Source organism: Leucopleurus acutus (genome assembly GCF_964270905.1).
Source record: "Leucopleurus acutus genome assembly, chromosome: 6".
Lineage (NCBI taxonomy): Eukaryota > Metazoa > Chordata > Mammalia > Artiodactyla > Delphinidae > Leucopleurus > Leucopleurus acutus.
This window is the reverse complement of record NC_139149.1, coordinates 107,006,811-107,137,756: the sequence shown is the minus strand read 5'-3', so window position 1 is coordinate 107,137,756 and position 130,946 is coordinate 107,006,811. Positions and strand designations below refer to the sequence as shown.

The window sequence follows — 130,946 nt, the reverse complement described above, 5'->3', positions numbered from 1 at the left end:
TGGGCATCATCAGAAAATGTACAAACAGCAAATGCTGTAGAGGGTGTGGAGAAAATGAAACCCTCTTGCACTGTTGGTGGGAATGCAAATTGATACAGCCACTATGGAGAACAGTATGGAGGTTCCCGAAAAAAGTATAAATAGAACTACCATATGACCCAGCAATCCCACTACTGGGCATATACCCAGAGAAAACCATAATTCAAAAAGACACATGCACCCCAGTGTTCATTGCAGCACTGTTTACAATAGTCAGGTCATGGAAGCAACCTAAATGCCTATCACCAGACGAATGGATAAAGAAGATGTGGTACATATCTACAATGGAGTATTACCCAGCCATAAAAAGGAATGAAATTGGGTCATTTGTAAAGATGTGGATGGACCTAGAGACTGTCATACAGAGTGAAGTAAGTCAGAAAGAGAATAACAAATATCCTATATTAATGCATATATGTGGAATCTAGAAAAATGGTACAGATGAGCCGATTTGCAAGGCAAAAATAGAGACACAGATGTAGAGAAAAAACGTATGGACACCAAGGGGGGAAAGCTGGGGGTGAGGGCGGGTGGTGAGATGAATTGGGAGATTGGGATTGACATACATACACTAATATGTATAAAATAACTAATAAGAACCTGCTGTATAAAAAATAAAATACAATTCAAAAAAATAAAACTAAAATTGATCATATGCGTGCACTTCAAAAAAATGGTGTTGGGAGGGGCAAGGACCTCAGTGGGTCCAAAGCAGTCTTTAAAATTCTTGCTGAGTGGCCAGCCTGTAGGTGGATCTGTCTTCTGAGGCAGAGCAGTTTCTGTAGCTAGTCATATTGGCAACCAAATAGGTCAAGGTGCACACGGTGTGACTGCCGGTAACTGCCCACGTCCTGGGGGATGGCAAGGATGGAGGGTGGCTTGTTTGCTGCTTGTGAGGCCTGTGGCCCTGAACTCCTCTCCACTCTCTGTGCAAATTTGTATCGGCCAACTGTGTCACCCTGGTGGACGTAGGGGGACTGGGAACTGGCACAAACATGCTGACTTCTGACTACTATTTCTGTGCATAATATACTCTTTCATTTCTTGAAAATAAAAAAAAGGTGGTCAGATGTCCCACCATCCTCCCAATTGCTCAGGATTAAAATTCCAGTCATGTTTGACTTCTCTCTTACGATTGTCCCAGTCAATCTGTTTTCAAAGCCCATCGTCCCCACCTCTGAATTTTCTCTTACACGTGTTCCTTCCTCCTCATTTCCACCACCACAAACATAACCCAGACCCTCAGTATCTCATTTGGTCTTTTGAAACAGGCTTCTAACTAGCCTGCCCTGCCCAAGATTTCCATTTTATTCTATTTTTCAGATCTGCTCATGTTACTTCTCCTGTTTATTATACCAAGTGCTCCTCATTCTTTGCCAAATAATTCCAAGCTCTTTGATCTGCATTCAAAGTCATCTGTGTGGGCCCTCAAGGTTAATGTAATAATATTCAATTCTACAGTGGAGTGTTGAGTGCCTGCTGTGAATGATTCTCAAATGAAGAGGACTCCTCAAAGAATTTGTAGTCTCCACTTCTTATAATTGAACTATGATGGTTACCAGGTGCTTAATCCCTTACATACATGATCTCATTTATAGACAGGCTGTGTGTTCCTTTTCTTCCAGTCCACACAGGATGCCTGCTTTTCTTCAAGACTTTCCCACCATTGTTCAGAGAGTCTCATACCTGGAGTGCTTCTTTCAGCCATCTTTATTTAACACATATTTGTCTGGTGATATATTTAACACATATAACTGGTGATACTTAAGAAATAATAAAGTAAATTAAGGCGAGAGTCAACCTGGCAAACTCTTGCAACTTCTTTAACAATAAGATTTCTGTGACCTCACCACTACATCGTAGGCCCTATTCTGCATGGGGTGAGGGATTGAAGGTGGGAGAGATGAGGAGTGGTGGGACTAATCCCATTCAAGACACGTGGTTAAAGACAACAACAATAATGATGATGACAATATTTATTGAGCACTGATAACACAAGAAATATCTGTTTAAAATCTCACAATGATCCAGTGAGATACTATCATTATTCTCATGTTATTAATACTTGAGACATGAGGTGGGTTAGATAAGTCTTCAACATTTACAGTGATGGTAAGTAAGCAGCAGAGCCCATTGAACCAAGACGATTCAGTTCTAAGGCCTAAATTAGTCACCTTCTATGAATTAATCCACAGGGTATCAGGGTGCTCTGGGGAAAAGATGGAAGGTGAATTCTGGGTAGATGCCCAGTGAATTTCCATGTCGATTACCTCTCTGCCTCCAACCTTCTCTCTTCTAAATCCATCCTCAAAAACTCCAAGACTGATTTATCCAACATAAAAGGCCAACTTTGTCATTATCCTGATTAAACAATTTAATGGCTCTCACTGCTGGAGAAACTATTATTATTCATTGCTTGCTGATGAAATTGACAAGGTGATGTGTACCTTAACTGTCAGTTTAAGGAAGCCGCTGCGCCAAATCTAAGCACCTAGTAGAGAAGGAGAAGTTTGTTTTGGTTTGTTAGCCATTATGAAGAGAATCCTTATTGGATGTCATTGACTGTCTGCAAGGAAATTTAGTTTTTATCCACAGAAATCTGTCCTTGGTGGTATCACAGCGAAGTCAGGAGCAACTCTTGGAGTCAAAAGGGTGGAATGGTTAAAGACAGAAGCTTTGGAGTCAGAGTTGGGAATTATGACATTGACTCTTTGAGCCTTATTTGCAGCAGCCTCAATTGCAATTTGAGGATAACATCTTTCTCAGGGTTGCTGTGAGGACTGAACGAGAAAATACTGGGTTAGCCAGAAAGTTCGTTCGGTTAGTGAATACATTGTTCAGTAAAGTTCTTCGTGAAAATGAAAAATGTCTTTTATTTTTACTTAAAACCGAACGAACTTTTTGGCCAACCCAATATATAAAAGGGTTTAAAACAATGGCTACATAGAAATTCCTAAGCAAGTGATAACTATTACACATCATTAAAGGTTTCATTGTTCTGTACTTGTTATATATAATTATAGTAGTTTAATTCAAGTAGTAGTACAGGAATGTAGTTGAAAAAACAAACAAGCACTATAACAGAATATGGGAAAAAAGAATCCCTTTCCCAGAGAAAACCATTGCTAAGATTTCTTATTTTCCCTTCTAGATTTTTTTCTATGTATTTAAAAATATACTTGTGCTTTTTTAAAAAAACATAAATGATAGCACTTTTAATACAGTTTTGGACTTTGCCTTTTTTTTTCCTGTAAGGATTGTTCCACAGTGACACAAATAAGTTTCCTAAATTATTTTTAATGACCATGCAGGATTTCAACAAGTAAATATGGAATAACTTATTTAATAAGTTCTCTATTGATGGACATGTATGTTGCTTTCAGTCATTTTCTATTACAAAATAAATTTCAATGAATCTTGTATGATGATTTCCATAAAATGTGGAATTACTGGGTCAAATGGCATATGCATTTGAAATTTTTATAGCTCTTGTTCAACTGCCTTCTGAGGAGGCTGAAAGAATTTATATTCCTACTCAGTTGTAGTACAGAGAAGTTATTAAATCTATTCCTTATAAACCACTCCAATTTTCTTAAGCCAATTTTGTCACTGTCCCAGAAAACCCCAAGTGACACTCCTGCCTCCTTGTCTGTGATCTTGTTTTGCTGCTAGTTTAGGATTACCTTTCTTCGCATTTGTCTATCTAAATCCTACCTATCTGCATTAGTAGGACACACTCAGTTGCAAGTAACAAAGCTCAAATGAAACTAGCTTAAGTAAAATTAAAAGTAGAGGGGAGGAAAACTACTGAAAGGATTCTAGGTAGTTCACAGAACTGAAAGATGAGCTGCAAGTTCCCAGGGCAGTTCTAGAAACCTAGGACTGGAGCCCTCACACACTCCTCTGATTATCTGTTTCCAACTTCATTTATCTCTGAATGATTTCCATTCTCTTCTATGGTAGACGGGTAGGTCTCATAACTGAAAAAATATGAAAATTTACATAAAAGGTAGCACATCATAAACTTGAAACTTCAAAAGACGTTTTGCACTGGCAGCTTCTAGCTCTGCCTACTTTTGGTGTCTTCTCATCTGTCATTAGATAGAATTCGATAAAGAAGTTTGGAAAACACTGATGGAACATTTTAATGTTCTGAAAAATAATTCCTCCCAAATATCAGAGAATCAGAATTCCACTGCTATTCTTTAAGTGAAGGTTGTGCAGCAACAATTCCAGGGTCATCTTTTCTCCCACCTGCATGACTAGAATATTTCGGAAGTGCCCCTTTCTCACGCTCTCCGTGGTCCTGAACCACCCGTTGGTGGTCCTGAAGAGTGCTCCCTTTTAGAGTCAGCTGAAATGAGATAGGAGGGGAATTAGGGAGTAGAGAAATTGAAGAAGCTGTTAGGGAGAAAGAAAATATTTTTGTTTCGTCAATTGTGTTACTATCAAAGAAACCACAATTAACCTTGGCCAAACTGAAAGACAGTAAGCAAATTTGTGGGAAGTATTGTCATCTATGCAAATGTCCACATGCATAATAAGCAAGGTCACCTAGGGGAGCAGGCAGATCACCACTGAAAACACTAACACAAATATTGGAGAGGGAATAACTCTTCACACCTGTCAGAAAAATTTGACACTTGTGATTGAAACGATAGAAACCTCAATGCAGTAATGTCTCAGTTAACTTGACTGACAAACCCCCAATCCTCATCAAAGAATGCAAAAGAAAATGGAAATATAATAATTAAAGAAATCAAGAAAATTTTTAAAAAGTAAAAGCAAGTCTCTTAGATAAGTGTCAGTTATTAGGGACTAATCTAAAAAAGTCACCAATCAGTAAAATTTCTGGAATGGAAAAATTAAATAGTGGCATAGAGTTTTCACCTTCTCCCTGTCCTTCAGCCTTATCCATCTGTTTATTTCATGCTTTATTTAACCAAAACCAACAACTGTTTTGAAATTGTCTTTTGAAAGTATTAGTGTCTTTCTGAAATCCTGTTCCCAAGGTATTTAATTAATTTTCCTGTGTGCCTAAACCAGTGATTCTTAAATTTTAGCGTAAATAACATTCTCTTGTAATACTTCTTAGAATGCATTTGGTGGGGGGTCCAGCGTTCTCTGAGAGATCCTGGTTCAGTAGGATTTGGATATAGCCAGAACTCTGCATTTTTCATCACACTTTGGAAAACACTAACACAAATGTTTGAGAGAGAATAACTCTTCACACTTGTCAAAAAATTTAATACTTGTGATTGAAAAGCGAGAAACCTCAATGCCATGATGTCTCAGTTAAGTAGAGTTTTTATTGCTGTAGTTCTTGGTATGTGTACAATCCTAAAATGTAAGTATCCCCCTTGCCTTTCACAGCACCATATTACTGTGCCTTTAAACTAATCATCAGTCACCTACAACCGTGCTACTGAAAGAGTAGTGCCCACACCCACACCCAGCAGAATCAGCGTCCCCTGGAGCGTGATAAAAACGCAGACCTCAGCCTGCCCTAGACCTTCTAAATCAGAACCTGCATTTTAACAAGATCCTTAGGTTTGAGATGCGTTGATCTAGCAGACTCTCCAGCTAAATGTGACTTTTCAGCTCACTATTTTAATTTCACTACTTCACATTTTCAATCCAAAAGGATGAAAGAGTTTAATTACAAGAGAAAATACGGTTATTAAGTAGAGAGACATCTGGAGGGTCCCAAATTGTGTCTGTGATTGATGACTTTTAAATCAGAAGGCAGTTGGTTTTTATGGTATCTGAGATCACAGTGCTCTGAGATCCCAGTACCTTGTAATTGTATTCATCTCTCATCTTCACTGTAAGCTTCCTGTGGGCAGGATAATGTCTGAGATATTTATATCTTCAGTGGCTAGCCTAATGTCTAACCCAAGGAGGTGCTCCAAAATGCCTGGCTGGGAAAAAATTGCCAGTTGCTTACGAGTTATATCCACTCTTCAAGTTCAAGCTTAAGGCTCCTTTCCTCCAGAAGATTTCTTTGGTTATTTCACCTACCATCCACCTGCTCTAAGTAAATACCACTTATTTGACATTTAACACACACATGACTTTAGTTATCAATTATCTTTATTTTCTCTCTTATTACCCTACAAAAGGTGTAAGAAGCTGCTTCTTTTTATACTTTTCATACTGCCTTGCAGAGTAGCCATTCAAATATTGCTTACTATTGAGAGCTCTCTTAAAATTTTAAAAAACCACTAAAGTGAGAAAATCTACAAGTTTTGATTTTCCTTCAAGCATCATTCTAAATTGTCAAAATTAATTCTAGAGTTGAAAATATTTAAACAGCTCCTCCAGTTTTGACCTATTTAACTTAAGTAAAACATGTACTTTGATATAAGAAATACTTTCTAATTTTCAAATGGTTGGTTGTCCCTTCAGCCAACTCAATTCTCATTTCTGTTATTTATGCCAGTAACTTATACTTCTCTATGTTGAGCATATATAAAATGTTTAATTTATAACAGATTAATTCATAACTAAAATAAATTTATAGCTAGAGATCACTTTAGGGAAATTATGTAATAATTTATAAAGTTTGTATGATGTCCCTGAGAGTGTCACACACAGACGGATATTTCCATTTTAAAGCTAATTGTAGACATATTGCCCCATAGTGCACCCATGGCATGTAAAGTTTTAACTCCTGGAATCATCACTGCATTTGTCAACATCAACATAGCTGTCCCAGTGTTTTGATGTGTTATTATTTCAGCTCTTGTAGTTTTAAAACGCACTTTAGCCTGTTACGTAAATCATCTCTAACTGTCCTATAGATGGCAGCGTTGAGCAATATATTTGGTAAGATTGCTTTTTTGGTTTCTGTGAATTTTCAGTTGGGAGTGAATTTTTCATACAGCATATTTCATTACAGTACACCTCAAGACTAATTTAGCATACGGTGGCAAGGTAACACGTGTACCTGCTCCAAGTTACTTCAGTTAGTTTCCACAAAAGCGTCTCTTTCTATTCTGTATATGAACCAGATTTCCAGAGTTATCTCAACCCATTAATAAAACAGTAGAGAAAATATGAAATTACTGTAGTATAATTATAATTAAATATTCACCACCTTTAACGTTGGTAGTAAAACATCAGCAAGTAGGAAGAAAGGACAAGAACATCCAATGATCAGTGATTATCTACCACGTGAAATCCATCGGTTTGGAACAAAATGTCACAGCAATATGGCTTATTTCATGATTTCTAATGACTATATTAGCCACTGAAGTGTTTTTAATGCAGAAATCCTTTCCCGCTGAGATTTTTTTAAGCTTTTATAATAATTCGTTTTATATGATCACAATTCTAACCTTTCTGTGAAGATTATTCTAGAATAGTTGCAAATTAAGTTGATCTTCCAGACGACTCTTCCTTCTAGAAAAGAGTATTTTGTTTTCCATATAGGTGTATTTCTTTTATTTAGCTTATTTTTTGGGGGGGATCATTTCAAAAGTAAATGGATTGGGATTGTTTTTCCTACAAAATTTGAAATATTCTCCACCCCGCCCCGCGCTAAACATCCAGCCTCTAAAAAGCCCCTTGGCCTTAGATTACATTGTTACTAGTAAACAACACTTCTACCTTTTTTATTTCCTCTCCAAGGGTAAAACCCCACAATTACTTTACTACTAACTTCAGACTTCCCTGCTTCACATCTCCCTCCTCTGCTCCCCGTGAAGCACGCTATTCCCCCAGAATCCCGGTCACTGTTATTGCCGCCTTGTTACCAGATTATATCTGCTATTTATAGCTTTGCTGTAGTGGGCACGTGTGCCCACATCATCAAGCTGTCAGAAGTGGAGAAGGGCGGGCTTTCAATTCAACAGCGAGTACACAAATTATAGATTAACCAGGTTGAGATGAGGCTGCACGATGGCACGGAATAAGAAGGTGAGGGAAGAAATGAGAAGCTCCCAGGCTTCGGTGGGGCGTAGCCGCCTTGCAGATACCGGCTCCCCCAATTCACGTATCACACGCTGCTGAATGGCGCCTTTGGTTGTTCTTCTTTTTTAACTACGCTTTGCAACCTACCTTGGTACCCTCACCCTCTCTCCCCACCTCCCTCCTGCAAGGCAAGGCTTGAAAGACAGGCAACCCCACCAATCAGCAGGCTTCCCCAAGAAACTCCCCCCGCCCTTCAGCCCGGTATTAGGCCCAGGCGCGCTCCTCTGCTTCCCAGCGGGTCCCGTCACTGAGCATGCCCGGCGCCTCCACTGCTGCGTTTCCCGGCGAGCGTCTTGCAGTGCTTGAGAGCTGGCGACCCCAAAATGGGCCAGCAATGGGGTGGGAAAATAAGATAGCGTTAAAAAGAGTGACAAGCGTCATTTTATTAAGGGTACTTAATGCCACCTGGACCAGCAGGGGACAAACTGCTTGTTTACAGGTCAGTTTAACAAACAAAAACTTTGGGGAGCATTTGCTTGTGGTGACACTGAGACAGCAAGCTAACAGTGTAAGCGCCTCTGCAAGTAGACCCAAGTTGCTGACCTGTTCTACTCATGAAGTGGAGCCTTTTCCTGTACAGTTGAGCAGGCACCATCCTGTTTTCTCCCGATTATCCTTGTGGTCAAGGGTAAAAATTGTATGGGGTGGTTCAGAAGCTGTGTGTGAAACAAACACTTCAGCCAATATTTACACAGTAGAGTTCTGGCCTTATGAACCCTCTGTAGGTCCCTAACATCTTTTTAAAATCACAAATAGATTTCAGAATATGATAAGGGCCGGGAGTCTCATTTTCTCCCCAAGCCTTCATCCCAAGGTGTGAATCCCCGCCCTCTCTCTAGGATGGGGCGGGGTGGAGGGGGGGAGAAGCAGTGATATTGACATTTTCTCCCTCAGTTCTTCAGCAGCTAACCCTACCGCACCAGACATACGACGCTTCCCAGGGATCCCTCTTCTTGTTTTGGAGTGACCATAACCCCCCCAATCACTGCCCTTGGGCGTCCCTCTGCTTTTTCGTGGTACTTCATTGCAGCAAATGCGGGGATTCCAAGGTGGAAGGCTGGCCCAGAAGTCCTTTAGAAAACCTCACACGAAATACAGATCTCACCATGGCCTATCACCCTGAAACTGAAATCCAGCCTTTATATTTCCAGGGAGAAAAAGCCTTGACTAGAAACCTCCTTCCGGAGGGGTTGATCTTACCTGTTAGGTAAGATCCAGCCCAGCTCTCGCGCCCCCTCCTCCCCGGGCCCTCCTACGCTGGGCTCTGAAGCCGCAGTGCCCCCCCGTCGCCCCCCACCCTCGCTCCTGCGTCTTCCTGAGTTCGCCCCCCTCCCGCGTTTTCCCAGACTCCCCTCGTGCTTTCTGGTAGCCACCCAAACACCCCCGCCCGCGCCCGCGGCGGGGATTCCTGCGGGCCGGGGGCGCCCTGGGTGGCGCGCGAGAAGGAAGGCTCTGCGCCAGGGCGGGCGGCCGCGTAGGGGCGCTGCCCGAGCGCTGCGCAGAGGCCGGGCGCGGGCGCTGCTGCGGCACGGCCGCGGGGCGGAGAGGGGCGGGCGCGGGGCGGGCGTGGGGCGGGCTCGGCCGGGAATGTAGAGACCCGGGCGGGAGCCTCCCGGCGGCGGCGGCGGCGGCGGCGGCCAGGCTGCGGAGCGCAGAGGCTCCGTCACGTGTTTTTCTCCTCCGAGTGAGACGGCGGCGCGGTCGGAGGGGGCCGGCGCGCAGAGCCAGACGCCGCCGCTTGTTTTGGTTAGGGCTCTCGGCAACTCTCCGAGGAGGAGGGAGGAGGGGAGAAGTAACTGCAGCGGCAGCGCCTCCCGGGGAAGAGACGTCTTCCCCGACTCCTTCCCCAACCTCCCCCCGTTTCGTCTCCCGCCCTAGTCCTCCCCCCTCTCCTCCCCTGCCGACTGGAGCGAGGGGCAGGGATGAGCCTGTCCCTCTGGCGCGTCCCCAGCTCCCCAGGCTGCCTAGTAGCGTTTCGCGTGGAAAAGCCACTTTCTCCGCCTGCCGAGATGGGCCCGAACGGGGGCTGCAGAGGACGCGTCCGCGGGCGGCGGCAGCAGCAGCAGCAACGGCCGCAGCGCCGCGGTCTCTGCGATTGAGCTGGTATTTGGGCGGCTGGTGGCGGCGGGGACGGTTGGGGGGGGGTGGGAGGAGGCGGAGGAAGAGGCGAAGGAGGAGGAGGAGGGAGAACCCCGTGCAACGTTGGGACTTGGCAGCTCGCCTCCCCCTGCCCAAGGATATTTAATTTGCCTCGGGAATCGTTACTTCCAGAGGGGAACTCAAGAGGGAAGGCGCGCGCGTCTGGAGGGGCAACGCCAGGACCCCCGGCCGCCGCCTGCCTGAGCCGGACTCTGGCCCCGGCGGCGAGAGATGCTTCTTCCCGGCCGCGGCGGCTGAGAGGAGACTTGGGTCTCGGGGTATCCGGGCTGCACTCGCGCCGGACGCGCAACCTCCCCGCAGGGCATGAAACGCCAGTAAACTCCGGTCGGGGCTATCGCCTTGGCGCAGCTGCTGCGTCCTCCTCTACTGCCCCTCCCCGGCGCGGAGGGCGGCGTGGATTTCGGAGTCAGGGTTTCTGCCGCCTCCAGCCCTGTTTGCATGTGCGGGGCCGCGGCGAGGAGCCTCCGCCCCCCGCCCGGTTGTTTTTCGGCGCCTCCCTCCGCGCGGTGGCGGCGGCGGCGGCGGCTGCAGCATGGCGAGCCCTCCCGAGACCGACGGCTTCTCCGACGTGCGCAAGGTGGGCTACCTGCGCAAGCCCAAGAGCATGCACAAGCGATTCTTCGTGCTGCGGGCGGCCAGCGAGGCTGGGGGCCCGGCGCGCCTCGAGTACTACGAGAACGAGAAGAAGTGGCGGCACAAGTCGAGCGCCCCCAAACGCTCGATCCCCCTCGAGAGCTGCTTCAACATCAACAAGCGGGCCGACTCCAAGAACAAGCACCTGGTGGCCCTCTATACCCGGGACGAGCACTTTGCCATCGCGGCGGACAGCGAGGCCGAGCAGGACAGCTGGTACCAGGCCCTCCTGCAGCTGCACAACCGTGCCAAGGGCCACCACGACGGGGCCGCGGCTCCCGGGGCGGGAGGCGGCGGGGGCAGCTGCAGTGGCAGCTCCGGCCTTGGCGAGGCTGGGGAGGACTTGAGCTACGGGGACGTGCCCCCAGGACCCGCCTTCAAGGAAGTCTGGCAGGTGATCCTGAAACCCAAGGGCTTGGGTCAGACAAAGAACCTGATTGGTATCTACCGCCTCTGCCTGACCAGCAAGACCATCAGCTTCGTGAAGCTGAACTCGGAGGCTGCCGCGGTGGTGCTGCAGCTGATGAACATCAGACGCTGTGGCCACTCAGAGAACTTCTTCTTCATCGAAGTGGGCCGTTCCGCAGTGACGGGACCCGGGGAGTTCTGGATGCAGGTGGATGACTCTGTGGTGGCCCAGAACATGCACGAGACGATCCTGGAAGCCATGCGGGCCATGAGCGATGAGTTCCGCCCTCGAAGCAAGAGCCAGTCCTCCTCCAACTGCTCCAACCCCATCAGTGTCCCCCTGCGCAGGCATCACCTCAACAACCCTCCACCCAGCCAGGTGGGGCTGACCCGCCGCTCGCGCACAGAGAGCATCACTGCCACCTCCCCGGCCAGCTTGGTGGGCGGGAAGCAGGGCTCCTTCCGGGTCCGCGCCTCTAGTGATGGCGAAGGCACCATGTCTCGCCCTGCCTCTGTGGACGGCAGTCCTGTGAGTCCCAGCACCAACAGGACCCATGCCCACCGGCATCGCGGCAGTTCCCGGCTGCATCCGCCTCTCAACCACAGCCGCTCCATCCCCATGCCTTCTTCTCGCTGCTCGCCTTCCGCCACCAGCCCGGTCAGCCTATCGTCCAGTAGCACCAGTGGCCACGGCTCCACCTCGGACTGTCTCTTCCCACGGCGGTCTAGTGCTTCCGTGTCCGGTTCCCCCAGTGATGGCGGTTTCATCTCCTCTGATGAGTATGGCTCCAGTCCCTGCGACTTCCGAAGTTCCTTCCGCAGTGTCACCCCGGATTCCCTGGGCCACACCCCGCCGGCCCGCGGTGAGGAGGAGCTGAGCAACTACATCTGCATGGGAGGCAAGGGGGCCTCCACCCTCACGGCCCCCAATGGTCACTACATTTTGCCTCGGAGTGGCAACGGTCCCCGCTACATCCCGGCAGCCGGCTTGGGCACGAGCCCAGCCCTGACAGGGGATGAAGCAGCCAGTGCTGCAGATCTGGACAATCGGTTCCGAAAGCGGACTCACTCTGCTGGCACGTCACCTACCATTTCCCACCAGAAGACCCCATCCCAGTCCTCTGTGGCCTCCATTGAGGAATATACCGAGATGATGCCTGCCTACCCACCAGGAGGTGGCAGTGGAGGCCGAGTGCCCAGCTACCGGCACTCCGCCTTCGTGCCCACCCACTCCTACCCAGAGGAGGGTCTGGAAATGCACCCCTTGGAGCGGCGTGTGGGCCACCACCGCCCAGACACCTCCAACCTCCACACCGATGATGGCTACATGCCCATGTCCCCAGGGGTGGCCCCAGTGCCCGGGAGCCGAAAGGGCAGTGGGGACTACATGCCCATGAGCCCCAAGAGCGTGTCTGCCCCTCAGCAGATCATCAACCCCATCAGACGCCATCCCCAGAGAGTGGACCCCAATGGCTACATGATGATGTCCCCAAGCGGCAGCTGCTCTCCTGACATTGGAGGCGGGCCCAGCAGCGGCGGCAGCAGCGGTGCCGCCCCTTCTGGGAGCAGCTATGGCAAGCTCTGGACGAATGGGGTAGGGGGCCACCACTCTCACGCCCTGCCACACCCCAAACTCCCTGTGGAGAGCAGTAGCGGCAAGCTGTTGTCTTGTACGGGTGACTACATGAACATGTCGCCAGTGGGGGACTCCAACACCAGCAGCCCTTCCGACTGCTACTATGGTCCTGAGGACCCCCAGCACAAGACAGTCCTCTCCTACTACTCATTGCCAAGGTCCTTTAAGCACACCCAGCGCCCCGGGGAGCTGGAGGAGGGCACCCGGCACCAGCACCTCCGCCTTTCCTCCAGCTCGGGTCGACTTCTCTATGCTGCGGCGGCGGAAGATTCCTCCTCGTCCACCAGCAGCGACAGCCTGGGCGGGGGATACTGCGCGGCTAGGCCCGAGCCCGGCCTCCCGCATCTCCACCATCAGGTCCTGCAGCCCCATCTGCCTCGAAAGGTGGACACAGCTGCCCAGACCAACAGCCGCCTGGCCCGGCCCACGAGGCTGTCCCTGGGGGATCCCAAGGCCAGCACCTTACCTCGGGCCCGAGAGCAGCCGCAGCCCCAGCCGCAGCCGCCGCCGCCCCTGCTGCCCCCTCCGGAGCCCAAGAGCCCAGGGGAATATGTGAATATTGAATTTGGGAGCGATCAGCCGGGCTACTTATCAGGCCCGGGGGCTTCCCACAGCTCGCCTTCTGTCCGGTGTCCATCCCAGCTCCAGCCGGCTCCCAGAGAGGAGGAGACGGGCGCGGAAGAGTACATGAACATGGACCTGGGGCCGGGCCGGAGGGCCGCCTGGCGGGAGAGCGCTGGGGTCCAGCCGGGCAGCATGGGCCCGGCACCCCCTGGAGCTGCTAGCGTGTGCAGGCCCACCAGGGCAGTGCCCAGCAGCCGGGGTGACTACATGACCATGCAGATGGGCTGTCCCCGGCAGAGCTACGTGGACACCTCGCCAGTCGCCCCTATCAGCTATGCGGACATGCGGACCGGCGGCGGCGGCCTCGTGGAGGAGGCCAGCCTGCCTGGGGCCGCCGCGGCCACGCCCTCCTCATCCTCGAAGGCCTCTGCTTCCCCCGCCGCGCCTCAAGGAGCAGAGGAGCTGGCGGCCCGCTCTTCCCTGCTGGGAGGCCCGCAGGGACCCGGGGGCTCGAGTGCCTTCACGCGGGTGAACCTCAGTCCCAACCGCAACCAGAGTGCCAAAGTGATCCGTGCCGACCCGCAAGGGTGCAGGAGGCGGCACAGCTCCGAGACCTTCTCCTCGACGCCCAGTGCCACCCGGGCAGGCAACACGGTGCCCTTCGGAGGGGGGGCTGCAGCCGGGGGCGGCGGTGGTGGCAGCAGCAGCACGGAGGACGTGAAACGCCACAGCTCTGCTTCCTTTGAGAACGTGTGGCTGCGGCCTGGGGAGCTCGGGGGAGCCCCCAAGGAGCTGGCCCAAGTGTGCGGGGCCGCCGGGGGTTTGGAGAATGGGCTTAACTACATAGACCTGGATTTGGTCAAGGACTTCAACCAGAGCCCTCAAGAGCGCCCCGCTCAGCCGCAGCCTTCTCCTCCCCCGCCGCCTCATCAGCCTCTGGGACGCAGCGAGAGCGGCTCCACCAGCCGCTCCAGCGAGGATTTAAGCGCCTATGCCAGCATCAGTTTCCAGAAGCCGCCAGAGGACCTCCAGTAGCTCAACTGGACATCACAGCAGGTGCGTTTCATGGTGACAAAAGTCAGAAGACAAAATTGCTTTTAACCTTGCGCTCGAATTCTGTTCCCCTGCCCCCGCGCCTTCTTCTCTCTCCTCCCCACGGCTTCTCTAGGGAGTGCACTCCTAGGAGGGAGGGGTCAGGGCACAGGAGATGACACCTGGCTGATGGCCCGATAAATCTGTAGAAGCAGCTACAGGAGGGCTTTTTCCTTTGCGGTTCCCAAGTGAAGTACTTTGGTATTTCCAAGACATATATCCTACCATACCAGTTCTGAGGTTTGTGAAGTTCATGGATAAGAACCTTGATCTCTTTATCGAAGTTTTCTTTTGACTATACAATTAGGTCAGTCTCTGGAAGGGACAGTTCTATAAAAATATTTATTAATACAGGGGCTAAGCCCTTCATGAAAAGGTAATTTCTCAGAGCTCTTAAGGGTGATTTTATCAAGTTGCTCTGTGTACTTTGGTTGTGTGATTTCACAATAACAAGGCAACATAAATAGCAGTGGGAAGCATCAATTTGTATTCCTGTTGCCCTAAAAAGATTCAGAAGTAAGAGCTTGCTTAGGCTTATTTAAGGAAATACCTGTCTGTGACTCTCTTTAGAACATAATTATTGGCGACATTTTTTTTTGTTCCTTCCTGCATGAAGATTTATGAAATATTACTCACACACCGACCCACAACCTCACAGGCACGGCTGCTTTTATACAGTGAAGTCTGCGTGCGTCTGGGACCCATTACTGAGTTAAGAGTTACGAAAATTCATCTTAGCTTGTGTGCCTTACAATTGTCTTTCCTTGCAAAGGCCCGCACAGAGACACCACACAGGTCATATTGGGGCTACTGTACATCTTCTGTAAAATTACTTAACATTTTTACATTGAAAAGAAGGAATATTAAGTCAGGGAAATGGAAGAGTCTGGTTTTCATCTGCACTGAATGATGTAAGGGCTAACCCTTGTACTCTTCGTTTGTAGGATATTTATTGTTTGCCTTTTAAGTTCAAGAGTAGATGCCTCAGTAAATGTTGAAAGTTGGCTTCAGGTGGTCTGTGGCTAAGGCTGTATTGAAAACGAGAAACATTTGTAATAGGAAATTAGCCTGCCCTTGGTTCTGTTGAGACTGTTTTCTGGTGGTCATGATTGTGGGAGGAGGAGAGGAGTATAGTTTGCAAATAATGAGATGAGTTGGCAATGTAGAAATTTCCAGCATTTGCAAACACTTTATTCTGACAAACTGATTATCTTGTGATTGTCTTTTTATATATGCTTCACCGAATGAGCTTTTAAAAGCATTTTTTCTTCTTAATGTGTGTCCATTCATAAGAAATTCATGTGTGTATTGGGTTCCTATTGATAGGTATTTTTTTATTATGTGGTCACAGTCTCCTTGATTCTAACAGTTTCTAATATTTGACCCATATCATTTTCTGTTTTGTAGAACAAGGTACAGGTATACAGACATTCAAACTAAGATTTTAGGTGATATGATATATTACACAAAGTATTTGATTAGTATTCAAGATTTATTTTCATGATTCGTTCTCTAGAAGAGAGATTTAATTGTTTACCTCAACAGTAAAAATTTTGGTTATTTCAAATGATGTTTTTGGAAATGTGAATCTCTACCACTTTAACTGTTTGTGTTGCAAAGTGTTTCATTTATAAAGGAATGAGAATTTGAAGGGAAAAAAACCCAGCAGAGCTAAGATTTTGCTTTTAAAGGAGATGAGAGATGAGGTTAACAAACAATAAGTTTTCCTCACCTGTTTTCTTAATTTGAACAGGTTTTGTTTTTTTTTAAGAGAGTAGAATAAATAATATTTTGTTCTGAAGGAAATTGATGACCAAATAAAGTTTTTGTTTTTCAAAAGGGCTTTAAAATAAAATCCTCCTCATATGGAGGATACACTGAAAACGAACCAACCAAAACAAAACAATCTTCTATTCTTAGCTTTCTGAGGGAAAATATAATATTCTGGAACAACCATATAAGCATATCCTTAATAATCCTGGAGTAGCAATAGACCATGCTTTGATAGCACCATGCAATAGAAATTCTAAAATATGTATTTGTAAGATGTAAATGGAGAGAGATGAGTGTGTGTGCGTGTGTGTGTGTGTTTTAAGTGAGGTACCCAATGCTACTTGGCACATTTACATCCTGAATTCTGCTTGTCTGCCTTTGCCCTGTTGAGTTGAAAGATGTGATGCGATAGGCAACTATCATCTGAAACAAAAAGAAATCAAACCTGTCTGTGGCAAACCACTTTGCCTGGGAATGAGTGTGTTAGTTTGTGAAAACCTTGTTTTCCTAACTTCCTCAGCAATTGCTATCTTTGCCTATCTTTCCTGTTTCTCAAGTAAAACCTGAAATAGGAAAGGAATGAGGGGCTCAGAGATGTGTGCTCTTTCTCCTAACCCCTCATTTTAAACAGCTCTTCTTGTTGAATATTTTTCACTGGAACATTTCTGAGGTATTTAGTGCAGGTGCCCAGGACTGCTTGGTTGCCCTTGATTCACCTTCTGTCTGACCACCTTTTCTGTTTCTTTTCTCTCTCTTGGCCATCCGTGTCTCCTCTGGGTTCTGACCTGCTGGATTGTTTTATCCCCCTCTCCTATGCTCCTTGTTTCCCACCTCTTATTTCATGTTCCTGCCATTGTGTTTTTTTTTCTTTTTGGTTCCATTTCATAATTTCGCAGTACTTGTGGCCTACTCTCCGCAGAGAGTACATTGAGAGCCCAAAAGGGAGGGCAGAAAGGGCATAGCAGCCCATCTACCTTCAACCAGCATTTACCGCAATTTGTGTGTTAGTTTTGTAACTGCAGCGGGGCAGATGGAGCAGGCTTTGGCAAAGACACAGACTCCAGCCATTGCTTTAAGGTTCCTTTTTTTTTTTTGGTCATTTTGTTATGTGCCCTTGAAAAACAAAATGGGCCATTTTTCTTCCTTTCACTGCATTTCCTAGTTGTGATTTCCAGGATGCCTACCTCCACGGCTACCTCCCATCTCTCCTTCCCTCTCCCTCCCTCCTGTCCCCTCGCTGTGTGGCCTTTTGGTCTGGCGCACACCCTCTGGGCTCTGGCACTTTCCCGTTTCCTCGGTCACCTCTGCTTCCTGCATTCCTCCCTATTTATTTGGGGCTTGGCTCCCCCTGCCTCCTGCAAGCCCCCTTTGGCCTGGGGTCGGGAGATCTGCAGCGAGGCTGAGGCCACCCTAAGAAGACTCCAGCCCCGCCCTCCTCCAGTCGCCTGGGGGCGCGGGGGCGGCCGGGTCCCTTCCCCGGCGGGCGCGTGGTGTGAGGTGGCGGTGGCTGACGGCGGTGGCGAGCGAGCCGCGGCCCCGGCAGAGCAGTACAGAGTCTGGCCCTGAGCGGGCGGGGCATCCGGGCTCTGATTGGCCCCGCCGGAGCCAATCAGCGCGAGCGTAGGCCGAGCTGCAGCAGGGGTGGGGAGGGGCCTCGGGCGAGGGTTGATTGGGGGCCTTGGTCCGGAGTCCGGGGGTGGTGGCGGGCCGGGCCTCCGTAGCCCACCCCTCTCCCTCCACCCCCTCCCTCTGGAGGCCACAGAACTGAGGCAAGTACACGCCCCCTCCACCCCCCTCCCAGAGGATGTTATGCACTCGGCCTTATTCTTGTCCATCTAGACCAGAATCCTAAGAATGAGAAAGTCCAACCAGCCCACTGACAGAGGCCGGAAACACACGCTTCCTCTTATATTTAATTGAGAAAAATCCAGGCCGTGACCATGTGACGTGCCCCATTTTGTTTCCCACCTCTCTTTACTACGGTTTACTACTACGCCACGTTCCTGTTCCTTCACCTTCCTGTCTTGAAATCTGCAAGCAGGAGGGAGCTCTACAGCACGTGGTTGTAGGATTGATTGGGTTGGCTCAAGATTTTTACATTTACTTCTCTTACTATTGGGAGGGAGGAGAGAAAAAAACGGAGTAGGAAATACAAATGCTGTGGCTGGCACCGTGTGGGGATCATTTGGAAAACACATTTGGCTTGAAATTACGTTAGGGTCAACCCTTTATTGAGTGCTTGCAGTTTGCAAAGCACCAAGCTAGATAAGATCAACAAAAACTGACCATCCTCGGCCCATGGGAGCTCACTGAGAAATGAAAACGTCTGATGTAGCTTGCTTGCAAATCGTGAGAATCTAGAAATTCGTTACAAGGGCTTGGGTAGGGTTCCTTACTGAGCTTGGAGGTAATGCTTCTCAAAAACAGATTTGTCTTTTGACCAGTGACAGCCCTAGTGACAGCTCATCAGAGCAGGCTGGGCGCACTGATTTTGAAAGCTTGCTAGATTTGTGTTGTGTTCCCTCACATAACCAAAATTGTGTGAAATGTAGTACCAGATGAGATCGGAAATTTGTTCAGATTCGTCGTTTGTACAATAAAGAGGGGAAATAACAAAGAGAAATACCATGGAAGTATTTTCTTCTCCCCATCCCTCTCAAATAAGCATTTCTCACCAGCCAGCAATCCCTGTTGCAATCACTGAATCATAAGCCCCAAAGGCAGCATTTTGAAACATCGCAGGTGAAAATGTAAGGAAGTAATTCTATGCCCCTGAGTAATTCTGTGCCCCAATACTGCTTCTGAGCAGGTTGGAGTGAGCTTCTCTGCTGTTCCAGAAAACTTTGAGCATCTAACAATCCTCTTAATTTCTGCCATTGTTTGGTTAGCTTTTTGTGTTAAACATAAATCCATAAAAAATACCATATATTGGAGTCATTTATCTGATTGCCCCCCAGATAAACACAGTATCTCCAAGATTGTCTTAAGGGTAAGAGACTTGGAATCCAAAAGGGCATACTTCCCTCCCTCCTCCTTTTTTTTTTTTTTTTCTTTGTTTATCAGAATTCCGGGAAAGTAGTTTAATGCTATCTTGAATGATACAATGGAAAAAACAGCTTCTGGGAGCCAGAGATCTTGGGTTGTAGCACAGCCTGTGCCCTTCACTAAGCTGAGCGACCTTGAGAAAGTCACTTAATTTCTCTGTACATATTTCCTCACCAGTAACTGGAGAATTTTGTTCTAAATTATTCTAACTTCCTTTGCAGCTCTAAACGTAGGGATATTTTGGAGAAAATGACTGATATTCTTTAATGGGTCAGTTGTAATGAGGATTCTTTCTGAAGAAGCTATTGATGGGGTTGTAATGAAGTGCATTAGAATATACTGTTCTGTCCTGTTCTAACTCCTGGACCACTCTTTATGGTTTGATTCAGGACTGATTTTTAACCTTTCTTGTTTGGAGGGGGCATTTTCAGGTTTTAACAGACCTTAAGACAAACCTTCCTGACTACACCAGTCTAAATTTTTGGAACCTTCTCTAGACTGGATTCGGTTCCTCTCCCTCCTCCCTAAGGTCAGCTGTTGGAAGCATCCCTCCCCACCTGACAATATAGGTCAGGCTTTAACCAATCCATGTCTATGACATTATTCTGTTTATTATGTCAGAAATCACCCCTTCTTGCGCTGGTGGTCTGTTTATGGACAATGTTTCTCATTTGTTCCATCAGAATCCTTCAGTGAGGTATCCACTTGAGTGAATGGAGAGGAAATCTGAGAGGGCAATTGGGAACTATAGGAATTTGTGCACAGTTTTTTGTTTAGTTTTATTTTTCTCTGTTAGATGTGTGAAAAAGTTCTTGCTGGCAGAAATCATTGTTGTCCGACTTTGTGCTTCAGGATTTTTGATTGGTCATTTGAGCTGTACAGTGCTTTGCTGACCCAGTGTAATCCTGACTGTCCAGTTGCCAATGTATTCAGAGGTTCCTACCCTTTGGGCACCTCCATGTGTATTTCATAAATCATTAGAATAGTTTATTGACTTTTTCAATCAAAACTTCATTGACCTAATGCTTTTCCAATCCTCCTGCTATAATCATATATATTTCTTAGCTGTACAGTATATGAATGGTTCCTTTTATTTTGGTGGGTTGGTAGTTTTAGTATAATGGAACATTTCACAATTTTAAGGTTTTGTTTTGCTTTGTTTTAAAGAAATCCATTTCCTCAATTATTTCCTCATGTTACGGAGTTACTGGAAATTGTATTCAAGGAAAATAGCTTCTTGTGGATTAGTTTGAAGTCAGTTTCACACTAAAGATTCTGTAACTTTTTTTCATACTAATACTTTTTTTTTTTTTTGGCTGCGTTGGGTCTTCCTTGCTGTGCATGGGCTTTCTCTAGTTGTGGCGAGCGGGGGCTACTCTTTGTTGCGGTGCGTGGGCTTCTCATTGCAGTGGCTTCTCTTGTTGCGGAGCACGGGCTCTAGGCACGCGGACTTCAGTAGTTGTGGCTTGTGGGCTCTAGAGCTCAGGCTCAGTAGTTGTGGTGCACGGGCTTAGCCTCTCTGCGGCGTGTGGGATCTTCCCGGACTAGGGATCGAACCTGTTTCCCCTGCATTGGCAGGTGGATTCTTAACCACTGCGCCACCAGGGAAGTCCCCTAATACTTTTCTTGTGTTTAAAATGATAGATACTCTACCACATTTATAATTATGTAATTGACTTATTATTTCATTGCCTTGTGAGTCCATAGCTATATGGCAAACTTTAAAAGTTCTTTTAAAAATGTTATTGAAACAGGCTCAGAAGTTGTAATCACATTGAATTTTAACTTAACAGAATTAAATTTTGATGTTGGTATGGTATAATTGTATACTCATTTCAAACTATTGTGAAATGTTTCAAAAAGAGTTGTTGTAAAGCTTTTTAAAATGATAGACTAGTAAATATAATCTTTTTGGTTCTATTCTTATGTGCCAGTATAGAAATGGTAGTATTTTCTCCCATTCTTTTTTTTTTTTTTTTTTTTTTTTTGCGGTACGCGGGCCTCTCACTGTTGTGGCCTCTCCCGTTGCGGAGCACAGGCTCCGGACACTCAGGCTTAGCGGCCATGGCTCACGCACCCAGCCGCTCTGCGGCATGTGGGATCTTCCCGGACCGGGGCACGAACCCGTGTCCCCTGCATCGGCAGGCGGACTCTCAACCACTGCGCCACCAGGGAAGCCCTCCCATTCTTAATTTATGGGAATAGGCGGAAGATAGATCAGATAAATATAAGGTACTGTCATCTATGGGAAGAGGAAAGTTTTCCATTTTAATAATCTTGCTGCAGCCTCTACTATAATCTATTTGTTAAAACAGATTTGGTTGGATAAATGTTATTTGTGCTTCTTCAATGAGTCAGTGATCTTTGAGTAACAGAGCTTTTACAAATGATGTGTTTATGTTGAAAAGGCTGCTTTTCTTTTTCAACCCCCTTTCTGCATTTTCATGAATGATAGCAGTGGAATTAAATACGTGGGTCAGACTATCATTTTAATTGTATTTATCTTCAAGCAGGGAGGAGATTTTTGTGGTTTTGTTACCCTACCTTGAATATTTTATTAAGCTGTGTTGCCTTCATTGTTTTCCTTTGCCATTCCCTGTGTTTGTTGTTGCTGTTTTCTAGTCTGTGTCACACTGTCCACCATCACCCCTGGCCCTGTTGGAGCCAAACCCATATACACTGGTTGCTAATTGGTCGGGCTGAAGAAGATGCCAGTATAACCCAAGTTGTAGTAAAGAAAAAAGATGTTGATAAACTTCCCTCCCCCCCTTTTTTTCTGTTGACCAAAAAATACTTTGATGTGAGTTCTCTGATCCTCCCTGACATATTTAGGTCATGGTACTGAATGGTATCAGTTAATCTTGAGAAATTGATAGTTGTGTTATGTTTGTTGAAATGATCAAAGAGGCATTCTTTTGGTGTTGTTTTTCTTCATATATATCTAGTGTGGCAAACAAGTTATATTTTACACAGAAAGTCGTGATTCTTTTAGGAAGGTTATGATCTAAATGAGACAGGCAAAATTAAAAAAAAAAAAAGACATTTGCTAAAAATAGAGCAGTTGAAGGTCTCTGAAATATTCAGTAATTACTATGTATTTAACTACTATTCAATATTCTCCAATGATGATCTCCCTGTTCTTTTAAAGATTATTAAAAGGGCTCTATGGGATATGAAACATAATCATACTTAGCCTTGAATTTTAGGGATTGTGGGAATAATCAGAAGAACTTTCCATCTCCATTATTACAATAATGGAGGCCACCCACCTCCCAACCCCAAAATAACTGATCTGCCTTTGGCCAGACAGGCCCTAAACTATGATTCCCCTCCCCCACTTTGCCTCAATAAACACCATTGAGCACCTGTGGTATTCCAAATAACACGTATTTTGTTAAGAGGATGGGGATGAAGACATGGAAACGGGGACAAAAATGGGAGCGAGGAGGATTCATCCAAGTAGTTACCAAGTTTCTTATGGCGCAGCTTACTTGGGGGGAAAAATTGAGATTCAGAAGGTACAGTCCGTGAAAATCTTCATTTTTCCTATACTTACAAGGCTAAAGTGCCCATCTGTCTTAAAGTTTTGCAGCTATCTAACCATGGCTTCCTGCCTCACCATAGCACAAGCATACTTAAATAGGTTATAAGGCTGTTGAAACTCTCCTTTGGGAGAATGGTGCATTTTCGGCCATTCTGCTAGCAAACATAATATTTACAAGAAGCAAGAAAAAGATATCTTTGGTCTAAGTGAAGCAGCCAGGAGAGGGGTCCAGGTGTTAAACGTGCAGGAGTTTTGTGAGTACTTGTCACGGGTTGGTCAGTGTTAGGAAACGTGGGGTGAAGATGAGGGCTGCAAAAGAAATTGTAAAATCTTTTCTTTTGGTCTTAGAAGCTCTATTATTCAAGGACTTTTTCTCCCCCTTTGGGTAGGTGGTTTTTATTTTTAGCAGTGAAAACCTCTAAGCCTCTGACCTCTGGTTCCTGTGCTTCTGGCGGGAAGTACCATCTTCTTTGAGATTTTGCCACTTTCTCTCTCTCTCTCTCTCTCTCTCTCTCTCTCTCTCTCTCTCTCTCTATTTGTTTTGATGGTGTGCAGTCATACTTGTTTTTAAGCTTATAGTAGTTTCTTCCAGAAACATTAAAAAGCATTTTTTTAAAGACCACCAAGTTTTATGATAGTTTGCTGTATCTCTTCACACTATTCTTTTCGTTAATATTTTGGTATAGGCAATGCATGCATGTGCTGTAAGTTTCAAGTGGTTTAAACTTTTTTTTAAAGGTATAGAGTGAAAATTAAGCCTTCCTCCCACTCCAGTTCCCCAGCTTCTCTTCTCAGAAGCCACCTCCAATGCTTGTTTTTTGTTTATCTTTCCAGAGATGAGCTGCTCATAAAATTTGAAGCTTAGCAATAGAAAGTTGGGTAAATGCCCAACAGCTCAGTCTTCCATGGAAGAACACACGCAGACCCCACATTTCTCCACGAAAGGATCACAGCAGACAATATACCTCTTACAATAGACTCACTGCTTTGTTTTTGTTAAAGGGAAAAAGAAAAGTACTCTTTATTTTCCATGCCTCTTTTGAATACTCAGGTTAAAAGAAGTACATAACCCCCAAAGGAGGAAAAGCATTAGTTAAGAAATGGTCACCTTTTCTAACATTGAGGTGTTTGTGCTAATTGATGGAGAAGGAGAAGGTGTCTAAATTTTCAAATTTTCATGGTATTACTCAAGTATTTGGCACCCAACCCCCTTAGCCCCCCACCCCAAGACCGAATGAATAACTAGTTCTTAATATAGTGTAGTAGGATTAAGTATAAAGGTTAAGGATCTTTGTGAAGACTTTCTGGACACTAGGGTCTCATAGTTTTGAGAGTTCAAATGAATGAATGCCTCCTGCTGGATGACTGAGAGCTAGAAGTTCACCTCTGAGAAAAACATAAAAAGTGACCGCTTGGAGCCTCTAGTACCGGAGGCTGTTGTCTATATTTTTAATGCCATTGGTGGTTGGTGAAAATATTCATACTATTTTCCTAGAGTAGAGAATTATACTTTCTAACAGTCCTCAGGCGGCTCACACAGGACTGGAATTGAAATGTTGTCCTGGAAAGGCACCCAGAGCCCCGAGGACATGAGGCATCTTGAACGATCCCTCTGCCTCTTCACCAAGACTGCCCTTTTCCCATGGACACAGGAAGCTGGACCGGATGAGAACTTAAACTTGAATGAGGAGAGATGGGGAGCAATGACTGAAATGGAGTCAAAGACTTTCAAATGGGTTGAAAGAGGTTTTCCCACCTGAGCACAAGCCCAGATCTGGGTAATGCAGAGTTGCTAATTATTGGAAAGCAAACCCAAAGGGTTGGCAACATCCCACTCAAAACCAAAGCAGGGCTTTTAACTCTTTGCCCCAGATCTTCTACCAGGCCGTATTTACCCTTTTCTTTTACCAGAATCCCCAATGTCTTAAATGTTCCTGAGGTTACAGAACAAAACAAAATGGGGCCACTGTATAAAGTATGTCATGGTAGAGGGAGGGGAGGGAGATCCCTAAAGTGTTTTGAGGGGCTGGCTGAGTGAGGGTATTTATAGCCCAGTCTTGGCAACTCCTACCTACCCCGCTCAACTCCTCCCTTTACTGCTGTTTTTACCCCCTTTCCCAATTCCAGTGCATGCTTTAAACCACAGCTAAACAATAATATTCTTTCAAAGTTGATCCCATCCCTCTGGTTAGATTAAGGAATATAAATATTACATTTTCTTTTTAAAGAATGGGTAATGACTTAATTTCTGAAAATATTTTACCTCCACTAGTAGGGTGCCCTGGACATTGGGATTATAGTTAAAACTTTCCCTTTTGCCTAAACTTTACTGCGTGTGTGTGTGTGTGTGTGTGTGTGTGTGTGTCTGCGTGTGCGCGCGCGTGTGGTGGGGGGGAGTGGGGAGGTGCGGCAGAGGGTTAGGATATGGAAACTATAGTCCAGTAAAAAGGGTTCTATTCCTAAAACTAGGTCTTAAAAGGTATCTTGCAGCCTGAGCCTTGGTCCCTCGCAAGTCCCTGCAAGGGACGACCTTCAGAAAGTGTGCGGGCTTGCTGTTTCTCGGGCCTTTGAACCGGGTGAGGAATGTGTCTCAAGACGGAAAAATGAATGGTTGGTGCTTTTAGCCTCCAGCTTGAAACTCGCAGGAGGAATGTTTTTGTCCCTTCAGAGCCTGCTTCCCAGCCACCAGGGCTCTTGGAAAGCATCTTTGCAGGATGAAGTCCTCAACAAAAACCCATGCCACATACTGGACCGAATGTTAATATCATGACCTGGTATGAGTGTGTTTTGTGTTTGGTAATTGCAATCATTGTTGCTTTTGTTGTGGTCACCCATTTACAATGCTTGGTGTCAGTTTATTTATCTCTTGTAAAAATAAAATACAGTGTGTGTGTGTGTGTGTGTGTGTGTGTGTGTGTGTGTGTGTGAAAACAAAAACAAAAACAAAAAAAACCCCATGCCACCCAATTCGATCTAATTCACAAGCTACTTTTTGGTGGATTTTAAATGAATGTCTCTTCTCTAAGAATAGAACCCCATTCTATGGCTTCCTCACCACCCCAACTGAGATGATTTATGGTTACTCATGAGATAAAGAAACTTCAGGCTTTTTTTTGGCTTGGGGAATATTATTTTAAAAAATAGTGGCAGGAGGTATTTAGGGACATAAATAAAGAGTTCTTAGCTCTGATGAGTTCAGAATGGATTTCACCATCTGTAAAATTGCATTTGCAATGTAAAATCAATACATTTAAATGATCAAAGAAAACATTTAGAGTATTCGATTTGCTGGGTTCCAGTGTACCTAGCACCCAGTCTCTTTCCTTTCTTTTAGAAAGCTTACCCCTTCCTGAGATGATGGAAACCCCTGTCCTGGCTCTAATTACTGGATTAATGCTACTCCTTCCTACTAAAAATTGTAAACTGTTTGAGAGTAGTGTCACTAATTGTTTCATGACTCCAGTATCTGTGGAGGTGCACACAAAATGCTTGCCGAGTTAAAAATTTGTATATCAACAAACAGTTCTGGAGAGAGTTGTTGAACCAAGGAGAAGACGGCTTTAGAAAAATCCCAAACAAAAACAATACTGTTGGATATATTTTGAGTACCTCAAGCCATTTCATTTGCCAGATATTTTAAAAAATCATATTCAGATTTAACAATATATTTTAAAAAATAGTCAAACAAAATTACAGGAGTCTTTGCAATCTGATATGACCGGATATGAAAACTTGGGGAAAATTAATTACAGCTGCCTCATTGCTGTGTCTGAAATCCTTGGAAACTTCCTCTGTTCCCCCAAACCATTCTTTTAAAGATTGACAGAAACTTTGCTTTGTTTTGACAAGATTTATTTCTTTGCTTCCAACAGTAGTTCATCAACTTTTATTCTGCTAATAGAGTTCCTCTGATGTTAATTGTAGCCTACTGATCTAGGTCAGAGCATAGCATTTTCACTGAGGTTTAAGATATCAAAAGCAATGAGAAAAGTATTTGAAAAATAATTATTGTATCATAGTTACCTCTATTTTTAAAAAGAGGCCAGTTGTTAAGTATTTGATTCATAGAGTAGCCTTCTGATTTGTCCCTATGCTCATTCTTTTTCTTCCACTCCAGTATATTGTTGCTAATTAGCCCTTCTACTAAAATATAGGTAAGGTCTGGGAAAAGGAATTAAATTTTAATGACTCCATTTTGCAAGTGTGGTACTTCTTACTACTCTGCTAAAAAGTTACCTTGGTCTCAGCAATTGACCCTAATTGCCAAGATATGAGACTTTTCCCCTGTTTCCGCTCTTGATTAAGCCTGGGCTAGTTTGATGACCAAAGGAGTAGAATGTATGTTCTAAACTAGCTATTCAGCTATTATAGCAATTCTTTTCAAACATTGCTTGAAATTTTAAGTATTACGCTAACAATTAACATCCAAGCAATTTTACATATAGCAAAACATTTGTCATCCTTTCATAAAACTCCACAAGTCCCCAGGATCTGTAACATAAATGTGTTCTATTTTATTTTAAATAGGACTTCAGTTGTCTTGGTCCTGCACAGTCACATTGGCATTCAGGCTACTTTCTAAAATTTGCAAGTGTTTCCAGTGGGTATGTGTCGGGTATTGAGCTAAGCTATTTTTCTCTCTGCCAAGGTGGTTGACTGGGTTTACATGCTTAGTGCAATGTGTCTGGCATTTGGTTGACACTATTTGTTGTAGATACTGAATGAATGAATGTGGGACCATATGTTTTTAAACCACGGTGTGGGAAAGGTGCCAACACCTCATTTATCTGGAGAGCAGAATCCTATTCTATTCAGGAGGACAGAGAGTTTTTCTTAGCTACGTTACCACTGTCTGACACTTGGTGGTACTTCTTGTCTTACATGTTTCCATTCATTCCATAATTAAACTGTTGTAATTACTGAACCTGGAAGTTTGAAGAAATCATAACTGGTCTTGAAGATAGTTTTGGGGAATCGCCAAGGACTCAAAATGTTTGTAGTTGTGGTTAATGAATGCAACAAGGAGTTAGTGAGATACTACTGAGTGTCAGGCATATCCCTAAGTTTTTGAGTTACAACTGTAAAGAAAACACATGAAAATTCAGACCCTCATAGAGCTTTTTCTCATGAGGACTGGTTGAGGGAGAGGCTAGAGAGGATCAGCCTTCTCGGGGGACAAATAACATCCACTGAGAGAAGGAATAGGGATACTGGCCCTTTTTCTGGACTTGAGGGGTTGACATTGATTTGTTCATGTACTTTTACTTTAAAACTCATCACGTCCTTTGGCTTAGATCTAAGTACGTCATTTGTACTCCTTGGGGTTTTTCAGTCATGATTAAGGTTGCCTTGTGACTCATAAATGAAGCAAAGTCAGATTTTCCTGATGTCAAAGGGCAGGATTTGAAAGAGGGAAGTAAGACTTGAAATTCGTGTGTGTCTGCTTGAGAGAAGATTGTCTTAGGTGAAAGGCAAGATCTAGAACAGATGACACCATGGGAAGGGTGTGCGGGGTGTGTGATGTCTCCAGGAGGCCCTGGAAAAGACTGGCCACAGCTGTGGCCACCACTGTGTGTTGGGCCACATGTGTGTGCTGGTGTCATGAACCACAGCTTATGTCGTAGTTTTGGATGGTAGTATTGATAGTTTTCACTGCGTACTAAGAGGTTTCTTTTGAAGACTATTATGCAAAACTGGTAATTTGTCATACCAATTCTTTTCTGAAGTTTTGGTTGAAAATTCTGTTGGACAATTATTTAATATGTTTGCTTTTCTCTACATTTATTCCTTATACAAAATGTGAGGAAAGACCAATATCTTGAAACTACTCTTTAAAAAATACTTCTATTTTGCTGTTACTGTGTAATTTACTAATAAGGATCTTCAGGTATGTTCCTGTTACATCCATACATCACGAGAGTAAATTCCACCATTTTGAGGTAACTTTTCTAGTGGTTACCAGCTTTTATGGTGACGAAATCTGAGATTATTTCCCTCATTCTTTTTTTTTTTGCGGTACGCGGGCCTCTCACTGTTGTGGCCTCTCCCGTTGCGGAGTACGGGCTCCGGATGCGCAGGCTCAGCGGCCATGGCTCACGGGCCCAGCCACTCCGCGGCATGTGGGATCTTCCTGGACTGGGGCACGAACCCGTATCCCCTGCCTCGGCAGGCGGACTCTCAACCACTGCGCCACCAGGGAAGCCCTATTTTCCTCATTCTGATTTTAGTAGTGATGACCCTTGTCCTTTTATTTTTTTGTAAATTGAATATATGAGTTATATTTTTATCAGATTTAAATTTATGTAGTAAAAAAAAAACTTTTGTAAGGTTCTAAAACCAAATTAAAGATAAAACAATACATTTAAACGTGCAGAAGATAAAACAAGGAATCATAACAACATTTGTACTGTTATTAATCAGTTTGCTAAAAGAGGAAATAAGACTGGAAATGAATTTAAACAGAAATTCGTAGAAGAAAATAGGCCATAAACATAAAATATTTCATAAGTGATTGGATAATGCTCATGAAACGGAATATGACTTTCTGGGTTTCAAATATAATATATATCAATATTTAATTGCTGAAATTTAATTGTAGAGCCAGTTGCTTCTGAAAGAAATTTTGCATCATCCAACTTTTCTATAAAAAAATCAATAATTATATCAAATACAGTTTACAATTTGGGGTTCTTTAAAGTGGCCAGGAAACTTAAAGTTGTTTGAAAACCATTTAGAGAGCAGAATACATGAATATTTTTATAATTAACTAAACTTGTTTTATTGCTCATTATTAACTCAGTAGTATTTTTTTTAAGCATTTCCTTACTTTCTGTTACTATAAGATACTCCATGATCATCTTATTTGTTTCCTGCCCCAGTCCTAGAATCATCGGTTTCTCCAAGGAGCCCTTATTCCTTTTATTGGAGAATGGTATTAGAAACCAAGATCTTGGCACTAGATGTGTTTGTTCCTACTGGGATGTTATTTCTTTTTTGCCCTCTCAGCTGTCAGAGTAAGGAAATGTGTGTGTGTATACTAACCCATATATATATATACACATATCTATAAAAATTTCTGCATGTAACCATCTGTAACTATACTAAGCTAAGCATGAGTTCATACTAATGTATAAACTCTAATACATTTCTGTATGGATTATTCTAGCCTCCTTCCCTTGCTTATCTGCACCTCCCACCCCAAAAGTGAGAAACCTGGCTGTCACCATCCTTCATCCATTTACTTATTTGTTCAGTTCCACTACATATATGTACATAGAAGTGTCAGAATTGTCAACCCATGCCCTATAGGAAATGACTTTATCAACTAGAGTGCAGTTTCTTTTGCCTTTAGTTTTGTAGATGTGCCTGTTTCCAGTTACCTAGGTCAGCACCTGATAATCTCCACATGCTTCAGTGAGGTTGCTTCATGCATCTGTAATACATCTAGGTGCTTCGGTCACATTCTACATTCCACCCGTAATCACTGATCTCTCAAATTAAAAAAAAAAAAAATTTGCATACACTTAAGGCTTACTCTTTTTGCTATCAAGTTCTAAGTTTTGACAAATGCTTAATGTCTTGTGTTTACCATTACAGTATCATGCAGAACAGTTTCACTATCCTAAAAATTACCTGCGCTTCCCTGTTTAAACCTCCTCCCCCCTCCTCAGCCTCTGGGGATAAACCACTGATCTGTTTATCATCTCTGTAGTTTTGCCTTCTCCAGAATATTATATAATTGGAATCACACAGTGCGTACATTTACCAGACTGGCTGCTTATGCGTAGCAGTATGCTCTTAAGATTCATCCACGTCGGGCTTCCCTGGTGGCGCGGTGGTTGGGAGTCCGCCTGCCGATGCAGGGGGCACGGGTTCGTGCCCCGGTCCGGGAAGATCCCACATGCCGCGGAGTGGCTGGGCCCGTGAGCCATGGCCGCTGAGCCTGCGCGTGCGGAGCCTGTGCTCTGCAGCGGGAGAAGCCACAACAGTGAGAGGCCCGCGCACCGCAAAAAAAAAAAAAAAAAAAAAAAAAGGATTCATCCATGTCCTTTTTTATGGCTTGAGAGTTTCATTTCTTTTTATTGGGGAATAATATTCCATTGTATGGATGTACCACAGTTTGTTTATCCAGACCATTGACCTTTTATGAGATGTTTTCCTACATGTGTTTGAAGACCTTTGTGAAGTCATCTCTTAGTTTTCCCTTCATATTCACCATTATTAAGTTTTAGTTGGCATTCTGACTTCTCAAACCTTCAGTCAGTTTTGTGGTTCTTTCCAAAACCTGTAAAATATTCTGCATCTTTTTCCTGCCCAGAATTGGCCAGCATTCTAGAGTAGAGAGTTTCAGACCAACCCAGGGTACAGTTGGAGATTTGCTTTCTGATTTCTTCAGTTCTCCCCCATTTTAATCTGCTTGTGTCAGTGTTTATTTGTTCAGTGGCAGCAGAACGTTTTAGATTTTTGTATCACATTGGAGCCACTGTGATCACCTTCTTAAGCTCTCTTGCTTCAAGGACCTAGCTGGTTGGATTTTTTTAAACAGTCACATGAATCCTTCTACTAGTAGTCTTTTAAAAAATATTTTATAATATTGCCTCACTATAGATATTTACAAAATCCATTTTTCTCTTACAGTGATTGTTTCCCAGGTCTCAGGGGATCAAGTTAATCCACTTCATGTGAGCTTGGTCATCATCGATTCTGGACATCCAGTAGGAATCTGGAACTGGCCAGGCATTCCCGTCTGATCTGGGTTCTGGGTGGTTCACACAAGGCAGCCACAAGGTTCATCGCTGCTGGACTTGTAGTCTGGGGACAGGGCTTTCCTTCCTGGACTGCAGAATTGTTCCTGGCTCATAAAGGGGCCACTCTGTGAGAATCTGTGCTTATCACCCTGGTGTGAAAAAAGGCAGCTACTTAGCAATTGGCTAAAAGGGGCACGAAGAGCCTATTTATAGAATCTCTCAACACTTAACAAAAATTTTTGAGCATTTACTATAATTCAAGGTGAAGTCAACCTTAAGGCTACTCTCCTAGGGTGACTTCCATTGACCAGGGTAAAACCCCTTCTTACCCAGCTGGGGTGGATGTGCTCTGGGGCAGGTAACTAGAGGAGGGAGTGATAAGAGGGCCATAAAGGCACAGATGTTTGGTTCAAATACCATAAAATCCCAGGCCGTTTATCGTTTATGTTCTGTGCCATAGTCCCATTCCACAGTCTTTTTTTTTTCTTTAAAAACACAGACGTTGATTTTTTTTCTCTCTTTCTCTGAAATGGTCTCAGCTTGTTGTGTGATTCTGGCAATAGAATTCCTGACATACTAGATCATAAAGATTATAGCTAGGCGTCTTTTATACCTGTGTGCATGTGTGTGTCTCCATGTATTTTATCCTTGGGTTACATGAGTAATTTTTCAAACACATTCCCGTATAATCAGTTTTGTTGTCTGTACCTGTTGACTATGAAAGCCCCTGGAAGAGTTGTTTAAAAGACCTAGGGGTTTCTTGAAACACATCCTTTTCACCAAAATGACTCTCTGAACAAGAGCTATTTTTAAGACTGTTTAAAAATTAACTGACCTGAAATAAATCTTATGTTCTTCTGTGAACTATATATTAAAAATAGGGATCTATATCTGCTAATGGCTTTTGTTTCAAAATTTCCAGAAATATCCAAATAGAGTGCTGTAGGTCATTGACTAGGGACATTCATGGGATCCTCCATAGAATTCCTGGGGCTGCTGGATTTTGCACGTTCTCGATTGCCACCAAAGCCTAAGAGGAATTGGTGTGACTGGACTATATTTGCATTTAGAGTGTTAGCAAGCCTCCAGAGTACATATGCTGGGCTATTTATGAAACAACTTCAGCTGACAGCTGAAGATCAGAAGATTCTATTTTGGGACGTGTCCTAAATGTGAGGTTCTGTGGTGAAAAAAAATTTAGTGTCCTACAGATAAGAATACTTAAAACAGGAAGCAATGGTAATTTACTGCATCCTGTATAAGTATCCTTATCAGTCTGATAAGCTTTTGGTTTCAGTTCTGCTTTCCTGATTTCTTTTCCTGTAATCAGCTTCTATAAGAGGATTAAAAAGAGGGGGGGACGGGGGGGGGCAGTTCAGGGGTCCAGAGAGAATTTACCAGCATCATTTTTCCTGTCTTGATAAGACTCTTTCATTTCCTACCACTCAATGGTGTTTACTCTGTTAAGAACCGTGTACTATGGTTCACTCATCCCATTGGCTCATCTACTGTGTTTATGCCTATAGGATTGCTTCTGTATATATTGTAATGCAAGGCTAGGTTGCCTATCATACAGGAAAGGTTGAATGATATGACAGAACCAGCATGGGCAGGAAAAGAGGAGATGTAAATTGTATTCCTGATTCGGCCACTTCCTGGGATCCAGCATTCTTTGACCTAATTTTCTGGTCCATAAAATTGGATGCAGTGATAATTTCCCCAATCTGTCTTACAGTTTTGTTTGGATCAAGTAAAAGTGCAGGTGTAAACTATGAATTGCCTTTCGAGCCTAAGGTTTGCAGTGGTTTGAGTTTCAATCCCACCACTCCCCTTTTGCCCTTAGAACACAAGGGTGCTTTTGGTATATGTTCTTTCCTTATTAAAAATATTTTTCAAATTCAGTGAGCTTCTTAGACATCTTGGCTGGACCGGATATATTGTGATTGAGTGCCTGAAAAGATGCATTGACTCTGACTCTCTAGTTCAGCTATTTGTTTCATGAAGCTTGAGTGTGTTGTACAGTGAAATTCTAGGAAACTGGGTTGCATTTATTAGCTGGGCATAGAAAAAATAAAGTTCTACACGTGGGCTAAATTATTTTATAAGCTGAAAGTATAAATCAGGATTAAAGACTGAAATGTATTTATTAAATTTTAAAAGGAAGTATGTACATGCATTTTATAGTTCCTGTGGATTTAATTATGTACTAAATATGGAAAATAAAAGTATTACTGGGTGGTGATGAATGTTTTCTTCCATAAAATTCTTGTTGATAAATATCTCTACTCTGGAGTCTCAGCACCCTTTGCCAGAGAGACCTGGTGTTCCTTGCTGTGCTGGGCAGAAGGGTGACCATCTTGAAGTGATAGGGAAAGGAAAGAATGACTCACCCACTTAGTGAAGGAACTAGATGAGCTCTTTAAGGTTGGTCCTAGAATCTCAATGGTACAATTTACCAGTGCTAAAGAAAGGAAGCTTGGAGAGTGAAAGCTCCAATAGCTGAAAGAGTGCTACTTTACTCTTGATGGGATAAAATGGCTTTGGTGGTGTTGGCTGTGTTGTGATTTTGAAAGTACCCCCTTCCCCCCAACCCCTGCCACAGGGGAGAGTGAGTATTCAGGTGGGAGCTCATTCTTTGTACCGACTTGCGTTTGTCAAGGTCACGGGTTTTGTGGAAGGATAATGGCGATAGGGTACACATAGCTGTAGAGGAGTTTCCTGCAGGGTGCCCTTTCCAATGCTCAAGTACAAAGCATTAGTTAGCTATCCAGAACGATAATTTCAGGGGCTCAGTAGGCGCATTTGTAGTCCAAAATTCAGAGCCTGTGGCTCCATTGGTCAAGGAGAAAGGAAATAGAGAAAAAATGAGAACAAAGGGGAAAGTTGGAGGAGATGTAAAATTGTATGACACTTTGGGAGCTAGTCATTGGCCATAGTTAGTTAATGATTGATAACTAACCAGAGGTCAGGAGTTAGAATTTTAGTTATTTTGCTATTTTGTTTTCTATGTAGAGTGGATTATGTAAACTGTTGTATGAGTCTCTAGAATTTATTAAGAAAAATATTAGGGCTGTTAAGTGTCTTTAAAGATGATAAAGCTGAAAATGTTCATTTTATAGATAAACTCGGGCCCAGAGAAGTTGAGTAACTTGCTCAGGATGACACAGCTGTTTTGTGGTAGCATCACCAAGAACTCCAATGTATCATCTCCAGCTTGATGCTTTTCCCCGTGCTATACTCCATACTGATGTGCGTGTGTATAATGCTTTGTCTATTTTAATTTACATACATATTAAAATATATTACGCATATGTTACATATTCACCTTTATATGTGGGCTCCGTGTGTGGATGTGTTACAGATTTAATTGTTCGTTCATTTGTTCCTCACATATTTTTAATGCCAGGCACTGTTTTGGGTTCTGGGAATATGGCTGGGGAATAAGATTTAGTTTCTGTCCTCATGGAGTTTATATTCTAGTGGGACAAACAGACAATAAACAGATAAAGTTATTTCAAATGGTGGTAAGTACTCTTAGGAAAAAACCAAGCAGAGTAGAGGAGTTGGTGGGCAAAGTATATGATCATGAATTTATCAAAGAAGCTAAGTGGACCACACTCAGATTTAGTTTTAATTTATTATTTTTGAGGGTTGTTTTGAAAAATTCTATTGGGCAGGAAGCATTCAAAGTTTCAAAGATATGTTGGGAAAAAATTGTAATTTATGAGAATAATTAAAGGATTTAAAAGATTGCTCGTTAAATGAAGTTTCCTCTTTTATATGTAGAGTGTTTGATTATTAGCCCTGCTTGAAAATAATTTATGAACACAGGTAATTAACTGCCTGTATCTATGATTTAGTCAACCGTTACCATAAAGTTTTAAAAATGCATTTATGACTACTGGGATTTTATTAGTGCCCTTTTTTCAACCTCCTGTTTCCTTTCTGGGGGAGGAGTATGTTTCCTAGTGCCTATGCTTCTCATATAGAAGAGCAGTGAAAACTGTGATGCTCTATTTCACACAACTTGAAAGGGTGTATCTTACACAATAGGAAGGCAATCAGTGGACGATATGTCTTAACTAAGATAAATGTATGCTTGTTATCGGTGTAACCGGAGTTCGTTCAGAAAAGTTGGAAGACTATTGCATTGGCTTATGACTTGTTGTATGCACCTGTTTGCCCAGAGTCATAGATGCAAAGTTTTTTAGAGAGAACAACCAGGAATCCCTCCCTATTATCTCCCCCTTTTCCAATAAAAGGATCACTTTATTAAAGTACTTTGATATTATGATGATGGGTTGATAAGTTGTTGCTTTTCAAACGGAAGGTCTCCAGCCTCCTGTGAAACTCTTAGGAAGCCTGAAATGACACATCCTGCGTGTCTAGGTCTTCCGTGCATTGACTGGTTAGCTGCATGGCCAGGCCCAGAAGTGGCTCTGTGGTTCCATGGGGTGCTGGAGGCCTGCAGTACTTTGGTCTAATGTTTGAACTTCCTGAAGACAGCCTGGACAGTCTTCTTTTCTTTTTCTTTTTCTTTTTTTTTTTGCGGTACTCGGGCCTCTCACTGCTGTGGCCTCTCCCGTTGCGGAGCACAGGCTCTGGACGCGCAGGCTCAGCGGCCATGGCTCACGGGCCCAGCTGCTCCGCAGCATGTGGGATCTTCCCGGACCGGGGCACGAACCCCTGTCCCCTGCATCAGCAGGCGGACTCTCAACCACTGCGCCACCAGGGAAGCCCAGCCTGGGCAGTCTTGATTGAGCTTCCTTTTTCTTGTTAGTCACTGATCATACGAACCTGAACTGGCCTGATTTTTTTTTTTTTTTTTTTTTTTTGCGGTACTCGGGCCTCTCACTGCTGTGGCCTCTCCCGTTGCGGAGCACAGGCTCTGGACGCGCAGGCTCGGCGGCCATGGCTCACAGGCCCAGCCGCTCCGCGGCATGTGGGATCTTCCCGGACCGGGGCACGAACCCCTGTCCCCTGCATTGGCAGGCGGACTCTCAACCACTGCACCACCAGGGAAGCCCTGAACTGGCCTGATGTTAATGTCCATGTTCTGCATTGCCAGTGTCCATCCTTGGCTGGGCAAGGGCTGGTGTCCTTAGTTGTCTTCCGTTTCATTGTTTATTCATAACTCTTTTCTGACTCTGTACAGTTTACTGCAATCTTCGGCACGTCTTCAATGCTTTAAGAGAATTCTTGCGGTCATAGAGTGATTTGGCAGCCTTGGATTAGGAGAACTCTAGTACCAGTTTCTAGGTTCTGATCGTCTCTTCAGTTGCATAAACAGTATTGAAATATATAGAATAGAGTTTCGTAAAATACGTAGAATATGAGTGGTCCTGTTATGCAAACAACTATTACAGCGCTGTTGGAGAATGTGTCACAGAAGGTACCAGCTATCCTGCCTCCGTCAGCTCTGATGACTTTCAAGAAGAACCAAGATCTTAGTGAACTTCTGAGGGCATCCAAAATGGTAATAGCCAAATAACAAGGCCCTACTGTATAGCACAGGGAACTGTATTCAATATCCTGTGATAAACCATAATGGAAAAGAATGTAAAAAAAAGAATTGTCTATATGTGTGTAACTGAGTCACTTTGCTGCACAGCAGAGATTGGTACAAGATTGTAAATCAACAATACTTGAATAAAAAAAAATAAAAAATAAATAAAAAAACAAATTGGTCCTAGCCACGGTCTAGTTTCCAATGGATTTTAAGGTCAGCAAATACAGAAGAGTGCTCAAGACAGTTTTGCCAATCAACTCCTGGCATATTATGTAGCACACAAACACTTCTGCCTTTGATTAGCCCTTTGGCTGTGGTGCGGTTTGTTTTCATCTTATCAATGATTATTTGCTTTTTTTCCTTCAGTCTTTTTTAAAATTTAATTTAATTTATTTATTTATACAGCAGGTTCTTATTAGTTATCTAATTTATACATATTAGTGTATATATGTCAATCCCAATCTCCCAATTCATCCCACCACCACCACCACTTCCCCTGGCTTTGCCCCCTTGGTGTCCATACGTTTGTTCTCTGCATCTGTATCTATTTCTGCCTTGCAAATGGGCTCATCTGTACCATTTTTCTAGATCCCACATATATGCGTTAGTATAGAATATTTGTTTTTCTCTTTCTGACTTACTTCACACTGTATGACAGTCTCTAGGTCCATCCACGTCTCTACAAATGACCCAATTTTGTTCCATTTTGTGGCTAATACTCCATTGTATATATGTATCACATCTTCTTTATCCATTTGTCTGTTGATGGGCATTTAGGTTGCTTCCATGACCTGGCTATTGTAAATAGTGCTACAATGAACATTGGGGTCCATGTGTCTTTTTTTTTTTTTTTTTTTTTTTTTTGCGGTACGCGGGCCTCTCACTGTTGTGGCCCCTCCCGTTGCGGAGCACAGGCTCCGGACGCGCAGGCTCAGCGGCCATGGCTCACGGGCCCAGCCGCTCTGCGGCATGTGGGATCTTCCCAGACCCGGGCACGATCCCGTGTCCCCTGCATCGGCAGGCGGACTCTCAACCACCGCGCCACCAGGGAAGCCCCATGTGTCTTTTTGAATTAAGGTTTTCTCTGGGTGTATGCCCAGTAGTGGGATTGCTGGGACATATGGTAATTCTATTTTTAGTTTTTTAAGGAACCTCCATACTGTTCTCCATAGTGGCTGTATCAATTTACATTCCCACCAACAGTGCAAGAGGGTTCCCTTTTCTCCACACCCCCTTCAGCATTTGTTGTTTGTAGATTTTCTGATGATGCCCATTCTAACCGGTGTGAGGTGATGCCTCATTGTAGTTTTGATTTGCATTTCTCTAATAATTAGTGATGTAGAGAAGCTTTTCAAGTGCCTTTTGGCCATCTGTATGTCTTTTTTGGAGAAATGTCTATTTAGGTCTTCTGCCCAGTTTTTTGATTGGGTTGTTTGTTTTTTTAATATTGAGCTGCATGAGCTGTTTATATATTTTGGAGATTAATCCTTTGTCCCTTGATTCGTTTGCAAATATTTTCTCCCATTCTGAGGGTTGTCTTTTCGTCCTGTTTGTAGTTTCCTTTGCTGTGCAAAAGCTTTGAAGTTTCATTAGGTCCCATTTGTTTACAAAAATAAACAATTTTTATTGGAAATTTTTATTTTTATTAATATAATGGAAATTTTTATTTCCATTACTCTAGGGGAAGGGTCAAAAAAGATCTTGCTGTGATTTATGTCAAAGAGTGTTCTTCCTGTGTTTTCCTCTAAGAGTTTTATAGTGTCCAGTCTTACATTTAGGTCTTTAATCCATTTTGAGTTTATTTTTGTGTATGGTGTTAGGGAGTGTTCTAATTTCATTCTTTTACATGTAACTGTCCAGTTTTCCCAGCACCACTTATTGAAGAGACTGTCTTTTCTCCATTGTGTATTCTTGCCTCCTCTGTCATAGATTAGTTGACCATAGGTGTGTGGGTTTATCTCTGGGCTTTCTATCCTGTTCCGTTGATCTATATTTCTGTTTTTCTACCAGTACCATACTGTCTTGATTACTGTAGCTTTGTAGTAGAGTCTGAAGTCAGGGAGCCTGATTCCTCCAGCTCCAGTTTTCCTTCTCAAGATTGCTTTGGCTGTTCGGGGTCTTTTGTGTTTCCATACAAATTGTGAATTTTTTTGTTCTAGTTCTGTGAAAAATGCCAGTGGTAGTTTGATAGAGATTGCATTGAATCTGTAGGTTGCTTTGGGTAGTATAGTCATTTTCACAGTATTGATTCTTCTAATCCAAAAACATGGTATATCTCTCCATCTGTTTGTGTCATCTTTGATTTCTTTCATCAGTGTCTTATAGTTTTCTGAGTACAGGTCTTTTACCTCCTTAGGTAGGTTTATTCCTAGGTATTTTATTCTTTTTGTTGCAATGGTGAATGGGATTGTTTCCTTAATTTCTCTTTCCGATCTTTCGTTATTAGTGAATAGGAATGCAAGAGATTTCTGTGCATTAATTTTGTTATCCTGCAACTTTACCAAATTCATTGATTAGCTCTAATAGTTTTCTGGTGGCATCTTTAGGATTTTCTATGTATAATATCATGTCATCTGCAAACCGTGACAGTTTTACTTCTTCTTTTCCAATTTGTATTCCTTTTCTTTCTTTTCCTTTTCTGACTGCTATGACTAGGACTTCCAAAACAATGTTGAATAATAGTGGTGAGAGTGGACATCCTTGTTTTGTTCCTGATCTTAGAGGAAATGCTTTCAGTTCCTCACCATTGAGAATGATGTTTGCCGTGGGTTTGTCGTACACGGCCTTTATTATGTTGAGGTAGGTTCCCTCTATGCCCACTTCCTGGAGAGTTTTTATCATAAATGGGTGTTGAATTTTGTCAAAAGCTTTTCTGCATTGATTGAGGTGATCATATGGTTTTTATTCTTCAGTTTGTTAATATGGTGTATCATATTGATTGATTTGTGTATACTGAAGAATCCTTGTATCCCTGGGATGAATCCCACTTGATCACAGTATATGATCCTTTTAATGTGTTGTTGGATTCTGTTTGCTAGTATTTTGTTGAGGATTTTTGCATCTATATTCATCAGTGATATTGGTCTGTAATTTTCTTTTTTTGTAGTATCTTTGTCTGGTTTTGGTATCAGGGTGATGGTGGCCTTGTAGAATGAGTTTGGGAATGTTTCTTCCTCTGCAATTTCTTGGAAGAGGTTGAGAAGCATGGGTGTTAGCTCTTCTCTAAATGTTTGATAGAATTCACCTGTGAAGCCATCTGGTCCTGGACTTTTGTTTGTTGGAAGACTTAATCACAGTTTCAATTTCATTACTTGTGATTACTCTGTTCATATTTTCTATTTCTTCCTGGTTCACTCTTGAAAGGTTATACCTTTCCAGGAATTTGGCCATTTCTCCCAGGTTGTCCATTTTATTGGTGTAGAGTTGCTTGTAGTAGTCTCTTATGATGCTTTGTATTTCTGCAGTGTCTGTTGTAACTTTTCCTTTTGCATTTCTAATTTTGAAATGACTCCTCTCTCTCTTTTCCTTGATGAGTCTGGCTAAAGGTTTATCAATTTTGTTTATCTTCTCAAAGAACCAGCTTTTAGTTTTATTGTTCTTTGCTATTTTGTTTTGTTTTGTTTGATCTTTGCTATTTTGTTTTGTTTCTATTTCATTTATTTTATTAATATAATGGAAATTTTTATTTCCATTACTCTAGGGGAAGGGTCAAAAAAGATCTTGCTGTGATTTATGTCAAAGAGTGTTCTTCCTGTGTTTTCCTCTAAGAGTTTTATAGTGTCCAGTCTTATATTTATTTAATTTATTTATATTATGTTTATTAATACAATAAACATTATATTATTATTTCATTTATTTCTGCTGTGATCTTTTTTATTTCTTTCCTTCTACTAACTTCAGGTTTTGTTTGTTCTTCTTTCTCTGGTTCCTTTAGATGTAAGGTTAGAGTTTTTATGTGAGATTTTTCTTGTTCCTTGACGTAGGATTTTATTGCTATAAACTTCCCTCTTAGAACTGCTTTTGCTGCATCCCATAGGTTTTGGATCATCACGTTTTTTGTTGTCATTTGTCTCTAGGTATTTTTTGATTTCCTCTTTGATTTCTTCAGTGATCTCTTGGTTATTTAGTAACGTATTGTTTAGCCTCCATGTGTTTGTGTTTTTTATGTTTTTTTCCCTGTAATTTATTTCTAATCTCATAGCTTTGTGGTCGGAAAAGATACTTGATATGATTTCAGTTTTCTTAAATGTACCAAGGCTTAATGTGTGACCCAAGATGTGATCTATCCTGGAGAATGTTCCGTGTGCACTTGAGAAGAAAGTGTAATCTGCTGTTTTCAGATGGAATGTCCTATAAATATCAATTAAAACTATCTGGTCTATTGTGTCATTTAAAGCTTGTGTTTCCTTATTAATTTTCTGTCTGGATGATCTGTCCATTGGTGTAAGCGAGTTGTTAAAGTCCCCCACTATTATTGTGTTACTGTCGATTTCCTCTTTTATAGCTGTTAGCATTTGCCTTATGTATTTGCCTTATGTATTATGCTCCTATGCTGGCTGCATATATGTTTATAATTGTTATATCTTCTTCTTGGATTGATCCCTTGATCATTATGTAGTGTCCTTCCTTGTCTCTTATAACATTCTTTATTTTAAAGTCGATTTTATCTTCATGAGTATTGCTATTCCAGCTTTCTTTTGATTCCCATTTGCATGGATTATCCTTTTCCATCCCCTCACTTTCAGTCTGTATGTGTCCCTAGGTCTGAAGTGGGTCTCTTGTAGACAGCATATAGATGGGTCTTGTTTTTGTATCCATTCAGCGAGCCTGTGTCTTTTGGTTGGAACATTTAATCCATTCACATTTAAGGTACTTATCAATATGTATGTTCCTATTACCATTTTCTTAATTGTTATGGGTTTGTTTCTGTAGGTCCTTTTCTTCTCTTGTGTTTCTCACTTAGAGAAGTTCCTTTAGTATTTCTTGTAGAGCTGGTTTGGTGGTGCTGAATTCTCTTAGCTTTTGCTTGTCTGTAAAGCTTTTGATTATTCCATTGAATGTGAATGAGATCCTTGCTAGGTAGAGTAATCTTGGTTGTAGGTTCTTCCCTTTCATCAATTTAAATATATTGTGCCACTCCCTGTGGCTTGTAGAGTTTCTGCTGAGAAATCAGCTGTTAACCTTATGGGAGTTCCCTTGTATGTTATTTGTCTTTTTTTCCTTGTTGGTTTCAATAATTCTTCTTTGTCTTTAATTTTTGTCAGTTTGATTCCTATTTGTCTTGGTGTGTTTCTCCTTGGGTTTATCCTGCCTGGGACTCTCTGTGCTTCCTGGACTTGGGTGGCTATTTCCTTTCCCGTGTTAGGGAAGTTTTCATCTATGATCTCTTCACATATTTCCTTGGGTCCTTTCTCTCTCTCTTCTCCTTCTGGGACCCCTATAATGCGAATGTTGTTGCGTTTAATGTTGTCCCAGAGGTCTTTCAGGCTGTCTTCATTTCTTTTCATTCATTTTTCTTTATTCTGTTCTGCTGCAGTGAATTCCACCATTCTGTCTTCCAGGTCACTTATCTGTTCTTCTGCCTCAGTTACTCTGCTATTGATTCCTTCTAGTGCATTTTTCATTTCAGTTATTGTATTGTTCATCTCTGTTTGTTTGTTCTTTAATTCTTCTAGGTGTTAGTTCTTTAATTCTTCTGGGTCTTTGTTAAACGTTTCTTGCATCTTCTCGATCTTTGCCTCCATCCTTTTTCCGAGGTCCTGGATCATCTTCACTATCATTATTCTGAATTCTTTTTCTGGAAGCTTGCCTATCTCCACTTCATTGAGTTGTTTTTCTGGGGTTTTATCTTGTTCCTTCATCTGGTACATAGTCCTCTGCCTTTTCATTTTGTCTGTCTTTCTGTGAATGTGGTTTTCATTCCACAGGCTGCAAAATTTTAGTTCTTCTTGCTTCTGCTGTCTGCCCTCTGGTTGATTATTTGCTTATTTTCATTATTATTTCATAAAATGTATTTATATCAATGCAACAAGTATATGTCCAATTACTTGTTGAGTCCCTACTCTGTGCCCAGACATGTTTTTGGAAAATGGAGATTCTCTAGTGACTCAGGCAGAGTAATAGGTTTTTGTCCTCATGGAGTATATATTATTGCAATGGAAGAGACAAATGATAAGCAAACAAACAAAAGTAATATAATTTCAGTGAGTAAGCATTACAGAGAATATCAAGTAGTGTATAAAGTGATAGAGATGAAAGGTAGCGTGGGCTGATTTTGACAGGGGTAGTCAGAAAAGTAGACAGTGTTTGAGCAAACACCTGAATGAGGTGAAGGAGAAAGTTATGGCAAGTGTGTGCTGGTGAAGACTGTTCTCAGGAAAGGCAGCAGCAGATGGAGTCCTACACTGGGAACAATTCCAGCATGTTCCCACACATCCGTAGCAGCAGAGAGAGGGGCTGGGGAGGCGACTGGAATAGTAGGTTAGGGCCAGATCCTGGAGGGCTTGATAGACTGTGATGAGTCATTTGGATTCATTCTAAGTGTGATGGGAAGCCCATGAAGAAGGTTAGCATATATGCCAGGACCACCCAACATGCCTACCAAGTTTCCTATTGGAGAGACATGGAGTTCTGCTGTTTGGAGTTCTTCTTTTGATTGAGCCAATCAGCTGGGACCTCTTAGAAATGCACTAAAGCCACCTGTGACCTAGATTTTCCTAGAAGTGTTCCCAGCATCACCCAGGGGTGCATTCAGGAGATTTCCTCTTTAGTCTTGCCACAGCAGCCTACTGCTCAGGCCCCTGGGATGCCCATTGGCCAAACTGGGCCCTTTGAATATTATGACTACAGTTTGGTCCTAGTTCCAGGCCTGTCTGGGTGCTCGGCCACCTACCTGGTGATCGTTGACACATTCCTTGCAAGACACACCTAATCTGGTTTCTTTAAAGCCAGATCCCAGTTCTTCGTAAAGAATGGCAAAGGCCCTTCCTGCTGGGGTAGGAGCATTGATTTAAGCTTACTAACTGTAAATAACTTAACCCTGTTTTTATACACCTTGATTCGGTCATTTTTGTTTTGGAATCCATGTCACCTGACATGACCTGTTCACGTTATTGGCCCTATTACTACTTGTACTTATTTCAGCGCTCTTTGTATCTTAACTGGTTTTTAGGTTATGAGATCCAAATTTAGACTTGCTGATATCACTTGGCTGCCAGTTGACTGAGTGGAAGTCTGTATGTTTTAGGAAGTACAGTATTAGTTCATTTTAATCCTTTACTCTTCTGTATGCTAGATGCTAGTCTGCTCCAACACCTACATTTCAGAGCATTCTTTCTGTGACATTTAAAACCCATCATGGAAACATATGGCATCAGTCAGGTAGAGTGAGTTAGCTTGGGCTTTTATTGCTTTTTTTAAACTGGATTTTACCTACTTCCCGGAAGATGTTGGCCGAGTTAACTTTTATGATGTTTGGATATGCCATGTGCTTTAAGGTGTTAATTCTGTGACCATTGTTTCGGACAGCCAGCTCTAGTGGTTTCATGGGGCCATGCTAGTGGGTTAATGAAACCCTCAATAGGGTGGTGGCTGGGTGGCTGGTGGGGGAGAGTGATCTTCATGATCTGAGTTCCTGCAATTAGAAGGGTTTAGTTGGGAAGTAGAAGCTGTAAAAATACTCACTAATGAATGAACCACTTTAAAACTCTCTCCTTGCTTATTATCGTACTATCCTTAATACCAAGGACCGTGCCTCCATCGGTTTAATTCGACATTGAAAATGTGCATTTTGCAAAAGATGCAGGATTTCATAAAGTCAATGAAAGTGATGTCAAAGAAGGTCTGGGATTCACAAATAGTCAATGACAAGTAAAGGTCTAGCAGAATTAGAGGAGTCACCTGTTGAAGAAACAAATCAAAGATAATGACTCTCTTAGTGCTTCTAATGCACATGGTAAAAATAGGATTAAGAGAGGCCCTTGGGGAAATTGGTAAAGCCTTTGAATATTTCTATAGAAATGGTCCTTCATGTGATCTGTAAAAACCAAACAAGAAGTCAAAGATGAAACATGATGGAAAAATAATCCAAAAAATGAACACTCAGTCACACTCTGTTCATTCTGAGACTTTGCCAGTAGACGCAACTGAGACTTTTTTGTTAAAATAAGGTGAAAGAGCTTTTCCCCATATATTTTAGTTTCAATATGTCCAACATTTTAGTTTTCCAGTATAAAATTCCATTCAACCCCCCCACCTTTTTTTTTTCACTATGAAAATCAGGTGCCAGTGTTAAATAGACTTTACTTTTTTTTTTGTATTTTTCTTTTTTTTTTTTGCCTGCTCTGCGTGGCATGCGGATCTTAGTTCCCCGACTGGGACTGAACCTGCACCCCCTGCAGTGGAAGCACGCAGTCCTAACCACTGGACTGCCAGGGAAGTCCCTAGACTTTACTTTTTAAAATGACCTTTTTCTGCTACCAGTTATGTTCAGCTGATAAAGGCATCCTGCATATTTCTTTTAGGCATGTGGCAGAAGACAGTCATGGGAAGCCCTTTTCTTTTGCTCCCCAAATTTTGCTAAGTAGAAATTGGAGTTTCTCATTGTTCCAGAGCTGTGATGCCAGTTGTTAAGCAGGCAGGTGGCAAAGCTCCAGGGATATTTCACTCCTGTGAGCCCAAGAAAGACCATTAGTGCTCATGGGTTGTTTTCAAGAACTCACTGGAACAGAGTGATGCTAACCAACTTTGTAGCAAACACAAGTAAGATATCGATTCCTCACAGGACCCCCATAAAAGCTCTTCCTGGCCCTTAGAACTGGATATGGACCAGTTCTGAAGACAGCTGCATCAAGAGGACCCACCAGAGAAGTTTGTCTGACAACAAATAGCTATTCATAAAGGGCTTGCTACTTAAGGGGATTATCTAGTGTCTAATTCCCATGTCAGCTCCACTGTGTTTCCTGAAGGAGGTGAGTTTGAGCAGATTTTTTTTTCTAAGAAAGAAATACGAATTGATGAAGTGCTAGTGCGAGATTGGGATAGATAGGGATATAATCCAAGAGGAAGGAAATGGAAATAGAAGCAGATTTTCTTGGCTTTGAAGAGAATTACCAAGAAACAAAGTTTGGGCAATAGAGTTCTGAGTACTATACTGATAGCATTTCTGTAACCACCATATCAGTGTGATTGTGCACTGTTAGGTCTTTATTTATTTTTAATTAATTATTTTTGTTGAAGTATAGTTGCTATATAATATTATATGTTACAGATGTACAATATAGTGACTCATAACTTTTATATTAAAAAGATTTTTTTTAATATTTACTTATTTTTTATTTTTGGCTGTGTCAGGGTCTTAGTTGCGGCATATGGGATGTTTCGTTGCGGTGCTCGGGCTTCTCTGTAGTTGTGGTGCGTGGACTTAGTTGCCCCGTGGCATGTGGGATCTTAGTTGCCAGACCAGGGATCAAATCCCCGTCCTATGCATTGGAAGGCAGATTCTTAACCACTGGACCACCAGGGAAGTCCCGTGACTCATAACTTTTAAAGGTTATACTCCATTTATAGTTATTGTAAAATATTGGCTATATTCTCCATGTGGTATAATATATCCTTGTAGCTTATTTTCTACCTAATAGTTTGTACCTCTTACTCTCCTACCCCTGTATTGTCCCTCCCTCCTCCCCACTGGTAACCACTAGTTTGTTCTCTAGATCTGTGAGTCTGCTTCGTTTTTGTTACATTCACTAGTTTGTTGTATTTTTTTAGATTTTTAGGGAGCACTTCATTAGTGGCGTGTGGGATGTAATCTTGTAAGAAAACCAGTTAGGCAGTTGACCCGGTTCTGATCTGCTCACATATAGATGAGCATAAGACCTTGACAACTCCAGCACCAAAGTTAGACTGTAGATCATTCTTGTACAGAGATGATGCTGTGATGCCACCACTGTGATCTGCCTCAACATCTTTCTGGATTCATAACATTATCCTCGTTCACTCTCTCTCTTTTTTCCTGGTCTTCATGTGTCAGGTTTATGGAGTACTTTCCATAGCAATTTAAAAACTCCGTATTTTAAAATCTGATTATTTTGTCACATTCCTTTAGTGGTCCCTTGTTATTGCCAAAGGAGCACACACTTTTATTAGTGCAGTAAAAGCAAAAGCAAAATGTTATTTAGAAAATCTGGTATGGGGAGAAATCATAAAACTCATTTTCAAATGGAGTAGAAATGATACTGGATTGTGTGCTGTTAAAGGTTACCCATGCTCCCTCTACAGAGTTATGTCTAGGGATTTTCATTTCAGTATTAGTATTTGGAGTTCATTTACTGTACAACATTGATACAAATGAGTTCTGAAGCCCTGACTACTAAGCGACTGGCCCAAAGATTATCATATTAAGTAGGATATAAGTAGGATATGTTAATACCCTGAGGTTCATTGTTGGTATTGCTAATGAAGAAAAGAGTAGCTTGGGTATTGCTAAAGAGAAATTCAATTCAGAAGTCAAAGTTTTTTGTGAATGCGGGATTTCTGTAGGGTCTTTTTTTTTGATGGCATTTAAAGTTGATTTGGACCTTATTGTGAGAAGAATGAATAATTCCAGATGAGATAAAACTTATAGAAACCAAGAAAGACCACAAAAATGTTGATACCGTGGCCATTGGAAATCCAATGCACTATGATCTAATGTTTTGGATTGCTGGTGCTAGAGACGGAGAGAACTATTTCTACTGCCTTTGGAAAGCAGATGGCATCTTTTGAAAGCCATGCTCTCTGAATGGCTCATTTCATTGTCCTGTTGGCATTCAAAGGGGGGAACCCACCAGGATCTGAGATGTGGCATCCATGGCACTTTTTGTGGATCTTGTTTGTAATATTTTTGTCATAAATATGCATAGTAGCCTTCCCAGAGAGTCTTAATACAGAACCTTGCATAATTTGAGGACTGAAGAAACCACAATATGGTATAAAAAGAAAAACCCCCAAAATGTAGTAATTTGAATAAAAAGAAGCCGAAAATAGGATGGTGTGGGGAATGTTTAGGGAATGGTGAATTTAAAGCTAACAAGACCCTCCAGTGTAAGCCCCTCAGCCGTGCAGTCTCTGCAGGTCCTTTATTCCTTATGCTAATTTTCTTCTTCCCTTGCCTTTCAAAGTATTGTCTCTTTTCTCCTTTTATCTTTCCATTCAAAAAATTTCTGTGTGTTCTTTACTACAAAAGCATTTAAAGGAAGATTAAGACACAGAATGTTCTGAAAGTAGTCTTGTCCTCTTGTGGGTGATCAAAATAGTATTACAGTATTTTGTAAGAATAACAAATACCTATTTATACTTGGGCAGGCCTCTGTAGCTATTTTCCTTACCTGACTCCTTGCATTAGAAAGGTGTTTTCTGTTTGTAATGTTGTTACTCTGAGCTGATTTGTTTTTCTTTTTTCATTTATTTTATTGAAGAATAGTTGATTGACAATGGTGTGTTAATTTCTACTGTATAGCAAAGTGATTCAGTATATATATACATATATGTATACATTCCTTTTATATTCTTTTCCATTATGATTTATCACAGGATATTGAATATAGTTCCCGTGCTATACAGCAGGACCTTGTTGTTTATCCATTCTGTATATAATAGTTTACATCTACTAATCCCAAACTCCCACTCCATCCCTCCCCCGTCACCCCACCCCTGATTTGGTTTCTATGTGCAGTCCCTTTGTATTCTTATTACAAATTCTTTAAAAAGAATTTTTAAAAAATTTTTTGGTTACACCCCATGACATGTAGGATCTTCCCTGACCAGGGACCAAATCCATAGCTGCTGCAGTGGAAGAATGGGGTCTTAACCACTGGACCACCAGGGTCCCTATATTCTTATTCCTGATTTACAGTGGAATATGTGGTTTTGCTGACTTTACACTAGATCAGGAGTCAACAAATTAGCCTTATTGGCCAAAATCTGGCCATCACCTGTTTCTGTAGTTTTGGGGGGGGGGGGTGGCACAGCTATACCCCTTTCCTTATGTATTATCTGTGGCTGCTTTCCGACTATAACAGCAGAGTTGAGTTCTTGCAACAGAAATTGTAGGTAGATATGGTAGGTAAAACTTATATTGTGATTTCTTTGCTCCTTATCTCTTTTTTACGTTTCTATGGTCTCATGGCATTTTGGATGGTTATATCACAGCAGGCATGAGTTATGTGTCTTTAATTGTTAGTGCAATATGACATATGTAATGGCTTCCCGAAGAATTCATTGATTCTGAGTCAGGATGCCACATTGAGATGGTGAGAGTGCATTTTTATATTCACAGAGAGCAAGGGTTTTCAAACCTTCACTAAATTAATGAATCAAACCAAAGTCAAATCTGTGTTGTTCTGGAAAATAATGATTGCCAGTTGCTGGAAGAAAGTGAGCCTTAGGGAGCCTTCTGATTTGTGTTGAGAGTGCTTCTATAGTAAGCAAGGATTGTATTGATGTAGGGCTACCCATCAGCCCTTTGTATAGATTAGTCATTTTTGCCCTGCCTTACATGCTTTTTGGATAATCAGAATGAAGTGCCTGTACAAGCCAGTAACTAGGGGTCTTTGCTAAAAATAATGAAAAACTTTAATATTTCTTTAGTTTACGAAGGAAAGCAATGTCACTTGGCAACCTCTGTTATTCGTGACCATGCTTATGGCTGTGTCGTGATTTCCAAATGACATTAACGAAACAGTCATTTAAGTTTTGAGACTGACAGTTTGGAGCTCCACTAGGTCAAACACCTCTTCCTTGGGCAGATTCCTTGGCTTTGGAGAATTTCAGATTTATTGAAGTACCTATAAAATCTTAGTTCTGTTCAAATTTTAGAACCTGTATCATCTGCAATTTAGGATTGTTTGTGGAAAGAAGGAAGCTCTTTGAAACCTCAACCATTCTTTATTCAGTGTAAATTTCGATAAGAAGCAAAACTTTGTCACTGTGAATGACAGTTGACCAGCATGGAGCAAGTCTATTACATAAGAAGTATCAGAGATAAAATGGATAATTTCCAACTCTTTCTGGTATAGCTCTTGGTAGACTTCATAAAACTCACAACCACCTGAGCACAACTCAGGACTGTTTCCTACAGATGATGGTGTAAATAGCACCCCCCGTGGTTACAGTGTCAAAACCTCAGTTTCAGCAAAAGCCAAATTTAATACCAGCAGCATTCCAAAGCAATTACGCTGTTGTTGTAGTTAAATTATCCGGAGAGTTGGGTTTGATTGTCCTTTGCTCATTAAAACCAATAGTTTAGGATTGGAATTGTCTGTATGTTCACATTCCTGCCCACAGCTAGTGAGGTGATGTAGCTTGATATAGAGCCCAGCTTTATTTCTAAGTTTAGCTTCACATCACGAGCCAGCAGTGAAACCTAGAAGTGTTGGTTTTCATGGAAGTGGCATGGAAAACCTCAGCAATTCCCGAATCTCCACTGCAATGCACATATGTGAGTCTGCCGCTGGGACGGGGGCAGAGGTGCAGGGTTAGATTTCACAACGCTGCTTTCACAAGACTGGCCTCAGCCTTGTGCGCATTTGCTTCCAAGGCTTCTCGTGACGGTAAAAGACAGCACCTTGGACTTCAGACAGCTTTGATGGCGAGTTTTCAAGCTTTGTGCTTGCGATACCTTTTCAACAAGGAATTGTTTGGTGTCTGATAATAGTACAGAATTCGGTGATAAAAACACTCATTTCCTCGCTAGCTTCATCCGAAAGTGGGAAGAAGAGGGTTCAGGAGGGATTAACCATTGAGCCATGTGGATGTACGCACTTAAGTGGGTTCCTTCCTACGTGCCCAGATCTCTGCCAGCTGTGTACTTGTTCATCTTCCACAGGGGGGTGAGGGTTTTCCTCTGACGTAGGGACATTCCAGATGGCCAAGAGTGTAAATGCCAGGTTACATTTTTAGGGGCTTACTAATGGAGCCGCAGCAGATTAAGAGGGCAAAGAAAAAGGATGACTGCTTATCTTAGTAGCGAAGTGTGGACCGGACACCATTAGATTTACTGTTCATGAGATCCTCTTCTATTGACATTTTATAAACTAACTGGGTATTTCAACTCGCTCCAAGGGATAGAGAGGAGATTCTTAATGCTACCTTTTGTTGAATTAATATTTCAGATAACCTTTTAGTAAAGCCACTTATCAAATCTTGGTTTTAAAGTTAACTTTTAATCTTGTCTTAGGGCAAAACACAACAAAACAAACAATGCAAAAAAAAAACCACCCAAACAAAACCAACCCCGAATTTAATTTATGCACATAAATTAAAAGACGTTTTGTTTGGAGGGTGGGCTTATCCTGCAAGTGACTTTTCTCTCATCTAAGCCTTGTGTATATGTTCTAATAGTTCTAGGAGACAAAACATTTCAATGTGTTTTCGTGATTTGTGGCATATTTACATTTTATTGTGACATTTGATTCTCTTGAGTTTTCGCTAGCGTAAAGAAAGTGGCATGTTTTAAATTATATTAAGAAAATGATTTTTATTTGCCTTTGCATGAACTTTGAAAATAATGAGTTGCTGTGTTGTTTTTCATTCACTTTTTAAGTACATTTGAAAATTTCTATCTGCTTTGATCATAATGAGCTCCTCTCTGCTCACATGATCTTCATTCAGACTTAGTGAAGGAAATAAATTTCCCTGCACATCAACGTTTTGTTACATTATAGGAAATGCTGCTGAGTTTTGGAATGTGACTTTGCTTCAGCTGCTGTTTGGTGGTTAATGGTTCAGGATGTTTGCCAGCTGCCATGGTTTGCTGGCGATGTCAAAACCTTTGTAACTTCAGACTCAAGAACCCAGTACTTATTTTCCCCTTTATTAAATGCAGGTACCATGTTTAGAAGTTCATTTGTTCCAGACCTCTGTAAAAGTTTGCTCTGGACAAGGTGTTTTGCTTTGTGGAAAGAACTTTTCCACTTACCAACATTGCGTTGTAAAAATACAGCAATTATTCATCTCACGTTTATGAATAAGCATTTGGATTTGGCTTTCAAAACCGCATGGATGCCTAATGAATATTACTTGCTAGTTGTGACTTTTATTTGTGCCTTGAGCGTCGTGTAATATTTTTTTCCCCCTGATGAAACAGGCAGTTTTGGATATTAGGACTTATTTTTTTCATGATCCCCCATTGGGCCTCTATGAGTCATCTTCTGGGCACAAACAGAAGCAAATATATAATTGCACAGCCTCTCTTACTCCACAATTATTGGATACAATAATTTGTAATATGCACTGAGCATTTTTGCTAAAGGAATGTACAAAAACGTCTTCAAGATAATCCCCGTGTCTATCTGAAGAGTTTCAAAAATTCCACTTCCTTGGACATTCTAGGCATCTTAGATTGGACTATGTCCTATCTGGCTAATTGTGGGGTTGTTATCATTTGCATATGGTAATTTAACTTTCCCTCCCCTGCCACCATTTCCTCTTTGCTTTACTCCTGTAAAACAAACACTATGCTCCACAGGGAGATCTGCTCCATGCTCTGTGAGGACCTAGAGGGGAGGGATAGGGAGGGTGGGAGGGAGACACAAGAGGGAGGGGATATGGGGATAAATGTATACATATAGCTGATTCACTTTGTTATACAGCAGAAACTGACACAATATTGTAAAGCAATTATACTCCAATAAAGATGAAAAATAAATAAATAAAGTATAAAACAAAAACAAAAACACTATGCTCTTTCTGTTTCATTTCCATATTTCTGGGAGTATATAATTTGTACACATAAAATATCTTAGAAAATATGCATATCATCACAGCTCTTTGGAAGCCAAGAAAGGGATCAAAGTAATAGTCTGATTCATTGTAATTATTACTATATTAACCAAAATTTAACCCCATAAGATATAATTTCTGCCCAAGTCTAAATTGGGCAGACATTCAAACTTTACATTTTTCCAATATATACAACTGTATATACTGAGAAAATATTTAGGCTAAAATAATACAATATTCTGTTTACTGTTTTGAAAAAAAGTATGGTGTTTTCATTTATGATGTTTTTTATGAAAGTACTCATCATGCGTGTTTGGTCATAGTGGTAGACTAATGGTAGAATTGGTTTTTCTAGCAATATAAAATATTTTTACTTTTGTCTGTATTTCTTTGAGTGTTATTTAAAATTATTTGTGCAATAATAAACCATTTCATTTATATGACATTCATCCAGCAATGCCATGAAGGTAAATATAAAGCACCTTTCATACATGAGCCATGAAAACTGAAGGATGGTTTTCTGAAGTTAGATCAAATCTATGAATAATTAGGGAAGGAAGTTTGCTCTCTACACTCTTCAATTCATTTTATCTCTCTATATATATTTATTTTCTTTCAAAATCAAAGCAGCAAATAATACTTTCGACATATGATATGCCAAATTATAAAGGATGGATGCATTATTGACCGCAAATCATATTAGAACTTTAGGAATAAAAAACAAATACAGTATTTGCAAAGTATATTTTTTGTGTTCAGTGAATTTTGATCAACTTTTCCATCCAAAAATAAGTTTCTTTTGTTTATGCTATATATTATTTTGTCTAATATTTTATCAGAATACTTTTTGAATAGCAGAGTTCAGGGGAAAATGCTTTTTGGGGGGAAAATTTTTAACACAGTCTTTTCCAAAGTGTGTTTCACAGGATGTTAAGAGTCGTTAGTATGAAATAAAATCTACATATTTTCTGATCAGAAGTTTAGGAAACACATGGTTAAACAAAATGTGAAGGCTCTAATGTCGAGAGGGAGATATTGTCTAAATGTCATTGGCCACAGAACCTTCTTTCTCCTGGAGCTCCTGTTCTGTAGAACACATCTTGGAACTGTGGGCTTAGTGCATGCCCAGGACTGGGTCTGCAGAAGTGGCTCCAGCCATCCTGTACTACTGCTTCTTACTCTGTATATTACAGGTCCCCCAAATGTCATATGACTTGGAGTCATTGTCGTGACCCATTAATTGCAGCACTTTATAAATAATCAAATTTGTACTTCTTACACCTGCCTTTCATCATTGAACGCAAGCACACAAGCATCTAGACCTCTCTTTGGCTACTTGGGGCTGCCTTCTCTGAAGGCTATTAAGGAGAAGGAACCATTATATCTTTTTTTTTTTAAATGATAAATCTTTTATTAGAAGAATTTCATTCCAGGGCATTGCATGGTTCTGCAGGTGTTTTCGCTTCCCTCCTTAGCAAACTTACACACGTAAACCAACCCTTTTAATAATGAACCTGGGCAGCAAAGATGAATAAAAAGCCTTCTCGGAACCATCATATCTTAAAGGAGACAATTCAGTGCTTCCCTATAATTCTATCTGAGTTGTCGTTTGGACCATTGAGTCTGAATTCACATTGCTATTGTAATGCCTCGATAAGGATATAATTGATCAGTGAGTCATCTGATTTCAAAACTACCTTTCCTGTTAATATTCTAAAGGTAGACTATATTGTTTCATCATTAAACCTTTGGGTGTGAAACACTCAGTGCCACCTTTTTGGATGTTAAGACATTGACCTCTTGTAGGGTTAATGTTTACAAACAGTCCTTGGAAACTTTTGGGCAACAGTGATTCACCACAGGGATGCCAGTGGTGAATGACAGGGATATCCAGGGCTGTTTCTCCACCTTCCATGGAGCATATGTTTTGATTTCAGCGAGGTCATCGATGCTAGATTTTAACATCAGCACTTTCTCAGAAGGATGAAGCTGGTGATTCACTTGGCTTGCACCTCAGACATGTGGGTATAGGATAAATGATTCCTTAATGATAGTTCAGGGCGGCCAAATCTTTTATCTCCCTGAGTTTATTGGCTCTCTTACCATTGATGTTAATTGGCTGCTTCTGATGGAAGGGGGCTTATGTTAAGTTAAAACCAGAACGTGAAGTCTCTTTCTTGATACGGACAACTGAAAGTAAATGCCATGAGGTCTGTGAATGGACGTCGTGTTGTAAAGCCGTTTTGCCCACTGCTGATGTCTTGAAATGTAATGAACTAGAATTTTAGAGATTCGACTCCTCCTTTTTCTCTCCTGGGTACATACGTGATGATGAGACGGGGAGATCCATGCTCTTAAGGTTCCTTTATTGTTGCATTAGTGTTGTAATGCTCAAAGGCAAGAATTTAAACAATGGTTATTGGTATGGGGCAATAGTATCAACAGCGATGAGTATCAATAGCAATGCTGACAAGTGTGTATGGGTGGCACTGAGTGATAGGGAGAAGGTGTTAGGGGAAAGGGGAAAAAAAAAATGTTGGGAGCAGGAGGGAGGGAAGTGTAGAGGATGAAGGGACAGAGTGCCCCCAATTACTGCATCCAGTGTCAGCCAGGCCTTGCGCCATCCAAGTTCAACTTGAAAAAGCTTTTTGGTTTATTTTGATTAGTGAAACCTGTAGTATCCTATACCATACACTGGGGAACATACACTCAAGCTGAATAGCATTTTAAAGGTCACATATATATTTTAGAGTTTTCTGTAGACAGATAATTAACACAATGATAGCTCTCCATTTGAGCCCTTCAGATCTGTTCTCTCCAACCAGAATCATGCGCACAAACTCAGGTCTGTTTATATGTAAACTGTGTAATATCTTAAAGCTAACGTCATTGTTTGCCCCTTCTCAGAGCACAGGCTGTTTTGATCTCACAGGGAATATTTTTTAAAAGTGGATGTCTAAGAATGTAAGCAATGGGGAGGGGAGATGCAGCTGTTTATGATTTACTTTTTAATCTTCTTTCTGTTCTCTCGTGGCTCCTAATGTCAAAGGACCTCTCTTTACCTATTCTAGTGTATGGCTTATGGCTCTGGAAGTATACTTTTCCTGGTTTTGATTTTGGCTTTCTAAATAAAGGATGGAAGAACTGAAGGAAAAGTTGTCAGATAAAAATAGCCCTGCGTCTACTAGATCTTGAGCTACAAGCATTGGGCCAGTAGAGCTACAGTCCTAGAGTAAAAAGCGTTTCTATTTTATGGGGACCATAAATGTCAGGCCTTGCTCTTTACCTTGGGGCCCTGTTTGTGTTGTTTATCAGAATCTGTTAGTCATACCCGGTTGCTTGTGTCTACCACTGTCTAGAGTCTTCAAGGAATGAGAGATTTCATATTTAGTGTTTTTACAGGAGGGTGCGAATTAAAGGATAAAAAGGTGCTTTTATGATGGCAATCTCTTTTGCAAACTATTTTCCCGAAGTGAATGCATTTCTGATATCCAGGTGCCTATTATGTGAAATGTTGTTTTAGCTGATTTCGTTTAGATTTATCAGAATGGCATTTACTGTGTAATTTCTCATTACCCTTTGTAAACACGAAGCTTACCCCCCATTTCCTTTCATAAAAACAACTTTGTGTATTCCAGTGGACTCTACTTAGATGAGAGGTTTGACAACACTTCCACCCATGCTTTTTATAGCATTGTCTATACATTTGTGGTCAAGAGCACGGCTTTGAATCCCAACTGCCCCACTTACTAGCTTTGAAATCTGGAGGAATTTGCTCGTCCTTTTTGAACCTCAATTTCTTCGTTTTTAAACAGGGGTAGTAATACAATCTCAGGATAGTCATGAGGACTAAATGAAATAATGCATAATTAAAACCCCTAATACGGTGCCTGACATGGAACAAATGTTGGCTATGTTGTTGATGGAGACGCTAAGTGACTGTGATGTGTTAGTGGGTTTGGTAAGTTAATATACCACACCGTCACCCCAGGAATGGTTTACTGAAATATTTAGGGAGGGAGGAGGATACAAGAGTTTGTATTGCTTGTATTATTTGAAAACAGTTATAATCAATAGTAAAATTTCTGTATTTTCTTAGTCATACTTGTAGCATTAAAAAACTGGTTGAGTTTTGTTTTTTTTTTTTTTTAGCAAAAGGGGATAACACTTTTAAAGGGTTAACAAACCCCTGCTTTACTCACTGCCAAATGTGAGGGAAACCTCACAAAAACTTAAGAGCCCAGTTTTTCTGTGGCTGAAATTACCCTTAATTAAGTCTTACGGACCTTAGAATATGTTTGTGAGTACATATGATTTTCCTGTAGATACTTTTTTAGACAGTACAGTTATTGAGAGCCAGTTATGTACCAAACACTGATAAATCAAGTAGAGAGTTGCAGAGAAGAAACCTCAAGAGCTATTGGGGAAAGGATATTAATGAAATGGAACTTTTCACAGTCTCAGAAAATTAAACTTCATGGCATACGTGGAGTATGGTATGATTCTACCATGCCTAGATATAGTTTTTCCTTTCAGCTAGTGAAGTATAAACATTCAGGTTATAAGAGTTCGGGGTGCTTTATACTTGCTAAGGACAATCCATTTTAATAATGGATCAACTTTTAAAATTGTAAGTTCAAAGCAAACTAGGAAGCGCCTTCATGCCCAGCGTTAAAACAGTTGTAACTCGGGCAATATTCCTTATTTGAGACCAGTGGTATCATACGATGAGTGTAATTGCTGGTGTTTCCTTGACAACATTTTTTTTAACATCTTTATTGGAGTATAATTGCTTTACAATGGTGTGTTAGTTTCTGCTTTATAACAAAGTGAATCAGTTATACATATACATATGTCCTCATATCTCTTCCCTCTTACGTCTCCCTCCCTCCCACCCTCCCTATCCCAGCCCTCTAGGTGGTCCTTGACAACATTTTTTGAGGTACTCCCCTCTGCAAACGTGTCTGCGGCATGACTGAGAGCAGAGAGCTTCAGTGTAAAGTACCTTCCTTCCCCTTTCATTCCTCTTCTGTCCCCCTCCCATTATGGTTTCTGGTGGCTTCTAGCTGCTGGGTAGAATGAATGAATTGTTCTGCGTTGGCTCAATTGTCAGGATCTGTGCCATGTGTTTTACTGTCACCATCTCTTTTAATCCCTGATACAGGCCAATGAGTTAGGCACTTTTAATGCCATTTTACCAGGAACTGCAGCTCATTGAGGTTGATCAAGTGCCTGAGTCCCAGTAAGTGGCACTGGGGGAGCTAAGATCTTACCACTGTGCGGTGCCCACGTGGGTCCAACAGCGAGTGTCCTGCAGGCAGTTTCACTTCCTGTTGTATCCCAGAGATCTTGGTGAAATGTGTTCCCACTCTGTCCCAACTGGGTAGGGTAACAAGTCATGTGAATGACACGGCGTGTGAATTGCACTGCCCAGCCAGTGATTTCGGAATTAGCTCTTGGGAGCATCTCTGGCCACCTCATCATGTTCCTGCTGTTTCCTAAAGCCATTAAGAAATGTTTGCTTGTCTTGCCTGGGCTTGTGTTCCAGACCCAAAAACTTGTACCTCCTGGTCAGAGAGCACAGGGTCCTGCCCAGTGAATGAAATTACCATCTAATAATGAAGGCCTTTGTACTCCTGTGAAACTTTATTGATGGGGAAATGGAATCTTGTAAACTGACTTCCTGATAAATCAGACTGATGGGCACGCTCTGGACTTGGGGCTGTTTGCCTTCCTTTAGAGATTGGGACCAGTTTGCTACCACCTGTTGACCTGAATGGAAATTATTAGCACCCACAGACTATCTTTTTTGTGCTTATTTTTCAGTCTTTTCCAAATTTTGATACCTTTAAGTCATGATGGCTTTGCTGCTTCCCCTGTTACTACCCAATGTGCTGCTTCCAGATCTTCCTGTGCGCACGTTGATGGTCCTGGGGTGAGATATCTGCATGTGGAATCATCCTTGTCCTTAAGAAAGATTTTAGAGGATGAATTAATACTCCTGGGAAGCATATTTTGATATCAGTACTTTTGGTATTTCAGAGTTAAAGGTGCCGTAGATTGTTATAGTCATTGAATTGTTATGTTGAGTCTGCTCATTTATTTGAGATAAAATCTGAGTAGGCAATTTGGCGGCTTTTACCACCTGCGGGTCCCCCCAAATAATAAAGATGCAATGTTGAGAATTAACCTCTGATTTATGCCTTGTGGTTTATTTGGTAAAAGACGGCAGAGGGCAGGATGCATACATTTCATTGAGTTGGGGGAATGCCCGTTTATTTTGGTTCTGTCATCTGTGAGCTAACACACATGGCCCTCCTCAGTTCCTCTTGAGCAAAACTGCCAGACATCAAAGTAATCAGCATTCATTTTTGAAAGAGATAGGAATGTATTGGGTCACAGTTTCCATCCCCCTTCTCCCAATCCAACAGTCTCAGTCTCCGATGGCCTGAACACTAGACAGGGTACGAACCCATCAGTGTGGAGTCTCTTAAGGACATCTACAGTAACTCTTGTTATCTTCCCCAGTGTCCTCTCTGCAATCATCCAGATCCTATGTGTTGTTCCAGGGCCCTGGAGGCGGAGCTTTCTTATTCTTCTCCAGTTAACTCTTCTAGAACCTTTTCCACCTGGAAATTTTCCTTCGTGTTTCAATTCAAAGCTGTTTTTGCAGTTTGAGCCCATTTACCCTATGGAGATGAAGAACAGATGGCTTACAGGGTAGTCCTCCTTATAACTCCCCAGCTAAGCCCTCTTATTATTCTTTTCTATCAATTAAATGGTGTGTTTTCTCTTTTAGGTTCTTTACTCCTTTGCTACTCGAAGTGTGGTCTCAGATCAGCAGCCCTGGCGTTACCTGGGAGCTGGTTAGAAATGCAGAATCTTGGGTCCCACCCCAAACCTAGAGAATCAAAATCGGCATTTTAACCAAATCTTCAGGAGACCCTAAGCACATTAAAGTGCGACAAGCACCACTTTATTTTACTCTTCGTAATTTGGTTATTATTTTCTCTATGCTTTTCTCTAGTGCGCCTTAACAGTGGAGGCCAAAGTCAGACATGGTATCAATAATACAAGAGTGGAAATATTTTTAGCAAGTGTTTGTCTATCTCAATTCCCGTGAATATTTTGAACTGATGATGTTAAAATATTTAAATATTTTGAACTAGATGTTAAAATATTTTGAACTAAATTGATGTGTAATCTTCATTTACAAGAAATGTGTAGTCTTCAGAGACTTTGGGGGAGGTCCTTTTCTGCTGTGTCTTGACATGCGTCACCTAAAGAAACCCCTCACTGTAGTTGAGTGACTTGGCTGCCAGGAATCTTGCTTTGCACTTATACTGAATACCACCCTGTCTTCTTCTTCTATTGGGATCGTTTTGTTTTTCTAAAGAGTTGGGCTCTTGAGATTTTAATGACTCATGGTTAGAAAGAGTGCTACTTTGGGGGTGGGGAAACTCCAAGTCTCACCCCAATGCTGCCACTAACCAGTTTCATGAGCTTGGGCAACTCATTTAATTATGATTTTAACTCTTATCTAACCACACGATCAAGAAAGTCCTGATAATACTAGGCCTGGGACTGCTTTGATTGTTCTGTTCCTATTAATCCATGAACCCTTTATACAGTGACTTGGTCATGGAGTAGAAGTTGCCTATAGAAATAGGAATGGGGCATCTAAAACAAAAATTGGGATAATTGTCATCCAGATATGTATTTTGATTAGTCACTGTCCAAACCTCCTTACCACTTTGATAGAACTCTCAGGTGGGAAAAACTTGCTAAGTTGATTTTTTTTTTTTTATTGAAGTATAGTTGATTTACAATATTGTGTTAATTTCTGGTGTACAGCAAGGTGATTCAAATACATACATATATATGTATATATATATATATATTCTTTTCCATTATGGTTTATTACAGGATATTGAATATAGTTCCCTGTGCTATACAGTAGGACCTTGTTTATTTTATATATAGTAGTGTGTATCTGCTAATCCCAAACTCCTAATTTATCCCCCCTTTTCCCTTTGGTAACCATAAATTTGTTTTCTGTCTGTGAGTCTGTTTCTGTTTTGTAAATAAGTTCATTTGTATCATATTTTAGATTCCACACATAAGTGATATCATATTAGTTGAATTTTTGTTGAGTTTTCCTTCTGTTTCTTGGCTCTATCCCTGGAAGAAGTGCTACTAAACCACTAAATGGTCAAAGGCAGGGGCAGAAGGCCACCATGGGGAAGGGTCCCAGCTTTTTTACTCATGTCCAGTGGTTCTCAAGTCACCTTCCTATTGACTCTCTCTAGCTGTGCATTAGAATGGGAAATTAGCAAGGGTCTGGTTGCTCTCAAGGCTTGCACCTCTGTTGAAAGACTCTGGGAGAGCCTTTATTTCTACTGGAAGTTCTCTAGGGAGGCTCCAAGAACAAATGGTGTGTGGTAAGTCAGTGGCTGTGTTTAGAGGCCCTGTTAGGAACTGTGATGGTTGGGAGTGAGGAGAGCTGAGAATGGGAAGGCAGGAAGAAAGGAGCATCTCTGAAGACTCTGTCTTGGCCTGGACCTTGACCTAGTCACGTTCTTCCTTAACTTGTTAAGGAAAAAAAGCATGGAGAAACCAAGCAAACAGGTAGGCCATTGTCCATTGGTGACATGGTTTTACAGAAAAAATGTAAGGCAGTTTCTGAGCAGAATTAAGCAAAGCTCATCATAGAGCTGTTAATTAAGTGTTAATTATAGCCTGTCTCTGGTGGATAGTAATATTGAAATTGTGTGATTCGGTTTTATTTTGAAGGCATTTTGTCAGCGGCTCAGGCTACAGTCTAGAAAGAAGAGAAGCTGTTGTTTTCTTTGTGTACCTTAGGACCACAGCAGCTTCTGTGGCCTATATTGAAAGAGGATCTGTTCTTATCACCATTACCTTAGGATTCATTCAGAAAAACTTCATATCTAACTACCTGGAAATCAACTTGTTCTCTCTGTTCATTGTCTAGATTTTAGGCTTTCGAACACTGTATCCTCTCATCGATGATGGTACAAGTGCAGTGCCCTGCACCACAACCCCCCACCCCGACCCTGCTATTTTTCTTCAAGTTTAAGTTTAGGGAAAACAGACCTAAAAGTGTCTTCCTGGGAACACATCTTATATTTAGAAATTCCAGTTGCTGTTTCTATCTCGGTCTTGTACTTTGACTATTTTTTTTGTAATAAATCATCTTCCAAGGTGGGTATTTATTTCATCAAGTGAAAAAACAAAACAAAACAAAACATGTGGGTGACTTACGAGTAGCCTCTTAGAGAACAAAGTCAGTGGATGTATTTTAAAAAGTCAACTAACTCTGGAACCGAGGGGACCTAATCCTTAATTTTTTTGTTTGTTTGTTTTAACTCCCAGACATTTGAAGGGCAATGAGGGGGACTAATAGTAACAAGTAACATAAGGAAGGTGTCTTCTGGTTCACAGTGTCCTTCTCTTGTTATCTCATTGAGTTTTACAAATGATTGTGAGGACAAGCTATTTTCTTCACTTTATTACACTGTGGAGGCAAAATTAGGTCAAATGCCTGGTCCAGGACCATACAGAAGGTCCTGGCTAAGCTGGGCAGAGATACAGACCTGGGTGTGATCAGATGTATTTCCTTGTGGGGTTGATCTCTTTTCCGTGGTCAGAATAGGGGAGCAGCATCACACCCTGCTGGTCTTCCCCCAATTCTGTTGCTCTGGCCTCAGTAATCCTGGTATTCTCCCCGCTTCAGTCAGTGTTTTGCATTGCATCCGGAAGGTTCCTGTTTTCCTTTGGAGCAGGGACATATGAAAACATGGGGCAGGACTGGTTAATCAGATTAACCAGCTAGCTTCTAGTAAAAAGGTTGCGAGGGAGGGGGATGCAGTAGAGGTAACTTTCCATCAGTGGTAAATTGGGAGGCACCCACTGGGACTCTGAGGTCATGGTGTGACGGTCAGCAATAAAGCAAGCCTCGGAACAGGAACACTTCTTCCCTCCAACTCTTCCCTAGAAGAGTACTCGGGAAGTGATGGATGTGAACTCCAGAAACAGCTGACGAGTGTGTGCATGGCTTCCTCCGTTTTCTCAGCTACAGGCAATGGCTCTGGAACATGGTTTCTCAGCCTCAGCACTACTGACCTTTTGGGCCAGGTAATTCTTTGTTGTAGGCGGCCACCCTGTGCACTGTAGGACGTTTGGTAGTATCCCTGGCCTCTACCTACTGAATGCCAATAGCATCTCTCTCACCTTACCCCAACCCCAGATGTGACAACCGAAAGTGTTACCAGGCACGGATAAGTGTCCATCGAAAGGAGAAATTATTCCTACCCCCTCAAATTGAGAACTGTTGCTCTAGAGACTTTGTGGAATGCTTGGAGGCCAGAGGGTCTCTTTTATGAGAAGTGGGTTTAGCCCCACGAGCACACTTCAGTCCCGATGACTCCTGCCTGGCACTCCAGTGGGCCTGGGGGTCGCCTTCACAGACCCATTTACCTCGCTTGGGACTGTGATCCCCTCAGTCACTGATCAGTATTCTTCATAAGGGTTCCTCAGTTAAGAGTTGTCACCACCTCTTCATTAGGATTTTGACCCAACTGTCCTCAGACTGCTTCTGGTTCATCCAGCCAACTAGCTCAGTACTGCGCTAACACGATGCGCTTAATTCAGCATGCTGGTAGGAAACTATTTAGCAAATGCCATTTTCCAAGTCAAAAAGGACAAGGCCGAGATGTCAGATAATGGAGAAAAGAGGGAGGAACAGGGCACAGTGGAAGCGAGACTTGAAAGGTGAAAGCAAAGGACCAGGAGCTTGGGGTCAGTGGGCGAAACGTCTGCCCCTCTTCGTCAACTGGAAGAATTTGCCTCCTTAGCTGAGACAAAAAAGAAGTGTTTGCAGTTAGTTAGAAATCTGCACCATTGTCTGCTTCAAAGACCTTCGAGATGCGAGCGATGTGTACATGATCAATTATTTCAGATTATCTTTCCGATTTCTTCCCCTCCTTTTCCAGCTGCCAACGATTAGATGTGTGCATCTGGTAGCAATTTCAGTTTTTCGTCAAGTTACTCAGGCAGCATCGGCTGGCTGTGCCCCTCTCCTGTTCGGTTCCTTCAGATGAGAGATTGGGGAAAAGAATTCGGAAACAAAAGCCGCCCAATTCCTTCCCCGACAATTAGAAACATGCTTTGGCACCTGGAAATCGTGCATAAGAACCTCATTGAACATCCATTTAAGCCTATTCATGAGAATTCTTTGTAAATTCTTTCCTGTAGCATTATAAGTCTTTCATTAGCCGACTTTAGAAAGGGTGGGGGTACTTCAAGCTTCTAATTTCTTCTGGGAAAGCAACAGAAGAAGTGGCCTTTCCGTGACATTTCTGTGGATGGCATTCACTGAAGACCTGCTCAAAGATCTGCTAACGCTCTCCGTCCCGGTATTTAACTGGAGCTGTGCCCTTTGTAAGTAAGCAGGTCTTTGTCTAAAATCGTGTCACAGGGTCATATTTTTAGCTTTACTGCTACTACTTTTACGTTTTGTTCTGGCCTTGCCCCCGTACCCACCTCCTTTCTGAAATAACTTTGTCTCTCTTCCCAAGATACGTCCTGACCTTGGCTCCACCTTTGGTCCTTGGCTGCCGTCTGGTCTGTGGATTCTTTATTGCTTCCTCTTCCCACCAGGGCGTTTTGGGCTGGTGTGTATTCAGGTATCCAGAGAGGATATGAGATCCAAGGATTTCTAGTTGTTCATGACAGTGGTTCCAGTAAGATTTAATGACTGAGGGCTTATTATGTGTGAAACACAATGACGAGACCTTTTCATGTATTATCTCATTGAACCTCAGTGATAACCCTATGGAATGGGCACCGTTAGCCCCATGTTACAGGTGAAAAGATTGAGATTTAGGAGGGTTGGTAACTTTCCCAAAATGACAGAGAGAAGGGTAACGAGAGTAGAGATAATGTACATTGTCAGTCTTTTTTAAAATTTTAACTTGGAAATAAGCCCTGAGTTAAAATTGATCAGTCTTTAAAAAGCATTAGCAGCCATGTAATGGCTCTATCTTCATTCTCAAAATAACCTGCCTGGACGGGGTTTCCTAAATTACATTTTAGAATTCAAAATTGCTTACAGGTTACTCACGTATCACTCAGGTAGTGGCAACCCAAGGGAAACACATTTATTCTGTTACTTTATTGTAAGCAACACGATGCTCATCTTTAAAGTAAGCCAATTATTTTAGAACCTCTGGCCTTCTGTAGTCTAAGGTGGATGGTCCAGTTTTCCATCCTCCCTCACATTGACTTTTGTTTAATTATTGCTCTCATAGCCCAGAGATCTTTATGCCTTGCATGTCTTTAACAAGAATTCTTAAGATAAAATGAATGAGAATTGTGGGTTGAATACATTTGAAATACGCTGCCATATACTTATATATTTATGATCTGTTTCAGTTGGTTTCAGAGAGCATTCTTTCATGATTTAGACTGCTTAAGAAAAAAAAGGGGGGGGGGACAGCTCGCTTAACTTCAAAGAATCCCAGATGAAATTCTGCCCAACATTCCCCCTTGGTATACTCAAAGCAAGAAGACAGACAAAGGCTAAAACCTTTTTGTTTGTGATTTATGCTGATGCGTTTAAGGAGATGTTAATTAGAGGTGTGTAGTAGGGAAAGTTTCCTTCTGAGCTTGACCTTCTTACGAACAGCTGGGAATGGCCCTGTCCTGTGTTAGGCCAGTTTAATGACCAAAACACCTACAGGAAGGAGATCAGGGCCACATGGCTGAGGTACCTCTTGGTTCCTTTGAAAGATGCTTGTTCAGTTCAGTACATTTTTCTTGCATTACCAGCCTCTTCCATAAAGTCAACCGCAACCTGTATTATCGGGGACTCCGACTAAAACTTGCAGTAACTAGGAAATAAATTAAACACGGGTTTTCCCTTTTCTCCAGCTGCCAAAAGTGATGTCAGTGGCGTTAATGATCCTTGCCTCTGCCCTCTGCAGACGGTAGGGCTGTCTGTGAGAACACTTGTTCTGTGCTCTGGTTCCTGGGCTGTTACAGAAAAGCTGATGATGGTAGATGAGAGACAATTGAGCAGCCGGACAATTACTAGAAGGTAAAGTCAGGCACTTGCTTCCTTCAATTTATGAGATGATTCCGGGGAGTGGGCAAAGAATGCGACCTCTATGAAGTATTTAACGGAAAAAGTAAAGGCAAGGGGACTAGGTCTGCTTGCTTCTCCTTTTGCCTAATTGCGGAAACGGTATTGCAAACACCATGTTGTAAACGAAGCCGTGATTTTCATTTAAGTCTAGTAGTTTGATATCAGAGCCAGACAAACAAAACCTATGTCCTGTATTTCTGAACATCACAAAAAAAAGAAAAAAACCAATGTGAAATTACAATATAAACCTCAGAGCTGGGATGGTACTTCCTGGGAGGCAGGAATCACTGCAGAATTAGCTCCCACGAAGGCAGGAGAAGGAGTGACTTTTATGACTTGTCTCCTCAGGTAGGGAAGATGATGTCCTGTTATTTTCATGTCTTCAAGCAACAGGTTTATTTTGGTTGAGCTCTGTTGAAATGAAAGCTTCCTGTCTCCCGGCACATGTGGTCTGACGTGAAATGTTAGAGGGATTGTTCTGAGTTCCTCTACCTTGACGATCATGTATGTGGGGACTTGTTAGAATTTGGGCAGAAGAGAGATCTGAGACATTTGGATTTACATTCTGGGGGGAGACCGTTATGGTATTGACCCCCACTTGCTTTATCTTTTAATTACCGTTTGCCTTATCAGCATGCTCTGTCTTTACTGAAAGGAATGGGCAATAACTGAAGTGTATATTCTTTGGCTTAAAAGATTTCTAAATGTTTATTCAGATTTCCTTAATAGATCGTTGACGGAATACTTTTCATTGTTGAGAACCATATGTTGTTGCTGTTTAAATCTATCTTCTCCATAAATCCCTAACTCTTTGGAAAAGTTTCCAGACCCTCCTCCCTCTGCCCTTTGTTGTTGGGGAAGGAGAAATCCACGGCACTGACAGCCTTCCCCCCCCCACCCCCCCCGCTGGACCACATCGGGAGCCCACAGGCGTGACGGTCGCCCTCCCTTTCTTCTTTCCTTTGCGTAATATGTGTGCCTGTCTTCACTGGTGGTCTCCTGAAGTCACCAGCCCTGCCAGAAGGTCTTTCCCTGGGACAAAAGGGGAACTGGAGCGAGATGGCCTCTCACATGTTGGCACCTCTCCCCGAATAGCCTTCCTTGGCAACTCTGCGCTCTGGAAGGGCTGGCCAGCAACCTTGTTATTTTCACCAGCCCTCCCCCATGTGACTCGCACCAGGCAAAACTGCTATTTAAGCAGCTCCATTAAAAAGCTCTGGCTTGGCCGATCGGTTACCCTTTGCCATTTAAGACCATGAAACCAAGTCTTTTCCAGCTCAATTCTGGCCTAAGATGTTGGTTTCCTTCCTTTAGCCAAAAACGGCTTTCTCCTTTCAACATAAAGTAGCAAACATCTTGGGTCTTATCTCTAACTTGACTTCTTTAGTTCAATCCTAACTTGATTTTTTTCTTTTTGGTGATTATGGTCTGAAGGCTTTAAAACAGAAGCCTTTTTCACTACTTAGATCTGTCCTTTCCCAAAGTCTCAGCTTGCCCCCATACCTCCCAGCCGTACCTTGTGAAGAGCAGAGAAATGTTCCCCTTGGCCCAAACTTCAAGCTCTCTGGATTTAACTTTCTTTTCTTTGGGTGATTACCGTAGCTAACAGAGCTGGGCTGGTAATGCTGCTTCCTCCCTAGATGCTACCATCAAACCCACATGGTAGAACCCAAGCTCTAAGTCAGGAAATTCCTTTCATAAGGGGTTTCACATTCCGTCAGATGCATCCATGCTTTCGTTTATCTATCGGAGATTGCATGGTGAATGGTAAAATAAGGAACACCTACACACTACCAGGACTCTAAATGTATTTGATACTGATGATTTAAAAAAAAAAAAATACTGGGCCTGTTTTTCAGATTTCAGGTACGCTTAAAAACAGAGTACTTTTGCAGTATGTTATACGGTGTTATAGGTAAGCATTCTGGAAGACTTGATCAGCTCTAAATTAGCGGTACCGTGAATTAACTACAGTAGCCTCAATGAGGTAGCTGAGGAAATGAACTGTGTTCATGGTTAGGGGTACACAGTTGAATATAATTGTGTGAAATGAGAAATCAACAGACCTGGGAAGACAGGATATAGGAAGATGTCACAGGTGCTGTGTTCAGCATCCTGCAAGGTGCAGAGCTCCCTACCCACCTCTCTGCTCTCACATCCCTTCCACCTTTTTTCTCCCTCTGATCCCAGCCAAAGGTAACCTTTTTCTCCTCCGAGAGTAGTCTCCCCCACCCTCCTGGCTCTTCTGAATACTTTGCCTGTGCCGCTCCCTTAAGGACTTAGGCTTTTGGAAACCAAACCCAGGAAGCCAGAGGGGTTTCTTTCTGCTTTCAAATTGTCATACTTCTCCCCATACACAATGAATTGGGAGGATGGGAAAGGGTAGAATACCAAGAAGGTTTAAAATGTTGGTTAACATTCTATCTTCTCATCACAGATTTTTCAGAATGGGAAAGATCTAAATGTGATTAAAACATTATTTCCTCGCAACTTAAAATATTTTTGACATTAAATATGGAATATTAAAAGTTCAAATCCTTTAAGTAAATAATGAAATCAGAACCATAGCTGAATAGTGGTGTTCCTTGGGTGACAGGAATTATAATGTTTATAATGAATTATATGTTTATTCCTTCTTTACATTTACTGTCTCATAAATTTTCTATATTACGCTCAAGATTTTTTTTTTTAAGTCACAGCTGTTTATGTTAAGGGAAAGAGAAATGTGCAGTTTTGACACATTTCTTCAAGTGGAGGAATTTATTTATATGAATTTTTCTAGTTGAATCTACAATATAAGATCTCAAACAATGATCTCCATTGAAGAAAAGTCATTACTAGAGTTACTTTTTTTTTCAAGCATAGTTGGATAAGGAAGAGTTTCTTTCTGGCTACATTTTCCTACATGACAGCAGCCAAGCAACTTACAATATTATACTCCCATCTCCTTAGTAAAAGCAGAAACCGCTAGTAACGTTCTAACCAGGTATTTTAACTATGTTGGGCTTAGCTCAACAAATGGACAGGAAGTTTCAAGGCATTTAAATACAAGATAAAAACTTTTAGCCAATGGGTTTGACTAAAAATGCATTGCTGAAAGGGTGTGGATCCTTCTCTTGTACTTATATCATAACCTTATGCTGTTTTCAGCTGCTTACTCAGTGGAGATGAATCAGTAGGCTGAGATAGTGTGAAGGGAAGTGGAAGCTTTGTTTTTCAGCTCTAGCCGGCATAGTTTAAGTGGGTCGAGTCCAGAAGATGTAAATTCCTGCTGGATACAATAGTGCAATAATCCATAGGTCTCAAGCAGCATTGCCCAAGTGTTGACTTATTTGATAATGCTTTAAAAATTACATTTTTCATTACTGGCAGCAGGATTAGGTGGGTTTTATCCTGTGAGAAGACGCATGCGGACCGTAGATGCTGATGTGGTGATGAAATTTTGTCAAAATGTAATTTCCTGCTACTAAATCTTGTGACAGGTGCATCGTATTTCTGGGTTCAGAAGTTATTCCCCAGTGATGTAACTAGAGAGAATGTATAACAGGAACATCACCATTTGATATTTGCACAGCTCTTCTCCAAGGATATGTTTTGCTTTTTCCGTTTCCAGTTTATGAGAGCTACAGATGAGTTTTTGTAAAACATTGTAGCAATATTTGCCTCATATGGTTGGTTGTGAGTCGATTGGAGTTGTAGATATAAAGTGCATTCAACACACATTACCCATGTCTTCTTTTTCAGCACGTGCGTTACAGCCTTTATCATTGTATATTTTTTTAATTTGTCACTCAACAGATGTTTATTGCATTTAATGACTGTGGGAGGCTAGTATTGCTTTTTTTTTTTACATATTCCCAAGTTACAAAGATGTATGAATAGCGATTATATTGCATGCAAACAAATATACACGGTTGCCCTTCTTCAAGTAAGTTGTTTTATTCAAGCGCAGCCCTTCTTGGTCGCAAGTGTGTGGAGGCGGGCATATAGACAGATGCACTGAAGTCCCAGGAGGCGGCTGCTAAGGTCTGTGTGTAGTGTTAGGAGAGTTCCTTTCTGACAAAACTCATTACAGCAATGGTAAACAGCTATGGTTTTGGAACTTTAGTGTTTGGAGTTCTTTGGCTTTCGATAATACCTCGCTGCGAACCATTATCCAGCTTAATCAGCTCTTTTACTCACCGTATTTGGCTCTCAAAGCTTTTTGGCTGTCTCCAAAGATCAAATGTGCCCTCAGACGGCCAAACTGGCTGCTATAGAGACCATTCAAAAGAATATGCCCAAGGCTGAGAAGGCAGTTGCAAGAAAGAAATGGGACTTGAAGAAGGCATTCCAAAAATGCTTCAAACAATGGCTACATGATTGGAATAAGTATGCAGACACCAAGGTGGCTGCAGGAAGGAAGAGTCCTCACTGAGGATGTCTGTTAAAAATCTTTGTCGTTTACTCAGTAGCTAAACTTTAGGTACAGACACACACACACACATACACACACCCTTGCACAAAGATAAACAGTTGTGAACTTCAGACTCTCTCTTTAAATTTTTCCAGGCCTCTATCGTCTGTTTATAGCTTCTGTTCCCATTTCCTCTATGTAAGCCTTGCCTACCACTTTCCCACTTTAACTTTTTGCTAGACTCCTAAGTTGATGGTGCTGGTAGGTAGCATTAGTGGCTGAGACATATGTTGATCAGGATTTACGATAAAGGCTTTGAAAAGTAGTATGCCGAGATTTTGGAGTGGAAGGTGTATGAAGGAATTGTTATATCCTTTTATTTCCTGCTCTTTGAACATACTACTTGTGGAAAATTACAAGGATGGCTTCTGAGTGGCCCAAAGCAATAGATTTCAGCATCTGGCGAAGCCATTTTTTTTTCTTTCTCTCCTCGAAGGGCCCCCCATTTCTGCCCTTCTGCATCCATGCAGGTTGGCACATGTGATGACACAACTGGATATAGTTTGTTCCTGTGCTAAGCTGTTCATTCAGCTGTTCTGGATGAGAGCCAGATGTAAGATGAAAAGCACATTGTGCATCCTTAACTTTGCCCCCATTTTACATAAATTGGTGGTTGGTTGGTTTGTCTCAAGCCTTTGTAATAAACTATGGCCTTCCTACTTAATTTTAGGCCGGGATGTATGAAGCTGTGTTAAGCGGTATGTAGATATCCCGGTAGGAACATTTTGGTAGATTGCAATATGAATTCAGGAGAAACTTGAAAGTACAGTTTTGAAAGGCCAGGTTTTCTTTCCCTTGTAGCTTTCACAGTAAATCCTGTTTCTCTGGCAATTAAAGAGATAAGCCTGGAGTGCTTTTTTTGTTTGTTTTTTTTTACCTTGGTGTCTCCATGTCAAGGCTTTATCTGTAAGTAGAAAAATAGACTTTCTCTGTCATTTAGGGGCGGAGTTAAGACTGTGAAATGAACAGAAATCTCCTGGTAAAACTGAGTCCTCATCTGGCAAGTTTCAACCTCCCTGAAAGCCATTCTGTACATGGTGAATGCTGGCTGGTCCCAGCCATACTCTCCTCCAAAGAGGAGAGGCAGAGAAAAGAAAAAGTGACGTTGGCCAACATTTACCTCGTGTGGATTTCCTAGTCTATCGCTGTCCTTGTGGCTGACCTGGATTGTTACTGCTTGCGTGTTGATCATATCACAAAGCATGTCCTTGTGGTCCCTTCACTTATTTAAAGACGTCTCGGCCTGTCCTTCAAGGTTCCTCACCACCCACCCCAACCTGCGTCTGTAGACGTCACTCCTCCTACCCCTTTGCAGATATCTTGTGCTCCGACAAAACCACATTCCTCACTTGGCCTGTCCAGGGCTGGGCTCTCATCCCACGGGGCCTCGTTTTGTCCTGCGCCCCCAGTGGGAAGTGTGCCTTGTCCCTTTCATTCGTTCTGCTCATATTTAGTGAGTTCCTGCTAGGTACCAGCCCTTGTGCTGGGCTCTGGAGATGCAGCGCTGAAACACCATCCCTGTTTCCGCATCCCCAAACTATTCCATTTCTGCCAAACCAAGCCGAGTGTGTCAACGAGGTGCTTCCATTCCTCTCGTAGCTAGAAGTGTCCTTCCCACCTCCGTACCTCCAGAGCTTTTTGCTTATGTGCCTCTATCCTGGGATTCACCCCGTTTCTACTTTGCATTCCGTCTGTCTGTAAGTGAAGCTTACCTTCCTTGCTGGAATTTCTAGAAAGCAGAGCCTATAGCAGAATTCACCTTTGTATCCTCCACAGTACTTAATGCAACCATTTACTCATTCAGCAGGTATGTTGATTAGCTACTCTGTGCCATCTACTGCTCAGGACATTCTATGAATGTTGACGTTTATAGATACCTTTTGGATGCATGAAAAATGGGGACCTCAGAAGGATTATCTAATGTTAAGACTTGAGAGCAAAAGAGGCTTTATGAGGTTGAAAAGGTGTCTCCTCTCTGGAGGGGAATGGGAAGCACCCCTTGAGGTTTGACTTTTTAAATTGCGTAGAAGAAATGTTGTATTTCTGCCAGAATAACTCGTTTCTGTTAGACCTAAATCGGAACCCCTTTCTTTAGTTAATGACTAACTAGGTCTCTTTTGCTTGGATCTCCTTTTGCGTCTAAAATTCTCCTGTCAACCGATGTCAGGTTAAAAACCGATTTCAGATTTTTGTAATGTTAAGCCCTGCAACTTCAAATTCTAAAGTCTGTAGTTGACTTTTAACCAAAAGAAGATTAAGCCTAGCCTGACTGTAACCTGCTTAGCATATTTTGTAGTTGTTTTACACAAATGCTGCAGTGGGCATTTTTGTTTTGATCATAAGAACATCAAAGTGTTTTGTATTGCTAAACTTCTGAAACCTCCAAATCACATCGATTGGTTTACTGACTTAATATTGACTATTTTGAGTTTGTGATTGCTTTAGCCTCTTGCATTTTGAAAGAAAGTTAAGTACAGTTTGTTGATTGTACTGAAGTCCTCAGTACTGCTTGTGCCTGTAGCTTCAGTTTATCTGAAGCTGCCCCCTTTAAAAGGTGCTGCCCCTTTTAAAAGAAGAACCCTAAAAAGCTATCAAACGTGCGTTTTGAGATGCCCGTGGTGACGAATTCTTTCGTTTTCCTTTTCAGAATGAAGACCTAAATGACCTCAGCAAATCCTCCTTTAACTCATGGGTACCCAGACTCTAAATATTTCATGATTCACAACCAGGACCTCACATCTTCCTCCTCAGTAGATGGTACGATGCACCCATTTCAGTTTGTTTACTTTACACAATCCTCAGGAGTTTGTTGACTGAACTGCACGTTCTATATCGTGCCAAGAAAAAAGCACTGTGACACCAGAACAATGAGTCTGCATAAACTTCATCTTCGACCTTAAGGACTTAGCTGGCCACATGAGCTGATGTGCCCCCCACCGTGCCACAAGAGAATGGGTTTACGCTCATTGCATTTACAAGACACATTTCATCTGCTGCTGAAACCGAGTACGACAGAGCATCATTGTAAATTATTTCATACGGAACTGTTTGCTTTGGGTGGAGAGAGTATTAAATATTTAACATAGGTTTTTGATTTATAAGTGTAATTTTTTTAATTAAAATGTAACTTTTCTTACAGCACATCTTTTTTTGGGATGTGGAACTGAGGTATACAATGTTCTGTTGTAAAGAGTGGAGCAAATGCTTAAAACAAGGCTAACAAGAGTAGAATAGGGTACGATCCTTGTTTTAAGATTGTAATTCAGAAAAGTAATATAATAAGAATCATAGTGCCATAGATGGTTCTCAATTGTATAGTTCTATTTGCTGATACTATCTCTTGTAATATAGCCCTGATGTTGAGCTGAGATCCTTTCAAGAGCTGATCTTAATTTCGTATTTTTTTTTTTTCTGTAAGGCAATAGGCCATGTTAATTAAACTGAAGAAGGATATATTCTACTGGGTATTTTCAAGTGTCAGCTTAAAATTGGCAATTGAATGGAAGCAAAATTACAAGAAAAGGCATTCAGTGTCTTCCATTGTATATACTGTAAAGAGGAGGCGACATGGGTGATCCCTTCGAATCAAAAGCTCTCTTTGGAATGAACAATGTGGGTGTTTGTAAATTCTGGAAATTTCTTTCTATTCATAATAAACTAGAGACTGTTGATCTTTTCTTCTCCCCTCCCCCACTTCTGTAAGCTTCCTGTTCCATTGCCACCATTTTTTTTTTCTGTTGCACACGTTAGGATCTTTCATTTCCTGCACTGTCTCTAGAAAGATGTAAGACAAGTGAATACTTTTCTTTCATTTCTAACCAGAAATTAAAATTCCAGAACGTGTTTTTTTTATCATGACCAGGGCTACATGTCACTTTCCTTAAGACTCTTATCTCGTGTTTTCTGAGAATGTCCAGTGTTACATTATTTAACTGAATGTAATTTGGTCCATTTGCCCTGGTGGCTACTGGCCTATGCGTGATTAGTTAATAAAACCCAGGGCGCAGAGAGCACATCAAAGCATAATGACCTGCTATGGAAGCATCTAGCCAGCAGTGAAAATGTTAATCCTTTTCTTGTTTGGAAAGTACACACATCTTGGAATTTTTCCTTGTGAAAAAGAAATGGCAATGGACGTACTTCAAGAAATTGCCTACAGAGTTTTGAATCTTTGACCAGGAAACTTCCTAAAGGTTCAGTGAATTAAGGCTAGTATCAGACTCCCCCGGAGTCCATGGAAACTCTCCATCAGGAGGTCCCGGCCCTGCTATTGAGAGGAGCAACATTTTCTTTCACTGAAGGGTTGATCTCCCTGGGTGGGAGAGGGGCTGCCAGGAAGGGGCCAGGGTTGGGGGCCATTGCAGTGGCTACTCATCAATGGGTCAGGTACCCCCTGCTCTACTCAAAAGGGAGTGGAGATCAATGGAACCCCTCACCCTGCTGAGGCCTGTGTTACTGTTAACTCAGACGGATGGCATGTACCTCACAGACTCTTGTACAATGTTCATTGTTGCAGATTCTAATCGTTTGCATGCTCATCAATTTCTAAGATAAATAGGTCTGTAGTCATAAGAATCCATTGTTCTCAAGGAACTTACTGAATGACATCACTTCCTATTAGGAGAGAACACTACCGATTTTAAAAATCTGATATGAAAGTTTTTTGTTGTTTTTTTTACTCTTTATAAAAAAGACTTTCTTAGTCTAACTTTCACTTTTCAAGTATTTTGACTCATACTCTTGCTTGTGTAGGAAGGAGACAAGCTGTCCACTCTCTTCCGTTGAAGACATAAGTAATTAAGGAGAAAATCAATGAACAAAGTCAGCCCCATCCATTTTCCTGCAAAGGTAGTTATTATTTCTCAAGGAACCTAAACTTTGCATATGTATTACCAAGATGCCTCTGCATGTGGGGTTATCACATATTCTGGGTGAGAGCAAGAAATGAACCAGACTGGAAAAAGCCATCTCTTGGTTTCTGTTTCACTGACGTTTTGTTGAGTCAAACAGTATCAAGGTAGGCGTTCTTATTTAAGCTGCTTCTAGTGGTCCCTGAGCTGGGTTTTCCGGTGGTATCAAACTTCGCCCATTTAAAAAACTGGAAGTTGCTGGTATTTGAGGCAAAAACTCTTGCTCTGTCTACATGCGGGCTTGACCTTTAGCTGCTAAGTCCTTGTGTTCAGCTCCTATTCAGGAGACTTGGCTTTTATCCATTTCAAAGTATTTGTAGGCCAGCCAAAGGCTTACATGAATGGGACTTCTAGTGGCCTCTGGTTAACCTGTAAGTTAGTGGCTTTTCTTCATGAGACCAACCTTTTACAGTGTTCTTTCTTAGAGACTTAGGCAGAGTTTTAAAATTCTCCTTTGTGGAAAGAACAAATATGTTCCATGACTTTGATGATATCTTGATTCTGAGCAAAAGAAAATAAAAGTCCTAGAACCAGCTAAGAGTGAAGAGAATCCATTAATGATCAACCACCTGAGTCAATAATGACAATTCAGTGCTGATGTTACATCTGTGGCTGTTTCTCGCTAACTTTCAAAGGTCAGGGACTCTCTTGACTAATCTACGTTGACTGCAAAAATGGATTTTCTAAAAAATCATCTAGCCAGAAGTAGAGATTTTTAACTTTTCTTGCGCTGACGCTTGCCTCCTAGCTGTCTTTTAAATCTAAGACATTTAAAGTATTAAACACTTTACTAAACTATAAGAAACAGTAGTTGACAATACTGAGGCCCTGTTTTGTTCAATCTTGCATCCTGAATGCAATACGCCGTGTAGTTGAAAACTTTCATTTTTACTCACTGCAGATGGTTTCAAAATGGGGGAGGAGAGCTCATCATCCACTGATAACAGAACCACGAAAAATGAGATTCATGTGCAACGTTCCAACTGCTTTGTCAGGGCTCTGTAGGTCAGTCCGTCACACAAGGAGGCATGGAAACCAGAAACACTGCAGTAATTAAGACCTTGACTGGGGAGAGACAGGACCCTCTGGAAGGCATGGGAAGGAGAATGGATAGAGACCAGATAGAAATCTGCTCCTTTGCAAGGACTTGACAGGGGAGTAAGTGTTCCTAGGACCTCATGTATGTTAGTTGCAGTATGAATGCTGCATTTATATAGGCTGCTGAGAAATTGGAAAGGAAGAAGCATACACTTCTAGGGATGTGAGGAAATAGGACCTTGCCAGATGTAAGAGAACGACCTCCACTCTGTGAGCTTAGTCATGGAGGGCAAATAGAGCCTTGTGGTCAGTAGACCATCAAGGGGTAAACACTTGGTGCCGTTGGTCATTTCCAAAGCCAAGTCAGAGAAGATCATAGGGGTCCTTCTATAGCTCTGTAAACCAGTCTCCTAAAGATGGATAGAGAAGGTGTGGGTCAGATGGCATACTGGATTCCTTCCCTACTTGTAACCGGAGCATCAAATTAGGTGCTGGGAAGTGGTGGAATGATGTTGGAGGTGTTTAACCTACTTTTAGTGAAATTTATCGGTAATCAAGAGCTTAGAATTAGCTAATACGATTAGAAAAACATAGGGCATAGCTGGAGAGTGGTCTTCCTTTCCTAGTTCATTGATGCTGGCATCTGTGATGTATACACCAAGAGATCTGGTATTATAGACTTTGGCTATTCACCTGGCATTTAAATCTCTCCCGTTGTTTTTGTTGTTAATTTCCCCAGTGTTAACCAATATGCCACACGATAGGACAAATTCAGTACACAGGAAAACTTGTCTGTATTTGTATAGACATCTTTAGTGCTTTTTTTTTTTTTCTTTTTAGAACTTTGCTATTGGCTTAAGAATGTAGTTCCCGGAACCATTTTTCTTACAAGGTTCTTTCCTTACACGTCTTGGCTACAGGGTGGGCCACATTAAATACATATATATTTTTTCGTTTAATGTATGTGCAGTTTGGTTTATCATCTTAAGATGGTGGTGCTGCTTACGGTGCTACTTCATCTGTGTTCAGAAGGACCAATGCATGGTCTGTATCGCTACCAAAACATTTATTGTATATATGTGTATAACATATGTATTATGTATATATGTAATGGATACCAGGCCAGGTATATATTTTTATTTAGATTCACTTTTTCCAAGTTTTCTTTATAGTGTTATGCTTATTTTCAGTTCCCCCCTCCCCTCCCCGATTCTGTCTGGTACTTAGAACTGTAGTGTCTTCATCGTTAATTAAAGAAAACTGTCTAAATGAATTCACGGACGCGAACGCTAGTGATCCTTCATGTTTTTGATTATGGGACATGAAACAGAAACTGCCAATTCAAGTTTTCCGGGGCATTTGATTGGGTAAGAGCAGTGTGACACTATTTAACATACTTGAATGAATGATTTTGGAATGGATAGGTTTACCTCACCCTGTCCCTCTTCACTTGGCTTCCAATGGCCAAGAACATAAAGAAAAAGACCTCCGACAAGGTTGTGAGTTGCTTTTGTTGGTGGTGGTGTGACGGGAAGAGAGAGAGGGGAGCAAACATCTATCCTCCCTGGGGTGGAAAGGCATGTGTTCTGTTGAGAGGCACTAGAAGAGCCTTGTCAACCTTCGACGAAGCTCTTGTTGTGATGCAGGTTGCCTTGGAGGGGACCTCTGGACGGGGTCTGAGATGCTTAGCATCGTCTGGGTAGCTTTTGAAAAATTTTCATCCGTGGCCAGGCCAACTCCAGAGAGGCTGATTTACTTCGTCTGGGAAGGGGGCTGGGCGTCTGTTGCTGCTGCGGCTGCTCTTTATCTTCTCCAGGAGACTCCAGTACAGGTCAGGGCTGAGAACCGCTGCAGGGAAGTGTTGCCCAAACTTGTCTGATGACTAGAGCCACTTACTCGACATGCTGATTTCCTCGAGCTGTCTGGGAAAGTATGTCTAAACAGGTGACTCTTGTGGTTGGCACGTTTGGAAAATTCGGATTTCGGTACAAGGGGAGCCTTTTGGATCGTTTCACCGCTAGAATGGATAGAACACCAATGATTTTTGAAAATAATAAACCACGTTGCCAATAAACAAACAGCCAACTCCCCCATTCCTCCCAAATTGAGCTTTCTTGCTTAAACAGTTTAAATAGATGATTGACGTGGCCTATGTTTGTTAGGGTAGACTCAAATTATTGAACATTTTGGAAACAGATTCGAGATTAATTTTTTTAATTTATTTACTTCTAACGAGCGTGGCGCTCCACGAGAGTGACAAGACTGAGTTTTCTGTCTTTCCTTATCCTTATTTGGTGCACCAGGCCCGTCTTCCTTCTACCTGGCACGCATAGTAAATGAAATTTTTATTGTTAAGAAGTAGCATGCAACATGATTGAATAAATGCTTGAAGTCATTATTTCATCTTCACTTTATATTAGCTTTCTCCATTTATTCTTTAAAAAAACAAAACTGATTTTTTCCCTGCCAGTGGTATTGCAAAGCAAACATCACTCTAACTTCTATTGAAATTACGAGTAAACATCACTAATTAGTATAAATTTGAGGGACGTCTAGTTGGAGTGAATTAATGGTGCAATTTATAGCATAATCGTCTTATTATCTTTACACATATACAGAAACAAACTATGGCAAGTACAATGTCAATAAAATGCCTGCAAGAACGAACAGGCAAGGAGAATTTGTAATTACCTCACTGATTCTATTATAAACAAGAGCAGCATTTATTCTGCATTTATTCTAGATGAGTCACCAGGATGTACAGCGGTTATCTCATTTTATCCTTTCAGCAACCCAGAGGTAGATACTATCATCTATCATTTCTGTATTCCCCAGACAGGCAAGCAGAAGAGAGAAGGGGCATGACTATGATCAAGGGATACTATGGGATGCAGCAGCCTCTCACGCGTGGACTGCTTGATGGCTAAGCTTGTATTCCCATCAATGCCACTGCAAGTCTCTGGTTTCCAAATTCTTTAAAAAATTAAATTCTCTGCATTAAAAACACTATCACTACAGCTTCCCTGTATTACTAACTTGCTGAGCAAATATGATCTCACATGAGCCAGAGAGGAAACCTCTCTCCAACTTATCATTTTTACCCTACACAGTAACAGACCCTTATTACACTTATTTCCGTTCTTTATCTTTGTGTCTAGCTTAGTTCATTCCTGTCCAAAGTCTTTTTGTGATTCCCCATTTGTTCCCTCAAGAAGTTCACCCCTCTTCAGCAACACAATAGAGAGAACTTTATTTTAGGAACATAGCAGGACAGTAGGTGAGATGTGAAAGACACAAAAATATCCAAGCACCTGTATTTTTAGGCATCAGCTTCTATATATTGCCTCCTGTAAACTCATTAAATCAGAACTCCTTACCTTCCCTGGTGTGGAAACTGATGATTAGATAAATGACCAAGATGGGCAATAGGAAAAAAGTGGGGTCATCTGAGCTAGAGAGAGTCCTGACCTGAAGTGATAGAATGGTCAAAGCTTCCTCAATATAGGAATCCCCTCTCTCATATACCCTGCAGGGGAGGGAAAGGTTTTCCTTGACTCTCTTAAGGTCCCTGGCTGGGTCTGAACATTAAACTGACAAAGACAAATTAACAAGAGAAAAGCATATAAATTTATACATATGTGTTTTTACATGACATGGAGCCTTCCTAAGGACATGAAGGAAGAGCTAGCCGAGTATTTTTGTGCTGGGTTTGATGGAGCACGGACCCTCGTGGAGGAATATGATAGGTTAAGGAGTGTGAGGTTAGCATACTGAGCTGGGGGAGAATTAGCAAGTCCTGTCTGTTTGCATTCTTCTCTGCGACGCTTTGTCTTTGGAGATAAGGATGCTCCTTTCCTGAGTGTAGGGAGGGCACTTCCAACATGAGGGTTTTATGACCTGTCTCAGGGGCGGACAGCAAGAGAAGGTCAGAGTGACCTTCCTGTTGCTGCTGTCTTCTCAAACTCCTTCAGCTTAAAATATTCAGTATGCCAAAGGGCTGTATTTGGGGGTGGCATGTCCTGAACCCCGTGAACCCACAGTGCTTCTCAAACCTTGGACTGTACACTACCTCTACAGAATTTCCTGACAGGCTTATTATGACATAGAGATTTTAACAGGGGCCTCAGGAAACTATATTAGTAACAAGTTGTTTCCCCAAAACACACATGCGCCCGCGTGTGCACACACAAACACACACACACACATGCACACACACACACACACACTCCTTCTCTCCGGGGCTGTTCTACACACTGACCTTACTGGAATGCGTTATTGGCAGTCACTAGGCAGTATCCTTTCCACTCCCTTCTCTGTGTAAGTTGCTCCAAATCTCAAGCACCACAACCTCTAACTGTAAATGTGAGAGAAGTGATATCACTAGAGTTTCTCATGGCTCCTGAGAAAATAATCTATAAAGTAGAAATTAGTAAAATTAGTCTAAACTTACATAGGAATTAGCATAAAAATGCGAGAATTAGGTAAATTTGCACTTACTGTAAATACAGCATTATCTTGATTCTACCAAACAAAATCCAAAACAAAACAAAATATCTCAAAATATTAAAAAGTGGTATGTTTGATGGATGATTTTTTTAACATCTTTATTGGAGTATAACTGCTTTACAGTGGTGTGTTAGTTTCTGCTGTATAACAAAGTGAATCAGCTATACATATACATACATCCCCATATCTCCTCCCTCTTGCATCATTTTTATTTTATCTTTTCTATTTTTCTGTAAGTTTTTACAATGATCATGTCTCATTTTCATAATGAGAAAGAAAACAAAATATTGTTTTTAAAAAAGGGGGTCTGGGACTTCCCTGGCAGTCCAGTGGTTAGGAACCAGCACTCCCAATGCAGGGGGCACAGTTTCGATCCCTGGTGGGGGAACTAAGATCCCACATGCCACACGGTGCAGCCAAAGAAAAAAAGGGTGGGGAGAGGTTGGGTGAGAATCTTAGTGAATCCCCACATGCTGGTATTACCATACAGCTCAACACTCCGTGATCAGTCAGTCGGGGGTCAGCCAGCTATGGCCTGTGAGCCAAATCCAGTCCGGCTGCCTGTTTTTGTAAATAAAGTTTTATTGGAACATAGCTCTGCTCATTCATTTATGTATTGCCTATGGCACTACAACAGCAGTGCTGAGTAATTGTGACAAAAACCAAATGGCCCCCAAAGTAATACACTTCCTATCTGATCCTTTATAAAAATGTTTGCCCAGCCCTGTAATAGATGTTTGGTTTTTTCTGTTTTTTTTTGTTTGTTTGTTTTTTTGTGTGTGTGTGATATGCAGGCCTCTCACCGTTGTGGCCTCTCCCGTTGCGGAGCACAGGCTCCGGACGCACAGGCTCAGCGGCCATGGCTCATGGGCCCAGCCACCCCGCGGCATGTGGGATCTTCCCGGACCGGGGCACGAACCCGTGTCCCCTGCATCAGCAGGCGGACTCTCAACCACTGCGCCACCAGGGAAGCCCAATAGATGTTTTTTAAGAGAGAGAATTAGGATGAGGCAAAGACCCTTGCCCTGGGCTTCTGAAATTCTCCTGCATCTGCTCAAGGGGCTTTCTGGAGTGCTCTTGCCACAATTACAGCGCTGTTGGACAGAGTTTATTACTGTCTCTGAATCCCTATGGAGCTGATCCTTGAAGTGCTAAAAGGACTTCTTTAACACTAAACTACTTTTACCGTTAGGCATGCAGAGCTGAAGCAGAGTAAATCTCGGATGATACTTTTTCCTTTTGTTGCCTCAGTTTTTCTAGATTAACAGCCAAAAAAAAGGAGAAATCATTAGTTAAAAGTTATTGTTTTCAAAGAAGTTGGGTTTCCCTAAGAGACTCCAAAAGAAGTTCAAAGTAGACTGTGGTCAGTCTTCAGAACAGCAGGCAGGACCTCGACCAATAGGAGAGACAGTAAACAGGCATCCTCTTCCAGTCTCTTTCTCCAACTCGTCATCAGCTGCAGTGCTAAGAGCGAAAACAGTGCCAAGAGCATGAATTCAGGTCAGGAAGGTAATACCTGATAACCTATGAGACGAAGATAACATATTTGAGGATTATTGGATTTAAAAAAAAAAGCATTGTTATAAATTGTCATTGGATAGGAACACAATTCCTTGGTATTTTTAAATTATAAAATCCCACTACTTATTCATTCACCACACCCGTGATATTACTTGAGAACTATTATATGCTATGATGTGGCACAAGGACCCAGTTCTTGGCACTCCTGTATTAGTTCTGGAAGTGATCTCAGATCTCAGTGTGTCTGGACCCCTTGTTTTATGGGTAAGAAAACTGGATTTCTGTTCCACCCGCATTTAATGTGACTTTATTTTATATCTATACCAGATTGATTAAAACAGATTCTAAAAGGGCTTTAATGCCCCCTCTCCTGGCGAGGTTTGAGGTGCTCTCATGGCCCAGCATGCAGTGTGAGAAGTGTGTGCACAGATTGGGAAGTCCTGTCCTGGAGGGTTGCTGAGGTCGACCTGGAGAGTCAGCACGGTGGCGGGTAGGAGACAGGGACAGTGTTGAAATGGGACAGCTGTAAGGACCAGAAAGCTGGAATGAGGGAATCAGAGCGGCCAGGTGGAAAGGCTCCCATACCCAGCTTTCAAAGAGACCAGAAAGCATCAGAGAGTCTCAAAGGGTTACTGCTGGCCGGAATCTTTTACCTATCAATGGTACAACTTGTTCTCACGTAAAGTCAAGAATCTTGGGTCCCCGGTCTCCTGCCCATGAATTGAGAACGCCTCCTGGATCAGGTAGAGCGAAAACCCGAGTAACACGCACGGCTCACATTCATCAAGCATTTCGCCACACGCCTGTCGCTGGTCACGGATCAGCTCATGTGCCTTCGTCCCAAGGGTTTGTAGCTATTACATCTAACCCCATTTTAGAGAGTAAAATAATCTAAGGTCTAGAAGGGAACCTGTCTAAGTCACTCAGTGGGTAAGTGTAGTGTTGAGGTTCCAACTCAGTTCCCTCGAACTTCAAACCTTTACTTCCAGAGTTTAACAGTTCAAAGACATGGAAACTGGAAAAATAAAAAATCCATGTTCATTGAAATCCTGATATACTTTTGTGACACTGGGTTGTCAGAAATGCCACGTGGAAAATTCTCTCTCTTTTTTGTTTTGTATTTATTTTGTTTGTTTTGTTTATTTTAAATTGCTGACTTCCCTTTATTCAGCCTTCAGGTGCTAATAGATGAATGATAAATCTATTTAAAAATAAGTTTTTGGCTTCCACATATTCCCTTTGCTATTATTAGATGTTTAATTATGCAGCTACGGGGAAAGTTCTCAAGGCGCAGTTCCATTGCTGGACACAACCCGTACCCCTCTCCCACTCCCACCTCCCCAGTCTAACTTTCTTCTCTACGCTTTTGCTTTTGGGGGCTTCTGGTTAAGTTGGGATGCAAGTGCTCCTTAGCTGTCTCTCATTAACCTCTTGAAGCTCGACTAAATAGAGCTTCCCATTTGCTTTTCACAGAAGATGGCAGCCAAATACACACACACACACACACACACACACACACACACACCGTATCATACCACTCGTATACACACACACACACACCACAGCCCCCCTCCTTCCCCATCCCATCATAAAATTCAAGGAGGAAAAGTTAATGATGCATCTAAAATAGCTAACTTGTTTTTTTACATCAGCGGCATGTTTCTGGTTTAAATTCAAATTGTTCCTTTAATTTTACATCCCCCTTTCATCACTACCACACACCAACTATTCCAGTTATCAGGGTCCCATGCCCCATATGTAAAAAAAAAAAAAGTAGAGCTCTGAATCTGGTTTACTTCATCTGTTGAAAAAGAAAATAAGTTTGGCTGAGCTAAACAAACTTCTTCCTGAATAGAGTAACCTTACTATTTGTGTTTGCTGAAATGTTTGACAGATGGGAATCTGATGGGGATGTTTCTTCTAGTGACTGTGGAATACTTCAGCTCTCATCTTTGCTTTGCCACTAACTGAGTGACTTTGAGCAAAGCACTTCTCTCTGGCTCGCTCCTTCTTTGTTTATAAAATAGGAGAATTATCTGATCTTACCCTGGGGTTCAGAAATTTGTCAACACTCTAAAATTGAATGTACTGTTTTTCCCGTGTATAGCTGTGTGTATTTTTTATTCCTGGGGAGGGGGGACTGTGACTTCCAGTGAATTCTTTAAAGATTCAAAACAGAGAGATGGTTTCTTAGAATCACAGAATTTCATAATGTTGATGACGCCCTAGCAAATTTTATAGAATTAGGGACTGGCCTAGGGCAAAATAGTAGGTCAGTAAAGTTTGTCCCTACTTCTTTCTCCCCTCAGCTCTAAACGTGGGTTGAGGTTGGGTATACCCCCTTTGCCAAATGTTTTCTTGGGACCCAGGGTCTCTCTGGAGTGGAGACAACACTAATTGCTAATAGTGGGGTTTTAGGTATCCATATGGAGAGAAGTTTAGTAGGAGATGTTTAGTTTACTTAGAGCAGATTTAGTGCTTTATAGGCACTGAGTCTTGCAAAGGAAAATGGTGAACTTGTCCCTTGTCCCTTTATGTATTTAAAATAAAACTTTACTTTGACAATTACACGAAACTTGCATGTTTGCAATGAAGAAAGCTTATTTCTAGATTTTCTGAAAAATTTTAATTCTGGATACATTCATCAAAGCTAAACTTTTTCTCCTTTGTTTTTGGGAGATGGGGTTCCTGGTTGGCTGTCGCTCTCAAGACTTGCCTGGGATTAAGACCCCCGTCCTCACCTCTCTGAAGGCATCTCTTGTAGGTAACCACCTACTCTACCCGTACATGAAGTTGGCTCTGACCTACCCTCTGATGAGCGTTGCTTAGTTGTTGGCAGAAAAAGAACGAAAGCAGGAAAAGAATGAAAGAATTTCCTTCGGGCTGACAAAAAACTCCTACTTTTTATTTCTAATGGGAAATCTATTTTTACTCTTCTCTGCCCCAGCAGTGGAGTTGATCTTCATGACACAAAGAAACCCTCAACCAAAAATTTAAAAAGAGTGTTTCTCTTTGGAAATTATAAACTCAAAATACCTTCTCTAGGAAACTACACTATAGTATTTCAGGTAAGAAGACTATGCCCACTGAGTGTGTTCCATTAAGATGTTGAGCCTCCAATGAAAACATAATCGATTAGCAAAGATTTTCACCAAAGATGACCATGCAGTTGAAATCTGCCATTTAATTTTTTCTATGTGGTTGTGGAGTGATGAGTTTTTGTTCTAGAAAAGGGCTGTAGTGTTGGAACCAGACAGTTCTAGGCCAACCTGGAAATCCCATTGACTAACTGGGAGACCGTGAGAAAATTGTCAACTTCTAGGAGGCATAGTTTTACCACCTGTAACGTAGGGATGATGACATTTACTTTGCAGAGGTTTGGAGAGCATTCAAGGCATTCTTACCATATGCAGAGCACTTGAAATAGTGCTTCACCCATAACTGGTACCCCATACATTGTAAACCTTGTAGAATAATTTTAATTCTAAACATTTTTACAACTTTTGGACAAAATCTCTTCCTTCATGCCAAAACAGTGGGGTCTACCTTTTTATAACTGTGAAGTTTAAAAGGCCTTAGACACAAGGAGTCTTCCTTGCTTGAAGTCTGCAGCCTACCTTTCTGGTGAAAAAGTCCTATGGTGCAAGGAGGTTTATGATGAAACCATAGATGGAATATTGCAATCATGGCGTCCCTTGTCGGAAATGAACTCACGCAGCGTTCTGAGCACAAAACTGGCACCAATGAGGAAACTGGACATTATGAATGATGAACGTATTAGCTAGCTCTGCCTTTCATTCCAACTATTACATTATTTTCTTTAAGATCTGAGCTGAGGTTAGAAACGGTCATCCCATCCAGGTGTGCTCACCTTTAAGTTGGATTCAAATACGGTCCCTGAGTCTCCCACTCTCACACTTCTTGTTCATTCAAACACTGCTATTTTGTTCTGATCCATAAGCCTTTTGGAGATGCTTGTCTCGTAGCAAATACCCCTGCACCACTTGGCCCCTGGGGTTGAGCTCACTTCTTTTTATATTTAAGACCAAAATTACTGAAGAAAAATACTTAAGATAAGACTGTTGTTTCTGCTTCATTTATAGTCTAGATTCTCCTCACCACAGTGTTCTTACAGAGGAGGGTGTCCAGGGGGACCTGTCACTGAGGCTGTGAAAGGAGCACCCTCTGGAAGACGAAAGGGCCGGGCCCTGGCTCCCTCCCCCTGTCTCCTTTCTAGCCTTCACCTACTGCCTATCATTTCTCTTTCCCTTCACTGCTGGGCTGGGCCAACCTCTCATGGCATTATTTTTAGTTCTCCTACCAAAACACTGACTTGTTTCTCCCATGGTTTCTTTTTCCCTTGACCAGGGATGTGAGATGAGTTTTCTCCTTGTACGTTCAAGGGCGTCGGGAACATTGTGTGCTGACGTTTAACCCCTTGCATTTCCCCGAGGTCCTTTGTTCAGTTCCTCATGAACTTCTAATTTTTTCCTGGCTTGTGTGTTTTGTCCAGACTGCAGTTTTCTGGAGCTTGGCCGGCCACTTTGTTTCGGGGAAGCTTATTGCTTCACAGGGAGACCATCTGACAGTTGTTATCTGTCACCTGAGAGACAGAACTGCCAGCATTGGGAGCCAGAGGCAGCGCTGAGCTGTGCTTCTCACTGACCTCCCACCTCCCCAGCCCCCGCCATCATCTGGGACGACCCGAGGAAGGGGACCAGTGTGACACCAAATGTTCACAGGAGGATGAAGATTTCTCCACCCACCAAGGCCAGCCTCGGTCTCTCCTTGAGCCCCCGACAAGGGGAGAACCATCAGAGTCGTCTGTATGGAAGTCTGTACTCTGATCTCCTTCCCTCCTTCCGGCTCTCTCCTCTTTCTCCCCTTCCATCAACCTTCCCTCCCTTTATCTCTGCCACAAGAGTCTGCGGGATGACGGTGGGGTAACATCTCTCCAGGAGGCAAACACAATGGCAGATATAACACTGAGTACAAGCCAGTGGTCCATGCCTTCAAGGAGGCGCCCAACCACAATGAGAATAAAATCCATGCTTTTTCCCATCAACAGCATAGGAGGGTTTCCTTTTCTCCACACCCTCTCCAGCACTTTTTTTTTTTTCGGTACGCGGGCCTCTCACTCTTGCGGCCTCTCCCATTGCGGAGCACAGGCTCCGGACGCGCAGGCTCAGCGGCCGTGGCTCACGGGCCCAGCCGCTCCGCGGCACGTGGGATCTTCCCGGACCGGGGCACGAACCCGTGTCCCCTGCATCGGCAGGCGGACTCTCAACCACTGCGCCACCAGGGAAGCCCTCCAGCATTTATTGTTTGTAGATTTTTTGATGATGGCCGTTCTGATGGGTGTGAGGTGATACCTCATTGTAGTTTTGATTTGCGTTGCTCTGACAGTTAGTGATGTTGAGCATCTTTTCATGTACTTTGTAATATGGGAAAAGAGGCTAAAAAAGAGTGAATAAATATAGATGTATAACAGATTCACTTTGCTGTACACCTGAAACGGACACAACATTATAATAAATCAACTATACCCCCCAAAATTTTTTTTAAAACTTCACAAAGTGTATCAATAGTGCAAAAATAAAAATGGATATAATGAAGAAAAATAAAAAGTCCTTGCCCTTCATCAGAGCCAGCAATGACCCTAGGGGACTGGCCCCTGCCATCTCTTCACATTTACCCCCTACCATGTCTTCCTTGGGTCACCCTGCTGTCAGCTCATTCTCACCCAGAGCCTCCACACCGATCCGTCCCCTCCTCCTGAAATGCTCTGGCTTTAGCACTTCTCATAGGTGCTTCCCTCTTATCCTGGTTTTAGCCCAAACGCTCCCTTCCCAGAGAACCCTTTGTCTCCCAAAACCTCTATCGCTCTCTTGCATATTTGTTTTTTAGTTTTTTCACAGAACTAATCTTCATCTGAAACTATCTCTGTGTTTATTTGTTTGTTTGTTTACTTTCTGCCTTTACTCACTCCCAAACTCTCTTTTTCTCCATGTGGCCCCCAGTGCCTGACATGCTAGTCTGTTTTCAATAAATATCTGTTGAATGAATGGATAAATAGATACTCTAGTAGGGGACATAAGAAATACAAAAGTAACATCATAAATAATGAAATAATCATTGACCTTTTTGGTATTTTACCAAGCACTGTGTTTTATGTATACTATCTCCAATCTTCAAAACAATTATGAGAGAGAGAATATTACTTTTATATTTTGCCAAAAAAAAGGAGGCTTCCGAGCGTTGGTATTTTCCCAAGGCCACCCACCTTGTGAGCAAAGGACCTGGTATCCATCCTCAGACAAGTCTGACTCTCAAGCCAGCAGTGGTCCTTTCCTCTTGACCATGATGTCTCATACACGTAAACAACTATAATACAAGCCAGAAAGAGATAAGCTCCATGAGAGGTACAGATAAACTATCACGGGAATTCAGAGAAGGAAGACGTGGCCTCTGGGTGAGGGCAACAAGAAAGGATTGTAACAAGGTGGTTTTGCTTTTCGGGACCTCGGCCCCTGAAGACTCAAGGGAGGGAGGGAGGAGGATTTGGACAGTTGGAGGTGGAATGTGAAATCCTGGAGTGTGCTGAAGGAAAATACCAGAAGGCTACTGTGTGTGTGTGTGTGTGTGTGTGTGTGTGTGTGTGTGTATTACAGCAGAGAGTAAAAAGGTGAGAATGACAATATGAGCTATTCTATTCTGAGAAAGCTTGTAAGTAGCTGTAGGAGGGCGTATTTCCTTCTTTTATCCAGTTCTACCTTCGATTCTTCTTTCAAGGCAAATGTACACATCTGTATCTATTAGAGTAAGAGCTTCATATAAACATCTATGATCCCCCATTTCTGTTTAAGCAGACCTTGCTATTTATCTACCAAAAAAAAATGTATTTTCCTACTGAGTCACATTTCAATGTCAGATGTGGGCTAAATGTTCCCAGGCCTATCTAGCCTCGGGGGGTTACATGTGACCACTTTACCACTTAAATCCTAATCTTCGTGATCCAGTGTCTCCGTCTATTCTAGTAGGATTTATGTCGCCTGCAAAGTCTCTGCCCAGATTTTCCTTGAGTCCTCAGGAAGGCACATCAGCTGTGTTCACACAAGTCCTCCTTGCTTGGTACCGCTTTGCCTTCTCTCTGCTGCTGGATGCTGAAGTCTCCACAGGCTCTTCGACTCTGTGTTTTGGACCAAGTTTCCTGCTTAGGACTCCAAACCCAGAGTTCCTAGTTTCCAAATTGGCTGCATTCCTTTCAGTCCTCCTGGCAGTGGAGCCTCCCAGGACAGGGACAAAGGCCTCCTCTCTTCTGAGGGCTAAGACCTGTGGGGGCGGGCTGGGAATCAGAATCGAAAGCACAGTGAAAGGACCGGCATCATAATAGATTCCATTTAGATTGATACCAATATGTTGTTATGGAACTGAATGTGAAAGTTATCAACCCTGATGATGTCAAGGTGATAGTGATAGTATAATGAAATGGAGGTCATGTACATCACTGATTTCCTGATCTTTCAGGTGAAGATACAAAATTTATAATTTATAGCTGATAAAGCAAATGGTAGAAGTAATAGTATATTTAAAGTAAAAGTATAAACATAAAGTTGAATAATGGGGAGGAAGCAACTATAATAATTGTGATCTACTGGTTGCCTTTATAACTACAACCATATCACAGTTTAACATGACAAGGAGGGCAATTAGGAATGAGGATCTAATAGTTTTGAGTCTACATAAGCCTAAGAAGAGAGTATCAACATGCACAAAGAAAAACAGGCAGATATACTTTATAGGAAGAGACTTTTCTGCATTCTTTTAGTCCATGGTACATCAAGTGAATATAAAATAATAAAGGCAGTAGAAGATATAAATAACAAAATTAACAAGAGAAAGTCAATTGATATATATTATACACTGTCCCATGAATACAAAGCATACATTTTCCCCCAAGTGGCCATGGAATGTTCACCGAAAACTAACTATATATTAGGACACAGAGAAAACTAAGTGAAGTCTGAAAAGTAACATCTGTACAAAAATCATGTCCTGATTGTAATGGAAAAAAAAAATTCAAAGAAAAAACCCAAACAATAAAAGGACTACTCACCTGGAAAATTTTTTTAAAAAGTTTCTTAGGTAACACTTGAGTCAAAGAGGAATACAAAACCAAAATCACAGAATATTTTACCCTGCCTTGACCTCTCTATGTGGCCCTGTGAGGTCTGCTGTGTACTTCCTCCAGGACCTATGAGTAATAAACATCTCTCTTTCAATGTCTCCTGGTCTTTTGTTGAATTGTGGCTCACCATCCAGCACCCTGGGGCTCTAGTTAACAAATGTAAATTTAACAGTCATAACACATGATTACAGAGGCTGGCATATCCAAACTCTGCAGGGCGAGCTGGTAAACTGGAGATCACAGAAGAGCTTCCTGTGCTGTAGTTTAAGCCTGAGGACTATTTACTGCAGAATTCCCTCTCGCTCAGCAGAGGTCCATCTTTAGTTCTCCTTGAGCCTTCACCTGATTGGATGAGGCCCACCCACAAGGTGGAGGGTAGTCTGCTTTCCTCAAATCCACCAATTTAAATGTTAATCTCGTGCCAAAACACCCTCACAAAAATATCCAGAATAATGTCTGACCACATATCTGAGCAGCATGGTCAGCCAAATAGAAACACAAAGTTGACCCTCACCACTCCACATCCAGTTAAGGTGTTTTTAGAAAAATCTTGGAGAAAAATACATGTAGATCCAACCCAAGCATCTCAAATAAAGGTGAATATTAAATGGATTTCATTAGATAATTAAATTTCAAAGAAAAATTTAATAGAAAAAAAATACAGAAGAATATTTTTGTTACCTAGAACAGAGAAAGATTGTTAAAATTATATAACAAAAGTGAGAGCGTAAACGAAAAATCTGAGATATTTAATTACATCAGAATTAAGGATTTCTGTTTAACAAACATCATCGGGACCAAAGTGATCATGTTTGACTAAACATGATGTTTGTCGTGACTAAATCAATGACAGAATGAGAGAAGGTATTTGCGATGGCTAAGCCAAAGACTCATGTCTAGATTAATCAAGAAACGTTAGAAAACCAAAAAGAAAGATACAGCAAGTCCAATTAGAAAGCGAGCAAAGGATACGAACAGGCAGGATGCTGATAAGGACACCTCAAAAGCTAACCAGTATTTGAAGAGAAAGAAAAATCAAAGTTAAAATAACAATGGTGTATGGTATACACCTATTGGACGGACAACAGTTAGAAAACTAACCAGTGGGGTTCATGGCATAGAATCCTTATACACGTAGAGTGTATGTTGTTCAGCCATTTTGGTTAGATTACGTAGACATTTACCCTACGATTAGGAAGTCCACCAGATGAATTCTCACATAGGTTCCTAAGGGGCTAGGTACAAGGATATTAACTGCTGAGCCTCTTGCGGCGGCAGGGGTCCTGGGTGTCCATCACTGGAAGAGTAGTGATGTACGATTAAGCGGGTGCACACCTTGGAGTTTATTGCACCAGTTAGAAGCGGTGGGTTCCATGTTTGCACAGTGACATGGATGGGTCTTAAACACGGTGCTTGAGAAAAAAGGTAACAAATGGAATGAAACATAGAAGTCAGTCCTCTGTATCCATGGGTTCTGAATCCATGGATGTGCAAGGCTGACTGTACTGCGCCACTTCATGCAAAGGACTTGAGTGTCATTGGATCTTGGTATCCATGGGGGTCCTGAAACCAATACCCTGTGGATCCCGTGGGATGACTGTAGCACAATAGCTTTTATGTAAATCAAAGAATCCATGCACACAGAAAAACAATGCACAGTTTGCAAGGATATATTTTTTTATAAAGAAATACATAAGAGATTGTCATACTAAGTGAAGTAAGTCAGACAGAGAAAGACAAATAGCATATGATATCACTTATATGTGGAATCTAAAAAAAAAGAATTTATTTACAAAACAGAAACAGACTCACAGACTTAGACAATGAACTTATGGTTGTGGGGGAGAAGGGTTAGGGGCAAGGAATAGATTGGGAGTTTGGGATTGACATGTACACACTGCTGTATTTAAAATAGATAACCAACAAGGACCTAATGTAAAAAAAAAAGTTAAATAAATAGATAAAAATAAGAGTACTAAAAAAAATGGTAAAAGAAAAATGTGTGTCTTAAGATAAAAGATCGACAATTCTGAGTGTATAATATAATAATATATATGAAGTGATAAAAAGGTGTAAATGTATAAAATCTAATACTTTGATTAACAGTATTATAGTAAAAAAAAAAAAAAAAGAAATACATAAAACATGTTAGAATGGTCTCCTATGAGGGGGAATGGAAGGAGAGGGAATGTGGGGATGAAAAGGAAGAGATACTTTGAAAGAATAAATAAGAGGGGCCTTGTGAAACCAGTGATGATAAGGTGCCATGAATTGAAGAGTCTGATAAATCTAACTTTATGTTCCTGAGACTCAAAAAGCAAAACAAAACTGAAATATAAACTAGACACATAATGCAAACAAAATAGAGAAGTTTGTGAAAGCGAAACCCTGGAAAGCCCCGGGCCCAGATGGTTTCTCAGAGAGGTTCTACCAAATCGTTCAAGAACAGATAAGTCCAATGGCTGTTTCAGAGCAGAAAAGGGGAACGCTTCAAAATGAGTTTTATGAAGCCAGGATAGTATTGTCCTCACAACGCAACAAAGATAGCATGAAAAGAAAGCCATGAATAGTATGACACAGCTATCAAGACAAAAAGCCTGAATAAAATATTGGCAGACAGACTCCAACAGCACATTAAAAAATAACTCATCCCAATGAAGGGTTTACTTTAGGGACAAAAGGATGATTTTCAGATAGGAAGTTGAAAATAATTTAGCAAATCAGTAGCTGAAACTATGAAGGTCATTTGTCCCAATATATGTGGAAAAGGCATTTGATAACATTTAATACTCATTTTTTTTTTATTGAAAAAAGGTTCCTTAACAAAATAGAAAGGACTGGAAAACTGTATAGTCATCAGTGGGACTAGTTACGTAAATTATGATGCATGTACACGATGAAATGTTCGGTGCCTGTCAAAGAGAGTATTATGTATTATTGGTATGTAGAAGAGGAGAAAAAAACGTATGTTTGTGTTGCCTTACATATATAAATTTATAAACAATATCCAGAAGGATAATAAGAAAGTGAAATCATTGTTACTGGTGTGTGTGCACATGCGTGTGTGTTGGAGGGGAAGGATTGGAACCAAATGGGTAAGGACGGCTTTTTATAGTATACCTTTTTGCACTTTTTGTTGTCTGAGTTAAATGAATCTATTACCTATTCAAAATATTAGATAGATAACTTGAAAAAGAAATGAAAAAGTTGTGTTACTATGATTATATGTGCTCTCACTATAAGAGTGAATCCCTCCAATGATGCTTTCTGACATAGTCTTGGATTAAACTGAAAATAAATGAATGGTCACAACTATTTTGGAAGTGTAACCACTGGATTGTTTAATCTGGAGTGAACTTTAACAATCATCAGATAAAATCCAAAACCTCATTTTCCGAGTGAGAAAAGTGAAACCCAGAGAAGTTTAGTGGTCTGTTTTACCCACTGTCAGAGTTAAGCTAGAACTAAGGCACCTTGCGTTTTCCTACTGATTCTCTGGCAACTTTAGTTATCATTTATAGGATTCATTTTAGGCTATTTTGTCTCCCCTTTTCTTACTTAGGTGGCCTTTCCTCATGTTTATTGTGTAATAACTACTTCATGTTCCTTCCAAGCTTGTTTTCACCCAGTGGGGAATTAGTTCCCTCAAATTCATGGCCAAAGACTAAAGGACAACTAAACTCACCTGTATACAGAAATGTTTTGCTTGGGGTCCTATTCTGAAGTTATGTGTCATGTGGCAACTCCAAGGAAAAGGAATTTAATTCTGGAAGCCAAGAATTTTCAGAAATCTGGGGAGCTGTACAAAATTTTTAAAAACAATAATAAATAATAAAACTAACATTTATTGGGTTCTCTCTATAAACAAGGAACTGAGTTAAGTGCCTTACCTGCATTCACTAATTCAATCTTCATAGCAATCCTACGAGACAGATACTGTCATGAAACCCATTTTACAGAGGAAGAAACAGAGGCTTTACAAAGGTTAACTCACTAAAGTTCACACAACTGGTCAGTAGTGGAACTGAGTTGCAGACATAGGAAGTCTAACACCAAAATTACATCCTTTATTGTTTTTCGGGTGCCTCTGTCATAAGGTTTTTCTTAAAAAAATATGTCTCTGTCTCTAGTTTCCTTCCCCATTTCTCCTCTCACATCCACTGAATTAGATATGTATTCTACTTATGTTTTCATAAATTTCTGAATGCTGTGAGTTCCAATGGCAGTCTACCAACAGTTCTATTTGTTAACATTTCATCTTATCCAAGACTTCATTTAAGAAGAAATCAGAATGTTACAAGGTTATTTCTCTTTGTCAGGCACCTACACTTTGGCAAGAACAATTTTGAGTGATAATATTTTGTTAACGTGTGCCTAAGGTATTGATAAGTTATAGCCATAAGAGTAATATGTTAATTTGTAATGATTTTTTCCTTAAAGAAGTTAGTTATTGAGTGTTAGAATAACTCAAATGCATTAAAAGGTATGCATTATGACTTTTCAAGAAATGCTGCTTGCATTGCTTTTAAGTAAAAATAACAAGTCAAATAAAGTCAATAATCTGTTGCCTAATAAGGACCTTAGGGGATCTCTTTTAATACATAAGGATGATTTATAATGTACACACCAATAACTACTTTAATTTTTATAACACATAAATATTTTAAAGTGCTTAAAATACTTTTCTTTAATGGCTTAGATGTTTTTAGCCACCTCTATTTATAAAAATATAATTGATTTACTTATGTAACAGGATGCTGAGTTGGAGGTTTTAATTTAATGTCAAGATACAACAAATGCTCGCACCATATAAAAAAATTAATACAAAATGGACCAAATTAATGTAACAGATAAAATAACAAAACTCTTAAGAGAAAACAAAGGTGTAAATCTTCCTTGGATTAGGCAATGATTTCTTAGCTGTGACACCTAAAGCGCAAGTCAACAACAGAAAAAAATAGATAAATTGGACCACGTCAAAATTAAAAACCCTTATGCCTCAAAGAACACTAATAAGAAAGTGAAGGGCTTCCCTGGTGGTGCAGTCGTTGAGAGTCCGCCTGCCAATGCAGAGGACATGGGTTCGTACCCCAGTCCGGGAAGATCCCACATGCTGGCTAGGCCCGTGAGCCATGGCCGCTGAACCTGCACATATGGAGCCTGCGCGTCTGAAGCCTGTGCTCCGCAACGGGAGAGGCCACAACAGTGAGAGGCCCACATACCGCAAAAAAAAAAAAAAAGGAAGTAAAAAGACAGCCCACCGTATGGGAGAAAATATTTGCAAATCATATATCTGATAAGAGTCTGATATTGAGAGTAAAGAACTCTTACAAGTCAACAATAAAAAGACAAATTACCCAATTAAAAAATAGGTAAAGGATTTGAATAGACATTTCACCAAAGAAGATATACAAATGGTCAATAAGCATATGAAAAGATGGTCAACATCATTAGTCATTGGAGATGTGCAAATCAAAATCACAATGAGATAACCATTTCACAGCCTCTAGTGTGGCTATAATAAAACAGATGGACAACCACAAATATTGACAAGAATGAAGAGAAATCAGGCCCTCGTACATTTAGGATTGCAAAACGGTGTAGCAATTTGAAAAATAGGTTGGCAGTTTCTCAAAAGGGTCAACATGGGGTTACCATGTCACCCAGCAATTCCACTCTTAAGTATAAACCCAAGAGAACTGAAGATATGTCCACACAAAAACTTGTACATATCGGTCATAATAGCCAACAAATGAAAACAACCTCAATGTCCATCAGTTGATGAATGGATAGACAAAATGTGGTATACCTAAGCAATGCTGTTTTTTAGCCATAAGAAGCCATGAAATAGTGATGTGTGCTACAATATGGATGAAGCTTAAAAACATTATGCTAAGTGAAAGAAGCCACATATTGTTTAATTCCGTGTATATGAAATATCCAGAATAGGCAAATTTATGGAGACAGAAAGTAGATTAGTAGTTGCCAGGGCTGTGGGAAGTGGAGAATGGGGCGTAACTGCTACTGGGTATGGGGTTTCTCTTGGTGAGTGATGGTAATGTTCTGGAATTAGATAGTGGTGATGTTTGCACAACCTCATGAATATGCTAAAATCCACTGAATTATAGTCTTTAAATGAGTGAATTTTATGGTTTATGAATTAATCTTAATTTTTTAAAAAGATGCAATAAATGTCAGATACCAAATTTACCTATCATCCATCCGTATGCATGTTTCAAAAGATATCTTCTAGAACCAGTTATCTCTCTTATCCAAGTGACTCTCACCTAGATGAAGGAATATAAAAGGGTCAAGAACATGGGAATTAGGAGATGATTTATTGGAGGCGTTTTATGGCGAGAGCTATGCTGGAATCCCTAACCCTCCAGGGGATGGGGAGTGGGGTACCTTCCCCTTTGAGCCAAATCTAACCTCACTCAGAGACCCACGTCACAGCCTGACTGGGCATAGGGGTTTCCCACAAACCAGAAATGGGATTTCCCTGGTGGCACAACGGTTAATAATCCGCCTGCCAATGCAGGGGACACAGTTGCAAGCCGTGATCCAGGAAGGTCCCACATGCCCTGGAGCAACTAAGCCTATGCACCACATCTACTGATCCTGCACTCTAGAGCCTGAGAGCCACAACTACTGAAGCCCGTGTGCCTAGAGCCCGTGCTCCACAACAAGAGAAGCCACTGCAATGAGAAGCACGCGAACCACAATGAAGAGTAGCTCCCTCTCGCTGCACCTAGAGAAAACCCTCGCAACGAGGAACGACAACAGCAATGAAGACCCAATGCAGCCAATAAATAAATAAATTTATTTATTTAAAAAAAAGAAAGAAAGAAACAGGGGACATGAAAAGGATTTATACCCAGGAGATCCCCATAGGGTCCTACTTGGTTTCAGTCCCAGCCAAGACTCATGGAGGTTGAGGACACACCACTGGTTGCTGGTAGAGCTGGGATCCTTTTTCAAAGCCCATAGCCATGCTGCTGTGCTAGGAGAGAAGATGAATCTCTCTCTACAATGGTCATCGATACTTTGATTCCTAGCAGTTAATTTAGAGCAGTCAAGGCAGGGCAGTGATGTAATACAGAAGAAAGAGCAATCGTGTGAATGGAGCAGGCAGGAACTGCCGCCTTGGGCAGACCTACAGAATCCCTTTAATCCCCACGTCTTCCAGGAAATGCTCATCTGTGCGGAGGGTCTTTCGAACCTTCCAGCTCTGCCTACCAGCAAGATAAACACTTTCCTGTACAAAAGTGAAAGAAAAAGAGGAAGTCCTTGCACAGTAAATAACACAGAGCTAACAGCCTGATGAACTGCAAATGCATTTTCTTAAGTTTGTGACTGTGGAAAATATTCACCGATAAGTACTTTCTCACCTATGGCGTCTATAGTACCGCATATGTTAATTTCTTTCACAAGTAATGATCAGCACTTTCTACCGAGCGTCTTGATGTTAGAGACTGCATAGTTTTATTTCAGAAGGCGCTTAAAGTGTGTGTTGTGATAGCTTCTACAAGTTTACATCATGCATTAAAGTTTGGCAAAGCATCTAGCAATTCAGACACATGTTTACATCTAGGGTTGAATTAGGGGCTTTGAAATGTGATATTCAGTTAAATACTTGGTTAGTTAGCATAGGACTTCACTATCACCAATAAGATAGTTATAGTTCTAGCTGGCATTATTTTGATTGCTCTCTCCAAGTACTCCCTTCAAAAAAGTCGTCTCTACTGAGAATTTAAAAAGAATGCTGCTCATTCTACATAGTTTTATCTGTAAAAGGAAAAATAATTTTTATTGCATATAGATTCTAAAAAAGACTATCTCTCAGTTACATACTGAGCAATGATATTTAAACTATTTTGACAACGCAGACCAATGAAATCAGTAGATAAGAGATTCTGGGGCTTCCCTGATGGCGCAGTGGTTGAGAGTCCGCCTGCCGGTGCAGGGACACGGGTTTGTGCCCCGGTCCGGGAAGATCCCACATGCTGCGGAGCAGCTGGGCCCATGAGCCATGGCCGCTGAGCCTGCGTGTCCGGAGCCTGTGCTCCGCAATGGGAGAGGCTACAACACTGAGAGGCCCATGTACTGCAAAAAATAAATAAATAAATAAATAAAATAAAAAATAAAGGGATTCCGGCATGCAAACCCCGATCTAACCCAATCCTCGCATCTTACAAATGAGGACACTGAGGCCCAGATGCGAAGTGTCAAAGGTGAGTCTGTCTAATTCTAAGAGCAGTCTACTGTCTACCACCCAATGCTGCAGAAGACTGGAAGTGCCTGGAATGTGGCCAAAACTCTCTATCAAATGCCTTGAACAATTTCCTCAAAGCTCTTATTCAAAATGTCAACTTGGCCCAAACAATAGGAATTGAGTTACAGTGGCTAAGTCCATTTTGTCCCCTAGCTTTGTTCCTTCCTATTGAGGAAAAGAGAGAAGAACTTTATACCTTGCCCTTGATCTGCAGGCACCATGATCACACTGTGATTTCAGCCTCTCTACACCTATGTGGGATGGAGTTTCAGGGAGGCAGTTGTCTGGGGCTGCGGCATCATGCTGATAGCTGGGAATTTTGCAGTGTTTTACCTTGGTACTTGTTGAGAAACAGCAGATGATCTTAATGGACTTTGGGACACATGGATCCTATTGAAGCCTGCCCCGTACTTACCCTTCCTCCAAATCAGAAGAAACGAGAAGCCAGTCTGCTAGCATTTAGCAGCGGCATTTGCTAGACCAGCTGTTGCCATTCTTTGTTCACAAAGCATCTGATGATTATGTTTGCTACTTCTTTAGTAACAAGGAAAATGGAGAGACCAGATGAATGCAAAATAAACTGATTATTCACTCGTAGGCGTGAGTCTGTGTACTAGTTTCCTGTGGCTGCTTTAACAAATGACCACAAATTTGGTGGCCTAACACAACACACATTTACTCTGTTACGGTTCTGGAGGAAAGAAGCCTGGAATGGGTTTCACTGGACCAGACTCAAGATGTCAGCAGGGCTGTGTTCCATTGGATTTTTTACTGAGCGATCTCATTCAGAGCTCACCTGGATAATTCAGGGTAATCTCCTCATTTCGAGAGCCTTAATTTAATCACACCTGCAAAGTCTCTTTTGCCATATAAGGTAACATCCACAGGTTCCAAGGATTACTTCCTCGGTATCTTTGGTGGGGCCGTTATTCAGCTGACCACAGACTGCAAGGTCACCGAGCTTCCTCATGGGTGTACGTGAACTCCCATTTTTTTAAGCATAATTTTAAGCATAAGTAATTCTAGAGGGCTGCTGGGTACGACCACTGTTTCAATATGCTGTGGGATCCTAGAGGCCAAAAGAAGTTTATCTACTTCCCAAAAGGCTTAATCTCTACCCAAGGTGGGGTGTGGGAACCAGAGTAGATTTTTACCCGTAGCGGCTCTTGCCAAGATTTATATTCAATCTGCACTACTCTCTGGAGGAGGCCATGTTTGCCTGAGTTTGTGCAGAGAAGAAGGATTATTCCTTTCTCCTCCTGTGCTCTTCAGCCTTCCAAAAGCAAGTCTCATCACTGCACAGGAGCACCGACTGGAAGCCCTATTGGCTGGGATCCCTCAGGACCTCAGTGGGGCCTGGAAGGATCCTGTGTGAGGCTCTGGGCTTTCCACTCCACAGTTGGGAGCCCCATCTATGACACTGGCCAGTGAATTCCCTCTCTGTCTTCTTGGCATAGCCTTTAGATTTAACTTGTGAGTGCCTGTGACGTCTGGTGCTAGGGAGGCTATCAATGGAGAAGGGGCGAATGAGTCTTATGGCCAGATTGAATGACCCATATAATGTCAGAGGAAGAACCTGGCTTAAGATTGAAGGGCCCAGGGACTTCCCTGGCTGTCCAGTGGTTAAGAACCTGCCTTCCAATGCAGGGGGTGCGGGTTCGATCCCTGGTTGGGGAGCTAAGATCCCACATGCCTTGTGACCAAAAAAAACAAAACATAAAATGGAAGCAATATTGTAACAAATTCAATAAACCTGTTAAAAATGGTCCACATCAAAAGAATCTAAAAAAAAAAAGATTGAAGGGCCCAGGATATGAAGTTAAATTGCCTAAGCCCAAATCTAGTCTGTGTGATCCTGGATGAATTGAGAAACCTGTGGGAGCCTTGGTTTCTTTGCCTGTAACATGGGGGACAATGGCAGTTCTTAGCTTCCAGGGTTCTGCAAAGATTGAATGATATAACCTTGAGTCAAACTCTTAGCAGAGTACCTGGCATCTGGAAGCCCTCAATCCATGGGTGCACTTGTGAATGATGTGTCCAGCCATTGGGACTCTTAGAACATGGGTTTGCTGGTTGACGCAGCAAGGTTAGGCTGAATATGCGTGGGGGGGGGGGGGCGGAAATGCATGGCAACGTGAGTCCCATCTTTAGTCATATTTATGGAGACCCTTGACTGGAGTCAGTGCTGTGGGGAAGACAGGGATGTATAAAATATGGAACTCAGCGTCTGAAAGAGGAAAATAGATATAAAAGCCCTCGTAAATGCCACAGGACTAGGTGGTCATACTGTAGGAATCCAGGGCAAGATAGAGGGATCTGGGGCTGTGGGAAGGAGGGCCAGTTTCCTAGAGAATGTGGCGCTCCACTAACTTGCAAATCTCTGCATGCCAGGCTCTTAATTCTCTGAATTTTCTTCCATTTATGATGATTTGGTTTCCATTTATAGTTAAGAGGGTGGCACGGAAATATGACTGGAAGCTGTTTCTGCACGGGCAGAGCTGGTTGACTTGCAGGCCTAACAGAAGAGGGTTCCAGTGGGGCACTAGCCAGGGCAGTTGGCTTCTCCAGAGAAATCTCTTCCCGTCTCCTGCCTGTGCTGGGAACAGCTGGGTGCATAAACCTGGAAACTGAGCTCTGGAGCTGAGTGGGGGAAGGGGGGTGGGATGATGGCAGGTTGGGATTGACGTATCTACGCTACCATATGTAAAACAGAGAGGTAGTGGGAACCTGCTGTAGAGCACAGGGAGCTCAGCTTGGTGCTCTGTGGTGACCTAGAAGGGTGGGATGGGGGGGCCGGAGGGAGGTTCAAGAGGGAGGGGATATATGTACACACATAGCTGATTCACTTCTTTGTACAGCAGAAACTAACAAAACATTGTAAAGGGATTATACTCCAATTAAAAAAAAAAAAAAAAAATGGAGGCTCATGGAAGTGCCCGACCTTTCAACATGTACTTTTCACGTTACCTTCCTATAGACAGGAGGTTGCATTTCTATCTCGACCTCCCGATGGCCTCTCCAAATCAGGGTGACAATATTACTTGCCTAGGGCTGTTTGTCGCAAAGTACCACAAACCAGGTGGCTTAAAACAACAGAAATTTACTTTCTCACAGTTCTGGAGGCCAGAAGTCCTAAATCAAGATGTTGGCAGGGTGGGGTCCTTTTGGAGGTGCTGAGGGAGAAGCCATCCACTCCTCTCTCCTCACTTCTGGTGGCTCTTGGCAGTCCTTGACGTTCCTAGGCTTGTGGCAGCGTGATCTCCATTTCCTGCCTCAGTTGTCACATGACTTTCTCCCCTGTGTCTCTGTCTTCCCCTTTCTGTCTCATACAGGGCTCTCCTCATTGTATTAAAGGCCACCCTCACTCGGGATGGTCTCACTTTGAGATCCTTACCTTCACTACATCTGCAAAGATCATTCCAAATAAGGTCACATTCTGAGATTGCAAGTGGATATCTTTTGGGTGACACAATTCAGTCCAATACAGTGAGCACATAATTTTTGTTCAGACCGAGACACTTTGGGATTGACAATGCTAAGCTGGACAGAACCCCGTTAAGCATCTTTGCCTGGGCACTTGCTCGGACACAAGGACTGGTTCTATGTCCACCTCTAGGTAACCACCCACCTTCTTCCCTAGGAGAAGCAGCTCTCAGGCCTGGGCTTAGAAGAGGGAATGTGAAGACTGACCTCTTCTTAATACCAACTTCTGAGGGTTTCAGATATTCTCTGGCAAATATTCACTGGCTCCTTGATGACAGGGACACTGAAGTCGAAACATAAGCCACTTCCCTCTTCCAAACTTTTTGACACCCTCTTTTGCTATTCTCCCCTCTCTTCTTTTTATTAACCATTTTACTGACACTTAGGTGGAAAAAACGACAGTGAGGAAAATAGTACCGCAGGCACTGGGAATGAGTGGAGGTAAGTGTCTCTATCTGCTTTTGTGTAAAAGAATGTGTGCAAGAGACGACTGCATTTTCGTTTTACTTTTATGTTAAAACACAAGACGTGAATAAGTACAAGGGAAACCTCACCATAATTTTAAAAATTGCAGTTGAAACTACAATATAGCACTTACCTTTAAATATAAACTCAACAGATCCTCTTCACTATAATATTGTGATATTTAACGTGACTGAGGATGCAGGGAGAACGGGCACACTCATATGCTGCTGATGAAATATAGAGCAGCAGGCTTTTTCTAGAGGACAATTCGACATCAAATACCGGAAAAAATGCATAGCCATTCACCCCATTTCACCTCAAGAAATATATCTAGAAGAAAAACAAAAACGAGATTTGTTACAGTCCTGTGTATGACGAGGTGCATCACACGCTATGTGTGGGTCAGAATCAGTTGAAAGTGTGGTCAAGTCGGCTAAATGAGAGGGTAGCCACATGACAGCATTGCATGCAGCCATTAAAAAGCACGTTTTAGAAGAATATTTAATGATATTGCCAAATGATCAAGATATTATTTAAAATTTAAGAGGCAGGTTACAAAGCAGTATATTCACAATGATTCCCAATTTTAAAAAAACAGACAACTTTATATACATTGAAAACAAAATGACAGCTGGATGGATTTATGTCAGAATGTTCAAGACGAGTTTCTCTGAGGGATGAGATTACAGGTGGTATTTACTTCTATTTTTGTGTTAGTCTGCCTCTATGTATTTTCCACAATAAACATATATTAATCTGTATTGCCATTATATTAAGAAATAAGCCCAATAAAACAAATAGGAAAGATGAACATAACAGGAAAAAATAATCTGAGTCCCTGTCCCCTGTCCTTCCTCTTCTCACTGTGCTCCTCGCGTGGTACAAGGTCAAGCTATTTAGGGACCGGAATCTATATATACTCCCCAGGGACTGCTGCTTCCCCTCGTGCCACCTGTGTCCTCGGAATCAAGCCCTCGGCGGCGCTGCTTTACAGACTCTCTGACCCTTACAATGTTTCTCTAAGCCTGCCTTGTTCACATGTCATAGTTGGGAAACTCTTTGGACTTCCAGGGTGAAAGGGATTGCTTTTCTTTTAGATACCAATTCGGAACAAAATTGGAACCGTTTTTTGTGTTACTTTCCTATCCTCCCATAGTGACCCCTTTCTGCCATCCACCTTGTTTAGAGGGCAGCGTACATTATTCCTACTCATTGAACAACAACTATCATACTTGGACCGACTGCAATAAGTCGAACCTGCCATTCTTTCATGTCATCACGAGCTTTACCCTGGAAGCGGATCTTTTGGTTAGACAGATAATCTTGAACTTATTCTGCTTGGGGCATTAATCAAGTATTTGAGGCTTTTTTTTTCTTTCAAAGGTGTTAACTGACCAGTTCCATATACTTCAGAAAGATCCAACACCCACTGTCCCTGTGTCCCGTACCTACTTCCTTACCCACTCACCAGGGCTAAGATGGTACAATTTCTGATCCTGTATATTGTTGTCCCTATTACTCACTTTCACCTAACTTCTTTTTTTTTTTTTTTTTTTTTTTTGCGGTACGCGGGCCTCTCACTGTTGTGGCCTCTCCCGTTGCAGAGCACAGGCTCCGGACCCGCAGGCTCAGCGGCCATGGCTCACGGGCCCAGCCGCTCCGCGGCATGGGGGATCCTCCCAGACCGGGGCACGAACCCGCGTCCCCTGCATCGGCAGGCTGACTCCCAACCACTGCGCCACCAGGGAAGCCCCTCACCTAACTTCTTATGCCTTCAAGTCACCTTTCTCCTGCTTAACTTAGTTTCTCAACTTCATTTGTGTGTGTGTGTGTGTGTGTGTGTGTGTTTAAGCTGAGCAGATATACAGGAAAATGGCAGTAGAGCAATTGGCTGTGTGTGCACACATTTGACAATCTATTTGGGATAACAAATGTAAGACTCCTAATTTATGTTACTCCATGAATATTTATATGTTGCTCCTTTGTTTAGGTAACCTTAGATTCGAAAACAAAAATTACAACACGTGGTTTGATAAAGTATTTTTTATTTATTTATTTTTGCTGTGTTGGGTCTTGGTTTCTGTGCGAGGGTTTTCTCTAGTTGTGGCAAGCAGGGGCCACTCTTCATCGCGGTAGGTGGGCCTCTCACTCTCGCGGCCTCTCCCGTTCCGGAGCACAGGATCCAGACGCGCAGGCTCAGTTGCTCCGCGGCATGTGGGATCCTCCCAGACCAGGGCTACGAACCCGTGTTCCCTGCATTAACAGGCAGATTCCTAACCACTGCGCCACCAGGGAAGCCCAAGTATTTTTTTTTTCTAGTGTTTAAATATCTATTTGGTCAAAGTCTCACAAAAGAGTGAAAATGAAACAATGTTTAGTTTAAATGTTAACTGTATCGATAATAAGAACATTCCATGACATTAGGACTGTTTTAGAAAATCTTCAGCACCTGTCTATCATGGTTTTGTAACCCTTTAGGGTGTGTGTGTGTGTGTGTGTGTGTGTATATCATGCTCACAGATGCTCGATCTACTTTGTATACAAGTAGCATTATATAAATAATTCCATGGGTATTAGAATATGTAATATCTCAAAATGCAGCTTACATTGACCCATCAACTAGTTAACTTATCAGCCCCAAACACATTTAACACTGAACATGGCTGGTTATTGCTTGCTCTTCTCAGCTGCCAGATAAAGGAACGATGAAAAGGGCTTTGTAGATTGGGAAACTTATACTTTAAAAAAGTGATATTACTTATAAGGAACACAGAGTAGGAGTTTTTAGAACAAGAGTTCCAGATTCCTGTGGCTCAGATGGCTGTGTTACTCACTGTTCTAGCTGATCCATTGCTTATCTGACTATAAAAGTAGCTTATTGAAAATAATTTTTAAAATATCAAAATATAGAAAAGTATAAAAAAAATAATAGTAACCTACAATTTCAACACTCAGAGACAACTTCTACTAAGATTTTGACTTTTAAAATAGTTACCTGTGGATATAGGGAATATATAAAGATCTCATTGAATATATAATTTTGTATCTTGTTTTTTTTACTTAGTATCATGTCAAGCATGTCTCTATGCAACTAAAAGCTCTTAAGAACATAATTTTTTAGTGATTCAAACTCCATTATGGCAGAGATCTTTGTCTGTTTTGCTAATCAATGTCAATCAGGCATCAAGGATAGTGCCTGGACATGGTAGGCACTTAATAGATAGTCATTGAATGGTCCTATTTATTATGAATGTACTCTAATTTACTTCACTCTTTAGTCAGGAACAACTTTTTTCTTTTATAAATTATACTGCTTTGAACACTTTGGGGTACATTTATACATCACTTACCTTGGGAGTTATTTCCTAAAACTTGATTTCTTAAAGTATAACTATCAAGTCAAACAGCACAATTTTACAGCCCTTGATGTAAATTGTTTTTCGATTATGGTGCCCAACTTCAAGAAGACTAGTAGAGATTATAGGTGATAATAATCTCTATGGAAAGAACATAGATAACCAGCTAATAGGATAACCAAACCATGACTTTCCTGAAATAATGTAACCCAGGTTGCTTACTAATTAGAGGTGACAGGGCACAGTTAAGTCAATATGTCTAAGTGTTGACCACCTTACAGGTAACGCTAGGAGGATGTGTTATCTATTCAATAACTGCATATTGAGTGCTAATAATGAATCATGTTCTAAATCCTAGGAAAACCATTACTTATCAGGACCATCTCTTCCTCTATGGGGCTTACAGTTGATTGGGGGAGACCGAGGCCAATGTACGTACAGCACCATCTGGGAATGTTGAGTCAGAGGGAGAACTCAGAGTTCATTTCTTTGAGTAAATTGGGGAAAACTATATGTAATGTACTTATTTCTTAACTCACGGTGTTTCTTCTCTTATGGAAGGGATATTCAACATCATTAGGTAGAGTTTAGAGAGAGATGAGACTTAAACCATGTAGAAACTCAAAGCATTAGGGACAGAGTTCTGAACAGACTCAGTGAAAAACTCCAGCAGAGGGTATTAGGTTCACTATTTAACTTCCCAAGGCCTTGGTTTTTCACCTGTAAGATAAAGAACGATAATTTCAAACCCAGTTCCAGCCTTCTTTGAAATTTAAGCTTCAGGGATCTCTTCTTACTAGTTTAGAGGGGACCTCTAGGCTACTCCATAATACTCACTGCACCCTAAAGGCAGACCTTTTTGTTCACAGACACACAGAAGACTTAGGAAGCTTCCTGAGGTAGTTCATGATTAGCTTTCTCAAAAAAAAAAAAAAAATCTGGGCTTCCCTGGTGGCGCAGTGATTGAGAGTCTGCCTGCCGATGCAGGGGACACGGGTTCGTGCCCCGGTCCAGGAAGATCCCACATGCTTGCGTACCCCAAAAAAAAAAAAAAAAAAAAACAAACAAAAAACTTTATAATAAAAATTGGCAAAATCAAATCTCCATTCACCTTTTGCCCACTCATCTAGACACCACATCTTTTTCTTGCTGATGTGTTGGCCATATGCAGAGCCCAGAGCATCTAGGAGCACCATGTTGATTCCCTTTACACTATTTCTAGGGTAAAAATGTGCCTAAAGATCATAGACTGTCAGATTTATGTTGTTGCATAGGTATTGAATACATTCCTTTTATTGCATTTGTTTTATATTAACTTTTCGATGTGTGGTCATGTATGATAGCCCATCCACATCCTCTCCTAGATGAGCAGTAGCTTGGGATAATTGTGGTGTGGTACTGAAAGGGTTAGCAATGGCCTTGGGGGCTAATGCTCAGTCACTGAAAGAACAGCCCCAGAGGCAGCAACTGGGGCAGAAACTGAAAAAAAAAAAAAAAATCAGATAAAACCATCCAGGTAGTATGTCAATCTGAAGAATGCATGCAGAGAAAGAGAGTCTGATTAATGGGAGAGAAATCAGATGAGTCAAGAGGGTTAGAAGTGGAAGGGAGACAGAGCCTGAGCTCTGAGAGTGGCTATAGCAGCTTTTTATAGGCACACTGTTACCTCTGGGGATGGCAGAGAGTTACCATTAAGAGCAACAGCTGGAGCTGGCCAAAAATTCAGACTAGAACAGTAGCAGTAAATAGGCTCTTGGCTGGCCAGAAGCCAGCAGCAGATTTCAATGCAACTGCCACACCAGCTCAGGGCCAAGGAGCATATGGCAGGACCCCTGAGTCATCTGTGTTCTCTCTAAGCGCTTTGAGAGATGCAGTGGAATGCTCACATTTGTGTATTGAGTGATACCAAATGACTTTGTTTGGCCTGTTGTATCAACTAGAATTATAATAGATTTTATTTGATTGGAGTAAACTTCCTCATGATGCTTTGTTGCTAGGGAGCTCATCCACAGGAGAGTGATATCAGCCTTCAGGGCTACTCAATAGACAGCCTTTCTCAGGTAAAGAGCCCTTTTGGACAGATGGCTAGATGACAGAGTGCTGGATTTCTCTGCCTTGAGGGCTCTAACACTCAATAAGAGGGGGAACAGAAAATGAGTTAAAAGGGAAAGAAAACTTCTCTTCCATGAGGTGTAGATCATGGTGAAGAAGAAACTGGCATTCCTCATGTTCCCTCCCCCAACTTAAAAGCAGGCAAGAATGTTACATCTCTATACAACCATGATGACGCCAAGGAAACTGTATAGTCATCTCATTTACCCTTGAGTGTTTGGAAGACTTGAACTTTACTTTCCTCATGTTAATAACTCTAGGGCCAAATTAGTACTGTGTGTGCTAGTTTAAAATTTTACTTTGGGAATCTGCACCGTCTCTTCTTGTACTGGCTGTTCCTCCTTTATTGAACAGTAGCAAATGTGCTAACCTCTTTTAAATCCATATTTGGCAAGTTCTCCACAGTCCAGACAGAAGTGCCAAAAGAGGTGATGGGGTCAGCTTTATTTGACTTTTTGTAAGAGACTTAATTCTTCATTTCAAAAGAAGTTTGTCAAGTGTTTACAGTAAAAACAAATATATCCACAAAAACACCATTTAACTCAAATTAGGATAGGCTATGCTTTGCATTTAGATGAGATGAATTGCTTAGCTGAATGAAGATTTATTCAGTATTCAACAAACATTTATTTATTTCTCACAGTTGGCGAGGAATTATGTTAAATGCTATGAGGTTTGTATTGATAAATGAGATAATCCTTGTCTTCAAATCACTCATAGTCTCTTGAGGGAGACATTTAGTGAAAGATTAATGGCACATTGTGATTAATATTTAGGTGTAAGTAAGCACAGAAGGCTATGAAATTATCTGGGGGGCTCCAGACAGGCAATATCAGGCTCAGATCATCCACTGAAATGCCAAGACTTCTACAGCTACCTATATGGATCCTTGTTTCTTTGAATATCCCAAGTGCTCTCTACATGTTACAAAGTTTGGTATCCCATATTCTTTGGGTCTTTCCTCAAATATCACCTTCCTGCTGAAGTCCTCCCTGATCATCGTATTTTATTTTATTTTATTTATTTATTTATTTATTTATTGCGGTACACAGGCCTCTCACTCTTGTGGCCTCTCCCGTTGCGGAGCACAGGCTCCGGACGCGCAGGCTCAGTGGCCATGGCTCACGGGCCCAGCCGCTCCGCGGCATGTGGGATCTTCCTAGACCGGGGCACGAAACCCGTGTCCCCTGCATCGGCAGGCAGACTCTCATCCACTGCGCCACCAGAGAAGCCCTGATCATCGTATTTTAGATCGTACCTTCTGCCGGCATACCCCCAGTATTCCCTACTCTTTTTCCATGCTTTATTTCTTTTTCTCCAGCAACTGTCGCCATCTGATATAATATATATTAGCTTTTATTTGTTACTATTATTATTAATCAACTATCTCCCTCTTCCCTCACTGGAAATGTGAGCTCTATTCTTACACAGTTGTAGTCTCAACACTTAGGATTGTGGCTTTCATATAGGAGGTGCTTAGTACATACGTGTTGATGAAAAGCAAGGGTGAGGAGTTTTATCATTTGCAAGTTAAGGATATATCTAATGGCCTATGCATTTTACTTTTATGCTTTACACAGTCAAAAAAATTTAAGGATAAAATATTAGATAAAGGTGGGATGGAAAAAGAGTCATCTTGCAATTACCTAATTAATATTTATTGAGTGCCTATGACATACTAGGCATAGTATTGGGGGATATGGCAAATACAGTGATGCTCAGGAGAGATCTTTGCCTTCAGATAGCTTATAATTGAATTGGTGAGGTAGATACGAAACCATGTACGAAAAGATAACCACACATAGGAAAATGAGGTATCTCAAGCAGAAAAAGAGAAAAATAACTAAAGGGATGTCTAGGCAATCTTGGCTGAGCTGACTGAGGGTAAGCTGGTTGGTCAGGAAAAGTTTCCCGGAAAACATAGGACTTGACCTTGGGTATGGGTTTTAAGAAGAAAGAAATGAAACTTATGGGGCAGGGGTGATGGTGGTAGAGAAATGTACTCTGCAGGGCACATCACTTATGGGGAAGACTCTTCAAAGCCATGACGCTGGGAGGTAACTGTAACATGAAACAGCCTTTAGATGTTTACACGATAACTTATAAGTTATCTTGGGAAACAGTAAACTTATTCCAATAACAATACTTTTCCTCCAACCATTGTGGAATGCCCCTTTGGAAATGAGCTTCAGAGACTGTGACTTGTGCTTTTGAACTTTCTCACCAGGGGCATCCTTTCCATTATTGGAAAACACATATAATATTTCGAGACAAGCCAACAGTAGTTCATGGTCAAGCTGGGTGCTGTAGACTGAATGTTTGTCCTCTCCCTCCCCCTGCATTTATATGTGAAATCCTAATGCCTAAGGTGACAGTATTAGGAGGTGGGGCCTTCGGGAGGTGATTAGGTCATGAGGGCTTTCATGGGCTTAATAATGGGATTAGTGTCCTTATAAAAGAGACTTCAGAGCTCCGTCACTCCTTCCACCACGTGAAGACCGTGAGAAAATGGCGGACTAAGAATTAGGAAGTAGATTCCTACTACATACGCAGTCTGCTGGTGCCTTGGACTTCCCAGCCTCCAGAATTGTAAGAAATAAATGTTTGTTGTTTATAAACCACCCAGTCTCTCGTATTTTGTTATAATAAACAGCCTGAATGAATTGAGACACTGGGTTCACAAAGTGAATGATCAAATCAGGTAATATCGTTTGAGCCTCAACTGAAGTGTGATTTTAAAGTAATGGGCTGGATTTTCAGAGGTGACTCATACATTGGAGCTGAAGGTAGCTCCAAAGTCAGGGTTCAGAAGTATGTAGAAGAGAATCGTGTCTTTGGCGTAAATCACCTTCTAAGCTGATTGTTTTGAAAGCCATTGTCCATTTGGACAAACAACTTCCTGAAAAAGCAGTGTTACACCTTAATAAGTCACTCTTCACAGTTGTGAATATGGATTTCTTTCTAATTTCTGAATTCTTTCCTCTGGCCCTTTGCATTTGGAAACTTGTTCTCTGCTTCTATATTTTTTGGAATTGAACCAATTAGCTGTGATGGTGACAGTTTGACTCAAGAACAACACAGGGAAAAGAGCAAAAAGTTAGCTCTTATTTTATTGTTAGATGAACATTATTGTTGTGGTCAAAGAGGTAATTAACTTTGACATTGTGTTTAATAAAGGAGAGAAGTCAGGCAGTAGCTACATCACGTGCACAAGAGATCTGGGGACGCAAAGTAACCCATTCTACCTCTATTCCTTTATGCTCGGCCATACCCAGCTATCCTCCTCAGTCTTTGGCCTCAGGCCTGAGTTCTGAAATACTCAGACTACGGGCTAGCTATAGTCATGATAATCTCGGCTTCTCTGGGTAGATGTCATTTCCATGTTCTGCAAGGTTGGATTTTTTCTGGTGGCAGTAGTAATCCCCAAACCATTTATATTTTACATATAAATGGGAAGACCAATAATCAGATTTCCTGTCTGGAATCCATATAATTGATTCATTTATAAGAGCTTACAGAAGACTGTGACAGGACCAAGTGCTAATAGATAACATTAAAAAGGCAGATTTGGTTACCATGGCTTTGAAAGTCATTCACCTCCATTCATCTACCCCAGAGGGGACCATCAGAGAGGAGAGAGGTGAGTGTATATATCAGCTGGCTAGAGTTTCACTAGCTGCTGACAAACAGATCCTAAGTTGAGGGATCACTTGGTAAGAACCAGCCTCGTTAAAAGTGACAAGGTCAAGTTTCAGGAATGGCAGTTCAATTGTCACCTCAGGTCTTAACATCCACAAGACTTACAGCCTGTAAGGCATAATGGAGCATTCTGGTTATACTGGCCTAGAATTCCCATGCCATTAAAGTAGAAGGGACCAGAAAAGATAGTTTATTTTCCCAAATTCACATTTAATTAATGTGTACAGTAATCTGTCATTGTTGCTTAATAGGGGTTAGACTTATCTCCAAGACTCAATTGTGTATTCTTTGGATACAGTACAGAATATTTGCACTTACATTGTTCCATTTTGATTACCAAGCATTGGACTAATTGGAAACACACAGCTAAGTATCTGTTGAGTTACTGTAGGGACTAATTGTTTGTAATTATTATTGGGTCTCACAATATCTGTAGAAATATACAGAGCTCAAAAATGAAGGGAGTGGGGGAGAACAAAGTGCCCACAGCTACAAAGTGACTAGAGACAAATTATTTTACAGCAGAATTTTTCTACCCCTCTGTAGCTCTCATAGCTGTATGAGTCATTTAGCTATGTGGTTTTAGAACTTTGTTTGTCCCTGCTGTCAGATCTGTAATTTTAAAGGAAATGTACTAACTGGTGTTTAAGCAGGAAGAGAGAGACTGTGGTATTTGCAATGAGAGGCAGAGAGAAGGAAAACGTGAGCAAGTTGGCACTTTGTAGATCATTATTGCCCTTGCTTAATAAAGTAATAGATGCTCCGCCATTGCTTTGAAGTGGTTGCCAACTTCCTCACAGCGCTGTGAAACCTGATACTTCTGCCTTTAAACTGTGTGTGAAAGTGCAAACAGTAGTACTTGTGAATTCATTCAGCCACTTCCAAACTGTAGTCTAAGCAGGGGAACAGGAATCCAAGACTGAGAGAGGAGGCGGAGAGATGGCCTCTGCAGGTTTCAATATCTGGATGTCAGATTTGGCTTACTTTTAGTTATGCAGACTTGAACTTTACAGGGATAAACATTGGTTTCCTCAAAGGATATAAAGGAATTAAAAGAAGGCACTTTGATCTTCTTAGCGGGTTTTTTTCATTAAATAAGCTCATGGCAGTTAAGTCAAAGCCAACTCAACTCACATTATTAAAACGCTTGGGCTACCAAATTTAATAGGTGCATTTTAGAAGGTGGAAATTAGTGTCCAAGTAATAAAGGGGTCGGGGCGGGGGGTCGCGTGGGTCAGGAGAATATTTTCCGTGCCTGAACTGAGATGCAGAAGGCTTGCTCCATCCTAAGGCTGAAATAGTTTTCGGTTATCCGCCTTCCCTTCCTGAGCAGGTGGTGCATGGGATGGGGTTCTTGAAAATGCCAAGAGTCATTTTTATATGTGTAGTCAGTGCCACCCAGGAAACTAAGGAAGCTTTATTTCCAGAACTGTATTATGCCCTTGGCTATGTACTCACAACCTCTGTTGCATTTGGGGAGAACATGATAACTAGGTTGTTGTCCTTGCTCAGTTTGCTTGCTAACAAAGTGGTTTAGAACAAAGGTTGACTCCTTGGCAGCCCATGGCCTGCTGACTTGTGTAAGAGGATCAGAGGTCTGAATCTGCAACGTTAGCTATTTCTGAGGCAACAGGCCACTACGTCAGAAGAGCAGAGTGGTGACTCTCTCGTGCTGCCCACTGGGAAGCAGCAAATGGTCGTGTGGTAAAACAGAGAAGTCTTTATTTGGGCACTGGTCCAGAGAAGCAAAAGTCCTCTCCAAAAATTCATCATCTGGGTGTAGTGTAGATCTCCATGTTCTTCCATGAAAAATCTGTGTTCTGCTGCAGCATTGTGCAAAAAAACTTTCTCCAGTGAAGGAAATGCTCTGTAACTGCACTGTCCAATATGGTAGCCACAAACCACATGTGATTACCAAGACCAAGGAACTGAAGTTTCATTTTACTTATTGTCAATTCACTTTACTTTAAGCAGTCACATGTCTAACGGATTTTATATTGCACAGCACAGTTCTAGAGGGACCACAGTAGGGATGTGTGTGAGCCCCTGCTTCATGTGCTACCTAAAACTGATGGGGACAGTGTCTGCTGTGTGTGTTTAATGTTTGGGAGATTCCATTTAGTTTTCCCATGAAGCCGTGATGCTGATCATAAAAACAAAACACATTCCTGCAATATGATAAGTCCCTCATTAAAAACCAGAATGAGAAGAAATGTAAAGGAAAAAAAATAAACCTGAGGTTACAGGTGTTCCTAGAAGAGGACTGATGATTATTTCTTGGTCAAACATTTGCTGAAATGAAAAGTGGTAATGTCTCAGCAGGTAGACCTCTCTCCTGCTGTCATTCATTTTCGGATGCTGGGTTCCTGCACTTTTATCTGTGTTGGAGAGCTGTCTGACTCCTTTCCAAGCCACATCTTAGAAAAACAGAACAAAACAAAGCAAAACAAAGCAATAAAACAGAGAAAGGATGATGTGCTAGGTGTGGGAAAATGCTTAACGACACAGGTTTCAACTTGCTACCAAGTCATTCCATACGTAGCTGTAACTCACTTATTTGGAATTTGGAACACGTTGTCTATGGGAGCACTTTTATAATTTACTTGTTTCCAAGACTAAACTCTAGTAGTCTATTTTACCCATCATGGAACTGATGATGGTATATTTGCAGTAAAAAATACTAGAAAATACTTCCGTGGAATATTTGTTGTTGATGGAAGCCTGGATCAAAACTCAGCAATGTTAATTATTTGACACTACTCTCCAAAAATATGTTTGAAGTTTGAAAAATCAAATAAGAACCAACTTTTTGTTTTGTTTTGTTCTGAACTGTTGACTGCTCAAAGAAAAGCAGATTAAACTGAGAAGTAGTGGAGACTTCTGGGGACATTCTGAAGAAGTAATTTGGTATTTTGGACTTTTTTTTTTCGGTACGCGGGCCTCTCACTGCTGTGGCCCCTCCCGCTGCGGAGCACAGGCTCCGGACGCGCAGGCTCAGCGGCCATGGCTCACGGGCCCAGCCGCTCCGCAGCATGTGGGATCTTCCCGGACCGCGGCACGAACCCGTGTCCCCTGCATCGGCAGGCGTACTCTCAACGACTGCGCCACCAGGGAAGCCCTAAAAGGTTAAATTTTAATTTACTTAATCTCTTATTTTCATACAGGCTCCTCTCTACCCTTTATACCACAATACTGCGGGGCACTAAAATGCTACTTAAAGGAAATGAGAGCCCTTTCCTTGTAGTGTATTTATGACTTCCTCTCAGTTTAGGGTTTGACATGGCTGAGGAGAAAACTAAATATGACCGGTGTTTGTATTTTCCCTCATAAGCCTATTGGGCATTGAAACGGAAGGTCAGAACACAAGCTTTGTGAAAAAGGCTCCCAGTGTTAATGAGCAGCTGTATGTATCTCAGGGAAACAGTTTGTAACTAAAAATAGAGTCTCTCTAACTATAGCAACTCAGAGCATTTAATACCCAGATTCTACACGGGCAGAAATAAATCCCCAAAGGGTGTACGATATAGGAGGGGTAGAGTGTCAGGGCTGAAGGGGTAGGAAGAACTGTGTCCCCCAAATCCGAGGTTGTGTTAATCCGCTGGTGAGTTTCGATCAGATATGCTTACTGCATTCACACGAGATTTTTCCCAGTCTCAAAGACAATTAGAAATCAGTTTGTAACAATGAAGCTAAGAGGAAAAGCAGTGCACACAGGCTATTTTTAGCACACTAAGCCAAATTGTTAAAAAAAAAAAAAAAGACCAAGGGTAAGTATAAAGTAAGGAAATATAAATACTGAAAGGAAAAGGTAATGTAAACTTCTTGGTGTGTAGCCATAGTTTACTAAAGATGTGAGATTTATCTGGAATATTGAAGACATTCATTTTAGAATGGCCATCTTGGTATTTTATTAGTTAAATTCAGATATCTAGAAAGCTGCTTTCTAAGATGAATTTTAAGATTTTTAAGATTGCTTTTAAGATTTTTTGGTTGCTGTTAACTAGTGCTATGGACTGAATTGTCCTCCGCACCTCAAACCCACCCACTTCATACATTGAAGCCTTAACCTTCCAAGTGGGACATTTGGAGGTGGGGTCTTTTGGAGGTAATTAGATTCAGATGAGGTCATGAGGGTAGGGGCCTCATGATGGCATTAGTGCCCTTATAAGAAGAGGAAGACACACCAAGAGCCCTCTCTCTCTCCCTCTTTTTCTCTCTCTCTTTCTCTTTCTCCATCATGTGAGGACATAAGAGGGAAGCTATCTGCAAGCCAGGAAGAGATCCTGCATCAAGAACTGAATCAGGTGGCACCTTGTTCTTGGACTTCCCAGCCTCCAGAACTGTGTCTCCAGAAATAAATGTCTGCTGTTTAAGCCACCCAGTCTGAAGTATTTTGTTATAGCAGCCAAGCAAACTCATACAAACAACACTGTTGTGTTGAAAAGATAAACTGCATGGTTACTGTTTAGTAATCAAGGAATTAAACATTTTTTTCCACTCCATATTTTTTTCCCTTCCTCCTAGAGGACTGAAATCCTTTGGAAACATCAACAGGTAAAGATATCTCCTAATACATGTTCTGATCCTCATTGGTCTTCACTTGATAAAATGTTTAAGGTATTTCCACAATGTGTAGATTTTAATTTTTAACTAAAAGGCAAGACCTGAGGAGCTGAGTAATTCTGTGTCTGTGGAAGTTTAGTATTAAAAAGAGGAAGAGAGAGGCTGCCAGTGTTTAAACTACTTAGTCACACCTTTGTTTGGAAATAGCAATTGTTAGGAATTTGGCAATGGAGGATGACCTCGTTCCATATACACAGGTAAATATAGTAAGGAAATAAAACTTCCCACATTGAAGGATTTTGAGCATGGTAATGCTTATTTATAATGTATTTTATGAATACCCTCCTTGTAACAACAACCATCAGATTAACTTGAGAAATGAAAACATGACAAAAATAGGAAAAGAATAGAATCATTCTTCCAAACCCTTCATGCACACTATCTCATTTTTCTTTGTATTTTGGGGTCAAAATTATAGTGGCAGCTATAATAGTACCCTGTACTGATGGAGAAACTCAGAAAAGTTCAAGTGAAGGGATCATTTATTCCTCTCTGTTAGTTGCTTCCTCAGAAACTTTAAAATAATAGCTTTCCATTTTGAGAGGAGTTAGTCCAACCATTCTTTTTTTTAAATTTTTTTAAATACAACACTTAAGCAGCAAGTTGATTTTTTAATTTATTTTGTGTCGGTTCATTGGTTTGTTTATTTATTTATTTTTGGCTGTGTTGGGTCTTCATTTCTGTGCGAGGGCTTTCTCTAGTTGTGGCAAGCGGGGCCACTCTTCATCACAGTGCGCGGGCCTCTCACTATTGTGGCCTCTCTTGTTGCGGAGCACAGGCTCCAGACGCGCAGGCTCAGTAGTTGTAGATCACGGGCCTAGTTGCTCCGCGGCATGTGGGATCTTCCCAGACCGGGGCTCAAACCTGTGTCCCCTACATCGGCAGGCTGATTCTCAACCACTGCGCCACCAGGGAAGCCCAGTCCAACCATTCTTAAATTCTGTTGGTGCTTTTTTTTTTTTTTTTTTACAGTGATGAAGTGTCCAGAGCTGAGGAAGAAATTCCATTGCTATTCTCAGATGTATATACCCAAACATGGGTAAAGACAAGGAAACATTTAGAGCACTTTGTATTGTTGAAGTCCTCTAGGTTAAAAATGGAATAAAACAAAACAATTTAAAAACATTGTGGGCAGCCTCCTTCCCCTGATGCAGACCTATTGGGTAGGATTGGATGATTTTTGTTGGTCTCTTCCCCAGGTTGTTTTAATGCAGTGTGAGTAATATTAAATTGAACCATATGAAATTGCTGCTTTTGTGGGTCAGAAATGGTCAAATATTGGCAATTTCTTACGGTCATACTTTTTTTTTTTTTTTACATCTTTATTGGAGTATAATTGCTTTACAATGGTGTGTTTGTTTCTGCTTTATAACAAAGTGAATCAGTTATACATATACATATGTTCCCATTTCTCTTCCCTCTTGCATCTCCCTCCCTCCCACCCTCCCTATCCCACCCCTCCAGGCGGTCACAAAGCACCGAGCTGATCTCCCTGTGCTATGCAGCTGCTTCCCACTAGCTATCTACCTTACGTTTGGTAGTGTATATATATGTCCATGCCTCTCTCTCGCTTTGTCACCGTTTACCCTTCCCCCTCCCTATATCCTCAAGTCCATTCTCCTGTAGGTCTGTGTCTTTATTCCTGTCTTACCCCTAGGTTCTTCATGACATTTTTTTTCGTAAATTCCATACATATGTGTTAGCATACGGTATTTGTCTTTCTCTTTCTGACTTACTTCACTCTGTATGACAGACTCTAGGTCTATCCACCTCATTACAAATAGCTCAATTTCGTTTCTTTTTATGGCTGAGTAATATTCCATTGTATATATGTGCCACATCTTCTTTATGCATTCATCTGATGATGGATACTTAGGTTGTTTCCATCTCCAGGCTATTGTAAATAGAGCTGCAATGAACATTTTGGTACATGACTCTTTTTGAATTATGGTTTTCTCAGGGTATATGCCCAGTAGTGGGATTGCTGGGTCATATGGTAGTTCTACTTGTAGTTTTATAAGGAACCTCCATACTGTTCTCCACAGTGGCTGTATCAATTTACATTCCCACCAACAGTGCAAGAGTGTTCCCTTTTCTCCACACGCTCTCCAGCATTTATTGTTTCTAGATTTTTTGACGATGGCCATTCTGACTGGTGTGAGATGATATCTCATTGTAGTTTTGATTTGCATTTCTCTAATGATTAATGATGTTGAGCATCCTTTCATGTGTTTGTTGGCAGTCTGTATATCTTCTTTGGAGAAATGTCTATTTAGGTCTTCTGCCCATTTTTGATTGGGTTGTTTGTTTTTTTATTATTGAGCTGCATGAGCTGCTTATAAATTTTGGAGATTAATCCTTTGTCGGTTGCTTCATTTGCAAATATTTTCTCCCATTCTGAGGGTTGTCTGTTGGTCTTGTTTATGGTTTCCTTTGCTGTGCAAAAGCTTTGAAATTTCATTAGGTCCCATTTGTTTACTCTTGTTTTTATTTCCATTTCTCTAGGAGGTGGGTCAAAAAGGAGCTTGCTGTGATTTTGTCATAGAGTGTTCTGCCTATGTTCTTCTCTAAGAGTTTGATAGTTTCTGGCCTTACATGTAGGTCTTTAATCCATTTTGAGCTTATTTTTGTGTATGCTGTTAGGGAGTGATCTAATCTCATACTTTTACATGTACCTGGCCAGTTTTCCCAGCACCACTTATTGAAGAGGCTGTCCTTTCTCCACTGTACATTCCTGCCTCCTTTATCAAAGATAAGGTGACCATATGTGCATGGGTTTATCTCTGGGCTTTCTATCCTGTTCTATTGATCTATCTTTCTGTTTTTGTGCCAGTACCATACTGTCTTGATTACTGTAGCTTTGTAGTATAGTCTGAAGTCAGGGAGCCTGATTCCTCCAGCTCCGTTTTTCGTTCTCAAGATTGCTTTGGCTCTTCGGGGTCTTTTGTGTTTCCATACAAATTGTGAAATTTTTTGTTCTAGTTCTGTGAAAAATGCCAGTGGTAGTTTGATAGGGATTGCATTGAATCTGTAGATTGCTTTGGGTAGTAGAGTCATTTTCACAATGTTGATTCTTCCAATCCAAGAACATGGTATATCTCTCCATCTATTTGTATCATCTTTAATTTCTTTCATCAGTGTCTTATCATTTTCTGCATACAGGTCTTTTGTCTCCTTAGGTAGGTTTATTCCTAGATATTTTATTCTTTTTCTTGCAATGGTAAATGGGAGTGTTTTCTTGATTTCTCTTTCAGATTTTTCATCATTAGTGTATAGGAATGCCAGAGATTTCTGTGCATTAATTTTGTATCCTGCTACTTTACCAAATTCATTGATTAGCTCTAGTAGTTTTCTGGTAGCACCTTACGATTCTCTATGTATAGTATCATGTCATCTGCAAACAGTGACAGCTTTAATTCTTTTCTGATTTGGATTCCTTTTATTTCCTTTTTTTCTCTGATTGCTGTGGCTAAAACTTCCAAAACTATGTTGAATAAGAATGGTGAGAGTGGGCAACCTTGTCTTGTTCCTGATCTTAGTGGAAATGCTTTCAATTTTTCACCATTGAGGACGATGTTGACTGTGGGTTTGTCATATATGGCCTTTATTATGTTGAGGAAAGTTCCCTCTATGCCTACTTTCTGCAGGGTTTTTATCATAAATTGGTGTTGAATTTTGTCGAAAGCTTTCTCTGCATCTATTGAGATGATCATATGGTTTTTCTCCTTCAATTTGTTAATATGGTGTATCACGTTGATTGATTTGTGTATACTGAAGAATACTTGCATTCCCAGAATAAACCCCACTTGATCATGGTGTATGATCTGTTTAATGTGCTGTTGGATTCTGTTTGCTAGTATTTTGTTGAGGATTTTTGCATCTACGTTCATCAGTGATATTGGCCTGTAGTTTTCTTTCTTTGTGACATCGTCTGGTTTTGGTATCAGGGTGATGGTGGCTTCATAGAATGAGTTTGGAAATGTTCCTCTCTCTGCTATATTTTGGAAGAGTTTGAGAAGGATAGGTGTTAGCTCTTCTCTAAATGTTTGATAGAATTTGCCTGTGAAGCCATCTGGTCCTGGGCTTTTCTTTGTTGGAAGATTTTTAATCACAGTTTCAATTTCAGTGCTTGTGATTGGTCTGTTCATATTTTCTATTTCTTCCCAATTCAGTCTTGGCAGGTTGTGCATTTCTAAGAATTTTTCCATTTCTTCCAGGTTGTACATTTTTTTTGGCATAGAGTTGCTTGTAATAATCTCTCATGATCTTTTGTATTTCTGCACTGTCCGTTGTTACTTCTCCTTTTTCATTTCTAATTCTATTGATTTGAGTCTTCTCCCTTTTTTTCTTGATGAGTCTGGCTAATGGTTTATCAATTTTGTTTATCTTCTCAAAGAACCAGCTTTTAGTTTTATTGATCTTTGCTATCGTTTCCTTCATTTCTTTTTCATTTATTTCTGATCTGATTTTTATGATTTCTTTCCTTCTGCTAGCTTTGGGGTTTTTTTGTTCTTCTTTCTCTAATTGCTTTAGGTGCAAGGTTAGGTTGTTTATTCGAGATGTTTCCTGCTTCTTAAGGTAGGATTGTATTGCTATAAACTCCCCTCTTAGAACTGCTTTTGCTGCATCCCATAGATTTTGGGTCATCGTGTCTCCATTGTCATTTGTTTCTAGGTATTTTTTGATTTCCTCTTTGATATCTTCAGTGATCACTTCGTTATTAAGTAGTGTATTGGTTAGCCTCCATGTGTTTGTATTTTTTACAGATCTTTTCCTGATTGATATCTAGTCTCATAGCTTTGTGGTCGGAAAAGATACTTGATACAATTTTAATTTTCTTAAATTTACCAAGGCTTGATTTGTGACCCAAGATATGATCTATCCTGGAGAATGTTCCATGAGCACTTGAGAAAAATGTGTATTCTGTTGCTTTTGGATGAAATGTCCTATAAATATCAATTAAGTCCATCTTGTTTAATGTATCATTTAAAGTTTGTGTTTCCTTATTTATTTTCATTCTGGATGATCTGTCCATTGGTGAAAGTGGGGTGTTAATGTCCCCTACTATGAATGTGTTACTGTCGATTTCCCCTTTTATGGCTGTTAGTATTTGCCTTAAGTATTGAGGTGCCCCTATGTTGGGGGCATAACTATTTACAATTGTTATATCTTCTTCTTGGATTGATCCCTTGATCATTATGTAGTGTCTTTCTTTGTCTCTTCTAATAGTCTTTATTTTAAAGTCTATTTTTTCTGATATGAGAATTGCTCCTCCAGCTTTCTTTTGGTTTCCATTTGCATGGAATATCTTTTTCCATCCCCTTACTTTCAGTCTGTATGTGTCTCTAGGTCTGAAGTGGGTCTCTTGTAGACAGCAAATATATGGGTCTTGTTTTTGTATCCATTCAGCCAATCTGTGTCTTTTGGTGGGAGCATTTAGTCCATTTACATTTAAGGTAATTATCGATATGTATGTTCCTATTCCCAGTTTCTCAATTGTTTTGGGTTTGTTATTGTAGGTCTTTTCCTTCTCTTGTGTTTCTTGCCTAGAGAAGTTCCTTTAGCAGTTGTTGTAAAAGCTGGTTTGGTGGTGCTGAACTCTCTCAGCTTTTGCTTGTCTGTAAAGGTTTTAATTTCTCCTTCAAATCTGAATGAGATCCTTGCTGGGTAGAGTAATCTTGGTTGCAGGTTCTTCTCCTTCATCACTTGAAATATGTCCTGCCAGTCCCTTCTGGCTTGCAGAGTTTCTGCTGAAAGATCAGCTGTTAACCTTATGGGGATTCCCTTGTGTTTTATTTTCCCTTGCTGCTTTTAATATGTTTTCTTTGTATTTAATTTTTGACAGTTTGATTAATATGTGTCTTGGCATACTTCTCCTTGGATTTATCCTGTATGGGACTCTCTGTGCTTCCTGGACTAGATTAACTATTTCCTTTCCCATATTAGGGAAGTTTTCAACTATAATCTCTTCAAATCTTTTCTCAGTCCCTTTCTTTTTCTCTTCTTCTGGAACCCCTATAATTTGAATGTTGGTGTATTTAATGTTGTCCCAGAGGTCTCTGAGACCGTCCTAAGTTCTTTTCATTCTTTTTTCTTTATTTTGCTCTGCAGTAGTTATTTCCACTATTTTATCTTCCAGGTCACTTATCCATTCTTCTGCCTCAGTTATTCTGCTATTGATCCCATCTAGAGTATTTTTAATTTCATTTATTGTGTTGTTCATCATTGTTTGTTTCATCTTTAGTTCTTCTAGGTCCTTGTTAAATGTTTCTTGCATTTTGTCTATTCTATTTCCAAGATTTTGGATCATCTTTACTGTTATTATTCTGAATTATTTTAATTATTTCCTTTTCGTTTGTTAGGTCTGGTGGGTTTTTATCTTGCTCCTTCATGTGCTATGTGTTTTTCTGTGTTCTCATTTTGCTTATCTTACTATGTTTGGGGTTTTCTTTTTGCAGGCTGCAGGTTCGTAGTTCCGCTTGTTTTTGCTCTCTGTCCCCAGTGGCTAAGGTTGGTTCAGTGGGTTGTGTAGGCTTCCTGGTGGAGGGGACTAGTGCCTGTGTTCTGGTGGATGAGGCTGGATCTTATCTTTCTGGTGGGCAGGTCCACCTCTGGTGTTGTGTTTTGGGGGTGTCTGTGGACTTATGATTTTAGGCAGCCTGTCTGCTAAAGGGTGGGGTTGTGTTCCTGTCTTGCTAGTTGTTTGGCATAGGATGTCCAGCACCGTAGCTTGCTGGTCGTTGAGTGAAGCTGGGTGCTGGTGTTGAGATGGAGATCTCTGGGAGATTTTCGCCGTTTGATATTATGTGGAGCTGGGAGGTCTCTTGTTGACCAGTGTCCTGAAGTTGGCTCTCCCACCTCAGAGGCACAGCACTGACTCCTAGCTGCAGCACCAAGAGCCTTTCTTCCACACGGCCCAGAATAAAAGGGAGAAAAAGTAGAAAGAAAGAATTAGTAGAAGTAGAAAGAAAGAAAGGAAGAAAGAAAGGAAGAAAGGAGGGAGGGAGGGAGGAAGGAAGGAAGGAAGGAGGGAAGGAAGGAAGAAAGGAAAGAAAGAAAGTAAAGTAAAATAAAGTAAGATAAAATATAATAAAGTTATTAAAATAAAAAAATAATTATTAAGAGAAAAAAATTAAAAAAAATTAACAGCAACAAAACGGACGGATAGAACCCTAGGACAAATGGTGGAAGCAAAGCTACACAGACAAAATCTCACACAGAAGCACACACATACACACTCCCAAAAAGAAGAAAAGGGGAAAAAATCATAAATCTTGCTCTCAAAGTCCACCTCCTTAATTTGGGATGATTCGTAGTCTATTCATGTATTCCACAGATGCAGGTACATCAAGTTGATTGTGGAGCTTTAATCCGCTGCTCTTGAGGCTGCTGGGAGAGATTTCCCTTTCTCTTCTTTGTTCTCACAGCTCCCAGGGGCTCAGCTTTGGATTTGGCCCCCCTCTGCATGTAGGTCGCCGGAGGGCATCTGTTCTTCGCTCAGACAGGACGGGGTTAAAGGAGCCGCTGATTCGGGGGCTCCGGCTCACTCAGGCCGGGGGGAGGGAGGGGCATGGAGTGCGGGGCGGGCCTGCGGCGGCAGAGGCCGGCGTGACGCTGCACCAGCCTGAGGCGCGCCGTGCGTTCTCCCCCGGAAGTTGACCCTGGATCCCGGGACCCTGGCAGTGGCGGGCTGCACAGGCTCCCCGGAAGGGGGGTGTGGATAGTGACCTGTGCTCGCACACAGGCTTCTTGGTGGCGGCAGCAGCAGCCGTAGCGTCTTATGCCCGTCTCTGGGGTCCGCGCTTTTAGCCGCGGCTCGCACCGGTCTCTGGAGCTCCTTTAAGCAGCGCTCTTAATCCCCTCTCCTCGCGCACCAGGAAACAATGGTCTATTGCCTCTTCGGCAGGTCCAGCCCTTTTCCCGGAGTCCCTCCCGGCTAGGCTAGCCGTGGCGCACTAACCCCCTGCAGGCTGTGTTCACGCCGCCAACCCCAGTCCTCTCCCTGCGCTCCGACCGAAGCCCAAGCCTCAGCTCCCAGCCCCGCCCGCCCCGGCGGGTGAGCAGACAAGCCTCTCGGCTGGTGAGTCCCGGTTGGCCCTGATCCTCTGTGCGGGAATCTCCCCGCTTTGCCCTCCGCACCCCTGTGGCTGTGCTCTCCTCCGTGTCTGCGAAGCTTCCCCCTCCGCCACCCGCAGTCTCTGCCTGCGAAGGGGCTCCAAGTGTGTGGACACCTTTCCTCCTTCACAGCTCCCTCCCACTGGTGCAGGTCCCGTCCCTATCCTTTTGTCTCTGTTTATTCTTTTTCCTTTTGCCCTACCCAGGTACGTGGGGGAGTTTCTTGCCTTTTGGGGGGTCTGAGGTCTTCTGCCAGCGTTCAGTAGGTGTTCTGTAGGAGTTGTTCCACGTGTAGATGTATTTCTGGTGTATCTGTGGGGAGGAAGGTGATCTCCGCGTCTTACTCTTCCGCCATCTTCCCGGAAGCCTCCTTATGGTCATACTTAGAATGGATATTTCTAGGTTTATATTTTGCAGGTTGATTGTAAAATTGATCATCAGTAGCTCAGGCATTTTAAACTTTTTCCTCCCCCTCTTTCTTACTCTACTTCTATGATAAGATGACATTTCCATGTGCTACAGACTCCCTGGATGTACTCAGATTTTACTGGAACACCAGAACGGGAGGAGGGTGGAGTGAGGAATTATCGACAATAAGTTTTTATCATCACAAGAATTAAGAGCCTGGGGCATAGATAAAATAGGCCTTAGTCTATATTTTATTCCCAGTGCTGACATGTACAGCTCTCTGTCCCACAAAAGAAAGGGTGAGTAGAATTGTCATTGTTAGGGAATAACTTGGAATTGGCTCTTATTAAGCAATTATTTTCCAATGTCAGGAATAAATTATTTCCAGTACACCTAATACCTAAAGTACATGGTGTCCTGACCCTGTGAATGAGAACCCCTGGTGTTGCCGGAGAATCTGTGGGAACAAAGGGGGTAAACTCTAAAGCCTTGAGCCTGGGCTCCTGGGAGCCTGTATAATGGGTCTACTGGGGATGATCAAGAATTCTGTATGTCTGGAAATCTCTTTCAGTTTGGATCCAATCTATAAGTTAAAATCAGTTGCTTTAAAAACCCTCCCAAATGTTGCAGTCCCTTGGAGGAGGCTGGACAGAGCCTCAGGGGTGAGATCATTCAAGGTGCAGAAGAAGACAGAGCTACAGTGTGTCTGCAAACAAGCCCAACCACCATGCACTGTGAGACAGGTGCTGCATTTCAAGAGGACAGAGAATGAGAGCAATTGCAGTAGGGCTCTGCTTGATAAAGACTGAACACTTAAAATTGCCGAGTGATTTGCAGCCATATGAAATGCCTTGCTACAGAGAAACACCCCTAGAACCCCTGGAAATCGGTCTTCAGGTGACAGAATTGGGACTACGACAGCAGGAAAGGATGCAGACAGCATAGGCCAGGGACAGGCCCCTACCTGGGTAAGAGTTTTCACTATTCCTTAGTGAGAAAGGCTTAGAAGTGTTTTCACTATTCCTTAGTGAGAAAGGCTTAGAAGAGTTTTCACTAGTTCCTTAGTGAGAAAGGCTTAGAAGTGAACACCAGAACTTTTCAGAACAGTATCTGTCATTTTCTGTTTGTTTTCTGGGTGTGGTGGCAGTCGCTGTGGTCCTGCTGGTGTGTGCGCACACATGCTTATATTAATTAGTCATCTCTAGCTTCTTATTTCATAGTGTGGGTTTCATCACTTTCCATGGACTCTTTATAAAGTCTTGAGCTGAAGAGTCTGTTCAGACTTTTTACAGACATATCTGTACCAGGTGGAATCAACTAAGTTCTTAGGAGATTCAAATCCTCCCAGGAGGCTGACCAGACAAAGAGCGATCCTTCCAGAGTGTGCCTGGGCTAGGCTTGGTGCAGTCTGGGCGTGTCCCACGATAGGCTAGGACAACAGCTAGCTTGCTTCTGGTCACGTACTCACTGTTTATATTTGGCAGAGATAGGGAAGGAAACCCATTTACATATTCTTTTTTTCTCAAAGCGTTGGGAGAGAGATAATCAAATTCTAAAGTCTTTCAAAATGCTATGTAAATGATTTAGATGTCATTGGATATCATGATATGATTTGGATGATTTAGAATCGGATGTCATGATATGATTGAAAAAGGGGCAAAGACTTGAATCTTGGGAGCAAATATTTGGTCCATTAATTACATCAAAAAAAGGAAAATGAAATTTCCAAAAAGAGGCTAGTAGAAGCCCAATCAAATACAGGTAAAGACTTTAAGACAAGGTCAGCATTAAATCATCAATTATTTTCTCTCTCTCTTAATTTCAGTGTGCTAGTTGGACATGAGAAATTGTGGTGATAGGAACAAAGTGGGAGCTCTGCTTGGTCATGGACACTCAGGGTAAAGCTGAGTCTGATCCCACCAAGACTTCTACAACGAGGTAGGCCATCTGTGGGGTGAGACACAAATTCTGAGCTTGGGGGGAATGAGCTTTACTTATGTAAATATGCAGTTCAAATAAAAGTGGTATCTGGAACAAGAATTTCTAAATCTATTTTTTGTCCAGTGGAGGTGAAGCATCCCCTCATTGTTGGTGCCTGCCATTTCTTAACTGTTGCTCTGGGAAGAACTTGCACTTGTACCTGTAGTGAAAGCAGCACTTGAACGGAAGGTCTAGGGCAAGGCTGCTGGGAGTTACAGAATTGTCAATCACTATAATTAGTAAGATTGCCTTGATGATCCTAAAAGACGTGCATTCTAATAATCCCTAAAAATATATTTGGAGCAAAACAGGGCATAAATACATAAACTGAAAATAAAAAGATGCATGTAACACTTCTGCACAGTTTAAGCAGTTTGTGATTAGAGAAAGACAGGCTATAAAGAAAAAAAGTCTCCAACCTATCCGTCTAGTCTCAGAGACTTCTGTTATACAGGCTTGATTTTTGAAGGTTCTGGTGGAGAGATGTGACCGGATTCATGGAAAGGAAGAAGGAGACATCAAACCTAGAGAAACAAGATTATTTACTTATTTATGGCTTATTAACATCTCTTAGGGTGGCAGCTCCATTTCTATTGCCTCAAATTTCTACATGGAGGGACTTCAATCAGAGCAGAGATTCTTATATTGGGGGGGGGGGTCTCTTTGGAACTCTGACAAAGCCTATGAGACCCCTTTAAAAATAATGTTTTTAAACATACACAATACAGTATTTAGGAGTATAGAAGAAATTAATTATAGCTAAAGGCCATTTTCAAAATACCAAAAAAAAAAAAAAAAAGAAAGGAAAGTTGTGGTAAAAATGTATGAGTTTCTTAATGCACTAAGTAACAAGATCGAGCAGCAGGTCTGAACTTGCGTGAGTCTCAAGTACCGGTGACCACGAGTGAGATTCCAGATCTCTCCACAGTAGTAACGAGCTATGAAAGCATTTGCCAGGGTCACATGTGCTGCTCATATGAGTCTGGCTTATTGCTTCCTTTCATAACAGAAGGAAATGCTAAATTTCAGCTAGAGGTTAGTAGGTCAGAGAGAGGTCGATGACAATAAAGAAGTAGTTTTTCCCCTTTCCAATTTCATAGTCCCCCGGAATTCTCTTCAGGGTCCCCGGGTTCACAGCCCCTGGCCACAGCTCTGCCCAGGAGGAGGTGGGTTTCTCTGCCTGGTGACTTTGGAAGAGGAGCTCAGCCTGCTCTGCTTAGCCTTTCCTGGGCCTCTTGCTTTTCCTTCCAGCCTGTCTGCACAATTCGAATCTTCCTCTCTGTCCTGTAGAGCTGTAAGGGAGACCTGCAGCTTTGATCTGTGCCAGCCACCGAGTGGGCAGATTTATCTCTTTCAGGGCTTGGTGTTCACAGGCCTTCGCAGTGGTACCAAATAAACCACATGCTCCAGTCTAGCTTTGATCAGCCATAAGGCTGGCATTTGGGTCTCCAAATGCTCTGTGGTCCTCTGTCACCTCAAGGCAGCTTGAGTATGAGACTGAGATGCGTAGACTCTGGAGGCAGATGGGCTGGGGGCATGGGCGGCCTCGTCTGCTCTCCACCTGGGACTTTGGAAAATGATTGATTTCTCCATCTCAGTTTCTGCGTTTGTAAAATGAGGATGACAATAGAACCCAGCCTCTAGGGTTACGTGAGAATTAAAGGAGTTTATTCACATTAAGGTCTTAGGATGACATCGGGAACGGGGTGTAAGCTCAATAAATGCTAGTTTTCATGGTTCTCTGAATGGGGTGTGGGGAAAGATATGCTGTTGATGGAACCCCCAGCCTTAGCCACTTCTACTTGGGATTTAAAATATCTAGTTGCCCAGAGCATATCTACTTGTGCTGGGTAAACACAACCAAAGTGTCAAACTTTGCCTGTTTGGGGGGAGACAGAATCCCTGCATATGCACTGATACGGCTGTGCCAGTTATTAAAATAGTGAGGCATTAGGCTGTACTCTAGGAAATCGCCAGTTTTGCAGTTTCCAAATGGTTAAATACCAGTAATTTCTCATGATTTAACCTGATATTTCCATACTGGTTGTTAAATACTGCCTCCCAGTCCCCAGAGGACCCCCTAAGATTCCCTGGAGCTCTCCAGCCACAGGGGTTTCCAGGATCTGGCTGTGGTGCCCGGCTGGCATCCATTTTCCCTGTCTGGTGCCCATGTGGTTATTAAGGGAAAGGTTTTTAAGAGTCCTTTTTTTTTTTTAGCCTTTTTTTTTTTTTTGCGGTACGCGGGCCTCTCACTGCTGTGGCCTCTCCTGTTGCGGAGCACAGGCTCCGGAGGCGCAGGCTCAGCAGTCATGGCTCACGGGCCCAGCCGCTCCGCGGCATGTGGGATCTTCCTGGACCGGGGCACGAACCCGCGTCCCCTGCATCGGCAGGCGGACTCGCAACCACTCCGCCACCAGGGAAGCCCAAGAGTCTTTTATTTACTGAGTATCTGATGACTTAAGACTGTGTAAGGCCCTCGACTTACGGTTTGAACTTCAATTTTCCTAAGCAATCACTTAAAAAACAAAAAGGCTTCAAGACCTCTGATTGTTCACTTTGAAACATCAAGGCCTCTGTGACAGGTTTTGCACCTCTATGCTATGTCCCTCTAAGTCTAATTATCTCAGATCTCAGACACCTAAGATTTAGTGTCTAGTTTTCTCAGGAGAAGCATAGTGTGAGGACTGACTAAGCTGAGGTTCCTCAAAGGATTATCAGCAGGTTCGGCTGAGGACAGGCTCCTGGGGGGCACGTGGTGGGGGTGAAGTCCCTGTACCCAGCAGGGAGAAACAGACTGAACCTGGGAATTGGGTTATAGTGTTATTTCCCGGCACGTGTAAATCATCTCACACAACCAATCCGACATCTGAGCTAACCGGGGGGAGCAGACCACAAAAGAATGATTTTTTTGGCTTTTCAGAACCTCTGGAGTCGTCCCCTGTGATTTTTTTTCACGTCTGCGTGTTTCCCCTCCTGAAATACCATTCGCTGCTGGGGCGTGCGGCCCAGCCCACGTGGCCCTTCCTTCTCAAAGCCTCACAAGGCAGGTTCTACACTCTGATGATTCCTGGGTCGCATCAAGGCTGCACACAGGCTGTGTTCACCAGGGATTATGCAGATCAGAACTTCCTTCTTCCAAAGATTGCAAAGGTAGGAGGAAGAGGCTTGATGGAGACATACACTAATTGAGCTCCTGTTATGAATCAAACGGTTCTGAGAAAAATTGTTTGATCACCCCTAGGCAAATACTTAGGTGCCAGGCATGTTCTAGGCACTGGAGATAGAATGAGAAGAAAGACACAGTCTCTACTCTCAAAGAGACACTGTTCCTAAGCTACCCTTCAAATCTAGATCTTTCTTTCCATTCACGAGGCACGGCTTTTAGTGAGGTTGTTTGCTAATCTCTGTCTCTTTTTGTAAGATCACATGAAAGCACAAATACATATGGAATGAGAACTAGATATGTTTGCTTCGCTGTCAAATCCTTTCCTTCTCCAAATAAAGAATTGTAATCACCACCCCTCCACCTCGACCCCTAGATAGTCTAGTATAAAGTAGAAGGGCCACAGAAATAAACCGAAAGAAAAGAGCCTGGGGTAAATGTGCCTCTTTTCCCTTGTGACTGAAAACCAATGGACTCTTCCCATGCCTCTGTGGATTTTGGTGTGTAACACCCACGATAACACCAAGCGTTTGTCACCGGGCTACAAAGACGGTGCATATACAAGCCAGGCCACCTGCGTGGAGAAGCCTGCTTAATTTA

The 130,946-nt window shown here is 41.8% G+C and overlaps 1 protein-coding gene across 1 annotated transcript; it reads left to right on the top strand.

The window, feature by feature from the left end:
- Positions 1–10,187: 10,187 nt before the first annotated feature.
- IRS1 (insulin receptor substrate 1) lies at positions 10,188–74,181 on the top strand. The gene is made up of 2 exons (XM_082841302.1): positions 10,188–14,470; positions 73,152–74,181. The coding sequence occupies exon 1, from the start codon at positions 10,706–10,708 to the stop codon at positions 14,447–14,449; it is 3,744 nt and encodes a 1,247-aa protein (XP_082697428.1). The 5' UTR covers positions 10,188–10,705; the 3' UTR covers positions 14,450–14,470; positions 73,152–74,181.
- Positions 74,182–130,946: the final 56,765 nt, after the last annotated feature.

Coding starts and splice junctions, on each gene's coding strand:
- IRS1 (XM_082841302.1), top strand. CDS start 10,706: ATGGCGAGCCCTCCCGAGACCGACGGCTTCTCCGACGTGCGCAAGGTG.